The sequence below is a fragment of the Hypanus sabinus genome, chromosome 5 (genome assembly GCF_030144855.1).
Source record: "Hypanus sabinus isolate sHypSab1 chromosome 5, sHypSab1.hap1, whole genome shotgun sequence".
Taxonomy (NCBI): Eukaryota; Metazoa; Chordata; class Chondrichthyes; order Myliobatiformes; family Dasyatidae; genus Hypanus; species Hypanus sabinus.
The window spans coordinates 159988762-160132940 of NC_082710.1; the positions used below are offsets into that span (position 1 = coordinate 159988762).

Here is a 144179-nt window from a genome sequence, read left to right on the forward strand (position 1 = left end):
GCCAATCTGTACTGACTGGGGTCTGCAAGTGAGGAAATTGAGTATCCAAAGAGGTTTGAGGCTCGTTATTCCTAGGGAAGGGGTGCTAAAAACAGCTTCTTCATGCAAAGAGTGGTGTTTATTAGGAATGAACTGTCTGAGGCAGGTATATTAGCTACATCATCATCGTTGTTAGGTCGCATCTGGAATTTCCACTTGGCAGACAATTTCCCTCCGCGCCGCTCTGACATATTGGGGAAACATGTACTTGGCAGGTTACAGCAATGGTTTGCCTTTGCCTTCTGCCAGGTGAGTTTAAATTGATCACATCCTGTACAGTTAAGTACAAATGAGAGAAATTTCAAGGGCTGTGAATCAACACAGACGGATGGGATGAGAGTATAGGGAAATACAATCAGTATGGTCAAGTTTGGCTGAGGAACTTGATTCCATGCTGTATGATTGATGAAGCTGTGAATCTCCATCCGGACGTCAATGAGCAGGTTATTGCGGACTGAATGCCCACGATAATGGAGAATATGAATGACAGACAGACAGACAGACATACTTTATCGATCCCGAGGGAAATTGGGTTTTGTTACAGCCGCACCAACCAAGAATAGTGTAGAAATATAGCAACATAAAACCATAAATAATTAAATAATAATGTTTATCATGCCAAGTGGAAATAAGTCCAGGATGAGCCTATTGGCTCAGGGTGTCTGACACTCCGAGGGAGGAGTTGTAAAGTTTGATGGCCACGGGCAGACTGGGGATTAATGAATTTGAGTGAGTTTGTGTGAGTGGAGGAATTAAAGACAGAGTGTGTGTGTTCTGAATGGGGTATATCTGTCCACAGGGACAGTCAAGGATAATGTGCAGAATAGGGGAAAGTTATGCCCGGGCTTTGGAAGGTATTTTTCAGACTCACCTGGAGTTTTGTGAGCCCCTTATCTCTGAAAAAATGTGCTGGCTTGTAGGGAGTCCAGAGAAGGCTCACAAAAATAATTCTAGGCCTTTACACACTTGATTTCAGCAGAATGAGGAGGGATCTCATTGATATTAATATCTATTAATATTGAAAGGCCTAGACAAAGTGGATGTGGAAAAGATGCCTCCTATAGTGGGTGAGTCTAGGACCAGACCTCAACAGCCTCAGAATAGAAGGATGTCCATTTGAAACAGAGGTGAGGAGGAATTTCTTTAGCCGCAGGATGGTAAATCTGTGGAATTCATTGCCAAGGACAGCTGTTGGGTATATTTAAAGGTGATAGGTTCTTGATTAGTGAGAGCATCAGAGGTTACAAGGAGAAAGGAGATGAGGGGGAAAATAAATCAACCATGATAGAACAGCAGAGCAGACTTGTTTTCTGCAAACTCGATCCTCTGCCCAGAGACTGCGACTCATTGGAAGTGGTTTGGGTTAGCCAATAAGATAAACCGTGCAGCATATAACATGCGGTCATGCTGAAAGTACAGCATTAATGTCACAAAAGTTTCCACGCACTCTTTCATTTTCACAGAAATGAGAGACTATATAGTTAACTGATTTCCAATGTGCTTCTCATTACTCTTCTCTTACTCAGCCCCCTCAACCACTCATCTGACTATGAGTTTGCTATACACTGATGTTTTAGTTATGATTAGGAACACTCAAGCTAGAGCTCACCCTGTTACATTTGCTATTGCACCACAGTGCAGAAATCCAGTTGCACAGCACCAACATATGTCATGAAATGTCTTGTTTCCCAGCAGCAGTACATTGCAATACCAAATAATAAAAGAACTATAAATTACAATAAGAAATATAGAATTACAAACTGAATTCTGTAAATAGTGCAAAAAGAGAGGTATTGTTAATCGGCTTATTGTCTATTCAGAAATCTGGTGGTGGAAAGAAAGAAGCTGTTTCTGAAACATTGAGTGTGTGTCTTCGGGCTCCTGTGCCTCCCCGATGGTAGCAATGAGAAAAGATCAAGTCCTGGGTGATGGGGGTCCTTAATGATGGATGCCACCTTCTTGAGGCATCGCCTTTGACGGTGTCCTGGGTGACGGGGAAGCTTGTCCTCGTGATGGAGCAAGCTGAGCTTACATTGTACTGCAGCTTGTTCCCATCCTATGCGTTGGCCCCTCCATACCAGATGCTGGTGCAACCAATTAGAATGCACTGCACGGTACACATGTAGAAATTGTGAGAGTCTTTGCTGGCATAGCATGTCACCTCAAACTCCTAATGAAATATAGCCTCTGTTGTGCCTCCTTTAAAATTGCATCAATATGTATGACCCAGAATAGATCCTCAGAGATTTGACAATCAGGAACTTGAAGCTGCCCATCCTTTCCACTGCTGATTCCTTGAAGAGGACTGGTGAGTGTTCCTTCAAGTTCCCCTTTCTGAAGAATCCTTCTTCAAAACCATTGGGACCTACCCAGAATCCAGAGAATTTTGGTAAATTATCACCAAAGCCCCTAGTATAACATCTGCCATTTCTTTCAGTACCCTGGGATATATTCCATCAGGACCAGGGGACTTGTTTACCTTTAGGCCCACAAGTTTTTTCAGCAAACTTTAGTAATAGTTATTGTATCGAGGTCCTCACCTCCCATTGCATCCATATCATCTCTCTTTGGCATATTAGACGTTTTCTCCACCATGAAAACTGTCACAGGATAGTCCAACAAAGCCTCGGCCATTTCCTCATTACCCAATATTAATTCCCCCTTCTTGTCCTCCAAGGGACCTACATTCACATGGGCTACCCTTTTCTGTTTTATATAATTATAAAAACTTTTACTATGTCTTTTTTATATTTTATGCTAGTTTATTCTCATAATCTATCTTCCCTTTCTTTATTGCTCACTTAATGGTTCTTTGTTGCTTTTTAAAGTTTTCCTAGTCTTCAGGTTTCCCGCTACTCTTGGCAACATTGTACACATGAGCCTTTAGTTTGATACCTTTCTTTATTTCTTTAGTTATCCATAACTGGCTCTCACCACCCAGACTCTCCTTGCTTTTAACTGGAATATACTTTTGTTGAGCACCATGAAAAATCTCTTTGTAAACCTTCAGCTGTTCCTCAACTGTCCCATCATATAGCCTATGTTCCCAATCTACCCTGTCCAACTCCTATCTCATCCCATTGTAGTCTCCCTTGTTTCGGGATAATACACTGGCTTTAGATCAAAATATTGCACCCTCCATTTGTATGAGAAACTCAGTCGTACTGTGATCACTCTTTCCTAGAAGATCCCTAACTACACGATTGCTAATTTTACCTGTCTGATTACACAGGACCAGATCCAAGATTCAACCAGTTCCCTTGTAGGTTCAGTAACATGCTGTTCAAGAAAGCTGTCACGTATGCATTCTACAACGCCTTCCTCAAGACTGCCTCAACCAGCCCAATTCACCCAATTCATGTGCAAGTTTACGTCCCCCAGGATAACTGCTGTTCCATTCTTACATGTCTCAGCTATTTCTCAGTTTATTGCCTGTGCCATTGTCTTGTTATTATTATTGTGGTATGATGGCCACCCTTTGGAAGCAGGTGGGAAACTTTGAGTTCAGCAGTGCGAGATTGAAGATGTCCTTGGACTCTCCTGCCGGTTTGTTGGCACAGGTTTCCAGTTTAAATGCCGTACCAGGTTGACCATCAAGGTCCAATGCCTTGCGAGTGTTCACCCAGTTGAAAGGTGTTCTGACATCGGCCTCCAGGTCAGAGATCCCAGGGTCATCAGATGCTGCAGGGATTCACACAGGTCCTGCTTTATTCCGCATAAAAGGCATTGAGCTCATCTGGAATGGAGGCATCACGGGTTTTGCCTTAATGGTGTGCAAACACAGCCTGAGATGATGTGCATCTGATCTGTCGCTTCAATCAAAATTGTTTTCTTGCTCTTAAAATAGCTGTCCTTATGTCAAACCTGCTTCACCAGTTATGGATCGAGAATGCCGCAGGTATAGCCCTCAGCAGACTATGACTCTTCTCCTCATTCATCCATGGTTTTTAGGTTGGGTAAGCCTGGTATGTTCTCTAAGACACACACTCATCCACACAGGTCTTGATGAAGGCAGTTACAACTGTGGCGTAGTCAGATTTGAAGATGAGTCACTAAATATTGTTCAATCCACCTCAAAGCTACTATGTAAGCACTTGACTGTACCTTCTTGTTTCTCACATTGGCACTGCAGGCTTTAGTCTCTGCCTTGTAGGAAGTAATACCCAGCAAACCCTGATGCATGCAATTCCATCCGTAACTTCAATCAGAATTATCTTTTTCACTTTTGAAATATCCTTCCGTAGATTGTACCTCCAGAACCTCATGACATCCTTTTGTCTAGCCTGGTCCTTAATGGAGCCTTAGTCACCCTTTTGCTCTTAATAAACTTAATGAAATTCTAAGGATTCTAGAACAGGATAGGAACAAACCGTTGGCCCACAATGCTGTGACAAACCAAATAAATTAAGAAGCAAATGGCCAACTAATCCAATCCTTTCTGCTTACGCAATGTCCATATCCTTCCATTTTCTTCACATCCGTGTGCCTATCAAAACAGCTCTTAAAAGTCTGTAATGTTACAGCCTCTAACACCACCCCAGGCATATCATTCCAGGCACCCATCTCCCTTTGTGTAAAAAAACTTCCCCCACTCGTCTCCTTTGAAATTGCCCTCTCTCATCTTAAATACATGTCCTCCCCTGTACAGGTGACCCCCGCTTTACGAATGTTCACTTTACACCGCTTCGCTTTTACAAAAGACCAACAATAGTAATCTGTTTTCGCATTACAAAGAGGATTGTAAAGGTGGGTGGGGAAGACACCTGTACCTTTTCTGCTAAAGATATCAAAGTCCTCTTTTTTTCTTAAGTATCCTCCTTCATTCAAGTCAAGTCAAGTCACTTTTATTGTCATTTCGACCATAAGGCTGTTTAATAAACCGTCAGGCTATTTTTAAGATTTTATCTTTTATGTCCAAAGAATCTGGTCCAACAATGAGATATAATTGGTTTTATTATTCCAAAATGTCAGGCTGCACCTACGTATGATTTACAGTATATTTAGATTAGTTTTTTCTTGGAAACTGCGTAAACTAGAGAAGCAGGATCTATAATCTATTATTATGCAAATATAGAATGAATCAGCAAAGAGAACGCTGCTGGAATTTGCCCTGCCTTTGTTTTCTTCTCAATTATATTATTTTGTAGAATGTCAATTGTCAAACCTGTAAGTTCTGACTGGCAGAAATATATAAAAGTTCCTCATATGTGGAAACAAGATCTGCAGATGCTGGAAAGCTAAGCAATGTACACAAAATGCTGGAGGAACTCAGCAGGCCAGGCAGCATCTAGGGAAAAGAGTACAGTTGAGATTTCAGGCTGAGACCCTTCATTAGGACTCATGAAGGGTCTTGGCTTAAAATGTCGACTGTACTCTTTTCCGTAGATGCTGCCTGGCCTGCTGAGTTCCTCCAGCATTGTGGAGGTCTGCTTTGGTTTCTCTTTGAATTCTCTCTGCTGTCACAAGGAAGACTTTTGATTTGTGTTAGGGAGAATATATAAAGAGAAGTGTCCTCTTTTGTTAAATTTTTCAGCTATTTCCTTTTCCAAGGGTAAATGGGACAATCCATCAACATTTCCATGATTCGTTTTCCTCTTGAATTTGATCTTGTTATTGTGTCCTCCAAGAAATAGAGCCCATCTCTGCATTTGTCGAGTGGATTGTGGATTGTAAATGGACTCTCATGGTTGATCAGTCATGAGGGTAAACACTCAACCATACAAATATTGGTTGAAATGTTTTACACCCCAAACCAGACTCAAGGCCTCTCTTTCAAGCTGTGTGTATTTTTTTCTTGGCAACAGTAAGGGAACGTGATGCAAAGGCTATGGGGTGTTCATTTCTGTTACATAGCATGTGTTATGACCACACCTGTACAATAAGAGAAGATGTCACAGGCAAACTTCACAAGATGGTGTGGATCATAATGTGTGAACACTGTGTCTGGTGGTCGTTTGGAAGCCACCTCCAACTATTTTGCCTATTGCCATTTCTCCCTGGTCTGTATTAATGAGCTCAAGGTGTAGTAGCCAGTTTTGGCAGGAACTTGTTATAGTAATTGATAAATCCTAAAAAAAAGACCACAACTATCTCACATCCTTTGACCAAGGGGAATCTGCCATTGCTTGAATTTTCTCAGCCACTTGTGTAATCCTTGTGTGCCAATAGTGTGAGCACAGTAAATGATGCTTGGTTTAAAGAATTCATAATTATTACACCATGCTCTGAACTCACAATTTCCTAATCTTTTTTAGCATTGGCTTGAGATTTTACAAATGTTCCTTGTCATCCTTACCAGTAACAATAATATCATCTAGATAAACTGAGTGTCTAGGCAGCCTTGCAGTACCTTGTCAAAGTCAAAGTATGTTTATTATCAAAGTATATAAGAAGTATACAACACTGAGATTTGTCTTCCCACAGACGCCCATGAAACAAAGAAACACCATGGGGCCCATTCAAAGAAAACATCATCACCATGTTTATGTGAGAAACACTTTGGACTCTTCCATCAGTAGCTAGGCCTCAGTTAAGTCCAGGTGAGGCCTCGCCAACACCCGAAGCAGTTGTATCCAGTACAATTGCTCATAGCTTTATCCTTACCCTCCTTCTCTTTTCTCTCTCCTCCCAATCTAACTGGCCCATATTATCATGACCCTTCCATCAGCTCATCTCCCATACATTCCTCCTACCGGTCCCCCTCCTCTCTGCCTTCCCCACCTCCCTGTCTTTAATCTGTACACCATCACCAGCCACTTGTCACTTCAACGTATCTCCTCCCAGCTTCTTCCCGCTCTCCCTGCCCCAATGTGCCCATCAATTCTTCTCCCCCTCACCTGGATCCACTGGACACCTGCCATCTCTTGTTTTCCCACTTTTTTATACCAAACCTGTGGAATTCTGCTTCTCTGTCATATGGTCTTATGTCTTTCTATCTTTCAGTTTAGGTTTAGGCTCCCAACCTGAAATGCCAACTGGTCATTTCCCTCCACTGATGCTGTGTGACCTGCTGAGATCCCCCAGCATCCTGGGCACTGCTCCAGATTCCAGCATTTGCAATCATAAGCTCCCCAGTGATGAAGACCATAAGTCATTTTTCCCATTTAACAATCTACTGCTCTTGCTTGCTAGCCTGGTGTGATTCATACACATGAACACCCAGATTACAGTGCACTTCACTGTTTTCCAGTACTTTTCCATTTCACTATTAATCCGCCTTTTGATCCCTCTTACTAAAGGGGCCCAGAGGAAGTTCATGAGAATGATTCAGGAAGGAAAAGATTAACAGATAAGGAGCATACTTGTTATATTGGTTCTTATTTTGTAATGCTCTTTGCAGCTGCTACAAACAACTGGAGGAAGGAAGAAGTAAAAATTTGTTGAATCAAACAAAATGGCATTAATAGAACATCAGGAAAGGGTGAATATCATGCTTCGGTTTGCCTAGTGATTTAAGCGTAATATTTCATGGCGTCCAAGTTCATAGTTCCCTGAAGGTGGCTACGCAGGTTGATAGGGTGGTTAAGAAGACATGTGGCATGCTTGCCTTTATTAGTCAAAGCAATGAGCTCCAAAGACAGAAAGTTATGTTGCAGATTTATAAAACTCTAATTGGGTTGCATCTGCTCATAGTTCTGATCACCATAATGAGAAAGTAGGAGGAATTTTCTGAGCTTATTGTTTATTGTCATAGGTGTACATGTACAGGGTACAAACGCCATGAAGATCAGATTTTTGCAGTAACAGCACAGTACGTTGGAAAATGAAGACAAATGTAAGTTAACATAGACTAGAATTGATATAAAATATTATTTCTCAGAAACACACTGGCTTATCAGATGAGACCCACGGCATTAAGGGATCAAAATCTGTGTTAGTATCAGTGTCATTTTCCATTCCTGGCTCATACATCATCATATATAGGGAGAAGCGCTGTTGACGACAGCATTTGGGTGTCATATGACATCTTCATCTGTCTCCTCTAGACTCTATGTCTCTGGTGGCTTCGGTACTAGAAGACTATCGGCATGTGTTACAGGGCTCATGACTGAAGGGAGATTGTGGTGTTCAATGAATTCTTTGTTTTTAGCAGAGAAACCAGACACACTGGTTGGACAGAGGTAGCTCTTGCCATACCATCAGGACAACGAACGGCATTGACATCTGAGTAGCTCTGAGCCAAGAGCTAAGATCAGCAACACATGTTATGCAACAAATGTGAGGACCCCAGGCTTTGTCTTGGCCACCAGTTTTATATCGTAGGCCTTCTTAATAAGAGGAGTTATGCTCTGTCGTTGAAATTTAAGCGTATATGCACCACAAATATAATAGAAAGTATTGTGGCTGTTGTAATGATAGCAAGTCATTTTGCTGTCACTAATATTGTAAATGAGTACACACAATATGCTATGCATTTAGAGCATGCACATCAGAGTGATCACAAACTGATATACCTTTAAATGCAATGCACAGAACAGAATGTGTGTGACTTTTATAGCCTTTCTAAAACCTGTCCTGTCAAGCAGCATCCACCTTGCCTAAGTATACCCAGTACAAGATAGAAAACTTTTCAGCTTACTTGAATTATGAATTGAAATAAGAGATATAAATGTTCTTTAATTGTGCATGATAGGAAAACTGCACGGTGATTTTCATGATCAGCAGCCCAAAATCCATGAGATGCACCCAAAAGTATACATGAAGCAACATGTTTGTGTCCAGTGTTATAGACAAACATTGATACCTTACGTTCTACCCTTTTTTCCAGGTCATGAAATTGAATTATAAATAACTGAGGACCAAGAAATAAACCCCAAAACATTCTACTTCTAACTTGAAAAAGACCGACTTATTCCAACTCTCTATTTAATTTGTGTTAAGCAGTTTTCAATCGATTCTCACATGCTTCTCCCAATATCATGAACTCTTATGTTCATGTTATGCATGTTATGTGGCAATGTATAAAATTTCTTTTTTATGTTCAAATACCCATTTGCAGGTTCCGCTCCACCTATTTGTTACATAGAGTCATCAAAAACCATCGCATAAAAACTGGCCTCTTGGCCCATCTAGTCTGTTCTGGCTTGGTTTTCTGCCTAGTTCAATTGATCCATAGCCCTCCATATTTCTCTTATCCAAGCTTCTCCAAGCTTATCCAAGCTTATCCAAGCTGTTACAATTAAGCCCATATCTACCACCTCTGCTGGCTTCTCACTCTACACTTGCATCACCCTCTGAGTAAAGTAGTTGTTCTCAGATTCCCTTTAAAAAAGTAGATACTTATACTTCACCATTCACCCTAAACCTTCTGGTTCTAGTCACAGCCAAGCTGAAGGGAGAAGGCCTGCATGCAAACACCCTTTTCATGTCCCTCGGAATTTTCCATAGCTGTATAGAGGGAGTCCCCAATGCTTGAGACCTTGGGTGCATTGGTTAATCGTGGAGGTCCATGGCATAAAAAATGTTGGGAATGCCTGCTGTATCAGATCTCTCCTTATCCTCCCACATAAGATTGGGATTATTCATCAGACCTTCACCTTTGGAGGAGAAGGTGCAAAATTGGATTACTAAGGTGTCAGCTGCATTCATGCTAAATCATTGTGGTGGTCGCACAGTCCTCTCCTTGGTTGTCATATGACACCAGCAATCTGAATGCTGTCCTGTGCTGACTTCCATCGTGTTTTTCCATGCTGAGTGTCATATGATCATGAGACCATAAAATATAGGTCTGACACAACATGATCAGCTAGCAAATTGGTGAACGTTTCAATCCAGATTGGAGCAGCGGTTTCCTAATATGGTGTGATATATCATATCATGATTTCATTAACCAAGTTGGTGACCCTTCTTGACTGTGTAGGATGTGTTCTTGGAGTTTCTACATTTTCCATGTGAACTGTGTGCGTTTCTTCCAGATGCTCCGGTTTCCTCCCACAGATTTAGTGGTTAGTAGATTAATTAGTCTTTGTAAATTGTCCTCTCATTAGACTAGGGTTTAAATATGTTGGATTTTTGTGAATAAAACATAAGAGTTGTTTCATGTGCTTCACAAAAGCCGCAGACCTTTTCTTCCATTATGAACAAACCAAAAGCAATTGATTTACACAAATGTCATTACACCAGACTCCATCAATTAATATCAACACAACTAATGATGGGGTTTGTGAATTATGTTGAATAGTTTCTATTATGAACAATGTTTTAACATTACATTATCCTACAAAGATCCTTCCATGTATTCAACAAAACAGTTTATTGAGAGTCTGTCTGGAGCTCATACAAGTCACCCAACTCAGGTCCATATTCCTTGTTTGGAGTAACAACAAATGTCTCTGACTTGTCCATGAGTGTGCTGACACGAACGTGGTCATGTTCTGATTCAGGAGGTATGGTAGGTATGCACCAATCTTGGTGGACCAGCTTAAGACAAGCTACACCAATGCATTCAGGTTTATCTTTCTATCTACAGTAGAAGTACCTGCTTCCAACACGCAGAACAGGCCATCGTGGTCCAGGTCTCTGCTGAGACGAACAGGTCCCCAGTCCTCGGAGTCGTGTTGCCGGTGGCGGGGGTGTCATAGTGTGCTCAACAGAGCATGGTGCTCAGAGAGGCTGTGCCGGAGGGGATAGTCAGAGGCTCGGAGGTTCGACGGACTCGGAGTCCGCGGCAGTTGGGGTGCTTTCACTGTGCGCTGTGTCTATGAGGCTGGGTTCGATAGAGCTTTCATTGATGTGCTGCGTCTGCAAGGCTGAGTCCGGCGGTGCCATGAAAGTCCATAGCGGGGGTATTCCCTTCTGCCGCCTGTGTGGGATGACGACTCTATCAGGACCCTGAGGACTTGTGGAAACTGTGTGGTGGTTTCTTTCGAACTTACAGTCTTTTAACATCTTTGGACTATTTTTTACTGTGCCCATGGTCTATTTTTTATCAATTATGGTATTGTCTGTACTGATGTAACTATATGTTAACTATGACTAAATGTAACTATGTGGTTTTGTGTAGGTCTTGTAGCCTTAGTTTTTGTTTGTTGGTTGGTAGAGTTGGTTTCCTGACTTGATGTGTCTGGGTAGACTTGTTCTGTCTGGTGGGTTTGGAGCTCCTTTCCGGATCATGCGCTAAGATGGTAGCACAATATTAATACGCAGCAGCCTCTGCAGACTCTAGATTTGGGTATTACCAAACCTTATGTGGACTTTCTGTCTGTCTGCTTTCTGTTTTGTCATGTGTTTTTGTGCTATCGTTCTGGAGGAGCGTTGTCTCAGTTTTTTAACTGCATTGCATTTGTGGTTTTTAAACGGCAATAGACTGAAACTGAACTGAATCATGAGGGAGCTTTATAGGGTGTAGATGGGCATCATGGTGGACAAAAATGAACAAGGTAGAATATAGGCGAACTGGTTCTCAAGAATGTTGTACTCCCATGATGAGAGGTAGCAATAGGTGTGAAAGAATTGAGTTTACTTAGGAGGGCAGGACACTGGTGAATGCCAACCAGGTGGCGTGGCGTCAGGAATAAAATCACACCCTTAGTGGCAGCATATACACCAACACAATGGAGCACTGCAGGTCTTCTTTTGGAGCCATTCTGAGCCCCAGAAGGGAGACAAATGTGCCAAAACTCATCTGTCAGGGAAGCCGTCAGAGCAGACTTTAAGAAACTGTGAGACCATTTGCACAGGCCATTGGACTGCAAGTGATATGATGCAATGTGATGCAATTTAATGCCAAGGTTCTGAGGGTATTACAGCCCAGGGGTCTGAGGTGATTTGGGGACTGCAGTCAGAAGAAATTTCTGATTGGGTGCCGAACCAAATAGCCCATGTGTTGATGGACGCCCAAGCCACGTCCACAAACATTCTCGACGCTAAAGGGACAACTCCTGTGTGAAGAAAATTCTGAATAAAGGGTTAAAGTATCTGAGTTGTTAACATCCTGCACTCTCCTTTAATTAGCAATATGCTGATAGTGCATAACTCAACTGCATAAACAAGATGAAGAGAGTGACAGTCATAAATTGTAGGGAGGACCTTGAGGGCTGTCAAGTTTCTGACAATCAAAATGTGTGACTGGCTTTCCTTTGCCTGTTATGAACTGTACTGGCTTTCCTTCACCTGTACTAATATATAACACAAATTATACTCTTGTGCTTTAATGACTTACTGGATCTAAGGATTTAATGAATCTTCAATTTTTCATTTAAAAAAAACTCACCGTTCCCTAGGTTTTCAGCCCGCTTGCAAATATCTATCTTAGTTTCAAGGATGTTCCAACAACCTATCTCTGTGTGTTGTGGGCATAAAAGAGACTGTCTGGCATTTTTCGTGGGAATTGATAAAACGCACAGATTTGACTTTTTTAAAGCTTTGATTGACATAATTGACTTTCTGTGTGCATGTATCAAAAAGATTGTGACTATTGTTCTTTGGAAAACTTGGTGATTGCACCATTAATGAGTCACTCTTCCCTTAGTCATGAATAAGGGTATTCACTAGTCACTTCAAAGTACGTGCCCAATTTATTTGTCATCAACTTTAATTGAATGTCCTTAGCAAATTAATCTCCCTAAAGTTTTGGGACTCCAGATGGGGCCCCTTTTATACAGGGTTCAACGAAGCATTATACTGTGAGCTTGAGAAGCAAAATCAGTGAACAGGGAAATAGTCCATGAGCCAGTAGGGTTAGTCGGTACCATCTGAGGGGAATACTGCTCATAGTGATTCTTGGCAAGGTGTACATCTCTGGAGTTAGAGAATATGTGATGGCATTGCACCAGTGGTAGCTATCATGCATTTTATAGCACTACCCTAAAATAAGCATTTCTGAAAAGTGGCCAATATAAAGTACAACATACATATTCAACCTATTGGTATATTGTCACCATTGATCCCTCAGTATTGAAATTAGTCACAGTGATAGCATAGTTCAAGCACTTTTCATCAAATGTCATTATAAAATTCTACATTGAAAACTACGTCATTGGTGGCACTCACTGTACAGTGCCCAACTTCAGTAGAGTGAATCATTTGATTTTTAGAAAAATATTTGTCTGTTATTTATTTTGGAAAAGTCAATAAAAACCCTAGGACACAGATAATCACATCGATTTGTGGAAACTTAATTCAGGAATTCAAATAAGTAATCACTTTTTGTATATATTCCATATCAACATCAGTACAGCAGAAAATGTTACCCCACCCTCCAGAAGGTAAAAAAAGCTCATTTAGAGAGATTTCTGGAGTTTTATCAATGTCATGATATTTTCCTTATTGTTGTATCAAATCAAAACAATCTTAAGTTTTTTCGTAGCACATAGAATTACAGTACAATAATTCAAATGTGGGGTTCCATAACCTAGGCCCCATTTGGTTTTAAAATGAATATACTTAATCAAACACTGCTTTCCATACTTTCATAACCTATTAATAATCATAATAATTTTCCAAGTCTTCCACATCTTCATCTGAACTTTCCACACTCTCTGAGGTGGATGCCTGGTTCTCACAGTCTGCCAGTCTACACATGTCAGTACACCTGAGTCCATCTGCAACACACGTACATCTTGGGAGTGAACTTTTTTTGGACAGTTACAAGCCAGTAGATCCGGGATGGCATCAGGGCTGGTTGGCCTTCCATCCAGTGCACCCCCATCTGTTCAGCTTCCTCTTCTCTCTCCATCTTCCATCCTCTGCCAACAGGGCTTGGCACTTGTGGGTCCTTCTCCAAACATCTTCTCCATATACCAGTCTGGTAGTTGGCTTGCTGTGCATGTTCTGTTAAGCAGTCCCTGCATGGTGGGAGTTGATGACTTTCAATGTCACCTTTTTTGGCACAGAAAAGTTGATACCTGAGCTCATTGAGATTGGTGGTCAATGCTTTTGGGGCATACAGGAGACATGTAAAAGCCTCCAGTTTGTCCATCAGTTCTGGGGAGAGGTCCCATTCCTGACCAAACTTTAAGAATGTGTCCTGAGTTTCTCTGTTGCTGGTCAGAAGTTTTATGGCACTTGTCTTCCCTTTGCCTGCAAAAGCACTTACAGTGTCATATCCTGTATGTGTGTGCAACCCGATGAGAGCCCTGCAAACTTCTATGCCAACAGTGGCAGCAACCTTCCTGATGCCTACAAGCCTTGTACAGGTTCTAGTGCCACACCTCTGGAATAATGGGGCCTCAATCTTGTCAGAAAATGCTAAAGACATGATAAAGACATCTGTGTCTTCTGAGCAGATCACTACAGATTGGTATCCCTCTCTTGTGGCATGGGCAGCATGGAGAAGTAGGCGGCCATCTGCTTCTTCTTGTTGACACTGAAGAGCCACTGTGAGCTACACTTGGGGAAGCATTTGTGGGGAACGTTTGACAGTGAGCTGTTGTCCATGTCTAGGGGAGTTAAGACCAGTAGGGCAAGACTGATGTAGATGAGGGTCCCGCTCAGCCAGTGACCATCTCTGAGCCCCTGGAAAGAGTGCTAAGATGGTAGATGGAACATAGGGTCAAGTCCCACAGGGAGTCCAATGAATAGCAAAACATTTAGAAAGGAGTGGTTCCATTAGACCAGGCATGGGCAAACTACGGCCCGCGGGCCATATGCGGCCCATTAAGATTTTTAATCCGGCCCGCAGAACTTGATGAAATTATATTAATAAACCTTGTTAACGTTTCCCCCCCGCAATTCTGGCGTTTTCCCAATAGATGACGCACTCTATATACATTGACATTGACCTTTGTTGAGGTGCAGCGTATTACTCCACATTTGCGCTTTACTCTTTGTTCGGCTCGACCTATTTGTGTGAACAGGCGTTCAGCGTCATGAACATCAACAAAGCCAGCCACAGATCCAAGTTAACTGACCAACACCTCAGATCCATCCTGAGAATCGCCACAACAAAACTAAATCCAGACTTTGATGCGCCGGCTAAAAAGGGAGACCAACAACACTGTTCCCACTGAAATTAAAAATAAGTTTCTGCATTGTGTTATGTAAAAAATGCATTTGAAAATATTTTTTTCAATAAGCCTTACATGTTACATGTCATTTCTGTTAAGTGATGGACATGAGTAGTGCGCAGGTGCACGTACGTTCTCAAAATAAAAAATGCGCTCCAGATCAAATAACGCGCTCTGCATACTGGCGCGCTGTCACTGTTCTGTCCTTGTGCTGGTCGTTGTTGAGTTTTGGCACAGGGGACAATTGAATAAGAAGGAGCAGGACAAGTAGACCTGCATCTCCTACCGTTTTTGAAATAAAGACAGTCAGGAGGAGAGTGATGATAATATCTTGAAGGATAACAGAATTTTCAGTGCTTTAAAATAATAACTGTTACTATTAAAAAAGCTGTATTTTATTCATTTAATTTTCAGTGTTTTAAAAGTCATTTCAATAAATAGCTAAATACCATGGGACTTCAAAGACAGATATTTTGTTGTAATGCATTTGTTCATTTTCAATTGAAATTAAAGCACATGTTTTCTACATATCCCATGATATTTTATTTTCTCTTATGAGGTGTATTACCAAAACACTCCGTCCATCTGCTCCTGGTCCAGCCCCCCTGTCAAATTTTAGAACCCTCTGTGGCCCACAAGTCAAAAGGTTTGCCCACCCCTGCATTAGACAGATGCAGCATGGATTCAGGAAGGGCAGGTCCTGTTTGCCAAACTTACTAGAGTCCTTTGAGTGTAGTGGATAGAGAGAAACAGGTGGATGTTGTATACTTAGACTTCCAGAAGGGGTTTGATAAGATACCACACGACAGACTTATAAATAAGATACAAATGCATGGAGACAGAGGAAGTGATTTGGCATGGATAGTGGATTGGTTAACCAATAGGAGGCAGAGAGTTGGGACAAATGGGTGTTTCTCCAGTTGACAGTCAGTGGTGAGTGGGGGACTGAGTGTAGTGTTGCAAAATTTGCTGATGACACTAAGCTGAGTGGAAAAGCAAATTGTACAGAGGATGTGGAGAGTCTGCAGAGGGATATAGATAGGTTAAGTGAGTGGGCCAAGGTCTGGAAGATGGAATACAACATTGGTAATTGCAAGATCATCTACTTTGGAAGGAATAATAGAAGACCCAATTATTAATTAAATGGTGAAAGATTGCAGCATGCTGTCATGGAGAGGGACTTGGGAGTGCATGTTCATGAATCACAAAAAGATGGATTGCAGCATAACAGGTTATTAAGAAGGAAAAGGAATGTTAAGCAACACACACAAAATGCTGGTGGAACACAGCAGGCCAGGCAGCATCTATAGGAAGAAGCACTGTCAACACTTTGGGCCAAGACCCTTTGTCAGGTCTAACTGAAAGGAAAGATAGTAAGAGATTTCAAAGTAGGAGGGGGAAGGGGAAATGCAAAATGATAGGAGAAGACCAGAGGGGGTGGAGCGAAGCTAAGAGCTAGAAAGGTGATTGGCAAAAGGGATGCAGAGCTGAAGGGAAAGGATCATGGGACGAGAGGCCTTGAGAAAATGAAAGGCAGAGGGGAGCACCAGAGGGAGATGGAGAATAGGCAGAGTGACGGGCAGAGAGAAAGAGAAAAAAAACAGAATGTTGGTCTTCATTGCTAGAGGGATTGAATTCAAGAGCAGGGAGGTCATGCTGCAAATATACAGGGTACTGGTGAGGACACACTTGGAGTATTGTGTGCAGTTCTGGTTTCCATATTTGAGGAAGGATATACTGGCTTTGGAGGCAGTGCAAAAGAAGTTCACCAGGTTGATTCCAGAGAGGGGTTAACCTATGAGGAGAGATTGAGTCGCCTGGGACTATACTCTCTGGAATTCAGAAGAATGAAAGGAAATCTTATAGAAACATACAAAATTTTGAAAGGGATATTTAATATAGTAGGAAATTTGTTTCCATTGGCAGTCGAGACTAGAACTAAGAACCATTGCCTTAAGATTCAGGGAAGAAGATATAGGATGGAGATGTTTTTTTCCCCAGAGAGTGGTGAATCTGTGGCATTCTCTGCTCAGAAAAAGTTGAGGCTTCTTCACTAAATATGTTTCAGATACAGTTAGATATGTTTTTACGTAGTAGGGGAATTAAGGGTTATGGAGAAAAGACAGGTAGCTGGACAGATCCGTCACGATCTTACTGAATGTTGGGGCAGGTTTGATGGGCCGAATGGCCTACTCCTGCTCCTATTTCTTATGCTCTGATGTTCTGAACTATAGGGACTTAGAAGACTGTGATAAGCTCTGGCCAGAAAAGGACGGGGTACTGGTGAGGCTGCACTTGGAGTACTGCACACACTGCTGGTCTCCTTACTTGAGGAAGGATAAACTCGCTTTAGAGATGATGCAGAGGAGGTTCACAAAATCACAAGGTCACAAGACAAAAGTGCAGTGTAGGCCATTCGGCCCATCGAGCCTGCTTCGCCACTCCACCATGAGCTAAACTAAAGCAGGCGACTCCTTTTGAGTCGCAGGTTGCTGTAACATTATAGCCTGAAATCGTGGCGCTGTGAATTCGGGTATCTCAGGGTACAATCCGCCTGGGTTACTTAGTTTGCACAAAGCTCTTCGACTCAGTAAATTAACGGGTGAACTTCGGGCCACTACAAATGATTCCTCTAGCGTGTGTTCTCCCAGTTTAATATTTACAATTTCTGGGAAATTGCCGGGGCAATTTCTGGGAAAACATAACACAAAATGTAATTGAAAATGAAACTACATCAGGAGTGTTATTATTGTGGCTAGTTACGGCTCAGATATTATTATCGAAACTACATAGCACCGCTCCCTTCCGCTTCCCAGCTGTTGATGATTGATATTGATTTACTTTTGAAACGATAGACATTCGAACTGTGGACTTGCAAAACAAAATGGTCTTATATTTCATTTTAGCTGAGAAAGGCGGACCGTGTGCCGTTATAGGGCAAGAACGTTGTACCTATATTCCTGTTGAATCTGAAATCATAACCCACAGCCGACCATATCGAGAAAAGTGTAAACAAATACATCAAATCGGAGAATTCCATAACGATGACCCTCCTGAGGTCTGGGGTGCTTTGGTGGTTGGTGGGGAACACTGATACATTATGGAAATATTATCCCGGTAATAATGTGTGATCAGGCTACCCGATTCACAAATGCAATCCTACCCTGTTGAACGAATCGTCCGGTTTCTATGTACCCTCGAGTTAACGCGGACTGTTTAAAGATGTGGCCGCTACCCCCAGGGCATGAGGCCCCTTTTGCAGACACCGATCTATCGAGTTGATCTTACAATCAAAACGGAGGGAACTGCATAAAAAAGTTCGGAATAAAGGGTAAAAAAATATCTGAGTTGTTAACACCCTGCTCCTTCCTTTAATTAGCATTATGCCTAGTATAGATCTCAGTGCGTGACATATCTGCGTAAACAAGATGAAGACAGTGAAGGTCACAAGTTGTTAAAGGTTAAAGAGTGAAAACTGTACAAGAACATAAATAGGGGCAGGAGTCGGCCATCTGGCCCGTCGAGCCTGCTCCGCCATTCAATAAGATGGTGGCTGATCTGACCATGGACTCATCTCCACCTGCCTGACTTTCTCCCATAACTCCTAAATCCCCTGCAATGCAAAAATCTATCCAACCTTGTCTTAAATATATTCACTGAGGTAGCCTCCACTGTTTCATTGGGTACAGAATTCCACAGCTTCACCACACTGAGAAAAGCAGTCCCTCCTGATTTTCTTCCTAAATCAACTCCTCCAAATCTTGAGGCTATGTCCCCTAATTCTAGTCTCACCTACCAATGGAAACAACATTCCTACTTCTATCTTATCTATCCCTTTCATAATTTTACATGTTTCTATTATATCTCCTCTCATCCTTCTGAACTCCAGTGAGTACAGTCCTAGGCAACTGATATTCTTTTATCGTCTAACCCTCTCATCTCTGGAATCATCCTGGTGAACCTGGAAATTGGACCTAGAGGGAAGAATAGTTTAGCTCATGGTGGAGTGGCTGAGCAGACTCGATGGGCCGAATGGCCTACACAGCACTTTTGTCTTCTGACCTTGTGATTTTGTGAACCTCCTCTGCATTACCTCTAAAGCGAGTTTATCCTTCCTCAAGTAAGGAGACCAGCAGTGTATGCAGTACTCCAAGTGCAGCCTCACCAGTACCCTGTACAGTTGCAGCATAACCTCCCTGCTTTTAAATTCAATCCCTCTAGCAATAAAGGCCAACATCACATTTGCCTTCTTGATAGCCTGCTGCACCTGCAAATCAACCTCTGTGATTCATGCACAAGCACTCCCAAGTCCCTCTGCACAGCAGCAGGCTGCAATCTTTTACTATTCAAATAATAATCTGATCTTCCGTTTTGTTTTCCAAAGTGTCATAAGGGGGCGTTGGGAGTGGACCTAAATGCAAGACACAGACACTGAAGTACTAGGAACAGGACTAGGTGTGTCAAGCAAGCAAGGGAAGAGGGGAAGAAACAACGCTGGACATTGACACAGGCCTTGGGTGAGGCTAGGATTCAGGGCCTGGGCTAGGATTTGGAATGGAGACATGGACCCAGATGTGGAACTAGGGACAAGAAGCCTGGGCTAGGACTAAGACTAGGAAAGTGGAACTAGGACTTGGAACCAGGAGCGTGGTCTAGGACTCTGAGCCAGAGACTGGACAGGGACCCGGAACCCTGGATTTAGGCGAGGACAAGACATGGCTACAGGACTGGGTGTGGCTACAGGACGAGAACCCAAAGCCTTGACTTAGACAGGATGAGGCTCTTGGACGTGGCTAGGACAGAACAAGGGAACTCCAGCAAAGAGCTGGGAGAGATACCCCTGGGCCGGGCAAGGTACTCCTGGGCAGGAATTGGCCCTTGAAATGGATTTGGCTTGGTTCTTGGACTTGGCTGGGCAGGCTCTAGGGCTTGGAGCTGGGAGCCCTGCCAGTGCATGTGGCTGGGGCCGAGCCCTTCCCGGGGGCGGGGCCTGGACCCTTTTTAGGACACAGGGCCGGGATGAATGCCGAGGTCACTCCCAACGATACTTACTGAGGTCACTGCCGACGATACTTGGGGAGGGTTACAGGCCAGGGTCACTTGTGAGGGCTTCAGAAGGAAGGGAAGGGAACAGTCCAGCAAATGAAGCTAAACCCAGGAGTGATTTATGCCGCCAGCCCAAAATGCAAATCATGCGCCTTAATTAAGGCACCCAACAGAAGAAGGGATAACCAGAAAACCTTGAATAAGGATTGAACCGGAATGCGGACTTCACGGACCGGACCATGATACAAAGTGGATAACTCCACATTTACCAACATTGTACTGCATTTGCCTGACCCTAGCCAATTCACTTAACCTATCTATATCTCTCTGCAGACTCTCCATAGCATCTGCACAATTTGCTTTTCTACTCAATTTAGTATCATCAGAAAACTTAGATACGCTACACACGGTCCCTTCCGGGGGCGGGGCCACCAGGGCGCCTGCCTGGGAATGGGGCTGCTGGGACACCTGCCTGGGCGTCGGGCTGCCGGGACCCCTGCCTGGACGTGGGGCCGCCGGGAGACCTTCCAGGTCTTGGTGCCACCGGGACCCCTGCCTGGGCTCAGGTCCGCCAGGACTCCTTCTATGGCTTAGGGCCTCTGAGACCCCTTCCTGGATGTGGGACCACCAGGACCCCTTCCAGGATGCATGGGCCAGTACCCCTTTTAGGACACAGGGCCGGGATGACTGCCAAGGGCACTCCCAGGGATACTTGCTGAGGTCACTGCCGAGGATGCTTGCTGAGGGTTGCAGGCCAGGGTTGCATATGAGGACTTCAGAAGGAAGGGGAAGGGAACAGTCCAGCAAATGAAGTTAAACCCTGGAGCAATTTATGTAGCCTGCCCAAAATGAGAATCATGCGCCTCAATTAAGGCACCCAACAAAAGAAGGGAAAACCAGAAAACCTTGAATAGGGATCGATGGACCAGTATGTGAACCGGAATGCGGACTTCACGGACCAGACCATGATACAAAGTGGATGACTCCACATTTACCAACATTGTACTGCATTTGCCTGATCCTAGCCCACTCACTTAACCTATCTATATCTCTCTGCAGACTCTCCGTATCTTCTGCACAAATTGCTTTTCCACTCAATTTAGTATCATCTGCAAACTTAGATACACTACACTGGGTCCCCTCTTCCGGATCATTAATGTATATAGTGAACATCAGCACTCACCAGATTGCCAGCCAGAGTAACACCCATGTGTACCAACTTTCTGCTTTCTATTAGTTAACCAATTCTCCATCCATGTTAATACATCACCCCCAACTCTATGCATACTTATCTCATGGATAAGTCTTTTATGTGGCATCTTATCAAACACCTTCTGGAAATCCAAGTAAATAATGTCCATCTGCTCCCCTCCATCCATTGAGTTCATTATATCCTCAAAGAACTCCAGTAAGTTTGTCAAACAGGGCCTGCCTTTGCTGAATCAATGCTGTGTCTTCCTGATGTATCCATTTCTTTCCAGTATGCATCCAGTTTGCAGGCACTACGAGGCAAGGGTGACCAGTTGTGTAAACACAGAGGAGAAAAACTACAATGTCCCCGAAGTTGATGCAGGCCCATGACTGCTGCCTTGTAATCCTGAACCTCTGGATTGGTAGTTTCATTGGCTGCATGCCAGCATAGTCAACCTCAATGTGCATGGCATCAATGGCAGGCCATTAGAGGCAATCAGCCACAGCATTATTTTTCACTTCGTAGTGTTGTATGTCAGTCATGAATTCTGAAATGTAGGCCAGGTTGCATTGCTTCTGTGCAGACCAAGTGTCTGATGCTTTGATCATCATGCGCACGATGGCTGTGTGGTCAATGAACACCATGAAACCACCAATAGTGGATGGTAAGGTAGAGATCGAGAAGCTTGCAGTGAAACGTACTTTCTCTCGAGGTGGGCAGGGTGAAGCTGCCTGCTGAACATGGCGAGAGACACTCCTCCAACACAGCACCCACAGCATAGTCTGAGACATCGCTGGTGATGGTTGTAGAGCAGGAGCATCAGTAGTGTCACATTTTAAAGAGCTCTTTTAGTGTCACCAAATGCTGTGGTTATGTCTGCTGACCACTCAACCAAGCGATTGGGACACTACATTTAAGGACACTATACAAGGGCAGCATAAGTTCAGCAGTTTGTAGAATTGAACAGTGATAGAAATTCACCAGGTCTAAAATCAAGTTGGGGCGCAGTGAAGTTATGATGGTGCTAAACAGTGACCTCTTTGCTTGCATCTTTGGAAACAATTCTATTTCTATATTTGATATATCCTTTTCTCTCTTTTCATGGTTCCGTTAAAGACCCTGACCTGGAGTTACACTCTAACTTCGGTTCTTTACAGGAATGGGACCTGCTCTCAAGACCTCACGACTGGCCGCTTTTTGATGTCTCAAGGATGCTATGGAAGATGAGCACGGGTCAGGGTGCCAGATTTTCATGGCTCTGGAGACGTGCTGATTCTAGGCCGCTGCCCTTGACTGAAGTGTCATGGGAGAACATGGAACATCAGGAGCAGCAGGTTAGTTGCTGTGGGTTATATCGAAGGAACTGTGCCTTTTTGGGGCCGACTCTCTGGGTGCAATGCGACAGACTTTTGACATCGTAAATCAGTGAGTTATTTATTATGCCTCCCCTCTCGCTGTGAAACAGGGACACCTCTTTTTTCCTTATTAGGGAGAGAGAGAGAGCCTGTGGTATGTTGAATTATTGGGTGAACAAATAGTTTTTGGGGTACTGCAAATCTGTGTCTATTGATGTTTTGCTGCATTTCTTGAGTGCTCAGTGGAGGGTGCTGATGCTTTTTGCTGGTGGTGTGGGGGAAGGGTCGCTGCCTTGCCTGGGAAGGATGAACTGGGGGTGGCTTTGGGGTTCTAATGTTTAACTGTCATTCATCCTTTGGGTCACTCGGTTTCTGTGGATGTTTGCGACAAAAAGAAATTTCAGGATGTATGTTGTATACATTTCTCAGATATTAAATGTACCTATTGAACCTCTTCTAGTGCTTTGGCAGTGCAGGGACAGTGGAATGTCCATAATAGTGGCAACTTTTGATGGCAGGGTTGCTGTGACTTCTGTGGCAATGCGGTGGCCAAGATAGTCAATAGCAGACAATCCAAAATGGCAGTTAGCAGGGTTAATAGTTAGACCATGTTGGCTCAAGCTCCTGGAAAGTGTGCAGAGATGTGATGTGTTTGGTTTTGGATGCGCTAGTGACAAGAATGTTGTTCAGATAAACTTAAAGAAAATCTAAAGTCTTCTAACACAGAGTACATCAATTGCTGAAAATTCTGTGCTGCATTTTTAAGCCCAAGTGATATGTACAGAAACTCATATAAGCCAAATGGAGCCAAATGAGCTTTGGGATCATTATTGGCTTACACAGGCACCTGATCATAGTCCCTGTCCAAGTCCACTTAAGAAAAAGTTATTTTTCTGGCTAAACATGCCAAGCTGTCTTGAATATTTGGGACTGGGTAATGGTTAGGGGTGGTGGCCTCATTAAGGCAGTGGTTATCACCACATGAATGGTAAATAACACCAGATTTAGGGACCATGTGGAGGGCTACTCAACCTATGTACAATGCCAAGCATTTCCATGTTAGCAAACCTCATCGTTGCACTGGCCAGCTTTTCTAGGTTCAGTCTGCCTGCACATCTTGACATAGACCATCAAGCTGGTTGTGCAGATGTGGTGCTCGACCCTATGCTTTGTGACTGCAGTGGAAAATGTGGGCTTGGTGAGGTTTGGGAATTCACCCAGCAGGTGAGTGAATTCACGTGTTGGTGCAGATGCCAGACAGAGTCATCACTGGGAACTTGTTGGGGGGGGGTACAGGATAATGACCCAAAATCCTTCATGTCCTCAGATTGGCAGTTAAGATCTATTAACAGACCTTTAGCACACAGGAAATCTGCGTGGAGCAGAAATCTAGCAATTTTAGCCAAGACACGTCTCATGTCATCAGTGAAGCAGTGTTAGCATTGTGTCCCATAGAGTCTGGTTTCTGCTACCACTGGCAGCATCCAGTGAGGGTTCATCACTCTCTGCTACAATCAATGGGCAATCCTGGCAGCACATTCACTTGAGCACCCGTGTCACATGGGAGTCATTGCCCTGAAAGGGCTTCATAAATTGAACAATATGTGCTTAACAAAAGCCACAGCCATTTACCTCCATTACAAATACATCAAAAGTGGTCTCCTTACACTGATGCCATTACATCAGACACCATCTCTTAAAGTGAACACAACAATTCAATGATGGAGTTTGTGAATTTTTTTTATTGAAGTACAGAGCAGAAAAGACCCGTTCGGCCCTTCAAGCCATGCTACCTGGCAATCCACCAGTTTAACTGTAGCCTAATCATGAGTCAATTTACAATGACCAATTAACTGGTAGGTCTTTGGACTAAGGGAGGAAAACAGAGCACTCGGAGGAAACCCACACAATCATGAGGAGAATGTATAAACTCCTTACAGGCAGTGGTGGGAGTTGAAACCTACTTGCTGGTACTATAAAGTGCTGCCAAATGTGTCATCTTTTATTACCCTACAAGTAGGTGGGTTAGTGGGTGCTGCGTCTCATTGAATCAGAAACATGTGTTCCATGCTGAATCTCTAAATAAAAATAAAAAGTAATAATTATAATTATTAGCTTCTTCAGCATAACATTGAAGGCTTGAAGAACCTTTTCCTGTCTGTGTGTTCTATGTTCTAGCCTGGATTCTGGTAGACTGCCTAAGAATAACACAAGGCTCAAAGAAATAATATTTGTGTTAGGATTTGCCTATTATGCCAGAAAATGTATTCATAAATGTATTTTGTGGCCGAAGCAATTTACAACCTAGGAAACAATCTGAAGGGTCGTGTCTGAAGGGGAGTGGTGCCCAAATCCCACAAATGTAGATACAGTATGTGGAGTCAACAAAGGACCAAGCTACCACTTATCCCGGCAATGATCTCTTCCCCCGCTCCTTTCGGGCAGAAGATAGAAATAGCTGAATGCATGTACCAGGGATCTCAAGGATACCTTCGACCTCGCCATTATTAAAACTATTGAATACTCTAATATGATAAAAGGGGCTTGAACACTCACTCACTCTCTCGCTCTCTTATATATAAGAGAAAGCGAGAAAGAGAAAGAGAGAGGGTGTAGTGGTGGGAGGAGAAGGGGAAATCCACAAATGAGAGGGGGCGTGATGGGTGGAGCCTATAAATATATAGTGTACTGAATTGCAACTGAGCTGTTCAGCGCTGTGCTTTCAGAAACTTGGGATTTCGCTTGTCTTTTTTTTAAGTGAGTCTTTTTTTTAATCCTCATAACGACTGAGCGTAACGAGATCTATTAACCGAGTGATGTCCCGACTTGCAGCTCCTTAATAGCTGCTGCGGCACGTGAGAATTGATGATATTCGCGTTAAACTACTCATTTAGGGTAGGGCTAAGGCAGTTTGACGTTGTTTACAACTTCACTCTGGTAATCTCTGCGACGACACTGGTTCCGAGCGGCATCCGCGCTTGTGCTTCCCTTGGATATATCAGTGACGAGCAGAGGGGAACAAGCTGCATGGGCAACAGCCAGTTCTCCAAATCTTTCCGCCCAGGTTTGCGTCCTGGAGAGGACACAAGTCCACCTGAGGCGCAAACACGTGATCCCCAGGATCCAAAGCTGTCTACTACTACTAGGGTTAGGGTAGGACCATGGAATCTGTCAGTTTCAGCATCGTTCACGGGGAGAGACTGTACTGTCTTCACGCTGCTTAAAAACCATTCCGAAAGCATGCGACTTAACTAAAGTTATTTCTCTCTGCTACTTACAGAATGCCAGCAGTTGCAGCGAATCAGTCCGATGTGCATGAACCATCTCCTCTGCAAATCAAAGGTAAAGGCAGTTAGTTCTTGCTCTTTGAGAGTGAACTGTGGTTGCTGGAAATCGGAAACAAAACCAGAACATGCTAGAAACTCTCCGTGCGTTCATGTCCACGGACACTGCCTGACCTAATACTGCCTATAAAAACCTGAAAATGCAGGGAAAAAATCAATAAGCCAGGCAGTATTTGTGGAGAATCAGAATCGGGTTTAATATCATTCAGACGTGTCTTGAAACGTGTTGTTTGCATCTGCAGTACAGTGACATATACTTCTAAAAATAATAACTTGTAACATATATTCTTACGGTCGTTTGTTGTTTGTTGTTGGGGTATTGTGTACAGTTTTGGTCACCGAATTATAGAAAATATGTCAACAAAATAGAGGGAGTACAGAGGAGATTTAATAGATTGTTACCTGGGTTTCAGCACATAAGTTACAGAGAAAGGTTGAACAAGTTAGGTCTTTATTCTTTGGAGCGTAGAAGGTTGGGGGGGGGCTTGATAGAGGTATTTAAAATTATGAGGGGGATAGATAGAGTTGACGTGGATAGGCTTTTTCCATTAAGAGTAAGGGAGATTCAAACAAGAGGACATGAGTTGAGAGTTAGAGGACAAAAGTTTAGGGATAACACGAGGGGGAACTTCTTTACTCAGAGTGGTAGCTGTGTGGAACGAGCTTCCAGTAGAAGTGGTTAGAGGCAGGTTCGATATTGTCACTTAAAGTAAAATTGGATCGGTATATGGATAGGAAAGGAGTGGAGGGTTATGGGCTGAGTGCAGGTCGGTGGGACTAGGTGAGAGTAAGCGTTCAGCACGGACTAGAAGGGCCGAGATGACCTGTTTCCGTGCTGCAATTGTTTTATATATATATGTTATATTTTAAAATATAGTGCACAAATGTACTCGTCACCGTCATTGTGTGGAGTTATACATGATTGAATTGCGACTCGGGGGAGAAGCATAAATTAATACAGTTCTTCGTGCTTTTTATCGCAGGTCACAACATGAAATCCAAAAGGGTTGCCAAATCAAAGCAGGACGGTTGGAACAGGTGAAACGATCCTTTCAATATATGAAATGACAAATTACCTATTGGGCTGGAGATTAAGGGTTGGAAATCTTTCGTTTGGGTTTTTGAATTTTAGCGCCTATATGACGCTCATTGTTAATACATTGGTTGTAGATTTCTAAGTCCTCTAACGCCCCCTGTTCTTTCAGGTTTCGCGAGCTGCTTCTGGCAGTCAGCGTCTCGGCTTTTTTAGACCGATGTCTGGAGGAGAAATACGGGATTCCAAAACCGCGGCGGTGATCAGCGCGGAGAAAATCGCGGCACTTGTACAGATGAGGAACTATACGCTGCACACAAGAGCCCGAGAACGAAAAGGTTCAGCGGTAAACGAGGAGAAAGAGAGAGAGAGAGTGAGATTCTCGAACACCCGCGTAAAGGTCAGTTGGGAAATGGTTGGAAGAGGAAGGTCAGGGAACAGGAAAGAGTGAGGCCCTCACTGCCTATTAGAGAGACTGAGGGAGCAGAGGACAGTAATCACAGCATCTCGGGCTCTGTGTGTTGGGTACCCTTCCAGCATTGAAGAGTGAAGCGCCATTTCTGACACCATTTCTGCATTTACTTGCTTTCTCTCCAGATGCATGCCTCTTTGTTTGCTGGTATGTTAAAAACAAACTCAAGGCAAATATATTATCAACGTACATGTGTTACCTTGAGATTCATTTTCTTGCAATCACAACAAAAAAAAAATCCAGTCTTGAGGCCATTCAAACTGCCTTCATTTGTTATATACAGAAAGTACAGCAAAAGATTTGACAGATGACATTTGTCACCCGATCCTCTGCATTTCCACGTATTGAATTATTACTGGACTAATCGTTTCCTTCTCATAACTTTGTTCTACCTCAATGTATTGTATAACGAATGATTCTGTACAGTATAATAAAACAATATGCTAGACAAGAATTGTAATGTATCTGTGTCAATAATAAACAATTTATAAACAATTCTTCTGTGACTTGCCTCCAGTGTTCTCTCCCGGAAAAGAAATCAAACGGCATGTGACCATTATGCACTCTTGTTTACTTGGTTTGCTCCGCTAGCCTGCCCATAGAGCCCCTTTAGTCTCTGTTGGATAAATTGATTTTCCACTCCTGTTGATAAGCTGCTGATTGTCAGCTTCTGTGTAACTTCTCTGGAGCGCCGAGAATGAGGAAAAGCAGGCAGCGCATGCAACCTTTGTCCTGATCTCTCAAAGGGATCACAGTCTTTATTTTAAAGATACACTTCAGCCCATCTCACTGACTGTAACTTCTCCTGTCAACTGCATAAACTTCCTCACAGTTTCAAAAGCAGCATCTACGTGTATACCAACTTCTTTATCACTCCAGTTCCCCATCCCTCCACCAAATTAGTTTAAACTCTCTCTAAAATCTCTGGCAAAACTGCCCTCTAGGATGCTTTTCCTTCTCAAATTAGGTATAACCTAACCTTTTTATACAACTTATTCTTCCCCCTGAAGAGATTCCAATTGGCAGCAAGTGGGAATGAAATGATCTTTTTCTGGTTCGCTGTTAGTGACAAGTGGTGTTCCACAGAGGTCAATGTTGGGACCGCTGGTTTTTATGCTGTATATAAATGATTAAGATGATGAAATAGATGGCTTTGTTGCTAACTTTGCAGACGATATGAAGATTGGTGGAAGGGCAGGTAGTGTTGTGGAAACAGGTAGGATGCAGAACCATAGAACATTACAGCACAGAAACAGATCTTTTGGCTCTTCTTGGTTGTGCTGAACCATTTTTTTTGCCTAGTCCCACTGCCATTTTTCTGCATATTCCTCCATCTGGTCCAAATCCCTCTGCAAGCTTTGAAAACCTTCCTCACTGTCCACTACACCTCCAATCTTTGTATCATCAGCAAATTTGCTGATCCAATTTGCCACATTATCATCCAGATAATTGATATAGATGACAAATAACAATTGACCCAGCACTGATCCCTGTGGCACACCACCAGTCACAGGCCTCCACTCAGAGTAGCAATCCTCCACTACCACTCTCTGACTTCTTCCATTGAGCCAATGTCTAATCCAATTTACTAACTCTCCATGTAGACCTAGCGATTGAATCTTCCTAACTAACCTCCCATGCAGGACCTTGTCAAAGGCCTTACTGAAGTCCATGTATACAACATCCACTGCCTTCCCTTCATCCACATTCTTGGTAACTTCCTTGAAAAGCTCTAATAGATTGGTTAAACATGACCTACCACACGCAAAGTCATGCTGACTGTTTCTAATAAGTCCCTGTCTATCCAAATACTTGTAGATCCTATATCTTAGTATTCCTTCCAATAATTTACCTGCTACCAATGTCAAAATTACTGGCCTATAACTTCCCAGCTTTCTTTTTGAGCCTTTTTTAAACAACGGAACTACATGAGCTATCTTCCAATCCTCCAGTACCATGGATATTGACATTTTAAATATTTCTGCCAGGACCCCTGCAATTTCAACACTAGTCTCCCTCAAGGTCTGAGGGAATACCCTGTCTGGTCCTAGGGATTTATCTACTCTGATTTTCCTCAAGACAGCAAGCACCGCCTCCTCTTTAATCTGTATATGTTCCATGACCTCCCTGCTTGTTCGCCTTGTTTCCATAGACTCCATTCCAGTTTCCTTAGTAAAGGCAGATGCAAAAAACCCATTTAATATCTCTCCCATTTATTTTGGTTCTATACATAGCCGACCACTCTGATCTTCAAGAGGACCAATTTTATACCTTACTATCCTTTTGCTCTTAACATACCTGTAGAAGCTCTTAGGATTATCCTTCACCCTGATTGCCAAAGCAACCTCATGTCTTCTTTTAGCCCTCCTGATTTCTTTCTTAAGTATTTTCTTACTCTCTTTATACTCCTCAAGCATCTTATTTCCTCCTTGTTGCCTATACATGCTATACATCTCTTTCTTCTTCTTTATCAGAGTTCCAATATCTCTCGAGAATCAAGATTCCTTATTCTTATTCATTTTGCCTTTAAACCTGACAGGAACATACAAACTCTGCACTCTCAAAATTTCTCCTTTGAAGACCTCCAACTTACCAATCATATCCTTGACAGAGAACAACCTGTCCCAATCTATGCTTTTTAGATCCTTTCTCATTTCTTCAAATTTGACCTTTCTCCTGTTTAGAACTTCAACCCAAGGACCAGATCTCTCTTTATCCATGATCAAGTTGAAACTAATGACATTATGATCACTGGAACTAAAGTGCTCCCCTACTCACACTTCCGCACCTGCCCTAATTCATTTCATAATGTAAGATCTAGTATTGCATCCTCCCTAGTTGGTACATCTATATATTGATTTAGAAAACTTTCCTGAACATATTTCACAAACTCTAACTCATCTAGACGTTTAACAGTATGGGAGTCCCAATCAATGTGTGGAAAATTAAAATCCCCTACAATCACAACTTTCTGTCTCCTGCAATTGTCTGTTATCTCTCTGCAGATTTGCTCCTCCAATTCTTGCTTGCTATTGGATGGTCTATAATATACCCCTATTAATGTGGTCATACATTTCCTGTTTCTCAGCTCTGTCAGTAGACAAGCCCTCTAATCTTTCCTGCTGAAGCACTACTGTAATATTTTCCCTGACTAGCAAAGCCCTTTACCCCTCTGCCTCTATCATGTCTCAAACATCAGAACCCTGGAACACTGAGCTGCCAGTCCTGCCCCTCCTGTAGCCAAGTTTCACTAATGGCTATAATTTCATAATTCCATGTGTCAATCCAGGCCTTCAGCTCATCAGCCTTTCCCACAATACTCCTCGCATTGGAATATACACACCTCAGAAGATTGTTACCACCACACACAACCTTACTATTTATGACTTTGCATGAAGTACTAACATCATTTATTTTTAGCCCCATTCTACTATCTACTCTGGCACTCTGGTTCCCATCCCCCTGCAAATCTAGTTTAAACCCTCCCCAATAACACTAGCAAACCTCCCTGGAAGTATATTGGCCCCTTTGTAGTTCAGGTGTAACCCGTCTCTCTTGTTCAGGTCCCACCTGCCCCAGAAGACGTCCCAATGATCTAGAAATCTGAAACCCTGCCCCCTACACCAGTTTCTCAGCCATGTGTTCATCTGCCAGAGCATCCTACTCTTACCCTCACTGGCACGTGGCACAGGTAGCAATCCGGAGATTACTACCCTCAAGGTCCCGTCTTTCAACTTCCTACCAAGTTCTCTGTACTCGCTCTTCAGGACCTCCTGACTCTTTCTACCTATGTCATTGGCACCGATGTGTACCACGACATCTGGCTGATCACCCTCCCACCTCAGAATGCTGTGCATGCGATCAGAGACATTCCTGACCCTGGCACCCGGGAGGCAACAAACCACCCGGGAGTCTCCGTCATGACCACAGAATCTCCTGTCTGTACCCCTGAATATTGTGTCCCCTATCACTACCACTCTCCTCTTCTTCCTCCCTCCCTTCTACACTGCAGAACCAGGCTCAGTGCCAGAGATCCGGCTGCCACATCTTGCCGCCTGGTGAGCCATCCACCCAACAGTATCCAAATCGGTATACCTGTTCTGGAGGGGAATGGCCACTGGGGAAACCTGCACTACCTGCCCTTTCCCCTTCCCTCACCTGATGGTAACCCAATTACCTGTGGTCTGTTCCTTAGTTGTAACTACCTCCTGGAAGCTACTATCAATAAACTGCTCAGTCTCCCGAATGATCCGGAGGTCATCCAGCTCCTGCTCCAGTTCCCTAATGCGGTCTGTTAGGAAATATAGCTGGATGCACTTCTTGCAGGTATCGTTGTCAGGGACACCGGAAGTCTCCCTGACTCCCACATCCTGCAAGAGGAGCATTCCAACATCCTTCATGGCATATTCTCCAGTCTGAACCCAAAAAAAGAAGAAAACAGAAACTTACCGGAACCTACCCTCACCGCTGCCTGTTTCTCGCTGAAGCCTGTTGAGCCAAAGCCTTCCCACTCTGACTCAGTCCACTCCAATGATGGCCACTACAACGATGGCTGCTATGATGATGGCTGATATGGCGGTCTTCCTTTTAAAACTTGGCGCGCAATAGACCATCTTTTCCCCGATCAGTTACAGAAAAGAAAAATGACATTTCCTCAGTGATGCTTCAGTCTTTCACTCCTAGCCTTTTGCTACAATTGAAAAGATCGCTGAAAGTTTTTTCTCTCCCTTTTAAACCTTGGTTTAAACCTTTTAAACCAGAAGGGCTTAGCCAGATTAGGAGAATGGGCAAGAAGGTGGCAAATGAAATACAATATCGGAAAATGCATGGTCATGCACTTTAATAGTAGAAATAATTGTGCTGACTATTTTGAAAACAGAAAAAAAGAATCCAGGAATCTAATATGCAGAGGGACTTGGAAATCCTTGTGCAGAACATCCTGAAAGTTAACTTGCAGGTTGAGTCAGTGGTGAGGATGGCAAATGCCTTGTTAGCATTCATTTCAAGAGGTCTAGAGTACAAGAGCAAGGATGTGATTCTGAGGCTTTATAAAAAGTTTTGGGCCCCTCATCTTAGAGAAGATGTGTTGGCATTGGAGAGGGTCCAGGGGATGATTCCAGGAATAAAAGGATTATCCTACGAGGAATGTTTGATAGCTTTGGGTCTGTACTCACCGGAATTCAGAAGGATGAGGGGGGATCTCATTGAAATCTTTCTAAAGTTGGAAGGCCTAGACAGAGTAGATGTGGAAAGGATGTTTCCCATATTGGGAGAGTCTAGGGCAAGAGGGCACAGCCTCAGGATAGAGGGGCACCCTTTCAAAACAAAGATGCAGAGAAATTTCTTTAGCCAAATATGGTAAATTTGTGGAATTTGTTGCCACATTCAGCTGTGGATGCCAGGTCATTGGGTGTATTTAAGGCAGAGATTGATAGGTTCTTGATTGGACGTGGCATCAATGTTTACAGGGAGAAGGCCGGGAACTGGGGTTGAGGTGGAGATAGAGAAAAATGGTCAGCTATGATTGAATGGTAGAGCAAGGCAGTAAGGGGATTTGGGTCAAATTGAACCCTAAAAAGTTGTGAGAAGGTATGGAATACTTCCTGCCAAAACTTTTCATTATTATGGCAAAACCAAAACATATAATTAAAGAGGCATCAGCAGAGTTGCATTTATTACAAAGTGGAGAAACATTTATATAAAAACTGGACAGCTTCTGTTTAGAAATGTAAGCTCTATGAACCACTTTAAATTGTAGAAGAGAATGATGAGCACAGAAAGATGATTTATTAACCCATTTAAGAATTTTATTCCATCTATCATCAGAAATCTTGTTTGGTATTCTTATTTGGTATTATTGCAAATGAAGATATAACTTTAAATACTCCTAACCTATAGGTTTTAGTTTTTACCTCTCTTTTAGCAAGGAGAGCAATCTTGCTTAAATGGAAGGAGTCTACCCCTCCTACAAATCTTCAATGGCTACGTGATATTATGTCTTATATAAATTTAGAAAAGATCCACTGCTCAGTCTTAAATTCAAAAGAATCTTTTTATGATATCTGGGGACCTTTCCTAAATTACTTTTCTAACTTATAAAGTTTAACAGTGCACAGACTTTTATGTATATTTTTATCTTCTCTTCTTTAGCAAATATTTTTTTTTCTAATTATCCATTATCATCCATCAGCTTTTTTCTTTGGTAGTTGGTAGGGGGTTGACTTTTTTATATAAGAAAATTCTTTTATGATGTATGAGCTATCTTTAAATTTTTGATTACAGAGTGGTGTAACTTTATGTGTCATGCTATAACATTTTGATCAATTTTATCACAATATATAAATGTACACAAGTTCTGTTGAGATGTATCTATGTGTTGCACTCTGTAAATCTTGTTTTATTCTTCTGATTAAACTATTGTAAAAAGAAAAAGAATGGTAGAGCAGAACCATTGGACCAGATGACCTAATTATGCTTCAGTGTCTTATGATCTTATCTGCAAATATGAGGTCCTGCACCCTGCAACAATTTCTCAGTGGATCTGCCCAGTCATCTTGTCTTGTGGTCTTGTGGTCTTATCATGCACAAAATGCTGGAGGAACTCAGGAGGTCAGGTAGTGTCTATGCAGAAATTCCTCAGCCCAAAACATCAACTGTTTATTCCTCTCCATAGATGCTGGTGAGGATCTGCTGAGGTCCTCAAGCACTTTGATGTGTCAACCTGGACTTTCAGCATCTGCCGCATCTCTTGTGTTTGTGGTGTGAAGACAGAACTGAAACTCCTTTACTGCTCAACAGCAGCTGAAGCCTCAGCCCAGGGTCCAGGCTAATCTGAAGGAGAGACGTATGAGCTTTCCTGAAAGATCTCTCTGTTCCACCCTAACTTGGGGCTGGGCTCAGGACTAGGCACCAATATATACACAAGAGATTCTGCAGATGCTGCAAATCACACAAAATGCTGGAGGAACTCATCAGGTCAGGCAGCATGCATGGAGAGGAATAAGGAGTTGATGTTTTGGGCCAGGACCCTGGAAGGGAAGGGGGAAGAAATCAGAATAAGAAGGTGGGTGGAGGGGAGTGAGTTGATAGGTGAAGGGGGAAGGTAGGAGATCTAAAAGGGAGAAGCTGGAGATGATAGGCAGAAAAAGGTGAAGGGCTAAAGAAGGAATCTAATAGTGGGTCATTGGGAGAAAGGCAAGGAGGAGGGGCACCAGAAAGAGGTGATAGGCAGGTGAGGAAAAGAGGGGTAAGAGGGAGGTCAGAATGGAGAATGGAAAAGGAAAGAATGCAGTATTGAAATGTGGAGTCCAAGCAACTCCTGGAACTCAACCAATCCAAAACATTCTTGAGCATCTTTCCACAGGGTTCGGATGCAGTGACCACAAGCACGATGTCAGAATGAAGTTTAATATCACCACCATATGTTGAGTAATTTATTGTCATGTGGCAGCAGTACATTACAATACATAGTAATAGAAACTAAATTACAGCAAGAAGCACATAAATCTTCAAAAAAGGCTATATTAGATAACTAGCACAAATAAAGGAACAAAAGAAAAAGTAGTGAATTAGCATCCATAGGTTCCAAGTCCATTCGGAAATCTGATGGCAGAGGCAAGAAAGCTTTTCCTGAATTGTTGAGTGTGTGCCTTCAGGCCCCTGTACTTCCTCCCAGATGGCAGCACAGAGAAGAGGGCATGTCCTGGGTGATGGTGGTCCTGAATAATGGATGCCTGCAATGTTGCTGCCAGAATCATGGTGACACATGGTCTGCCCCCAGTACATCTTGGACTGTTTTGGACATTGCTGTCAACAACACATTCCATTGTACATTTTGATGTGGATGTGATCAATAAAGCTTACTTTTAAAGGTCATATGCCAGTGATTCCTACGGACCTATAGATGCTAACCCATATGTCTTTAGAAAGGGAAAGGGAAGCAGAGCACCCAGAGTAACTCACATGGTCAAGGTCTCTGGTTTCCACCTCCTGAAGTCAATAATCATCTCCTTGGTCTTGCTGGCATTGAGTGAGAGGTTGTGGCTCCTCTCAGTCAGATTTTCAGTCTCCCTCCTATATCCTGATTGATCATCACCTTTAATTTGGCCTACGCCAGTGGTGTCATCAGCAAAGTTGAATATGTCAATGGAGATGACATAAGGCAATGGAGATGTTCTTAGCCAAGCAGTCATAAGTATAAATTGAGTAGACATGGGGGCTAAGCACACAGCCTTGTGGTACTGATGGAGACAGTAGAGGAGATACTCTTGCCAATTCAAACTGACTTGTATCTGAAAGTGAGAAAATCGTGAATCCAATTGCACAAGGAGGTATTGAAGCCAAGGTCTTAAAGCTTGTTCTTGAGGTCTTGCAAATTGTCAGTTTTGGAGAGAGGCTGCTAGGAAAATCAATGGGGATATCACTGGAAGAACACTGGTAGAACGAACCAATGTTGGTGGGGTGTGGACCAAAACATTGGCAGTTTTGTACAGGGAAGGGGACACACACCATTGGGAGAACATCCTGGGGGAAGGGAGAGGGGTTATGGCTGGGAGGAACACCACTGAAATGAGGGTGGTTTAGCTGCTGGGAAGATGGGACCATTGAGGGGGGTGAGACAGTCTTGGTTGGTGATAGTTACTGTTCGATTGGGAATGGAGAAGCAGGAAAGCATCAGTGCTGAAGAGAACATTCCTACAAGTAGAAGGGAAGGGTCAAGTTTGGACAGGTCGCTGTGGGAAAAGCAAGTTCAAGGAGTTTTTGTTGTGGAGGAATCATGGCTCATGGGCATATACAAGACTAATGTTGGAAGATTTGAATTGATAGATCATTTTATTTTTAATACATGTACTAAGGCACAGTGAAATTCTTTGCTTTGCTTCCCATCATAGAACATAGAATATAGAATAGTAAGGCACATTATTGGCCCACAATGTTGTGCTGACCCTAAACCCCTGCCTCCCATATAACACCCCACCATAAATTCCTCCATATACCTGTCTAGTAGTCTCTTAAACTTCACTAGTGTATCTGCCTCCACCACTGACTCAGGCAGTGCATTCCATGGACCAACCATTCTCTGAGTGAAAAACATTCCTCTAATATCCCCCTTGAACTTCCCTCCCCTTAACTTAAAGCCATGTCCTCTTGTACTGAGCAGTGGTGCCCTGGGGAAGAGGCACTGGCTATTCTCTCTATCTATTCCTCGTAATATCTTGTATACCGCTAGCATGTCTCCTTTCATCCTCCTTCTCTCCAAAGAGTAAAACCCTAGCTCCCTTAATCTCTGATCATAATCCATACTCTCTGAATCAGGCAGCATCCTGGTAAAGCTCCTCTGTACCATTTCCAAAGGTTACGCATCCTTCCTGTAGTGAGGCAACCGGAAATGGACACAGTACGCCAAGTGTGGCCTAACCAGAGTTTTATAGAGCTGCATCATTACATCGCGACTCTTAAAATGTATCCCTCGACTTAGGAATGCTAACACCCCATAAGCTTTCTTAACTACCCTATCTATCTGTGAGGGAACTTTCAGAGATCTTTGGACATGTACCCCCAGATCCCTCTGCTCCTCCACACTACCAAGTATCCTGCCATTTACTTTGTACTCTGCCTTGGAGCTTGTCCTTCCAAAGTGTACCACCTCACACTTCTCCGGGTTGAACTCTATCTGCCTCTTCTCAGCCCACTTCTGCATCCAATCAATGTCTCTCTGCAATCTTCGACAATCCTCCACACTATCTACAACACCACCAAACTTTGTGTCATCTGCAAACTTGCCAACCCACCCTTCTACCCCCACATCCAGGTCGTTAATAAAAATCACAAAAAGTAGAGGCCCCAGAACAGATTTTTCTGGGAGACCACTAGTCACAACCCTCCAATTTCAATGTACTCCCTCCACCATGACCCTCTGCCTTCTGCAGGCAAGCCTATTCTGAATCCACCTGGCCAAACTTCCCTGGATCCCATGCCTTTTGACTTTCTGAATAAGCCTACCGTGTGGAACCTTATCAAATGCCTTACTAAAATCCATGTAGATCACATCCACTGTACTACCCTCATCTATGTGCCTGGTCACCTCCTCAAAGAACTCTATCAGGCTTGTTAGACACGATCTGCCCTTCACAAAGCAATGCTGACTGCCCCTGATCAGACCATGATTCTCTAAATGGTCATAGATCCTATCCCTAAGAATCTTTTCCAACAGCTTTCCCACCACAGACATAAGGCTCACTGGTCTATGATTACCCGGACTAGCCCTACTACCTTTTTTGAACAAGGGGATGACATTCGCCTCACTCCAATCGTTTGGTACTATTGCGTTGGACAGCAAGGACATAAAGATCCTGGCCAGAGGCTCAGAAATCTCTTCCCTCACCTCATGGAGCAGCCTGGGGAATATTCCGTCAGGCTCCGGAGTCTTATCTCCGTCCTAGTATATTTTAACAAATCCAACACCTCCTCTCCCTTAATATCAACATGCTCCAGAACATCAACCTCACTCATATTGTCCTTACCGTCATCAAGTTCTCTCTCATTGGTGAATACCGAAGAGAAGTATTCATTGAGGACCTCGCTCACTTCCACAGCCTCCAGGCACATCTTCCCACTTTTACCTCTAATCAGTCCTACCTTCACTTCTGTCATCCTTTTGTTCTTCACATAATTGAAGAACGCCTTGGGGATTTCCCTTGCCCTACATGCCAAGGCCTTCTCATGCCCCCTTCTTGCTCTTCTCAGCCCCTTCTTAAGCTCCTTTCTTGCTACCCTATATTCCTCAATAGACCCATCTGATCCTTGCTTCCTAAACCTCATGTATGCTGCCTTCTTCCACCTGACTGGATTTTCCACCTCACTTGTCACCCATGATTCCTTCACCCTACCATTCTTTATCTTCCTCACCCGGACCAATTTATCCCTGACATCCTGCAAGAGATCCTTAAACATCGACCATGTCCATAGTACATTTCCCTGCAAAAACATCATCCCAATTCACACCCACAAGTTCTAGCCTTATAGCCTCATAATTTGCCCTTCCCCAATTAAAAATTTTCCTGTCCTCTCTGATTCTATCCTTTTCCATGATAATGCTAAAGGTCAGGGTGCGGTGATCACTGTCCCCCAGATGCTCACCCACTGACAGATCTGTGAGCTGACCCAGTTCATTACCTAATACTTGATCCAGTATGGCATTTCCCCTAGTCGGCCTGTCAACATACTGTGACAAGAATCCATCCGGGACACACTTAACAAACTCTGCCCCATCTAAACCCTTGGAACTAATCAGTTGCCAATCAATATTAGGGAAGTCTCCCATGATGACAACCGTATTTTTTGCACCTTTCCAAAATCTGCCTCCCAATCAGATCCTCGGTATCTCTGCTGCTACCAGGGGGCCTATAGAATACCCCCAGTAGAGTAACTGCTTCCTTCCTGTTCTGACTTCCACCCATACTGACTCAAAAGAGGATCCTGCTACATTACCCACCCTTTCTGCAGCTGTAACAGTATCCCTGACCAGTAATGTCACCCCTCCTCCCCTTTTACCCCCTCTCTTTCCTCAAAGCCTCTTGAAATGTTAGATATGGCTTTCCTCCGTGCACTTCTTTCACTGTTCTATCACTTCGGGTTCCATCCCCCTTGCAAATTAGTTTAAACCCTCCTAAACCATGCTAGAAAATCTACCTGCAAGGATATTGCTCCCCCTCGAGTTCAGGTGCAACCCATCCAATCTGTACAGGTCCCACCTTCCCCAGAAGAGATCCCAATTATCCAAAAATCTAAAACCCTGCTCCTTGCACTAAATCCTCAACCACTGCCATCTCCTCCATTTCTTACCATCACTATCACCCTTGAGGTCCTGTTCTTCAGCCTTCTGCCTGTTTTCCAAAACTCACACTTCAGGACCTCATCCCTCTTCCTGCCTATGTCATTGGTCCCAACATGTATCATAACTTCTGGTTGCTTTCCCTCTCATACCAGGATGTCATGCACCCGGCCAGAGACATCCCGGACCCTGGCACCCAGGAGGAAACAAACCATACAAGTGTCCTTCTCAAGTCCACAAAACCTCCTGTCTGCTCCCCTGACTATAGAGTATCCAATGACGACAGCTCTCCTCTTCTCCGTCCCACCCTTCTGCACCACAGGATTAGACTCAGTGCCAGAGGTCCCGTCACTGTGGCTCACACTTGGTCAGTCGTCCCCGCCAACAGTATCCAGGACAGTAAACTTATTATTCATTACATCCGTGCAGATAATTTCACTACACCAGTTCACAAAGGTGGTACAGGGGGAAAGCAATAACAGAGTAAAGAATTTGGATACTCTCCCCATGACCACATGGGTTTCCTTTGGATACTCTGATCTCCTCCCACATTCCAAAGACCTTCAAGTTAGGCTGAGTGAATGATGGACCTGCTATACGAGACACATCAAGCACGATGGCATTTGCAGGGCCCCCAGCATAATCCTCACTGATTTGATTTCCTGTATTTCACTGTTTGTTTCGATGTACACGTGACAAATAAAACTAATGTTTTATCCTTTAGAATAAAGTGCATTGCAGACAGGCAAGAAGGTGCAAGACAGATTGTGAGGTCAAGAGATCGTTCAAGAGGGCCGTTTGATAGCTTTATAAGTGTGGGTTGGATGCTGTCCTTGAGTCCGGTGGGACATGCGTTCAGGATTTATTGTTTATTGCTAATGAAGCATCCTGAGGGATCATGGATCAGGTCCCAGGTTCCAGTCTGGATCGGACTGGAACCTAAAGAACACGTCAAGGGGGCAGTGCTGTGGGGTGGGTGTTTGGCAGTGGATGGGGACGTGGGCCCCGATGGGAGATGTGGATTAATGGCATCTTCCCACCTCAGATGGAGAACTGAGAGACTGCCGGTGATGGAACCTGAAGCAAATGCAGTCTGCTGGAGGAATTCAGTAGGTCAGACAGCATCTGTGGAGGCAGAGCAACAGTCAACGATTTGAATCCAGACCTTGAATCAGGACTGGGAGCGTGGAGGGAAGATGGCAGTATATAGAAGCGAGTGGGAGGGGGTTGTTATAGAGGCTGGTAGGTAATTGGTAGAATGAGTTAAGGGGGAAAAAGGCAGATAGAACTAGGTGGTGGAGGCAATGTGAGATAAATATTCACATAGTTATCCACTCAGGCTTCTTCGCCTTTGTATCACTGGAACAGCAAGCTTGATGGCCCAAATAGCCTAATCCTGCCGCTATGCTTTATGGTCTATGGTTTTCCTGACCCCCTCCCCTGTCTATTCTGTGGATGCAGGAAAGAAACACGGATGGTAGCTTGCCTCCAGGTGCCAGGGTCCGTGATGTTTCTGATCGCATCCACGATATCCTGAAGTGGGAAGGTGAACAGCCAGAGATCTGGGTACATATTGGTATCAACGACATAGGTAGAAAAAGGGAGGAGGTCCTGAAAACAGTCTACAGGGAGTTAGGAAGGAAGCTGAGAAGCAGGACTTCAAAGGTAGTAACCTTGGGATTACTGCCTGTGCCATGTGACAGCGAGAATAGGAATAGAGTGAGGTGGAGGACACATGCGTGGCTGAGGGATTGGAGCAGGGGGCCAGGATTCAGATTTCTGGATCATAGAGACCTCTTTTGGGGCAGGCGTGACCTGTACAAAAAGGACGGGTTGCACTTGAATCTGAGGGGGACCAATATCCTGGCGGGGAGATTTGCTAAGGCTTTTGGGGAGAGTTTAAACTAGAATTTCTGGTGGGTAGGAACCGAACTGAAGAAACGGAGGAACGTGCAGTTGGCTCACAAATAGAGAAAGCTTGTAGGTAGTGTGTGAGGGAGGATAGGCAGGTTATAGAAAGGGGATGCACTCAGACTGATGGTTTGAGATGTGTCTATTTTAATGCAAGAAGCATCATGAACAAAGCAGATGAGCTTAGTGTATGGATAAGTTCTTGGAGCTATGATGTAGCCATTACAAAGACTTGGATGGCTTGGGGGCAGGAATGGTTACTTAGAGTGCCAGGCTTTAGATGTTTCAGAAAGGATAGGAAGGGAGGCAAAGGAGGTGGGGGCATGGCTGCAGAAAAGGAGGAAGTCATGGAGGGATTGCCTTACTGAGTCTTTGTAGGTGGAAGTTAAAAACAGGAAGATGTCAATAACTCTACTGTGTGTTTTTTTTATAGTTACAGGGACATCAAGGAACAGATAGGGAGACAGAATCTGGAATGGTGCAATAATAACAGGGTTGTTGTGATGGGAGAGTTGAATTTCCCCAATATTGATTGGCATCTCCATGGAGCGAGGGGTTTAGATGGGGTGAGGTTCAAGAACCGAGAGGTAATGTTGCAGCTATATAGGACCCTGATCAGACCCCACTTGGAGTACTGTGCTCAGGTCTAGTCACCTTACTACAGGAAAGATGTGGAATCTATAAAAAGGGTGCAGAAATATTTACAGGGATGTTGCCTGGATTGGGGACCATGCCTTATGAGAATAGGTTGAGTAAACTTGACCTTTTCTCCTTGAAGCAATGGAGGATGAGAGGTGACCTGATAGGGGTGTATAAGATGATGAGAGGCATTGATTGTGTGGATAGTCAGAGGCTATTTACCAGGGCTGAAATGGCTAACACGAGAGGACACAGTTTTAAGGTGCTTTGAAGTAGGTACAGAGGAGGTGTCAGAGGTAAGTTTTTTACACAGAGAGTGGAGAGCGCGTGGAATGGGCTGCCGGTGACAGTGGTGGAGGCGGATACAATAGGGTCTTTTAAGAGACTCCTAGTTACATACATGGAGCTTAGAAAAATAGAGGGCTATGGGTAACCCTAGGTAATTTCTAAAGTACGTCCATGTTCGGCACAGCATTGTGGGCTGAAGGTCCTGTATTGTGCTGTAGGTTTTCTATTTTTTCTATGTTTCTATTCCATCTGCCCATCATCTCTCCCCTATCTAGTTCCACCTGCCATTATGTCATAGAGCAACATACAGCCCATGGAGCTCTTCGGCCAACTCTTCCATGTTGACCAAGATGCCCATATAAGCTAGACCCATTTTCCCGTGTGTGGCCCATTTCCCTCCAACCTTTGCCTATCCATGGATCTAATGAAGTGTCTTTTAAAAATGGTTATTGTACTCTGCTCATCTCTATCCCTTCTTCTAGCAGCTCATTCCGTATATGTGCCATCCTCCGTGTGAAGAAGTTGCCACTCAGTTTCCTTTCAAATCTCTAACCCTCTCACCTTAAATCTCTGCCTTCTAATTCTTCAGTCCTTTTACAGGGTATAAAGACAATATGCTGCCCCTTCTTATCTATGTAACCGAGTGACCATTGAATATTATTTTTATTGTTAAAAGTGCACTTAGTAATGGCATCATAGTACCCTAGTAATGGTAAAACAACTGCCTGTACGCGAAGGGAAAACAGTGACATCATTGTGCACGTGCGCAGTAGAAACAAGAGTCAAATGTTCTGGAAGGACAATCATCCAGTGCTTTTTCCCCGGGAGTACTGGTTGTATAGCGAGGGAAGATTTTCCCGAGGAAGATATCAGCGCTGAATAGTGTTCCCTATTGGCCGAGAAGCATGTGTGAGGAGAACTCGTTGTTTCAGGCCTGTTTGGAAGTTAACCAAGTGTGTGCCAACGTGAGCATACATCCAAGTTGAGATGAGATGTATTCATTCATTTGTTTGATGTTATGTATAAGGTACAGGGTTGGGGGGATTTTAATGTTTATATTGTTTTTTCAGAATGGCCACTACCACATTGGTTCTGTATATTTTGTTTTATTGATTTTCATACCGCATACAGTACGTAACTGTTTGATTACACAAATGTGTGGACCGAGATTAAGCTGAGATTGTAACAGCTGGAAATGTGTTTTTTCAAGTTTGTTTTGTTGGTTTTATTTTGATACCCTCGCTCTGCATTAAAACAAAGGAATTAAAGACGAGAAAAAGTATTTTTTTGTCCTGAGAATTTCCAGCATCTGCAGATTTTCTCATGTTAGAATGAAGACACAAGAGAGTTTTCACTTGAGCCCTTAACTTGCTCCTGGAGCATTTCCCTGATGCTGTGGCCAATCAGAGATCAATTTATAGAGGGGGAGCTCCACAGATAAGTGTGGAACAACCCTGAGTCCTTCGTGATAGAAACGGCTCATCAGGAGGCTCATCTGTGGTTTTTAGAAGAGTCCTCAGGAAATGCAGACTGTAAAGACAAATTGTAGCAGTAGCCAGGCACAGTGCTCAACTCTTAAAGCTCAGGAATCCAAGCCTGTCACTCTAGACGATGTCCATAAAGTAGTCACAGAGAAGGGAAAAGCCATTAGTGAGTTGACTCAAGCACTGAAAGATCTTACTGTACAGAGAGGTGTTGCATATGCTATTAGCAGTAGATCCATGTTGCAGCCTAGATTCACAGAGGATGGGCAACCAGTATGTTTCAAGAGTCAGGTGACAGTGGTGGGGTGGGGGGGGGGCAAGAACTGCCAACAGAAGAAAAGTGCAAGGGATATAGAGCCCGAATCCTCCAGCCCTCAGGTTGTTGTCAGTCGGGCAGTTTGGGGGAATCTCATAGACTCAAATTATGTACAGCCATCCCATGACCAAATAGGAACATGTCCTTTTGTTGAGCTTAAGATATCAGGTGTCGCTCTCTGTTGTCTGTTGGACACAGGTAGACAAGTGAGCATCGTGACTGAGCAGTTCCTTCGAGGACACTTGAATGGAGAGGATGAGGATATGTTGTCCACTGCTGGCTGGCTTAGGTTAACAGCCACTGACAGTCTTGATATTCTTTATCTTGGGCATCTAGAGCTGGAGGTTCAAGTGATGGGCATGAAGATTCCCAATTGTGACTTACTATTCATCAGGGATCCTGTTAGCAGTGAACAACCTGTCCCATGCATTGTAGGCATGAAAATTATAAGCCAATGTAGAAAACATTTCTATGCAGAATTTGACACGACCCCAGAAGGAAAGCTGGATTCTGATTGGAAATTTGTTTTCTAGAAAGTGCTGGTGCGCTTTACCGAAAAGAAAGCCATAGTCCAAGTATGAGAGAAGATACTGAGCACATACCTGCTGAATCTGTAGTTCCCATTGTGGCTAGGAAGGCCACTGGAGATGCTGCGACTGACCATAAGATGTTACCTGGGTCACTTAACACCCCACTGCTAGGTGGTCCTGTAGTTCTTCCCATGCTATTTGACTCTCGTAGTCATACAGTACCAGTACAGGTTTTAAACCTCTCTCAAGAGGATGTATGGCTCTCACAAAGACCCAACTGGGTATACTGTCAAAGTTAGAGTGCGTAGATAGTGATCAGCGATGTGCTGTAAGATTTCAGTGGATCTCAGCTGGCATTGAACAAGTGACTGTTGGTTTAAAGGAGGAGGGTAGTAGCCCCAAGTTAAAGTCAATTCTAGACAAGCTTGTAGTGATGTCGGGCTTTTGATACATCCTTTAAATTTGAGGATACTTGGCAAACTTTTATTCAATATTTTCATATGCTTTGATTTATGGCTCTTCCAGTTACCTCCTCAAAATGTTGGATTTGATCAGAAAGTTTTTTTCTTTTTTCTGGCTCTCACTCTCAGTCCAAGCTGCCCAGACCTTTTTTTTTTATTTCTCTCTTTTTTTGTTTTGTTTCTTCTTTAGTGGGGCTTTTTATGTATAATAAAATTATAAAAGTTTCTTTATCTTTTTTAATCTTTTCATGGAATGATAAGAGAAGAATTGATTATCTTATTCTTTATTACATACTATTAGATTAATACTATGTTTGAATTTGATCATGTTTATTTTACCTTTTATATGAATTGCCATTGATATAGATATTTGTGATAATTCCCTGTGTGTGTGTATATGTATGCATATATATACTCTTTTCTCAATTAAGCAAAGAGATTGATAAAGAAAGAATGTCATATATTGAAGAACAACAAGCTCAGCTAAGAGCTTTACTGGCTAAGTACCTGGATATCTTTGCAGATGAAGCTGAAGACCTTGGGTACACTGACAAGGTCAAGCATGAAATTCAGTTTATTCTTGACCAGCCCATTTCACAGCCACACCGTCACGTTCTGCCCAATCAGTACAGTGAAGTGAAGGAGCACATCTCAAAGTTGTTGAAGAAGGGTGTGATTCAGGAGAGCAATAGTGTGTATGCCTTACCTGTAGAGTTTGTACGGAAGGCTGATGGCAGCATAAGACTGTGTAGATTATTGAAGATGGAATCTCAATACCAAAAAGGACGTGTTACCAAGCCCATATATTGATGAGAGTCTTGATGCCCTGCAGAGGCTGCAGTTTTTCTCAACAATAGACCTCGTGAGTGGTTACCACCGAGTGGTAGTAGAGGAGCATGATTGGCATAAGACTGCTTTTTCAACCCCATTTGGTCTATATAATATTTTCACATGACATTTGGGGTCTGCAATGGGCTGACAACTTTGCAAAGACTCGTGCAGGCAACCATGAATCACTGAGTCTTCCAAATTAAGCTTGTGTACCTGGATGATATGCTGACACATTCACAGACTTTCCAGGGACACTTGGAGAGGCTTGACACGGAGCTTCAGCGCCTCAGGGAAACTGGTCTGAAGGTGAAATTGGAAAAATGTCATTTTCTGGCGTCAGAGGTCAAGTTCTCAGGACATCAGATATCAGCCAAAGGGATAGGCAGAGATCCCAGGAAGGTCTCAGTTGTTCAGCAGAGGCCAGTATCATCTACAGTCAAAGACAAGATAATTTCTTGGTTTTTGTAGTTATTATAGACAGTTCATTTAGGGATTCTCAAAGATTGCAGGTCCACTGCATGATGTAGTGAAATTGTCTCTTAATGTAGGGAGTCCTAGTACAACAAACCAGCTGTTAAAACAGTCTTGGACAGAAGAATGTCAAACTGCCTTTGACTTGCTGGAAGATAAACTGACCAGTTCGCCCATCTTCAGCTTTGCCAATCTCACACAGCCTTTCATAGCGGTGTCTGATGCAAGCAGTCATGGACTAGAAGCTGTTTTATACCAGCAACAGGAAGAATCAAAGAGGATTGTTGTGTATGCAAGCCGATTACTGAGAAATGCTGAAAAGGATGATAGGGATTATAGACTCATGAAATTAAAGCTGCTTAACTTAGGTGGACTATAGTGAAGAAATTTTGTGGTTACTTACTGGTTCCAAATTCACCATAAGTACTGACAATAATCCATTATCCAACTTGAAAACTGCCAAGCTGGGAGCAATTGAGCAGAGATGGATCTCACAGCTGTCAGTGTTTGACTTTGATGTTCAGTATCATCCAGTTTGGAGCAATACTGTGGCAGGGGAGCCTGAGCCTATCTCAGTGGATGCTGAATTTGATGGGTCTGTGGCAAACTCTCGTCTGATCAATCGCAGCACTGCTCTTGACCCAGTGCTGGTTACCACTGGTCTTAAAAGCTATAAAGTCTCTGAATTACAGGAATTAAAAGCTATTTGGTCTCCAAATTACAGGAAGGATATTAATAAGGTTGAAAGAGTGCAGAGAAGGTTTACAAGGATGTTGCCAGGACATGAGAAACTGAGTTACAGAGAAAGGTTGAATAGGTTAGGACTTTATTCCCTGGAGAGTAGAAGAATGAGGGGAGATTTGATAGAGGTGTATAAAATTATGATGGGTATAGATAAAATGAATGCAAGCAGGCTTTTTCTACTGAGGTTAGGGGAGAAAAATACCAGAGGACATGGGTTAAGGGTGAAGGGGGAAATGTTTAAAGGAACATTGGGAGGGGGGGGTTTCTTCACACAGAGAGTGGTGGGAGTGTGGAATGAACTGCCAGATGAAGTGGTAAGTGCGGGCTCACTTTTAACATTTAAGAAAAACTTGGACAGATACATGGATGAGAGGTGTATGGAAGGATATGGTCCAAGTGCAGGTCAGTGGGACGAGGCAGAAAAATGGTTCGGCACAGCCAAGAAGGGCCAAAAGGCCTGTTTCTGTGCTGTAATGTTCTGTGGTTAAACAGATGCAAGCTCTTGAAGCTGGTACTAGCGAAGTGAGTGGTTTGATGCAAGGAAAAAGCTCTACCCTCTCAGGTTATTCTGATGGAGGCTTGCACAGGTTTCAACAGCAAGACCCTGTGTTCAGTGTCTTCAGAAACTTATGGGACCAGAAAAGAAAAACAAATGGCAAGGAACGTAAAGCTCTGCCTAAACCACGTTATGTTTCTGCTAAAGTACTGGAATGGTATCAGGGAGCAAAAGGAGTTACTGTATCGTGAGAAGCACAGGCAGTGTTATCAGCTTCTGCCACCTACCAGCTTGAGGAGTAAAGTGTTTGGGTATGTACATGACTCTATGGGGCATCAAGGCATAGAGCCTACTCCACACTTGTTGAGAAGCAGATGTTTTTGGGTGGACATGCACGTGGATGTGGCACGGTGGATCAAAAATTGTCCACATTGTGTGCTAACTAAGATGCCTCACCTTAAGATCCGTCCCCTCCATGAAATGATTTAAATGATTTGTGTTTTAATGCAGGGAGTCCGAGTAAAACAAACCAGCTGTTAAAACAGTCTTGGACAGAAGAATGTCAAACTGCCTTTGACTTGCTCAAAGAAAAACCAGCCATTTCACCCATCCTCAGCTCTGCCGATTTCACACACCCTTTCGTAGTGGAGACTGATCGCAGCATAAGACTGTGTAGATTATCGGAGACTGAATCTTAAGACCGATAATGATGCGTTCCCGGTGAGAGTTCCCACTCACGTGTATTGATCAGGGAGTGTAAGGAGTTACTGTATCGTGTAGTTGAGGATGAGAAGCATGGGGAGTGTTATCAGCTTCTGCTACCTACCAGCTTGAGGAGTAAAGTGTTTGGGTATGTACATGACTCTATGGGGCATCAAGGCATAGAGCTACTCCACACTTGTTGAGAAGCTGAGCAACACACACAAAATGCTGGAGGCTTTCGGGCCCGAAATGTCCATTATACTCTTTTCCTAGATGCTGCCTGGCCTGCTGAGTCCCTCCAGCATTTTGTGTGTGTTGCTTGGAATTCAGCTTCTGCAGATTTTCTCATTTGTTTCTTGTTGAGAAGCTGATATGAGGATGTGTCACTGTGGAACAAAAATCATCCCTGTCGAGTGTTAACACCCTAAGGTCTGTCTCCCCCCTTGCTTCTCGGCCGCTCAAAGTTGTTGCTGTAGATTTCTCTGTGTTTGAGCCGGCAGCTGATGGGTGTGAGAATGTTTTAGGAGTCACAGATGTTTTTACAAAATTCACCCAAGCATTCCCAGCTCAGGATCAAAAGGCGGATACCACAGCAAAGGTGCTCTCAAGCGAATGGTTTATGAAGTACGGTGTTCCTGAGAGGTTGCATTCTGACCAGGCAGTGACTTCGAAAGTGAGGTCATAGCTGAGCTCTGCAAACTGTACGGGGTAAAGAAAAGCCGTACCACACCCCATCGTCCTACTGGCAACGCTCAGTGTGAGTGTTTCAATCAGACGATGTGTGATTTGTTGTGTACGTTGTCTCCAGAAAAGAAATGCAGGTGGCCGAGTTAGTGTTTGAGTATAATGTAACGCCTCACGCCACCACCTGATATTCCCGTTATTACTGACTGTTCGGTGTTGATCCCCACTTGCCAGTGGATGCCCTGCTGGGGTGAGAACAGTTTGTGGACAGGAAATATGACTGGTTAGCCACACACCAGAAACAACTGAGTGATGCTCATGCCAGAGTGAAAGAATACTCTGAACAGAAGGCTGCAGAACGTATTGCCTCACTGGGGGGTAAAATTCATTGTCCCAAGATTGATGTAAATACACTGGCCTACCTCAGGAACAGGCCATTAGGCAGTAATAAGGCCCAGGATGCTTGGAAATCAACTGTCTACAGGCTGGTGTATGTACTAGACAACACATACACTGTGGACTTGCAGTATTTATCATATGTACATCAAAACAGAATGAAATGAGTTATTTGTGCTAACAACCAATGCACCAAAGATGAGCTAGGTGAAGCCTGCAATTGTCACCGCGTATTCAGGCACCACCATTGCACGACTACAGGCAACAATGCCATGTTGCAGGAACAGATATTCACAAAGTTAAAATAGGTTTTCAAGTCAGGCAGCACAGTTGTGCAGCTGATCATCACTCTGCCTCACACCATAGACCTGGGTTCAATCTCCACATGCTGTCTGTGTGTGGAGTTTGCACAGTCGCCCTGTCACCACATTGTTCCCTCGAGTGTTTTGATTCCCTCCCACATCCCACCAAAGAACATGTGGGCCAGCGGGTTAATTGGCCTGTGACAAAATTGCCCACAAGTGTGTGAGTGAGAGGTAGAATCCGGGGGAAGTTGACAGGGATTAGTGTAAATGGGTCAGCATGGTGGGCCGAAGGGCCTGTTTCTGGGCCCTGCATCGTTGATTGCTCACTAAAAAGCATAACTAAAAATATTGACATGTGAAGAGTTTTATTTAGAAATTATTAAAATAAAGTATAATAAAATTACTACTGCACTTAGAACTTTTAGAAAAATACACTTCATAACAAGGGCACAGCTTTCTCCAAAATCCACTGTTCACAGACGTCACATAAAACACTCTTCAAGTGTATGAACAGCTGCTACACAGGACTCAGCACCTCAATGTCTGGTGGCAGCAGAATCTTTCCCCATGGAGCCTCTGCTCAGTGTCTGTGCTGAGTTACATTGCATCCGTCAATACACACTTCTGCAGCATTCCCTCCACAGACATCTCGCTGTGCTGGAGGGCCAACAAAATTCTGCCCGACAAAAGGGCTCTTGATGTTTGATTTCAACCCACTTTCGGGATGTGGGAGGGAACCAGAGCAGAATACACAGTCGTGAGGTACAATGATTATAGACTCTGAGCTCAGCAAGTTTGGAGGCCAAAGACCCAAATGTGTGCAAGTCTGGGACCATGGCCTAGAGGTCAGAAGCCCAGAGGCTGCCTGTCCTGGGGTTAGAGGGCCACCACTGCCTCTGAGTTTGGAGGAACAACACTTCATATTCTGACTGCATAGCTTTCAACCTGACAGCATGAACACTGATTTCTCAAATTCCTGGTAATTTCCCCCCTCCACCCTGTCTCATCTTCCATTCCCATCTTGGCTTCCCTCTCAGTTTCTCTTCTCACCTGACCAACATTTCTCTCTGCTCTTCTTCCTTCCCTTCCTCCAGTTGTCCACTCTCCTCTCCTATCAGATCCTTTTTTCTTCAGCCCTTGACCTTTTCCACCTATCACCTCCCAGCTTTTCACTTCACACCCCGCCCTTCTCCAAACAACCATGTTCCTCCCCCAAATTGTACTCCTTCTCCTCCTCTTATTCTAGATTCACCCTTATTTCTTTCAAGTCCTGATGAAGGGTCTCAGTCCAAAATGTCTGCTCTTTATTCCTTTCCATAGATGTTGCCTGACCTGCTGAGTTCCTCCAGCACTGTGTGTGTGTTAAGTTCAAGATTCAAGACTGTTTTGTCATTTCCAGTACAGAAATGTTAAGCTGAACAGAATTATTGTTACTCCAGATCCAATACAGCACAAAGAACAATAAGGTAAAGAACACAATAATAAAAACACACAATAAATATAAATACACAAGCTGGCAAATTATACCTAAATTGACTGTGTTTCTAGGCACAGGAGTGTCTTTACATAAGGTGACAAGAGGATATAAACTAGGCATGGGAGTCTGGAGAGGTGAATTAGAAAGTGGAAGTGTCGTTAAGCCTTACTAATGGATAATGTAGTTGAGTCACGATGTAACCCAGCCCTATCAACTGACTTAATGGCATTTAATATTGTTTGTATAGAGGTTTGTATAGGAACCAGTCGGGAGTGTTCAAACATTCAAAAACCCGTTCAACGCACCATCAGTAAAATCTGATGCAATGTGGCTCGAATATAGTTCTGACTAACTTCAGAATAAGTTGGGGAATGTACAAGGTCAGCTAGATTCTGTGCATTTAAAAAAAACCTCAAAGCTCATGCCATTGGCATTGCCTGTTTCTCCTCGACAGAAGCTGCCTGGAGATTTTACCAATCTCTGCTTTTATTTCAGTGGAGGGTTGTGTGTGGGAGGAGGAATTGGGGGATTTGGGGCTGTAATGATTTTCTGTCATTCATTTTCTTGATTTTTTTCCTGCCATTTTGTGGACATCTGCGAAGAGTAAGAATTTCAGGTTGTATACTGTATACATTCTCTGATATTAAATGGAACCATTGAACCATTGACACCAGCTATACCTAGTGGAGTGTCCCACAAAGCTAGTTTTGATGTGGGAACAATTATTCACAATAGACAGTAGGTGCAGGAGTAGGCCATTCGGCCCTTCTAGCCAGCATCGCCATTCACTGTGATCATGGCTGATCATACACAATCAGTAAACACGAGGAAATCTTCAGATGCTGGAAATTCAAACACCAACACACACAAAATGCTGGTGGAACACAACAGGCCAGGCAGCATCTATAGGGAGAAGCGCTGTCGACGTTTCGGGCCGAGACCCTTCATCAGGACAGAATTGACAGATTTCACACAATGTCAGGGAGGTTTCCCAGTCCTCCAAGTCCTGTGAAAGCACCCATGTGCCCCTAAACTCGAGAAATCATTTTACTAGCATTGACTGACCTTGTTGATAACCAGATGTTATCCCTCAAAAACATAAGTGAGTTTTTAGTAATGTTACACAAACACCAGAGAGTCTACAGATGCTGGAAGTCCATTGCAAGACACACAAAAGTGCTGGAGGAACTCAGCAGGTCAGGTGGCATCTATGGGGGAAAAAAAACAGTTGACAATTTGCACCAAGGCACTTCATCATATCTGGAAGGAAAGGGGCAGAAGCCAGAATAAGAAGCAGGGAGGAAAAGGAGTATGAGCTGGCAGTTGATAAGGTGAGAGAGAAGGTAGGTGGGGGAGTGTGAACAAAGAGGGAAGGTGAGAAGTGATGGGTGGACCATGGAGAGGGGAAAGGAGGAGGAGAACCGGGGGAGGTGATGGACAGGTGTGGAGACGGGGCTGAGAGGATAATCAGAATGGGGAATGGAAAAAGAGTGGTTAGTGGGAGCAGTGACTGGATGATGGAGGAATCGATGTTCGTGCCATCAGACTGGAGGTTACCTAGACTGAATGTGTTGCTTCTCCATCCTGAGTTAGGTCTCATCATGGTAGTGGAAGAGACCAAGGACAGACATATCAGAATTGTTTACTGTTTTCTTTTGTCTTTATAATCCAATCATGATTTCCTTATCTTAATTACCTTTTTTTGCACTGAATTTCACTCTAATTAATGCTGCTTCTCTCCCACTTCAGTTTTCAAATGAAATTCCCATTCACGGAAGAGGTTCTGACACCACCAGGATTGCAGATGTCCCAAACTTTTGGCAGGATAGTAACTAAAACTTCTAGCAGGAAAACATTTGTGTAATGGTAAACATAAATGACTGACCAAAAATAACATCTCACATTTGGCATTCATAACAATACTGTAAAACATAACATTATCTAAATTCCAGTTAACCTCAGCTGTTCTTACTTAGTAATACTGTGAAGCTTTGACTCATGATAGCAGACAAACACTCTAAAATAAAATAATTCATGGTCAAATGCATCAATGTGCAATGTTAGGGAACAGCACGGTAACAGGTACTTAATATTCATTCAGCTTCAAGTTTATAATATCAACTTCACGTTAACCGTACCTGAGTACCCAAATGAAGCAGCTTCCTTCTGCAGACAGGTTGCAACAAACAGTACGGACAGCAATATACAGTTCAAGGCATATATAGTACACACCTCCCCCACCCAAGCCCACCCCACCCCCACCAATGCACAAGGAAAGCAGGCTTGCAGCATTTCACATGACCAATTTTGTGACTGCAAAAGAAATGCCCAAGACAATCCCTCACTGCTAGACTGCCAACATCTTTTGCACACCAACTCTGAATGCTTCCTGTAGCAGGCAGTGACACGATCTGCACCAGGGCCAGCTCCTTCACTGATGAGCAGCTCACTAATGGGATAAACCTGCAGTGCATGAAGTTCTTAAAGGTGCAAAGAGCCTGCCATCTTCCCAATGAGCCGTATACCTTCATGGGACCAATCCACCTACCAACCCAAGTACCTTTGGGAAGTGGGGAGAAACCAAAGCATCTGGAGGAAACCCATGCATCATGGGGAGTCTGTACAGGCACCTTAGTGATGGTAATTGAACCCGATTCACTGCCACTGCAATAGTGTCACACTAATCAGAGCTGCAGTAAGTGTTCTCAGCTGTAAATGTGCAGAAGATACAAAATAGTGTGTACATCTGATTTCAAGTATTTTGGCTCTGATGGGGGCAGTGTTGTGAAATAACATAGTTTCTTAAAAAAACACAAAACAGCACCAGTTCCACCAATGCAGCTTAACATGCTGGGTTCCTCCAGCCAGTGCATTGTAACAAGCTCTCCAGGACTGTGTAGGGAACCAGAGAGGCTCTGAGGATTTTAGAATAATGGAATTCAGTAATTGTTTAACAAGAGTCATTAATCATTTAGTTTTCCTTGTGTGTGTTTTTTTAAAGTGACACACTTTTTGTAATATGGTGTCCTGGTGCTTTCTGTTTAAATCTGTCAAGTTTGTTTTGACAGGCTCAGGTTTTACGTGTCACTTGTAATATTGAAGCAGACGCCCAACTGGCACTAATGGCAGAGTTCTAGTTTTGAGAATGTTGTGTCTTGTGGGGTCGCTCAGCTGAGCCTCTGATGCTCTATTGGAATTATTGTGAATAAAATCTGGTCACCATTAGCGTCTGTTTTCCCTCCACAATTTTGATTCCGATATTGCCAGTGTGCATTATGACATGCGTGGTTGTGCGATTGATGGAGATTATTGGAAGAAGCGTTCATTCATTGATCGCCTCCATTCTCAGATGGCTCTTGATCCAGCTGATTCATTCTTATCTGTTCCTGAAATTAATACAATTCATTTGTAAGGTGCAATAACAATATCCCCACAGAAACAATCAGTACTTAGACAGAGTCGGATAGACAGGAAAATACACACAGTGAAATGGAGTATCAGAGAGTCACAGAGCACAGACACAAGCCCTGTGGACCAACTAGTCCAGGTCGAGCAAGACACCCACCCAAACCAGCCAGCTAGTTCCATTTGCCGGCATTTGACGCATATCCCTACAAATCTATCCATCTGTGTGTCTCTGTCTTTCAAATGTTGTTAATGTTTCTGCCTTATCCATTCTCGTTGGCAGCATATTCCATAAATGGACCACTCTCTGGGTGAAGAAATAGCTTCTTGGGTCCCTACTAAATCTCTCTCCTTGAACGTACCTGTGCCCTGTAATTATCGACTCCCTAACCCTGGGATAAGTGCCAGCCAGTAGTGCAGTGGCATCAACACCAGACATGCATTGGTGTGATGCAAATACAGTAGGTGTGTACTCCTTTCCCTTCTTCCATGGTCCAAACTCCACTCCTTTCAAGCTCCTTTTTCTCCACCCCTTTCCCTCTTCCATCGATCACCACCCAGCTTCTCACTTCGCACCATCGCCCCCACCCCCAACCTTTTCCCTTACCTGGCTTCACCTATCGCCTATCAGCTTGGACCTTCCCATCTTCTTATTCCCCCTTCCTTTCCAGTGCTGATGAAGGAATCTTAACCCATAACATTAACTGTTTATTCCTTTCCATGGATGCTCTTTGACCTGCTGAGTTCCTCCAGCATTTCGCTGTGTTGCTCTAGATTTCCAGCATCTACGATTGTAGTGTGTGATGCGTGATGTTATAAACAGAATCCAATATTCCCACGGTATGTGTCCTTAAGATTATTAGCCCGGCCTGAAAGCACACTCTGGGTTTGTTCAGTCTATCATTGACATTCTAAATTCATAATAAACCAGCATTAGATCTTCAATTTAAAAAAAACCTACAACATTGAACTAAAGGATTAATTAATTACCTGTGGTGTTCCTTCATTGTTTGATTCACTGCTTGAACTGCTACCTCCTAAATTGAAATAAAATGTCTCTTAGTCCTTTAGGCATTTATACTATTAAACGTCTTATAACTGCCTCCGATTTATTGTTGTGCTTTTGTCGATTGGCAAGTGTCTTCCATTGTTATTTGAACAGTCAAAGCTGATGGTATATCTAGCTAACAGGCATAAGGAAGGTGCAGGTCCTGACAGTGGAAATGACAAAACATTCAAAAATCTTATCACTTCACCTGCCAGGTCCTGCACAGGATTTTGAGGAGAATTTGTTTTTCATTAGAAATCTGGTACAGTGCCTGGATGGAATCTCTTGGAATTGGAGAGGAGTCATCAGGACACCGTCTCCTATCCAAACACTGGTGGAAGTGGGAAGATCTCTCTTTGCGTTACATTTCTGGCCTCTGTGCATGAAACTCCCTCAGAGGAACAAAAAAAGTCGTATCCTGTGGATTTCTGGGAATTATTTTATGCATCTGTGTTCTCAAATGTTAATCATTGGTGGATATTTTTGCATCCATGGTTTAAAAATTTTCCAACAGTTAGAATTCATAAGCATTTAATACCTGGGGTCTTTGATACCATGGACGAGGCACAACTCAATCACACCACTGAATCCATCGCACAAACCTGCACTTGCCCCAGGATGTGCTGAAGATGGAATACGTGCTTCTGTTTACTTAACGTCCTGTTCCCAGAACTCTACATCCCTCCCATCCTCCTATTGAGGCTTCCAGAATTCCGAACATGAACTTCCACCACTCACCCCCTCCTGTCTGACTAATGAGATCAAGTTTATAAACATATAACCATATAACAATTACAGCACGGAAACAGGCCATCTTGGTCCTTCTAATCCAGGCCAAATGCTTACTCTCACCTAGTCCCACCAACCTGCACTCAGCCCATAACCCTCTGTCATCTGCTCAAGTACATTGAGGTACAGGTACAATGAAAACATTACTCACAGGCAAACACGTACAAACACACAGAATGTAGATAATAAATTGTACGAGAGTGAAGAGAGTGAGAGACAGAAGTCTCTGTAAAAACAAGACCTTAGTGTAAACAAAAAAGACACATTCAGAAATAAGTTTATAGTCGTGCTGAGAATGTGGAGAGGGTAAGGGGTACGTGTAGAAGGGGGGATGAGCGGTAAGTGTAGCAAAATATGTAGACATAACCAGGGAGAGAATATGTCAATGGGGAAGTGTAGGAGGACAGAGAACAGGTAACTAAAATAGAATGCCTGACAGGACATGGCAACCACAAGGAAAGGGGAACCTTGCCACCACAAAACAATGTGCTTGGCAAAGTATCTGAGCTATATACCAATTTCGAGTGTTTTGCTTGCATCTATACTTATGCCAAGTACTTCGCTTGCATCTATGCTTATTCCAAGTATTTTGCATGCTTAGCTATGCAATAGCCAATCAATTGATGAATTTGAACCGGTAACCATATTTGCGAATTTAGTACCCTGCTTTTGGGTATAAGTATGACCCGAAGTGCATGGGGCTACGAACTCCTCTCTGAATAAAAACCGTTTCAGAGGTAATTTCGTGTCTCTGGTGTTTTTTCCTCAACTGAGCAGGTTAATAACTTCAGTTGAACAGTGCAAAAGCTGGTCCATAGCGTTCTGTTGCTGAGGTAGGGTTAGGCTCATGCAAGTCAGTTCAGGGACCTGATGGTTCCAGGATGTTCCTGAATTTTCCCTTCACAACCGGGAATATGAAAGCAGTGAAAAGGAAAATACATTCAGTGGATTCTGGTTAACTGGGCCATTAGCAAATCTGGGCAGCCTCTTATTTGGGACAACTCTTAAAGAACAAAAAACTAATTGAGAAAGTAGCTGGTATACCCTTCACTTGTTTGGGACACTATACCACTGAACTCGGACAGGAGCCTGTTGCCATTTTCTAACTAGCATCAGTCCCGTGCAGTTGCGTGGCCATCAGACACAAGACTACTTAGAGTGAACAGTTTTTAAATAGAGTCCGTTGTGTGCGCTTGTGTTACATTATCCATTTGGGCCGACAGATCCCGATTCGAAAAGCAGTGATTTTTGATCATTTTGTTTTTTTGTTTTACCTTTTAAAAAAAAAATCCAGCCACTTGCCAAAACACCATGACAGTATTTGACGCTAGCCGGAAAAAAAATGACCCTGCTGGACCAAATTAAAAGAAATCTGCCTAATGCCACTCATCATCACTGGCAGAGGTAACTAGAGTACCAAAATCTACAATTGCACACAATGAGAGCAGGGCATTTTCTGTGTCAGGGATCTGTGTTCACTTTGTTCATTTACAATCAATCAAAAGAACAGAGCAGCGAACACTGCATGAATTCCTCTGTTGATAACTATTAGGAACTAATGCATAGATTTATTGTACTGTAGTAATATTGATAGTGTTCTGACTTGAAATGTATTCCATTCAATACAAAATTGGATACTCACTTTAAATGGTAGTTGGTCTTTTTGTATCTTTTAATCTATTTCCATGCAACTTTGGCTAATTAGAACATCTGCTTAATTGGACCAAAATATAGTGCTCCCGAGGTGTAGGAATTAACGAAAATCCACTGTACTAGCAAATTATTCCCAAATACACTGCAGGTTGGGCACTGGAATTTCTTGATCACCAATGACCAAGAGATCCCAGAATGGTAATTCAACAACAAACATCTTGGAGTTTTTGCCCAATGAATCGATCACGCCTCTGTCATGTAATCTGTTACAAATTAGGGAATCAGAGGGAATTTCACTGAAATCTATCAAATACTTAAAAACACAGACAGAATGGACATGGAAAGGATGTTTCAAATGGTGGGCGAGTCTAGAACCAGTAAACTCAAACTTGGAATAGAGGGACTTCCGTTTTGAACAGAGATGCAGAGGGTGGTGAATTTGTGGAATTCATTGTCACAGACAGCTGTGGAGGCCAAGTCCAAGAATATTTAAAGCAGAGACTGATAGGTTCCTGATTAGTCAAGGTGTCAAAGGTTATGGGGAGAGGGCAGGAGAATGGAATATGGAATCTAATGCAGACGAGTGCAAGGTGTTGTACTTTGGTAGGACCAACCATGGTAGGTCTTACACAATGAAAGGCAGACAAGTGAAGTGTCCTAGAGCAAAGGGAATTGGGAATACTGGCCCAAAATTCATTGAAAGTGGTAAGACAGAGTAATAAAGAAAGCATTTGGCACATTGTCGTTCTTAAATCAAAGTACTGAGTACAGAAGATAGGATGTTATTTTGAAGCTGATGAGGCCTAATTTGGAGTATTCTGGCTGTTTTGACACCTACCTGCAGGAAAGATGTAAACAAGTTTGAAAGAATACAGAGAAATTTTACAAATATGTTACTGGGTCGGGAGGACCTGAGTTCTAAGGAAAGATTGAATAGGTTAGGACTTTATTCCTTGGAACATAGAAGTTTAAGAGGATATTTGATTGAAGTATACAAAATTATGAGGGATATAGATAAGGTAATTGCAAGCAAGCTTTTTCCACTGAGCAACTCACACAAAATGCTGGTGGAACGCAGCAGGCCAGGCATCATCTGTCCTGACGAAGGGTCATGGCCTGAAAACGTCGATAGCACTTCTTATAGATGCTGCCTGGCCTGCAGCATTCCACCAGCATTTTGTGTGTGTTGCTTGAATTTCCAGCATCTGCAGATTTCCTCATGTTTTTCCACTGAGGTTGGGTGGGACTACAAACAAAGGTTGTAGGTTAAAGATGAAAGGTAAAAAATTTAAGGGGAACATGAGGGGAAACTTCTTCACTCAGAGGCTTGTGAGAGTGTGAAATGAGCTGCCAGCACAAGTGGTGCATGCAAGCTCGATTTCAACGTTTAAGAGAAGTTTGGATCAGTACATGAATGGTAGGGATATTGAGGTCTATGGGACTGGTGCAGTTCGATGGGAGTTAGCAGGTTAGATGGTTCAGCATGGACCAAATGGGCCAAAGGGCCTGTTTCTGGGCTGTACTTTATCTTTTACTTCTAATGGGATTGAGAGCGATAAGAAATCAGCCTGATGGAATGGTGGAGTAGACTTGATGGGCCAGATAGCCCAATTCTGCTCATATGTCTCATGATCTTGTGGTTTTAACCCAGACACTGAAAGACAAAGGTCCCACGACTGACCTCTGTGGACCAGGAAACATCTCAAATCATATCCCAGCTGTAACAGGTCTACCTGAGATAATGCTCCATTCCGTTGTTGCACCGAATTACAATCCGTCCCACACAGAACACCAGGCATTTGGCCCGCAGTGTAAACAATGGTAATGTGTGATATGAAGGAACAGAACTGAGTCATTTTTAACTAAATACTGCTAGAGCTAGACATAGTGGCAACCTGTTACACAGCAACATACTCTTTCTGTCAAATACGCTTAGCTCTTCAATACTTACTCTTCCATACAATTAAAAATGAAAAGAAGATTATCGCAGCAACTATGATCAATGGGGCCACCGTGCTCCAGGTTAGATATGACACATGACAGCCTTGATCTGAAAAAGTGAAAATTGGATTGTGCAAAATCAGAATGAGCATTTCAGCATGTGAAATTTAACAGTATTATTATTATTATTGTTATTATTGTTTTATTATTGTCAAGTGTATTGACATGCCCATCATCCTGACTCTAGAACGTAGTTCCTTGACTAATAAAGGTGAGCATGTCACATACCTTCCCTACAAGCCTCATCAACTTGTGCAACCACTTTCACGGGGCTTTGGACTTGGCCCAAAGACCCCCTGTACGTCTGCAGGCAAATGGGACTAGTGTAGATGGACAAAAGGTCAGTATGGACCTAGTGGGCTAAAGGGCCTGTTTTATGTTGCACATTTGTGCAATCTGAGGGGAAATCCTCACCTTGAACCAAGCAGCTGAAGAGCTGCACCTGTATTTAATGTATTTCTGACAGCATCCTCCCTTTCTCTAGTTCTCCATTCCCCATTCTGGTTGCCCTCTAACCCCTTCTCATCAGCCCATCACATCCCACTGGTGTGCGCCCCTCTTCCCTTTCTTCAATTGTCATCTGTCCTCTCCATCATATTGCTTCATCTTCACACCTTCCAGTCCATCATGTGCAAAGCCCTCCCCACTATTCAGTACACCTACACAGAGCGCTGTCGTAGGAAAGTAGCATCCATCATCAGGACCCCACCATCCAGCCTCAGGACTCACACCTCCAGGTTCAGGAACAGTTATTACCCCTCAATCATCAGGCCCCATCACTGAAATGCTCCCACAATTTGTGGCCTCACTTTCCACGACTCTTCATCTCATGTTCTTGTTATTTATTGCATGTTTCTTTATTTATTTTTATTTCATTTTGTGTTGCTACAGATGTTGTCTTTTGCACACCGGTTGTCTGCCCTGTGGGTGCGGTCTTCCACTGATTCTACTATGGTTATTATATTTATTGAGCGTGTCCACAGAAAATAAATCACAGGGTTGTACATGGTGACATATATGTACTCTGATAATAAATAAATTTACTTTGAATTTTGAAATATCACCTCTCAGCTTCTTACTTAATCCCATCTCCTCCACCTGCCCCCTCAGCTGCATTCACCTGCCTGTTTATACTTTCTCCCCACCCTCCTCTCCTTCTGCCCCTTCCTTCCCAGTCATGGTGAAGGCTTTTGGACTGAAATGTCAACTGTTTATTTCCCTCCATAGATGCCGCCTGAATTTCTGACTTTCTCCAGCACCTTATGTGTGTTGCGTAAGACTTCCAGTCTGCAGAATCTCTGTGTTTATGACCATCTACTTGTAATCCACTTGCTACTGACAATAACCATTATAATCAACGGACCAAACCCCCATTCCTAGGTCTGATGAGCATCATCTGCCTTTATCTCTTTTAATCAGACACAGTCAGAGTTCTTTTTGTTACTCTCCTCTTTCAGTCCTAATCAGTGGCCTTGCCTGCCTCAATCTGATGGAGGGATTAAATAGATATATGAGATCACTTAAATTCTCCCCAAGTCTCAGTCAGCCTTTCATTCAGCTGTTTACAGTGGAGACTTCTCAAAGCTGAACACAATCCATAGAATTAAAACAAAAGGCACCGAGGGGCTGTTGGTAAACTCACTGCTTTGCTGAATCTCCTCAATGAGGATGACGATGGAAATGGCGATCACAATGACGGAACTCACGATGCCACAAAAGTCAATCGAAGCGCGTAAACCTGGTAAGTGTGAACCGTGGATTGGATTAGGACAGTTTCAACATTCACAATGGGATATTTTTCTGATAAATCATCTTCTATTTACCTGTGCAGTCTAAGAACTTTCTGAAACACTGGCAGCCCTGATTCCAAATGGTGATGGTCAGGCACACATTCAAAGGCAGCAGGGCAACCACAATGAACAGGGCAACCACAGATGCAGAGGCAGCTCCTAGAGTTATCACCCACAATAAATGAAGGGATGTTAAATAAACATAATGCACGATTACCATTCATAGCTTATACACGTCATACTTTTGTGAAGAAAAAGTATTTCAGGATGTATATTGTATACATTTCTCTGACATTAAGAGGGGCGACAGATAAGAGGTTCTGCGGGACAGGCCAAGAATCTCGGATGGTCTGTTGCCTCCCCGGTGCCAGGGTCTACGATATCTCGGATCGAGTTCTCAGTATTCTCTGGAGGGAGGCTGAGCAGCCAGATGTCGTTGACCACGTAGGGACCAATGACATGGATAGGAAAGAGGTGGAGGTCCTGCGAAGACAGTTTAAGGAGTTAGGTGCAAAGCTAAAGGACAGGACCTCCAGGGTTGCAATCTCAGGATTGCTACTCATGCCATATGCTAGTGCGGCTAGAAACAGGACAATAATGCAGCTAAATACATGGCTAGGGAGATGGTGCAGGAGGGAAGGCTTCAGGTTTCTGGACAATTGGGCTTTGTTCCATGGAATGTGAGACCTGTTCTGACAGGATGCTTTGCACCTGAACTGGAAGGGGACTAACCCTGCTCTACGTTCTTCAGTGAGGAAATATCATTTCTATATCCACACTGTCAATATATCTCAGGGTCTTCTTCTTTAAATCTAGTTTTCTCTCACTCTTTTAAGCTACAGCAAGTGCAAACCCATGCTCCAAAGACAGGTTTCCACTGCAGGTTTCAGCTAAGCAAACCTTCCTTGAATAGGTTGTAGTATATTTCCACTTTTTCTTATTTAAATAAGAAAATGTTTAATTAAATATTTATATTTAAACATCTTCTTAAATATTTAAATATTTTCTTTAAATAAGAAGCCTAATTCAGACTCATCCAATGAGTGCTATCTTGAGAGATCCATAAATGAGATGGTACTCTGACAGTTGATCATAAAGAGATAGATAAATTCTTTCAAGAATTTTATAACTCTTTATATCAATCAGAATTTTCTGACGATTCTTCCATAATGGATGAATTTTTAAGGAAACTGAATATCTCGAAATTACCAGCCAAAGATCGTGTATTATTAGATGTACCCATTACGGAAGCTGAAATAAAAGAGGCTATTTTTTTCAATGAATTCAGGTAAAGCCCCTGGTCCAGATGGTTACACTGTGGAATTTTTAAAATCTTTTTCTTCTATACTTTCTCCTTGGTTATGTAAAATTTTTAAGGACGCATTATCTGTGGGTAAGTTACACAATCTTTTTATGAAGCTTCCGTTTCTCTAATTCTTAAAAAACACGAAGAACCTATTGAATGTGCATCATATCGGCATATATTTACTGAATGTGGACGCCAAGATTTTTACCAAAGTTTTGGCCACCAGATTGGAAAATTTAACACCTCAATTCATTTCTGAGGACCAGACCGGATTTATTAAAAATCATTATTCATCTTTTAACATTAGAAAATTAATTAATATAGCTTATACCTGTTCATCTAGAATCCCAGAATGTGTCATGTCCTTGGACGCTGAGAAAGCGTTTGACAGAATTGAATGGCCATATTTAATATGTTTCAGAATTTTAACTTTAGCCCGACATTTATATCGTGGATTAAATTAATATATTATAAGTCTTTGGCTTCGGTTCTTACCAATGATCAAAGGTCTCCCTTTTTTCAGTTGTTTCCTGGCACGAGTCAAGGCTGTCCCTTAAGTCCTCTTCTATTTGACATTGCTTTGGAACCCTTATCCATTGCTATTCATGATTCACCTAACGTTTTTGGTATTACCCGTGGGGAAGGGACATATAAGCTATCATTATACGCTGATGATTTGTTACTGTACATCTCTGATCCTGTGAGATCTATTCCAGTTGTTTTATCTTTGCTTGCGCAGTTGAGTTGCTTTTCTGGCTATAAACTGAATCTTAATAAGAGTGAATTATTCCCATTAAATACCGGTACAAGTTTCAATTTATAAATATCTATGATCTAAAGTAGTTACAGATAACTTTACCTATTTGGGTATTAAAATTACCAAAAAAAATAAGTATTTACTTAGTTAAGTTTTTACCTTTCATTGACCAGATTAAGCAACTTAACTTAGAACATAGAACATGGAACAGTACAGCACAGTACAGGCCCTTCGGCCCACAATGTTGTGCCGAACCTCAAACCCTGCCTCCTACCTTAAATTCCTCCATATACCTGTCTAGTAGTCTCTTAAACTTCACTAGTGTATCTGCCTCCACCACTGACTCAGGCAGTGCATTCCATGCACCAACCACTCTCTGAGTGAAAAAGCTTCTTTTAATATCCCCCTTGAACTTTCCTCCCCTTACCTTAAAGCCATGTCCTCTTGTACTGAGCAGTGGTGCCCTAGGGAAGAGGCACTGGCTGTCCACTCTGTCTATTCCTCTTAATAACTGGTATACCTCTATCATCTCTCCTCTCATCCTCCTTCTCTCCAAAGAATAAAGCCCGAGCTCCCTTAATCTCTGATAATAACCTATACTCTCTAAACCAGACAGCATCCTGGTAAAACTCCTTTGTACCCTTTCCAATGCTTCCACATCCTTCCTATACTGAGGTGACCAGAACTAGATACAGTACTCCAAGTGTGGCCTAACCAGAGTTTTATAGAGCTGCATCATTACCTCACGTCTCTTAAACTCTATTCCTCGACTTATGAAAGCTAACACCCCATAAGCTTTCTTAACTACCCTATCTACCTGTGAGGCAACTTTCAGGCATCTGTACCCTCATGTACCCTCAGATCCCTCTGCTCCTCCACACTACCAAGTATCCTGCCATTTACTTGTACTCTGCCTTGGAGTTTGTCCTTCCAAAGTGTACCACCTCACACTTCTCTGGGTTGAACTCCATCTGCCACTTCTCAGCCCACTCCTGCATCCTATCAATGTCTCTCTGCAATCTTCAACAATCCTCTACACTACCCACAACACCACCAACTTTTGTGTCACCTGCAAACTTGTCAACCCACCCTTCTAACCACACATCCAGGTCGTTAATAATAATCACAAAAAGTAGAGGTCCCAGAACAGATTCTTGTGGGACACCACTAGTCAGAACCCTCCAATCTGAATGTACTCCCTCCACAATGACCCGCTGCCTTCTGCAGGCAAGCCAATTCTGAATCCACCTGGCCAAACTTCCCTGGATCCCATACCTTCTGACTTTCTGAATAAGCCTACCGTGTGGAACATTGTCAAATGCCTTACTAAAATCCATGTAGATCACATTCACTGCATTACCCTCATCTATATGCCTGGTCACCTACTCAAAGGACTCTATCAGGCTTGTTAGACATGATCTGCCCTTCACAAAGCAATGCTGACTGCCCCTGATCAGACCATGATTCTCTAAATGGTCATAGATCCTATCTCTAAGAATCTTTTCCAACAGCTTTCCCACCACAGACATAAGGCTCACTGGTCTATGATTACCCAGACTAGCCCTACTACCTTTTTTGAACAAGGGGACGACATTCACCTCCCTCCAATTGTTTGGTACTATTGCATTGGACAGCAAGGACATAAAGATCCTAGCCAGAGGCTCAGAAATCTCTTCCCTCACCTCGTGGAGCAGCCTGGGGAATATTCCGTCAGGCCCAGGGTCTTATCCATCCTAATATATTTTAACAAATCCAACACCTCCTCTTCCTTAATATCAACATACTCCAGAACATCAACCTTATTCATATTGTTCTCATCATCATCAAGTTCCCTCTCATTGGTGAATACCGCAGAGAAGTATTCATTGAGGACCTCGCTCACTTCCACAGCCTCCAGGCACATCTTCCCACTTTTATCTCTAATCGGTCCTACCTTCACTCCTGTCATCCTTCTGTTCTTCACATAATTGAAGAATGCCTTGGGGATTTCCCTTACCCTACTCGCCAAGGCTTTCTCATTCCCCCTTCTTGCTCTTCTCAGCCCCTTCTTATGCTCCTTTCTTGCTACACTATATTCCTCAATAGACCCATCTGATCCTTGCTTCCTAAACCTCATGTATGCTCCACCTGATTAGATTTTCTACTCCACTTTCACCCTACCATTCTTTATCTTCCTCACTGGGACAAATTTATCCCTAACATCCTGCAAGAGATCCTTAAACATCGACCATGTCCATAGTACATTTCCCTGCAAAAACATCATCCCAATTCACACCCGTAAGTTCTAGCCTTATAGCCTCATAATTTGCCCTTCCCCAATTAAAAATGTTCCTGTCCTCTCTGATTCTATCCTTTTCCATGATAATGCTAAAGGCCAGGGAGCAATTATCACTGTCTCTCAGATGCTCACCCATTGAGAGATCTGTGACCTGACCCAGTTTGTTTCCTAATACTAGATCCAGTATGGCAATCCCTTAGTCGGCCTGTCAACATACTGTGACACGAATCCATCCTGGACACACTTAACAAACTCTGCCCCATCTAAACCCTTGGAACTAATCAAGTGCCAATTAATATTAGGGAAGTTAAAGTCACCCATGATATCAACCCTGTTATTTTTGTACCTTCCCAAAATCTGCCTCCCAATCTGCTCCTCGGTATCTCTGCTGCTACCAGAGGGCCTATAGAATACCCCCATAGAGTAACTGCTCCCTTCTTGTTCCTGACTTCCAACCATACTGACTCAAAAGAGGATCCTGCTACATTACTCACCCTTTCTGTAGTTGTAATAGTATCCCAGACCAGTAATGCCACCCTTCCTCCCCCTTCCCCCCCACCCATCGCTTTTAAAACACTGAAATCCAGGAATATTGAGAATCCATTCCCGCCCTGGTGCCAGCCAAGTCTCTGTATTGGCCACTACATCATAATTTCAAGTATGTATCCAAGCTCTCAGATTATCACCTTTGTTCCTGATGCTTCTTGTATTGAAGTACACACATTTTAGCCCCTCTGCCTTACTACCTTTACACCCTTTTTTCTGCTTCTCTTTCCTCAAAGCCTCTTTATATGTTAGATCTGGCTTTACTTCATGCACTATACTTGCAGTTCTCGCATGACATTTATCCTCCACCTCACTACCTGCTCTAACACTGGTTCCCCTTCCCCGCAAATCTAGTTTAAACCCTCGGAGCAGCACTAGCAGACCTTCCCACAAGGATGTTAGTCCCCATCCAGTTCAGATGCAACCTGTCCCAATGGAACAGGTCCCACCTTCCCTGGAACAAGGCCCAATTGTCCAGAAACATGAAGCCCTCCCTCTTGAACCAACTCCTTAGCCATGTATTAGCTGCATTATCTTCCTGTTTCTAGCCTCACTAGCACGTGGCACTGGTAGCAATCCTAAGATTGCAACCCTGGAGGTCCTGTCCTTCAGCTTTGCACCTAACTCTCTTTGCAGGACCTCCTTTTTCTTCCTATCCCCGTCATTGGTCCCTATGTGGACCATGACATTTGGCTGCTCACCCTTCCTCTTGAGAATACTGAGAACTCAATCCAAGATATCACGGACCCTGGCACCAGGGAGGCAACAGACCATCCAGGATTCTCAATCTCTCCCACAGAAACTCTTATCTGTCCCCCTAACTATCAAATCCCCTATCACTACTGCTCTCCTCTATTCCCTCCTTCCTTCTGAGCTGAGGGTCCAGTCTCGATGCCAGAGACACAACCACCACTACTTGTCCCTGGTAAGTCGTCCCCACCAACAGTATCCAAAACGGTATACTTATTGTTGATGGGAATGGCCCCAGGGGTTCTCTGCTCTTCCTGTCCATTTCCCTTCCCTCTCCTGACAGTCACCCAGCTACTGTTTCCAGACTCTTAGAGGTGACTACCTCCCTGAAACTCCTGTCTATTTCTGCCTCTGCCTCCTGAATGATCCGAATTTCATCCAGCTCCCTAACACGGTTTGTCAGGAGCTACCGCTGAATGCACCTTGTAGTCATCAGGGACAATTGTGCTCGCCCTGACTTCCCACATACTGCAAATGGAGCACCCGACTGCCCTAACTGCTACCTCCATTACGTACTTTTAAGCTAATTAGAGTTACTAAAGGAACCTACCCGACCTTAGCTGACTGGGGGCAAGTTCGTCCTCAGCCTCTGCTTGCCGAAGCCTCTCGAGCCAAAGCCTTCCTACTCTGTCTCCCACTAATCCGTTGCCCGCTCCAGTAACCTGTTCACCTTTTAAGCTCTCCTACTGTCTCAGGGGCCAAACTTCACGTGCTTGTGCAACTTTAAAATCTCATAGTGTTGAATCTGTACTCCTTGGAGAATCTCCCTGTTTCTGTGTTCAGTTCAGCAAGCAGTAAATCATTTTATTGACTTTCCCAATCACGGATACTATTATGAGTCATTCACCAGAATACTGGAACCTCTTTGTAACTCACAGCTCTGGGATCTCTAAGAAGAGAAAATCTGCAGATGCTGGAAATCCAAGCAACAATATGCTGGAGGAAGTCAGCAGGTCAGGAAAAAAGTACATTTCACATTTCAGGCCGAAACCCTTCAGCAGGACTGGAAGAAAAAAGCTGAGGAGTAGATTTAAAAGGTGGAGGGAGGGGAGAGAGAAACACCAGGTGACAGGTGAAATCTGGAGAAGGAGGGACAAAGTGAAGAGCTTAGAAGTTGATAGGTGAAAGAGACAGAAGGCCATGGAAGAAAGAAGAAGGTGAGTGGAGCACTAGAGGGAGACGATGGGCGAACAAGAAGATAAGGTGATGAGGGAAATGGTGAAGGAGTGTGGGGGAGGGCATTACTGGAAGTCTGATAAATTGATGTTCATGCCATCAGGTTGAAGGCTACCAAAAGGGAATACAGAGTGTTGTCCCTCAAAACAGGGATGTGATGTTGAGGCTCTATAAGGCACTAGTGAAACTACACTTGGGAGTACTGAGTGCAGTTCTGGGCTTCTTATTTTAGAAAGTATGTACTGACATTGGAGAGGGTTCAGAGAAGATTCACGAGAATGATTCCAGGAATGAAAGGGTTACCATATGAGGAACATCTGGCAGCTCTTAGGCTGTATTCCCTGGAGTTCAGGAGAATGAGGGGGGATCTCATAGAAACATTCTGAATGTTAAAAGGCCCAAACAGATGAAATGTGGGAGAAAACCAGAACAGACAGAAGAAACCCACAGAGATAAGGAGGAATTTCTTTAGCCAGAGAGCAGTGAATCTGCAGAATCCTTGGCCACAGGCAGCTGTGGAGGCCAAGGCTATATGTATATTTAAGGCAGAGGTTGATAGATTCTTGATTGGTCAGGGCATGAAGGGATATGTGGATTAGGGAGGAGATTGGGTCTGAGAGGAAAATTGGATCAGCCATGATGAAATGGTGGAGTAGACTTGATGGGCCAAATGGCCTAATTCTGCTCCTCTACCTTATGGTCTTAAGGGAGAATGCACAATTTCCTCACAGGCAATGGTGGGACCTTAACTCCTATCAGTGATCACCAGCTTTGTAAATCAACATGTTTCACACTATGCTACCTCTGTCACATCTTCTTCTCCCACCACCTCTGAAAGCCCACTCCAGGAACCTACCATTGTGTGTAAAAAAAAATTGCACATCCTACATGATGCACCGTCAATAACTCACACTGAGACGTAAAGCGAGATATCGGCTTTTATTGACTGGAAGAAGGAACCAGGAGTGAGTGTCCATCATACTATGACCTGGAGACTGAGGCCGAGCGTCAGGCCTCAGATCTCCTTTATACAGGGGCCTGTGGGAGGAGCCACAGGAGCAGTCAGCAGGGGGCGTGTCCAGACAGGCACATAGTTCACCACACTACATCTCTCTTAAACTTTCTCTTTCTTTCTTTAAAGTTTTGATCTGTAGTATTTGATATTTCCAGCCCAGGAAATATTATTCCAGCTGTCTATCCTATTTTTCATCTCTCGTAACTCTAGAGGCAAACAATACACTCTGTGATGGAGAGGGCACACAGCCTTCTCCCGCCCCCCTTGCCTGATCAGGTTCACATGAATAACAAATATTATTTTTGCACATACCTTTTATTGCAATCCAGGAAATGAGGGCAATGGAAATAACAAGAAGAGACAGTGTGTTACAGATAAATAGGAGCAAAAACAAGTATTTGAGCTGCCTCAGTGAACCTGTGGAGAAAACAGACAAATGTTAAGACACTTGGAACCCTCCATACACCACTGTAAGAGGCTGGATAGGCCACAGATTGTTTAACCTTGAAGCATAGGAGACAAGGTGAATGGTTTCCATCTTTTTCCCAAGCTAGAGGTGTCTGAAACTAGAAGGCATATATTTAAGTTGGGAGGGAAGAGTAAAGGGAGTGGTGACTTTTCCCTGCAGTGCATAGAACGTATATTGAACAAATTGCCAGAGGAAGTGGTAGAGGTGAGCACATTTACAGTGTTTAAAAGGTGTGTATTTGGACAAGAAGGGTTTAAAGGGATATGGGCTAAACTGGACTCAGTCAAGTAACTACGAGGAAATCTGCAGATGTTGGAAATTCAAACAACACACACAAAATGCTGGTGGAACACAGCAGGCCAGGCAGCATCTATAGGGAGAAGCACTGTTCGTCCTGACGAAGGGTCTTGGCCCAAAACATCGACAGTGCTTCTCCCTATAGATGCTGCCTGGCCTGCTGTGTTCCACCTGTACAATGTCCTGGGTATGTTACTCAAAATGGCTTCTTTGGTTTGTTTAGAGTAGGAATGCTTCTTTGTCTGATAAGTGTTTCTCTCGCAGTGGTTTAGCTTTAGACTTGCTGATATGGGGATTGTATTTATTTGTTGACCAATGGGGAATGTTATTTTGTCCTGTGAGGCTGGGAGCTTGAGGGTTTTTGCGGTATTTTCGGAGGAGTCGGGATGAAGACGCGGAGGAAGGTGGACATGCGCTGCACTGCTTGGTTGACCACCGGGTTGGTCCCAGGTGCAAGAATGTGGAGGTCGGAGGAAAGTGACGAGGGGTCGAATGATTCAGTGGTTGAGCTCCAACGATGTGCACTAAACTGACTGAACTTTGATAAGTTGGCGCCATTTGCTTTTTCTTTTCTTTCATATATACTGCATTGCATAGTACTCTTTTAGTTTTAGTAAAATCTTTAAAGTGTATTTCATAACAGTATCTGGTGTGAGTTTGATACTGTGTGTGCGCGCGGCATAAACTTGATTCCCACAGCACCTGTGTGTACAGGAGGTGGGTTGGTGAGTGGCTGGATCTCCTTATTCCCCTAGACATATACCAGCCTGTTGGGTGAGTGTTACACACCAGTATTTTGTGTGTGTTGTTTGGTCAAGTACCTAACTCGATTGACATGAATGTGTTGTGTGCAAAGGCCTATTTCTGTGCCATATTAGACACGAATGCTGTTTGCAGTGGACAGTTCTGGGGTAACAGTGCTGCTCTTTGCAGGTCAGGCAGGAGGTAATACAGACCATATCGTATAGAACAGCACAAGTTTGTCAGCGAAAGAGGGCAGACAGCACCGGAGGTCTGTACCATCATTCCCATACGCAGCACCAGGGAAGCCAAAAGTGGAACACCCAGTATATGTGAAGCTCTAGAAGTTTGGTACACTTTATTAAACCTATCCCTACCACCTTGTCAATAAGGCCCCCAGATCTGGCTTGTGCACATCCCTGGCAGTGTCAGGATCTCTGGAATTGCCCACTGTAGTATCTTACTCTGTTGCTTGGGAATTATTTTGGCACTTTATCTGAAGTCAGAGGCCACACTGACACATGTCTGATGTTTCCAAACACTGGACTTAATCCCTTCCCTACCTGCTGGATAGATACTTGTAAATCCACCAAAGGATGCAGCCAGAATTCCACACATCTCTGGAATGGTACAGGAGCCTGAAGTCCCACAACAGCATGTTCAAGAACAGTTACTTTCCTACAAGCATCAGGTTCTTGAAACAACCTGCACAACCCCAAGCCTCACCCTATCTCGGCAATGGAACAGCACAGAGCACGTCCTGCACTACCATGGACTTCTCTCCGACTGGGTCTTTCCTTTTGTATTCAAGCACTTGTTTTCGCACAGAATTTTCTCCCCTCTCCTTCTTCACTGTCTTGTACAATTGGTGTATTCATCATATTCTTTATCTAAGTGCCTGTGATGTCGACGCCACTTTTTCACTGTAGCTGTCCCTCACCATGACAATAAATATGACTTGAACATAGAACATGCATTTTAGCTGACAGAGAGAAGATTCTAATAGAATGGGGACAGAGAAGGGTAATGACTGAGAGAGGTTGCTGCTGACATGCCTTCACCACCCTACTTCAGCGAACTGTGGTGGGATCCATTTTTTTGTCAACTTCCTCCTTGTCCTCTTCAGCCCACCCCCTTTAAAACATGCCTGTGTCCCAACTTTTCCTTGGTCTGACTGAGGGGTCATGATCCAAATCATTCACTCTGCCCCTCTCTATACAGATGCTGACTGACCTTTTTCCACACCCTCTTCCCAATGGTGCTGTCACATTCCCAGGACTCTTAACTCTTCAAGTCTTGCTATTCCATGATAGTCACTTTGGCATCACTACCTCAGATTACATTACTATCTTTTCCAACAGCTTTCCCACCACAGACGTAAGGCTAACTGATCTATAATTACCTGGACTATCCCTACTAACTTTTTTGAACAAGGGGACAACATTCGCCTCCCTCCAATCCTCCAGTACCAACGAGGACATAAAGATCCCAGCCAAAGGTTCAGCAATCTCTTCCCTTGCCTCGTGGAGCAGCCTGGGGAATATTCCATCAGGCCCTGGAGACTTATCCGTCCTAATGTATTTTGACAACTCCAACACCTCCTTTCCCTTAATATCAACGTGCTCCAGAACATCAAACTCACTCACCTTGTCTTCACCATCAAGTTCCCTCTCAGTGGTGAGGTCCTCGCTCACTTCCACAGTTTTCAGGCACATCTTCCCACTTTTATCTCTAATCGGTCCTACCTTCACTCCTGTCATCCTTTTGTTCTTCACATAATTGAAGAATGCCTTGGGGATTTCCCTTACCCTACTCGCCAAGGCCTTCTCATGCTCCCTTCTTGCTCTTCTCAGCCCCTTCTTAAGCTGCTTTCTTGCTACCCTATATTCCTCAATAGACCCATCTGGTCCTTGCTTCCTAAACCTCTTGTATGCTGTCTTCTTCTACCTGACTAGATTTTCCACTTCACTTGTTACCTATGGTTCCTTCACCCTACCATTCTTTATCTTCCTCACCCGGACAAATTTATCCCTAACATCCTGCAAGAGATCCTTAAACATCAACCACATGTCCATAGTACATTTCCCTGCAAAAACATCATCCCAATTCACACCCGCAAGTTCTAGCCTTATAGCCTCATAATTTGCCCTTCCCCAATTAAAAATGTTCCTGTCCTCACTGATTCTATCCTTTTCCACGATAATGCTAAAGTCAGGGAACGGTGATCACTGTCCCCCAGATGCTCACGCACTGACAGATCTGTGACCTGACCTGGTTTGTTACCTAATACTAGATCTAGTATGGCATTCCCCCTAGTCGGCCTGTCAACATACTGTGACAGGAATCCATCCTGGACACAGTTAACAAACTCTGCCCCATCTAAACCCTTGGAACTAATCAAGTGCCAATCAATATTAGGGAAGATAAAGTCACCCATGATAACAATCCTGTAATTTTTGCACCTTTCCAAAATCTGACTCCCAATCAGCTCCTCGGTATCTCTGCTGCTAGCAGGGGGCCTATAGAATACCCCCAGTAGAGTAACTGCTGCCTTCCTGTTCCTGACTTCCACCCATACTGACTCAAAGGAGGATCCTGCTACGTTACCCACCCTTTCTGCAGCTGTAATAGTATCCCTGACCAGAAATGTCACCCCTCTTCCCCTTTTCCCCCCTCTCTATCCCTTTTAAAGCACTGAAATCCAGGAATATTGAGAATCCATTCCTGCCCTGGTGCCAGCCAAGTCTCCGTAATGGCCACTACATCATAATTCCATGTATGTATCCAAGCTCTCAGTTCATCACCTTTGTTCCTGATGCTTCTTGCATTGAAGTACACACACTTTAACCCTTCTACCTTACTACCTTTATACTCTTTATTCTGCTGCTCTTTCCTCAAAACCTCTCAATATGTTAGATCTGGCTTTACTCCATGCACTTCTTTCACTGTTCTATCGCTCCGGGTCCCACCCCCCTTGCAAATTAGTTTAAACCCTCCCAAACCATGCTAGCAAACCTTCCTGCAAGGATATTGCTCCCCATCAAGTTCAGGTGCAACCCTTATAATCTGTACAGGTCCCACCTTCCCCAGAAGAGATCCCAATGGTCCAAAAATCTAAAACCCTGCCCCCTGCACCAACTCCTCAGCCACGCATTCAACTGCCATCTCCTCCAATTCTTACCATCACTATCACGTAGTACTGGCAGCAATCTTGAGAACGCCACCGTTGAGGTCCTGTTCTTCAGCCTTCCGCCTAGTTCCCAAAACTCATACTACAGGACGTCATCCCTCTTCCTGCCTATGTCGTTGGTCCCAACATGTATCATGACTCCTGGTTGCTTTCCCTCTCATACCAGGATGTCATGCACCCGGTCAGAAACATCCCGGACCCTGGCACCCAGGAGGCAACAAACCATGCAAGTGTTTCATGCAAGCAAGTTATTTCATTGCCACCGTGTTGCAGAAGATAAACTAATCTGGATCCAAGACATGAGAGACAGCAGATGCTGGCTTCTGGAAGCAACAATCACAAAGCTGGAGGAGCTCTGCAGGTCAGGCAGCATCCATGGATGAAAATGTACAGTCGATGTTTTGGGTCAAGACCCTTCACAGTCTGGCTCACCAGAAATCTTGACTGCCCATTGTCCTCCAAAGACACTGCCTGACTTACTGAGTTCCTCCAGTGTTTTGTGTGTTAATCTAAATCTGAATGTCTCAAGGACTTTTGTTTTAATTTCAGATTTCCAGCATCTGTAGATTTCTAACTTTTGTAACAAGTGAACTCAGACTCAACTCACGAAGATATTTCACCCATGACACTTTCACTAGGAGAGAAGTTGAAATGAGTGGAAAAGTAACTAAGTTGTGAGATGGAGTACACTTTGCAATGATAGAAAAATATACTATAGTTACTTAAAATCAGGGCTTTGGGAATGCAACGAAATTCCCACCATCACACTAACTTATTCGAATTAGATCAGATTAATTTACCATGGGTTTATAAAAGCAGAGATTTGACACCTACCTCTTTCCCCTTCCCTCCGAAAAAAACACAGGAGCAGCAAACCAAAAAATGACACGACAGAGAATACTATTCCGATAATTGATGTGACCACAATGCTAGTCTCCACCAGAGGAAGACCTGCCAACAGAAAGGTTCCACATTAGAATAACAAAGGGATTCTCAGAGAAAATGACCAACTTCTAATCATTGCAACAAACTATCTACTCCGTTGAAGTACTTCAATGTACCACTTATTAGGTGTATCAAGCCAACATAGGACATGAAGGTTGCACCTTCTGTTTCTGCTTAATAGTTTCATTTGAGATCTGAGCATAGTTTGCAAGAATTCATTCTTCCTCCCCTCCCGATTACCTTTCAGAATATGGCGATCTACATTGTGAAACACTGCAGTGCTTCTGAATCCACAGTGCCAAGATCAATCAGGAAGCACCGAAGGGGACATAGAACATAGAACAGTACAACACAGGGACAGGCCCTTCCACCCTTAATGTTTTGTAGAATTATTTAAACTACCATGTACTAGAACACCTAACTAAACTAATTCCTTCTTCCTGCATAATGTCCATATTCTTCAATTCTCAATACATGTGCCTATCTAAGAGCTTTTAAAAAAAAAACACACACACTTATTGTATCTGCCTCCACCACCACCTCTGGCAGTGTATTCCAGGCTGCATTTGGAAAAAATAAAACCATCCCCTGCAAGTCATCTAGTATTTGAGATTTTGACCCTGGGAAAAAGATAACTTGCTGCTCCATCTTTGCCTCACATGGTCTTATAAACAGGTCTCCCCTCCCTCTCCAGAGAAAATGACCCAAGCATTCCCCAGCCTTTTCTTAGGAATAGATTTCCAAGTCAGGATTGGCTGCAAGCTGGAGGAGAACCTATTGATAGTGGTGTCCCATACACTGACCTCCCTTGGTGGCAGAGATCAGGGTTTATGAGGTGCTGTGCATGCGAGTAGCCTGGGTAAGTCACTGCAGTGCTTCATTAAGGGCGAGCCACACTGCAGTCTCCCTGCATCAAGGGCTGGTGTCACTAAAACAACCTCACACTCAACATTAGCAAAACCAAGGAATTCCTTGTGGACTTCAGGAAGCAGAGATCAGGAGGAGTTCCAGTCAGGTAGAAGATACAAAAGCCTGAAAGCACATACCACCAGGCTCCAAGACAGCTTCCGCCCTGTTATCATAACACAATTGAATGGTTCCCTAGTACAATGAGATGGACTCGAATTCACATTCTATGATCTTGCACTGGGTTATTTTTACTTTGCGGCAACTATTGCGCCTTTTCCTGCATTTCATTATTGCTTTACCCTGTGTTTTCTCAATGCACTGTGTAATGAATGATCTGTGTGAACAGTACTCAAGATGAGCTGTTCACTGTATCTAGTACATGTGACAATAATAAACCAATTCCGATCCCAGTCCTCATGGACGGTTTACATCCTGTCTGGATGACGTAGCTCTTGAAAGGAACTCTCAACTTGTTTACGGGAACAAACACTGGCGGTACAGAGACATGATTCATTGTCGCTGATCTCAGTACATGAAGATCACAAAGGACACCACTTTAACTGGGGCACCATGAAGGTTCTGGCGCAGACAAACACAAAGCGGGCAGGAGAATACTTAGAAGCTTGGTTCTCTTCTGATAATTGTGTAAGCAAACATATTGAAATAGGCAAACCCCTAAGAGCCAAAAAAACGTGAACCAATAAAATTCAAAGGGCAACTGAATGCTGTAGCTAATCAGGACTGAGGGGTGGGGGTCACTCCCAGAGAGAAACACCAACAACTACACATTGAGGATGTCACCTTGACTGTCGAGGAAATGTGTGCAAGCTAATTGCCAAACTTGGTGAACATCACAACGTCAGAGACCCCAACCCGAGCTAGCAATATTCACCGCCATCCTAGGTAATTTTATGCCTTTGCAAAGTTCTGCTACCACACATAGCTGCCACAAACCAAACAAACTCAACAGGCTGAGTGATCTACGGCTTCTCAGAAGGAGGCTGAACCGTGACTTGACAGAGGTGTACAGAATGATGAGGGGCATCGATTGATTAGAGAGCCAGACATTTTCCCGGGTGGAAGTAGCTGGTGCAAGGGAACATACGGGAGAGAAGTACAAGGAGAAAGTCAGAAGCTGTTTTATTTTAAACATAGAGAGTTTGGAAGTGCATGGAACCTGCTGCCAGAGTTTGTGGTAAAGGCAGTTCCGCAAGGGACACTTCGAAAAGCACATCGATGACAGAAAAATGGAAGTCTATGTGGGAGGGAAGGGTTAGATTAATCTTGGAGTAGGTTAAAGGATTGGTGCAACATTGTGGGATGAAGGACCTGGACTGTGTTATACTGTTCTGTATCTATATTTCACATCTTATAGGACAGAGATAGTAAAGCTAATTCTGACTCAGTCTGTGCAGTTTCCTAACCTGGAGACAACCCCCTTGACAGAACATTAAAATGGTAAAAGGAGATGTAAGGTCTGCTTTATATTGTGATGCATTGTTCCTTTTTATCAGACTGATTACAATTTCTACTTAAAACACTTCAGATTAATTTTACTCTCTCTATGCTCCACTATGGATTTGCATGGACTACATCTAAAAGCCCACCAACAGCAGATGATGATGAACTGTACCCTTGTGATGTCATAAATAAACAAACTTACCATGAATAGTTAGCGAGTAGTTTGCCTGGACAGAGCTGACGGGGTTGGTGACATCACAGGTGTAAGTTCCACAGTCACTTCTGGAAGCGCTCGGGATAACAAGGCTTTTGTTACCGTCCAGCAACTGATCCTGGGAAACCTCCCTTCCGTCTTTCCGCCATTGGTAGCTCGGAGAATCTCCATCAACATTACAGCTCATCTGGATGGTGGAATGCAGAGAGCTGCCGTTGATCCAGATGGATGGTTTGGACAGCTTATCTAAAGGGGAAACTTCTGATTAATGAGATGCAATATTAGCAACGAGCTCTCTCACTGTGACAAAGAGACCGGTGTGTGAGAAACCAATGGCCGGCCGGTCAGGAAGCTGCCGTGGAAGGAGAAATGTTTCAGATCCAGCACAAATTCAACCCAAAAGTTCACTTCACATTTCTTGACCTGCTGAGTATTTCCACCATTTTCATATAAGAAACATTGAGACATAGAAACATCGAAAAACTACAGCACAATACAAGCCCTTCGACCCACAGAGTTCTGCTGAACATGTCCCTATATAGAAACGACTAGGCTTACCTATAGCCCTCCATTTCACTAAGCTCCATGTACCTATCTAAAAGCCTCTTAAAAGACACTATTGTATCCGCCTCCACCACCGTTGCCGGCAGCCCATTCCATGCACTCTCCACTCTCTGAGTAAAAATTTACCACTGACATCCCCTCTGTACCTACACCCCAGCACCTTAAACCTGTGTCCTCTTGTGGCAACTATTTCGGCCCTGGGAAAAAGCCTCTGACAATCCACACGATTAATGCCTCTCATCATCTTATACACCTCTATCAGGTCACCTCTCATCCTCCATCGCTCCAAGGAGAAAAGGCCAAGTTCACTCAACCTATTCTCATAAGACATGCTCCCCAATCCAGGCAACAGCCTTTTAAATCTCCTCTGCACCCTTTCCATGGCTTCCACATTCTTCCTGTAGTGAGGCGACCAGAACTGAGCACAGTACTCTAAGCGGGGTCTGACCAGGGTCCTTTAGAGCTGCAATATTTCCTCTCGGCTCCTAAATTCAATTCCATGACTGATGAAGGCCAATACACCATATGCCTTCTTAACCACAGTGTGAAACTGCGCAGCTGCTTTGAGCATCCTATGGACTCGGACCCCAAGATCCCTCTGATCTTCCACACTGCCAAGAGTCTTACCATTAATACTATATTCTGCCATCATATTTGACCTACCAAAATGAACCACTTCACACTTACCTGGGTTGAACTCCATCTGCCACTTCTCAGCCCAGTTTTGCATCCTATCAATGCCCCACTGTAAACTCTGACAGCCCTCCACACTATCCACAACACCTCCAACCTTTGTGTCATCAGCAAACTTATTAACCCCTCCCTCCACTTCCTCATCCAGGTCAATTTATAAAAATCACGAAGAATAGGGTTCCCAGAACAGATCCCTGAGGCACTACAAAGGAAACCAACCTCCATGCAGAATATGACCCATCTATAACCACTCTTTGCCTTCTGTGGGAAAGCCAGTTCCACATAGCAATGCCCCCTTGGATCCCATGCATCCTTATTTTCTCACTAAGCCTTGCATGGGGTATCTTATCAAATGCCTTGCTGAAATTCATATACACTACATCTACTGCTCTTCCTTCAACAATGTGTGTAGTTACATCCTCAAAAAATACATTCACGCTCGTAAGGAATGACCTGCCCTTGACAACGTCATGCTGACTAATCATAATCATATTATACCTCTCCAAATGTTCATAAATCCTGCGTCTCAGGATCTTCTCCATCCACTTACCAAACACTGAGATAAGACTCACTGGTCTATAATTTCCTGGGCTATCTCTACTCCATTTCTTGAATAAAGGAACAAAATCTGCAACCCTCCAATCCTCCGGAACTTCTCCCATCCCCATTGATAATGCAAAGATGATTGCTAAAGGCTCAACAATCTCCTCCCTTACCTCCCACAGTAGCCTGTGGTTCACCTCAACTGGTCTGGGTGACTTATCCAACTTGATGCTTTCCAAAAGCTCCAGCACAGCCTCTTTATTAATATCTACATGCTCAAGCTCTTCAATCTGCTGCAAGTTTTCCAGGGAATGTAGGACCTGTTCCGGCGGGATGGTTTACATCTGAACTGGAGGGGGACAAATATTCTTGCAGGTATGTTTGCTAGAGAGGCTCCAGTGGATTTAAACTAGATATGAGGGGGGAGGGGAACCAGAGTGTAGGAACAGATGTATGTGAGAAGGAAGAAAAAGAAGACAGTGAAGTTATAGTACTGTTAGAGATAAACAGAGAGGAAGAGGTGGAGAATTTCTTAAATGAATTTATTTTAATGCTAGGAGCATTGTAAGAAAGGTGGATGAGCTTAGAGCATGGATTGATACCTGGAAATATGATGTTGTAGCTATTGGTAAAACATGGTTGTATGACGGGTGTGATTGACAACTAAATATTCCTGGATTTCATTGCTTCAGAGTGATAGAATGGGAGGGACAAGAGAGGGAGGTGTTGCATTGCTTGTCAGAGAAAATATTACAGCGGTGCTCTTGCAGGATAATTTAGAGGGCTCATCTAGGGAGGCTATTTGGGTGGAATTGAGGAATGGGAAAGGTGTAGTAACACTTATAGGCGTGTATTATAGACCACCTAATGGGGAGCGAGAATTGGAGGACCAAATTTGCAAGGAGATAGCAGATATTTGTAGTAACCACAGGGTTGTGATTGTGGGAGATTTTGATTTTCTACACATAGACTGGGAAGCCCATACTGTAAAATGAATAGATGGTATGGAGTTTGGAAAATGTGTGCAGGATAGTTTTGTGCAGCAATACATAGAGGTACCAACTAGAGAATGGGCAGTGTTGGATCTTCTGTTATGGAATGAAATAGGTCAGGTGACGGAGGTATGTGTTGGAGAGCACTTCGGGTCCAGTGATCACAATGCCATTAGTTTCAATATAATTATGGAGAAGGATAGGACTGGACCCAGGGTTGAGATTTTTGATTGGAGAAAGGCTAACTTTGAGGAGATGTGAAAGGATTTAGAAGGAGTGGATTGGGACAATTTGTTTTATGGGCAGGAAGTAATCGAGAAATTACAGTCATTTAAAGGTGAAATTTTGAGGGTACAGAATCATTATGTTACTGTTAGGTTGAAAGGAAAGGTTAAAATTTTGAGGGAGCCATGGTTTTCAAGGAATATTGGAAACTTGGTTCAGAAAAAGAGAGATATCTACAATAAATATAGGCAGCATGGAGTAAATGAGGTGTTCGAGGAATATAAAGAATGTAAAAAGAATCTTAAGAAATAAATGAGGAAAGCTAAAAGAAAATATGAGGTTGCTTTGGCAAGTAAGGTAAAAATAAATCCAAAGGGTTTCTACAATTATATTAATAGCAAAAGGAGAGTGAGGGATAAAATTGGTCACTTAGAGAGTCAGAGTAGACAGCTATGTGTGGAGCTGAAAGAGATGGGGGAGATTTTGAACAATTTCCTTTCTTCGGTATTCATTAGGGAGAGGGATATTGAATTGTGTAAGGTAAGGGAAACAAGTAGGGAAGTTATGGAAACGATGACAATTAAAGAGGAGGAAGTACTGGTGCTTTTAAGGAATATAAAAGTGGATAAATCTCCAGGTCCTGACAGGATATTCCCTAGGACATTGAGGGAGGTTATCGTAGAAATCGCAGGGGATCTGACAGAAATATTTCAAATGGCATTACAAATGGGGATGGTGCAGGAGGATTGGTGTATTGCTCATGAGGTTCCATTGATTTAAAAAGAGTTCTAAGAGTAAAACTAGCAATTATAGGCCTGTCAGTTTGATGTCAGTGGTGGGCAAATTAATGGAAAGTATTGTTAGAGATGGTATAGATAATTATCTGGATAGACAGGGTCTGATTAGGAACAGTCAACATTGATTTGTACGTGGAAAGTCATGTTTGACAAATCTTATTGAATTTTTTGAAGAGGCTACAAGGAAAGTTGATGAGGGTAAAGCAGTGGATGTTGTCTATATGGACTTCAGTAAGGCCTTTGACAAGGTTCCACACAAAAGGTTCGTTAGGAAGGTTCAATCGTTAGGTATAAATACTGAAGTCGTAAAATGGATTCAACAGTGGATGGCTGGGAGATGCCAGAGAGTAGTGGTGGATAACTGTTTATCAGTTTGGATATCAGTTTATCAGTTATCAGTTTATCAGTTTATCAGTGGTGTGCCTCAGGGATCTGTATTGGGTCCAATGTTGTTTGTTATATACATTAATGATCTGGATGATGGGGTGGTAAATTGGATTAGTAAGTATGCAGACGATACTAAGGTAGGTGGTGTTGTGAATAATGAAGTAGGATTTCAAAGTTTGCAGAGAGATTTAGGCCAATTAGAAGAGTGGGCTGAGTGATGACAGATGGAGCTTAATGCTGATAAGTGTGAGGTGCTACATTTTAGTAGGAATAATCCAAATAGGACTTACATGGTAAATGGTAGGGCAATGAAGAATGCAGTAGAACAGAGTGATCTTGGAATAATGGTGCATAGTTCCCTAAAGGTGGAATCTCATGTAGATAGGGTGGTGAAGAAAGCTTTTGGTATGTTGGCCTTTATAAATCAGAGCATTGAGTATCGGAGTTGGGATGTAATGTTAAAATTGTACAAGGCATTGGTAAGGCCGAATTTGGAGTATCGTGTACAGTTCTGGTCACCAAATTATAGGAAGGATGTCAACAAAATCAAGAGTACAGAGAAGAATGTTACTAGAATGTTACCTGGGTTTCAGCACCTAAATTACATGGAAAGATTGAACAAGTTAGGTCTTTATTCTTCGGAGCATAGAAGGTTGAGGGGGGTCTTGATAGAGGTATTTAAAATTATGAGGGGGATAGAAAGATTTGATGCGGATAGGCATTTTCCATTGAGAGCAGGGGAGATTCAAACAAGAGGACATGAGTTGAGACTTAGGGTGCAAAAGTTTAAGGGTAACATGAGAATTTCTTTACTCAGAGAGTGGTAGCTGTGTGGAATGAGCTTCTGGTAGAAGTGGTAGAAGCAGGTTTGGGTATTGTCATTTAAAGCAAAATTGGATAGGTATATGGACAGGAAAGGAATGGAAGGTTATGGGTTGAGTGAGGGTCAGTGGGACTATCTGAGAGTAAGCATTCAGCATGGACTAGAAGGGCCGAGATGGCTTGTTTCCGTGCTGTAGTTGTTATATGGTTATATGGTTAAGTCATCACTACAATCACCAAGATCCTTTACCATAGTGAATAATGAAGTAAAATATTCATTAAGTACCTCTGCTATTTCCTCCGGTTCCATACACACTTTCCCACTGTCACACTTGATTGGACCTATTCTTTCATGCCTTATCCTCTTGCTCTTCATATACTTGTAGAATGCCTTGGGGTTTTCTCATGGCCCCTTCTCGCTCTCCTAATTTCCTTCTTAAGGTCCTTCCTGTTAGCCTCATAACCTTCTAGATCTCTAACATTTCCTAGCTCTCTGACCCTTTTGTAAGCTTTTCTTTTCTTCTGGACTAGATTTATTACAGCCTTTGTACACCATGGTTCCTGTACCCTACCATAACTTCCCCGTCTCATTGGAACGTACCTATACAGAACTCTACACAGATATTCCCTATATATTTGCCACATTTATTCTGTACTTTTCCCTGAGAACATCTGTTTACAATTTAAGCTTCCAATTTCCTGCTTGATAGTGTCAAAATTCCCCTTACTCTATTTAAACACTTTTATAACTTATCTGTTCCTATCTCTCTCCAATGCTATTGTAAAGGTGATAGAATTATGATTACTATCTCCAAAATGCTCTCCCACTGAGAGATCTGACACCTGACCAGGTTAATTTCCCAATCAAATACAGCCTCTCCTCTTGTAGGATTATCTACATATTGTGTCAAGAAACCTTCCTGTACACACCTAACAATCTCCACCCCATCTAAACCCTTTGCTCCAGGGAGATGCCAATCAATATTTGGGAAATTAATATCTCCCATCTCGACAACTCTGTTATTATTACACTTTTCCAAGATCTGTTTCCCTATCTGCTCCTCGATATCCCTGTTACTATTGGGCAGCCTATAAAAAACACCCAGTAAAGTTATTGACACTTTCCTGTTCCTAACCTCCACCCACAGAGACTCCGTAGACAATCCCATGATGACGTCCACTTTTTCTGCATCTGTGACACTATCTGTGATTAACAGTGCCACGCCCCTACCTCCTTTGCCTCCCTCCCTGTCCTTTCTGAAATTTCTAAAACCTGCCACTTTGTTCACAACATTCCTTGCATTAAAATAGACACATCTCAAAGCTTTGATCTGAGAGTGTCACTTCTATATCAAAAAGTCCCCTTCATCTACAAATTTAACAAAGGGACCAGTACAAACAAGCTCAGTATATTTTAAAGAGGTAAACTGCCCATTTAAATCAGAGATTGATTTAGTGTGGAATCAACGTTCAGTCACTGAAATCAAACTGCTGCCTGTAAACACTGACCATGAATTAATAGATCTCTAGTTTTATCAAATACTCTTTTGGACTTGACATAACCTAAAACTTAGCCATTTAGAACTGAAGATAATGAAGCAATTCCATTAGACATAGAAGCAGAATTAGGCTATTCAGTTCATTGAGTCCACCCCATCTGAAAACTAGGCAGAAATTTGTAGGGCCCTTCTGCACAACAGATTGGATTAGTTGCTGTTTCTGATCAGAGACTGAGAGCTAGTTGCTCATTCACCTTCAGTGACAGATGAAGAAGGACTCCTAGATCTCTTTGTATTTCTCCCTTACCTAACTCTACACCATTCAGATAATAATCTGCCTTCCTGTTCTTACTCCCAAAGTGGAGAACCTCACACTTATTCACATTAAACGTCATCTGCCAAGTATCTGCCCACTTACCCAGCCTATCCAAGTCAACCTGAATTCTCCTAACATCCTCATCACATGTCACACTGCCACCTAGTTTAGTATCATCAGCAAACTTGCTGATGTTATTCTCAATGCATTCATCTAAGTCATTGATGTAAATCATAAACAGCTGTGGTCCCAATACTGAGCCCTGTAGCACCCCACTAGTCACCAACTGCCATTCCTGGAAACACCCATCCACCATTACCCTTTGCTTTCTATCTGCCAACCAGTTTTCTATCCATGTCAATATCTTCCCCCCAATGCCATGAGCTCTGATGTTACCCACCAATCTCCTATGTGAGACCTTATCAAATGCCTTCTGAAAATCAAGGTACACTACACCCACTGGATCTCCCTTGTCTAACTTCCTGGTTACATCCTCGAAAAACTCCAATGGATTAGTCAAGCATGATTTGCCCTTGGTAAATCCATGCTGGCTCAGTCCAATCCTATCACTGATATCTAGATATGCCGCTATTTCATCTTTAATAATGGACTCTTGCATCTTCTCCACTACTGATGTTAGGCTGACAGGACGATAGTTCTCTGTTTTCTCCCTCCTTCCTTTCTTAAAAAGTGGGATAACATTAGCCATTCTCCAATCCTCAGGAACTGATCCTGAATCTAAGGAACATTGGAAAATGATTACCAATGCATCCACAATTTCCAGAGCCACCTCCTTTAGTACCCTAGGATGCAGACCATCTGGACCTGGGGACTTATCAGCCTTCAGTCCCATCAGACTACTCATGACTGTATGCTTCCTAATGTCAATCTGTTTCATTTCCTCTGTTACCCTATGTCCTTGGCCCATCCATACATCTGGGAGATTGCTTGTGTCTTCCCTAGTGAAGACAGGTCTAAAGTACTTATTAAATTCTTCTGCCATTTCTCTGTTTCCCATATCAATTTCACCCAATTCATTCTTCAAGGGCCCAACATTGTTCTTAACTATCTTCTTTTTCTTCACATACCTAAAAAAGCTTTTGCTATCCTCCTTTATATTCCTGGCTAGCTTGTGTTCGTACCTCATTTTTTCTCCCTGTATTGCCTTTTTAGTTAAGTTCTGTTGTTCCTTAAAAATTTCCCAATCATCTGTCCTCCCACTCACCTTAGCTGTGTCATACTTCCTTTTTTTTAATGCTATGCAATCTCTGACTTCCTTTGTCAACCACTGTGGCCCCTTTTCCCCCTTTGAATCCTACCTTCTCTGGGGGATGAACTGATTTTGCACCTTGTGCATTATTCCCAAGAATACCTGCCATTGCTGTTCCACTGTCTTTTCTGCTTGGATATCCATCCAGTTAACTTTGGCCAGCTCCTGCCTCATGGCTCCACAATCTCCTTTGTTCAACTGCAACACTGACACCTCCGATCTGCCCTTACCCTTCTCAAATTGCAGATAAAAACTTATCATATTATGGTCACTACCTCCTAATGGCTCCTTTACTTCAAGATCATTTATCAAATCCTGTTCATTACACAAGACTAAATCCAGAATAGCCTTGTCCCTGGTCGGCTCTCATACAAGCTGTTCCAAGAATGCATCCCGTAGGCACTCTACAGGCTCCCTATCCTGGGGTCCAGCACCAACCTGATTCTCCCAGTTCACCTGCATGTTGAAATTCCCCATAATTACTGCAACATTACCTTTGCCACATGCCAATGTTAACTCGCTATTCAACTTGCATCCAATATCCATGCTACTGTTTGGTGGCCTGTAGACAACACCCATCAGGGTCTTTTTGCCCTTTATGTTCCTCAGTTTTATCCACACAGACTCTACTTCTCCTCATCCTATGTCCCCCCTTGCAAAGGACTGAATCTCATTCCTCAACAACAGGGTCTCCCCACCCCCTCTGCCCACATTTCTGTCCCTACGATGGCATTATACCCTTGTACATTTATTTCCCAGGTCTGATCTCCCTGCAGCCATGTCTCTATTATCCCAAAAACATCATAGTTACCCATTCGCACCTGAGCTTCAAGCTCATCCGCCTTATTTCTGACTCTTCGTGCATTCAGATATAGCATTTTTAGCCCATTTCTCCACTCTCTGCTTAAATCACTGCCTATTGTGCTTAACCCAGCTGCCCGAACTCCCATCGGGCTATACGCCCCTTGAATTTTGTTGTCCTTCCTAAATTTACTTATTCTTTCTGCACATTTAACTCCATGTTCCGTCAGACCATCCCTCTGTACATGTGTCCTCCTTATCCCTTGTTCCTCCTCACCTTTCTCTACTACACACTTAATATTCTGGAACCGTGTAGTCCCCATCTGTACTTTATTCTTCATCTCGCTATCCTTTCTCACATTCTGGATCCCTGCCCCCTGCAAATTTAGTTTAACCCCCCCCCCCACCACCCCAGAGAAGCACTAGCAAATTTTCCTGCAAGAGTGTTAGTACTGCTCCAGTTCAGGTGTAAACCGTCCCATCGGAACAGATCCCACCTTCCTGGAACAAAGTCCAATTATCTAAAAACCTGAAGCCCTCCCTCCTGCACCATCCTCTCAGCCACGTATTAATCTGTGTAATAATTCTGTTCCTTGCCTCACTCGCACGTGGCACAGGTAGCAATCCTGAGATTGTTACCCTGGAGGTATAGAGGTATACAATATTATGAGAGTTATAGATGATGTGTATGTGTGCAGGCTTTTCCCCCTCAGAGACTAGAACTAGAGATCATATGTTAAGGGTAAAAGGTGAAATAAATCAGCCATGACGGAACGGCAGAGCAGGTTCGATGGGTCAGATAGACTAATTCTGCTCATGTCTTAGGGTCTTATTTAAGAGGAACCTGACAGAGAACTTCTTCACTCAGAGGGTGCTTTAACGTGGAATGAGTTGCCAGCAAAAGTGATATATATAGGCTCGGTTGGAACATTTAAGAGAAGTTTTGATAGGTACATCGACAGTCTGGGTGGAGGTAGAAGGAACTAGGCAGAGGATCAGGTTGACATGGACCAGGTGGGACAAAGGACCATTTCTGGGCTGTAGAACTCTATGAGTTGGTTGCTGGTTCTGATCAGAGATCAGGAGCTACTTGTGGTTAGAGGCTGCCTGCAGTGGTGATGGTGAGGACCTCTGCCATGATCTCAGAGAGCGAAAGAATGGACTCAGGGGAGCAAGTGTCAGGGACATCACAACCATTCTTTAATCCATCCCTTCAGGTGTAAATGTAAGCATGGGAAAACAAGAACAGGCTGTGGCTAGATTTCAAGATACCCAATGCAATGGTAGCAAATGCTCAAGTGAAGTGGCTATCCACAACACACATAGAGGTCAATATAGATTTCTAAAAATGGAAAACATATTATAGTTATACAGCCCTTGCTGTATTGTCTGGGTTGAAGTGCAGTTGCTTTGCACATCACATCAACGTCTAACGGGACATTGGGTGAAGGAGAGATATGGGTTCATCTTTTTCAGATGTGGACATCGATACCTGATAAAGGCTCATAAAGTCAAAGTTGGAGAGTTTTACAGCAGCGAAACAAGCCCTTCAGCCCACCTCAGCCATGCTGACCAATTTGCCCAACTAAGCTAGTCCCATTTGCCCACATTTGGCCCATATTCCTCTAAACCATTCCACGGGCAGCAGATCTTCTTTGGGATCTGAAGGCTTAACTCTTTAAACTACAGCAGGATGGGGACATAAATACAAACTTATTTTAAACATACCTATTATATTCAAGCAAATATAGTGAATAATACTTGATCGTAGATTGATGGAAAGTCTATAACAGCCAGTATCTGCATAGGTCAGATTACTGAAAACAAGTGATCCATTGGATGGCGAAAAGTCGATGCGCCGTAAGTATTTATTTATTAAGGAAGGTTTCTTGGAACCCACATGGAACTGTAGAAATGGTTCAATGGAGGTCACGTTCCCTTTGCGTTCTGCCATTTTTTCCCAATGAATAACTTCAGTTATTTTCACTTCTTTCTCGTCCATTCCAGGAAATGTCACCAAACTGCTCGGTGAAGCATAAAATGTCACATTTTTCCCTGTCAAATACAAATATGTTGGTGAGAATACTCTCAGAACATAAAACAGAAGAGCATAGGAACAGGCCATTCAGCCTACAATATTCTGCCAAACCAGTTAAAGAGCAAATCAAAAATGCCCCGACACTCATCCCTCCTGTCCATACCATATCCATATCCCTCCATCTTCCTTACATCCATGTGCCTATCCAAAAGTCTCTTAAAGGCTTGTGATGCATGTGTCTCTACCACCATACCAGTTAGTGTACTCTGAGTAAAAAACTTACCCCTCTCACCTTGAATGCATGTCCTCTGGTATTAGATATTTCAACTCTATGAAGCAAATACTCCCTGTCTACCCTATCCATGCCTCTCATAATCTTATGAACCTCTATTGGATCTCCATCCCACCAGCCATCACTGTTCCAGGAAAAACAAGTTGATCCAGCCTCTCATGATAGCACATGCCCTCCTAACCAGGCAACATCCTGGTAAACATCTTCTGCACCTTCTCCAAAGCTTCAAAGTTCAGAGCAAACTTATTATCAAAGTACAAAGAGTATATGTCAGCATACACTGCCCTGAGATTTGTTTCTTATGGGTATTCACAGGAAATACAAAGAAACACAATAGAATCAGTGAAACTGCACACAAACAATATGCAAAGGACACATTGGTCAAATACAAAAGGGGGGGGGGAATAAATAAATATTGACAAATGAGTTTTAGAGTCCTTGACAGAGAGTCCATAGGTTGATAAATCAGATCAGTGTCGAGGTTCATGGTTATCCCTGATGAAGATGGCAGAGTTTGTCATCAAAACATCGGTTATAATTGATAATTCTGCCTGGCTGGAAGCTCGGGAAGAGTTATTCATTATCCATTCTGGTTCAGGACCCCAATAGTTGTGGGGTATTATCTGTTCCTGAACCTGGTGATGTGGGTCCTCAGATTCCTGTACCTCCTTCCTGATGGCCACAGTGAGAAGAAAGCAAGGTCTGGATGGTGGGGGACCTTGATGATGGAAGCTACTTTCCTGCAACAGTGCTCCTTGTCACAGGAAAGCAAAACACTTGGAGTACTGTGTACAGATCTGGTTACTACACTGCAAGAAGGATGTGGTAGCAATAGAGAGAGTGCAGAGGAGATTCACCGGGATGATGCCTGGAGCGCAGGGCTGTAGTTATGGTGTTTGCATGGAATTGTGACTCCCCATATGAGAGAAGGATTGGATCAGCAGTGTTTGGTCTCACAGTCACCTGGACCAGATTGACTACACCACAAGGTTCTGAAATTGGTAGCTGAAATTATTGTGGAGACATTAGGAATGATCTTTTGAGAATCAATAGATTCAGGAATGAATCCAGGGGATTGGAAAATTGCAAATATTTCTCCATTCTTTAAGAAGGGAGGGAAGCAGAAGAAAGGAAATTATAGGCCAGCTAGCCTGACCTCAGTTGTTGGGAAGACATTGGATTCCATTATTAAGGATGATGCTTTGAGATGCTTGAAGGCACATTGTAAAATAGGCCAGCAGAATTTTCGTAAGGGAAAATTGTGCCTGAAAAATCTGTTGGAATTCTTTGAGGAAATTACAGGCAAAATAGACAACGAAGAGTCAATGGACGTAGTTTACTTGGATTTTCAGAAGTCCTTTGACAAGTTGCTACACATGAGGCTGCTAAACAAGTTAAGAACCTTTAGCATTACAGGAAAGATACTAGTACGGATAGAAGATTGGCAGACTGGCAGGAGGAAAGGAGTGTGAACAAAGGGGGCTTATTCTGGTTGGCTGCCAGCGACACAACACATCTGGGGCAGGGAGAATTCTGAGAGAAGGAAGAGCAGCAGAGATCAGCACAAGGGACTGCAAGCCCTGGAATCTGGAGCAAAGCAAACTGCTGAAGAGAGTCAGTGGAGTTTTCAATCAAAGCAAGAGGCTAAAGCATCACAGAGGGAAAGTCTTTTTTTCCTTTCTTTAACTGATCGGGGAAAAGAGGCTAGACTGCACAGGCCCGTGACATAGCACGCCAGGGTTTAAAAGGAAGACCACCATATACAGCAGCCATCATCATAGCGGACTGTTAGAATGGGACTGCTTTGGCTCAATCAGGCTTCGGTGAGAAACAGGCAGAGGCGAGGGTAGGTTCCAGTAAGTTTCTGTTTTCTTCTTTTTTTGTTCAGACTAGAGAATATGCCAGGCTGGATGTTGGAATGCTCCTTTTGCAGGATGAGGGAAGTCAGGGAGACCTCCGGTGTCCCTGACAACGATACCTGCAAGAAGTGCATCCAGCTGCAGCTCCTAACAGTTAGGGAACTGGAGCAGGAGCTGGATGACCTCCGGATCATTCGGGAGACTGAGCAGTTTATAGATAGTAGCTTACAGGAGGTAGTTACACCTAAGAAACAGGGCACAGGTAATTGGGTTACTGTCAGGTGAGGGAAGGTGAAAGGGCAGGTAGTGCAGGGTTCCCCTGTGGCCATTCCCCTCCAAAACAGGTATACCGATTTGGATGCTGTTGGGGGGGATGACTTACCTGGGACAAGCTGCAGCAGCCGGATCTCTGGCACTGAGTCTGGTTCTGCAGTGCAGAAGGGAGGGAGGAAGTAGAGGAGAGCGGTAGAGATAGGGGACTCCATAGTCAGGGGTACAGACTGGAGATTCTGTGGTCATGACAGAGACTCCCAGGTGGTTTGTTGCCTCCCAGGTGCCAGGGTCAGGAATGTCTCTGATCACGTGCATAGCATTCTGAGGTGGGAGGGTGATCAGCTGGATGTCGTGGTACACATCAGTACCAATGACATAGACAGAAAGAGTCAGGAGATCCTGAACAGTGAGTACAGAGAGCTTGGTAAGAATTTGAAAAACCAGACCTCGAGGGTAGTAATCACCGGATTGCTGCCCGTGCCACGTGCCAGTGAGGGTAAGAGTAGGGTGCTCTGGCAGATGAACACATGGCTGAGAAACTGGTGTAGGGGGCTGAGTTTCAGATTTCTGGATCATTGGGACCTCTTCTGGGGCAGGTGGGACCTGTACAAGAGAGACGGGTTACATCTGAACTACAAGAGGATCAATATACTTGCAGGGAGGTTTGCTAGTATTATTGGGGAGGATTTAAACTAGATTTGCAGGGGGATGGGAACCAGAGTGCCAGAGTAGATAGTGGAACGGGGGTAAAAATAAATGATGTTAGTAGTTCATGCAAAGTCACAAATAGTGAGGTTGTGCGTGGTGGTAATAATCTTCTGAGGTGTGTATATTTCAATGCGAGGAGTATTGTGAGGAAGGCTGACGAGCTGAGGGCCTGGATTGACACGTAGAATTATGACATCATAGCCATTAGTGAAACTTGGCTACAGGAGGGGCAGGACTGGCATCTCAATGTTCCAGGGTTCCAACGTTTCAGATGTGATAGAGGCAGAGGGATGAAGGGTGTGGGGGTGGGGGTGTCTTTGTTAGTCAGGGAAAATATTACAGCAGTGCTTCGGCAGGACAGATTAGAGGGCTTGTCTACTGAGGCCACATGTGTGGAGCTGAGAATCAGGAAAGGTACGACCACATTAATAGGGTTGTATATATGTGGTCATATTACGAACTTAACAAACTTAACAAATTTAATCTGTTCTTCAACAGATTTGACACTGTGGCCCCTGCCCATCCCCCACATGATTCATCTGTTGTTGGCCCCCAACCAACACATATTCCACTCTCCCCTCCTACCCCTCCTCACAGCCCCCACCCTGCACTCCTGACTGTACCCCTCCCACACCTGAAACCACCACGGTGGGCTTCACAGCTGATCAGTTGAAAAGACAGCTGAAACGTCTCCACCCAAGCAAGGCTGCAGGTCCGGATGGTGTCAGCCCCAGGGTGCTCAAAGCCTGTGCCCCCCAGCTATGTGGAGTACTTCACCATGTCTTCAACCTGAGCCTGAGTCTCCACAGGGTTCCTGTGCTGTGGAAGATGTCCTGCCTCGTTCCTGTACTGAAGACGCCACGCCCCAGTGGCTCCAATGACTACACACCGGTGGCATTGACCTCCCACATCATGAAGACCCTGGAGAGACTTGTTCTAGAGCAGCTCTGGCCTATGGTTAGGCCACACTTAGACCCCCTCCAGTTTGCCTATCAGCCCCAACTAGGAGTTGAGGATGCCTTCGTCTACCTGCTGAACCGTGTCTACGCCTACCTGGACAAGCCGGCGAGCACTGTGAGGGTCATGTTTTTTGACTTCTCCAGTGCGCTCAACACCATCAGCCCTGCTCTGCTGGGTAAGAAGCTGACAGTGATGTAGGTGGATGCTTCCCTGGTGTCATGGATTATTGATTACCTGACTGGCAGACCACAGTACGTGTGCTTGCAACACTGTGTGTCAGACAGAGTGGTCAGCAGCACTGGTGCTCCACAGGGGACTGTCCTGTCTCCCTTTCTCTTCACCATCTACACCTCAGACTTCAACTACTGCACAGAGTCTTGCCATCTTCAGAAGTTTTCTGATGACTCTGCCATAATTGGATGCATCAGCAAGGGAAATGAGGATGAGTACAGGGCTACGGTGGGAAACTTTGTCACATGGTGTGAGCAGAATCATCTGCAGCTTAATGTGAAAAAGACTAAGGAGCTGGTGGTGGACCTGAGGTGGGCTAAGGCATCCATCCAAGGGGTCAGTGTGGACATAATGGAGGATTACAAATACCTGGGGATACCGTTACGTACCCCGTAACTGGGTTGTCAAACCAGCAAAAATGGAACTCTCGTTGGAGTCTGTAATTACTAGAAACTAATAAGGTTTATTAGCAAATTAAGTAATACAGTACAGTAAATGCAAGGATATAAATGTAACAGGTTAGCAATGATAATATACATGTATACACAGAAATATGGGAATAAGAATCAGATAAGCTCTATTGAAGTCTAGGGGTAAATGATCAGTCTTCCAGTGAAGCAGAGTTCAGGTCGGTTTAGTGTAATTTGAGATAGTTGCCATGGTACCGTTGGAGAGAGAGACAGAGTGTGAGAGATACCGCTGAAATTTCAGGCAAACCTTCCGTCGTCTTCTCATCCCGTTGTGGTCACCGACTGTGACCCCTCCGTTCCAGCTGCGACCATTGTCCCGTTGTGGTCACCGACTGTGACCTCTCCGTTCCAGATGTGACCATTGTCCCGTTGTGGTCACCGACTGTGACCCCTCCATTCCAGCTGCGACCGTTGTCCCGTTGTTGTCACCATCTGTGACCCCTCTATTCCAGATGCGACCGTTGTCCTGTTGTTGTCACCGACTGTGACCCCCTCCATTCCAGATGCGACCGTTGTCCCGTTGTGGTCACCGACTGTGACCCCTGCATTCCAGCTGCGACCGTTCTTCCGTGGTGAACCCGTCACCCAGCCGAGGGTGGACACACGACAGGTCCCCACCGGTCGTACCTTTACACCCTGTGAGCCTCTGGCCGATTCCCACGAATCGGTCCTCCAAACTCCCACCAACTTGTGGGGGCACAATGCTCTCTTCAGGGTCTCATGGCATGTCTCCCCGTGTGTTAGCAAACCCACTAATTTATCCCCCCACCCCCCGATGGGGTATCACCTGTCCATCAAACTTCACCGCTTCCTTTCATCTCAGCAGGAGTGTTACAGAGCAGTTCATGTTCAAAGCAAAATGTCCGCAGTGGTATCACTGCAGATGCCTAACGTGTCTCTCTCTCATTATCTCTCTCTTATTAGCATTTTGAATGACTCTCCTTTATCTCTCTCTCTCTCTCTCTCTCTCTCTCTCTCTCTCTCTCTCTCTCTCTCTCTCTCTCTCTCTCGTGATCTCTTTCTCATTAGCTCTTTGGATGGCTCTCTTTTATCTCTCTCTTATTTATCAGCATCCATTCTGCAGCTCTGCTTGGCTTCTCACAGAACAATATGATTGGACAATAAACTGGACTGGTCAAAGAACACTGAGGGTGTCCACAAGAAGGGTCAGAGCCGTCTCTATTTCCTGAGGAGACTGAGGTCTTTTAACATCTGCCGGACGATGCTGAGGACGTTCTACGAGGCTGTGGCGGCCAGTGCTATCATGTTTGCTGTTGTGTGCTGGGGCAGCAGGCTGAGGGTAGCAGACACCAACAGAATCAACAAACTCATTCGTAAGGCCAGTGATGTTATGGAGGTGGAACTGGACTCTCTGATGGCGGTGTCTGAAAAGAGGATGCTGTCCAAGTTGCATGCCATCTCAGACAATGACTCCCATCCACTCCATAACGTGCTGGTTAGGCACAGGAGTACATTCAGCCAGAGTCTCATTCCACCGAGATGTAACACTGAGTGTCATAGGAAGTCATTGCTGCCTTTGGCCATCAAACTTTACAACTCCTCCCTCGGAGTGTCAGACACCCTGAGCCAATAGGCTGGTCGTGGACTTATTTCCACTTGGCATGATTAACTGATTATTATTTAATTATTTATGGTTTTATATTGTTATATTTCTTCACTATTCTTGGTTGGTGCGGCTGTAACGAAACCCAATTTCCCTCAGGTTCAGTAAAGTATGTCTGTCTGTCTGTCTGTCTGCCTGTACTATAGACCACCCAACAGTCAGCAAGAATTGGAGGAGCAACTCTGCAGAGAAATAACAGACAATTGCAGGAGACAGAAAGTTGTGATTGTAGGGGATTTTAATTTTCCACACATTGTTTGGGACTCCCATACTGTTAAAGGTCTAGATGGGTTAGAGTTTGTAAAATGTTTTCAGGAAAGTTTTCAAAATCAATATATAGATGTACCAACTAGGGAGGATGCAATATTAGATCTCCTATTAGGAAATGAGTTAGGGCAGGTGATGGAAGTGTGTGTAGGGGAACACTTTGGTTCCAGTGATCATAACGTCATTAGTTTCAACTTGATCATGGATAAAGATAGATCTGGTCCTCGGGTTGAAGTTCTTTTCTTTCTTTTCTTTTTACAATATTTTTATTCAGAAAAAAAAAGATTTACAGAGTGCAACACATAGATACATCTCAGTATAACTTGTGTACATTCATATATTGTGATAAAATTGATCAAAATGTTAGAGCATAACACATAAAGGTATACCACTCTGTAATCAAAAATTCAAAGATAGGTCATACATCATAAACGAAATGTTTTATATATTTAAAAAAGTCAACCCCCTACCAACTACGAAAGAAAAAAGCTGATGGATGATAATAGATAAATTAGAAAAGAAAACATATTCACTTAAGAAGAGAAGATAAAAATATACGTAAAAGTCTGTGCACTGTTAAACTTTATAATTTGGAAAAGTAATTTAGGAAAGGTCCCTAAATATCATAAAAAGATTGTTTCTAATTTAAGACTGAGCAGTGGATCTTTTCTAAATTTAAATAAGACATGATATCACATAGCCATTGAAGATGTGTAGGAGAGGTAGACTCCTTCCATTTAAGCAAGATTGCTCTCCTTGCTAAAAGAGAGGTAAAAACTAAAACCTGTAGGTTAGAAGTATTTAAAGTTATATCTTCATCTGCAATAATACCAAACAAGGCAGTAAGGGGATTTGGGTCAAGTTGGACCCTAAAAAGTTGTGAAAAGGGATGGAATACTTCCCACCAAAACTTTTCAATTTTAGGGCAAAACCAAAACATATGAATTAAAGAGGCATCAGCAGAGTTGCATTTATTACAAAGTGGAGAAACATTTGTATAAAAACTGGACAGCTTCTGTTTAGAAATGTAAGCTCTATGAACCACTTTAAATTGTAGAAGAGAATGACGAGCACAGAAAGATGATTTATTAACCCATTTAAGAATTTTATTCCATCTATCATCAGAAATCTGACAATTTAGCTCATCCTCCCAAGCTTCTTTTATATTATCTAAAAAGTCTTGTCTAGATTCAATCAACAAGTTAGAGATACCGGTAATAGAACCATTAACAAAAGGTTTTAAATTTAAAAGATCGTCCAGTAAATTTTTTATCAGGACCTATAGGAAAAGTAGTTAATTGGAAACGTAACAAATCTCTAATTTGAAGGTATCTGTAAAAATGTATTTTTGGGAGTGCAAATTTAGTTGACAATTGGTCAAATGAAGCAAGAGATCCTGAGACAAACAGGTCCCAAAAACACTTAATACCTAGTTCATCCCAATCCTTAAAGACTTTATCAGTCATGGAAGGGATAAAAAATAATTAAGGAGAATGGGAGATGATAATGAAAAATATGCTAAACCAAAAAATTTCCTAAATTGAGACCAAATCCTTAAAATTTGCTTAACAATTATGTTATCTGTTATTTTGTTTGCTGAAAAAGAAGAATATGATCCAAGAAGAGAGACAATAGAGGAATTTTTTACAGAATTAACTTCTAAGGAGAACCATGATGGGCAATTTTTACGATAAATATAAAAAGACCAGAAAGTAATATTCCTTATATTGGCAGCCCAATAGTAAAACCTAAAATTGGGTAGGGCTAATCCATCCATCTCTTTATTTCTTTGTAGGTAAACTTTACTTAAATGAGCTTGCTTATTATTCCAAATATAAGATGTTAAAATTGAATCAAAAGAATCAAAGTAGGTCTTAGGAATGAAAATAGGTAAGGCCCGAAAAAGATATAAAAATTTAGGAAGAATCTTCATTTTAATCGAATTAATTTGGCCAATTAGAGATAAGGAAAGAGGAGACCATTTAGAAAGCGTCTTTTTCACATTATTCAATAAGGGGTTTAAGTTTTCTTTAAATAAATTCTTGAAGTTTTTAGTAATTGTTACACCTAGATATGTAAATTGACTTGTAACAACTTGGAATTGAAATTTGGCATTTGACAATATTAGATCATTTAAAGGAAATAACTCGCTTTTATGTAAGTTCAGCTTAAATCCTGAAAAAGAACTAAACTGAGAAATTAAAGAAAGAACAGAAGGTAATGAAGTTTCAGTGTTAGAGATAAAAAGTAAAATATCATCAGCGTATAATGAAATTTTATGAGTCATACCTTCCCTTAGTATATCAGAAATGTCCTTAGATTCTCAAAATGCTATTGCTAAGGGTTCTATAGCTAAAGCAAAAAGTAAAGGACTAAGAGGGCAACCTTGTCTAGTTCCCTGCTGTAATTTAAAGGGCTTAGAAATTTGAGAGTTAGTAATAACCTGAGGGGTAGGAGACAAGTAAATTAATTTAACCTAACAAATAAAATTTGGTCCAAAATTAAACTTTTCTAAGGTCTTAAAAAGATAATTCCACTCAATCCTATCAAAGGATTTTTCTGCATCTAAGGATAATATACACTTTGATAGTTTTTTGGATGGTGAATATATCACATTCAATAACCGACATATATTAAAATGTGAGTAACGATTTTTAATAAATCCTGTCTGGTCATGTGATATAATAGATGGTAAAATATTTTCAAGTCTTTGAGCTAAGATTTTGGATAAGGTTTTTGCATCAAAATTTAATAAAGAGATCGGTCTGCATGAAGAACATTCAGCTGGATTTTAAATTTCTCTTTAAATAAGAGAAATAAAAGCTTCATAAAAAGATTGAGGGAGTTTACCTGATTTAAAGAACTTTGATAAAACAGAGGATAAATAAGGTGTAAGTAACGTAGTGAAAGTTTTATAAAGCTCCCCAGGAAAGCCTTCAGGTCCTGGGGTCTTACCAGAATGTAAAGCACGTATAGCCTCAGCCACTTCTTCATTGGAAATAGGCTTTCTTCATTTTTCTTTGTTACTGTTGGGAAAGGGTTTCTTCTTTTTGTTAACTAGCAGGAATGCTAATTTACTGATAACCAGAATGGTATTCCTTTGTAAACCAAATGGGGATTAATGCTCTTTCTTCTGAGTCTGTAAGCTTTTGTTGACGGGCTTTTAGGCAGATCGGCACGAGGGGGTCGAGAGAGAGGACGCAATGCTGTAAGTTGGGCGAGGATCGGACCCCAAGCGGGGGTCCGAGGCCGGGAGTTTCTCCAAGGAGGGGAGATGAAGCTAGATGTGCTCGGAGGGTCCTGAGCTGTGAGTCGAGGAGTTCGGAGGGTCCTGAGCTGCGAGTCGAGGAGTTCGGAGGGGATCGAATGGTGGCCAGAAGACTTCAGAAATTGAGTTCCAACGGTTGTGCACGAAGTGGTTTGGACTTTGATAAGTTTAGCGCCTTTTCTTTATTTTTTTTCTCTTCATATATACTGTATCGTTATTAATCACTTAGTTATAGTAACCTTTATAAATTGTACTCATTTAATCGCATATGGTGTACTGTCTGTTTTTGGGTGAGGCAGGGACATCACACAGCATCCACACCAGCTGATTACCCAGTTTGGCGGGGCCGAAGGCTGCTCCCCCTAGACAAGAATAAGCTGAGCAAGCCTGAGGCGACCCAGGGGGTTACACCTGATTTAAGGAACTTTGATAAAACAGAGGATAAATAAGGTGTAAGTAACATAGTGAAAGTTTTATAAAACTCCCCAAGAAAGCCATCAGGTCCTGGGGTCTTACCAGAATGTAAAGCACGTATAGCCTCAGCCACTTCTTCATTGGAAATAGGCTGATCTAACTGTATTAGGCTATCAGCAGACAATGTAGGAATGTTGATATTACTGAAAAAAGCATTTATATAGGTATCATCTGAAGAGTCAGACTGATACAACTTAAGGTAAAAGGCTTTAAATACGTTGTAAATTTCAGAATGGTCGGATATCTTAGTATCATTATCTTTAACAATTTCTGTGATTTGACGATTAACTGTAAAATATTTTAAGTGATTGGCTAATAAACTACCTGTTCTATCTCCATGAATGTAAAATTGAGTTTTATCTCTCAACAGCTGTCGTTCAATTGGGTAAGTCAGCAGAAGATTATACTTGGATTGGATTTCAATACGCTTATTATATATAGTTGGATCTGGAGATAGGGCATACTTTCGATCAAGATCTTTTAATATCGCTGCTAGGTCAGACCTTTCTTTGTCAGCTTTTTTCTTTATATAGTTAGAGTAAGAGATCATTTCTCCACGAATATAGGCTTTAAAAGTATCCCAGCAGTATCTCCTTTAACTTTTTCTTTAAAGTGTTACGAGTGATGAATAGACCTGATGGACAATGGGGTGGAGAGTTAACCATCCCCCTCTGAGAAACACGAACTATTACTGTTGCTATGCTGATCATGAGAAAGAGAGACGGAAAAACAAGTAAGAACATCAGCGACAGATAAGAGAGAGGGGGAAATTGCTGATTAACCATATTATGACTCCTTTTTGAATTACTTACTGTTTCGCTGCAAGGACAATAGTTTGCTCATAAACATTCCTCAGTGGATTGAAGGAGTAGTCTTATTTGATGGACACAGTCATTCAGGAGTGATGGATAGCTGAGTCCCCGTGAGTAGGGATAAAAGACAGGTCTGGAGAGACACCCTCCAGACACGCCAGTGGACACCGATTGAGTGTTGGAACCCACAAGAAAGGTGGGGGCTTTGAAGACTGAACCAGGAGGTCAGTCATTAAGGCAATCAGTGTTAATGCAGAGCCAGTGGGGACTTGTGTGCGTGTCCACTCATGCCAGAGTGATGAGTCCACCACAGAAGAATGGTCTGGCAGAAGGACGGAGAGGTCATAACTGAACGACCACACTAATATGATGGATGAAGAAAGAAAAGGTACGTTTGCCTGACTGTAGCTGTTACATCTTGCTCGCTCTCTCTCTCTCTCCAACGATTACAATACAACAACTATAACTACATCAGCACTCATGAACTGAACTGAACTTTATACTTTTCTATGAGAATTTATTTACCCTAGATGTCGATAGAGCTTGTTTATTATTGATTATTATTATTCCTACACTCTTAGGTTTATTACTGCTAACTGGTTTTATATGTATATGTGCATTATTGATATGGTTTTGCTCATTTTTATTAATAAACACCTTTAGTATAGTACCACCAGACTCCAACGAATTCTTCTTTCTCTGCTGGTTAGACACCCAGTTACAGGGTACGTAACAATAGAAAAAAGTAATATGGTTTTCCAAAAACTTTAGAAAATTTTTACCAGATAACAATGATAAGTTAAAATGCCAACTTCTATTTGGTACAGAGTAAACAGGTATTTGTAAAACCAGAAGCACAGGTGCATGATCAGACAAAGCAATCTCCTTATAATTGCAGGATCGTACCAGTGGAAGCAAGTTTCTATCTATAAAAAAGTAGTCAATCCGAGAGTACATATGATGAACCTGAGAGAAATATGAATATTCCTTTTCTTGGGGGTGTAAAAAACACCACATGTCGAGAATACCACATTGAAATAGAAAGGATTTAAAAAGTAGGATTGATTTATTAGTGACAGGGGTTTTACTTGAAGAGCAATCTAATATAGGGTAAAGCCAAAAATTAAAATCTCCACCCATCACTAAGGAATACCGATTCAAATCAGGCAGAAAAGAGAAAAGACGTTCAAAGAACAAAGAGTCATCTGTATTTGGAGTATATACATTCACAAATACGATTAGTTTATTCTCAAGACTACCCGAAACAATAACAAAGCACCCATTTGTATCAGAAATTTCATTATGTTGAATAAGGGATACATTCTGATCAAACAGGATAGAGACGCCTCTCGATCTAGATTGAGAGGGTGAGTGAAAATGTATACCCTTCCATCCTTTGAAAAAGTGTGAAATATCATCTTTACGAATATAGGTTTCTTGGAGAAAGATTATACGAGTTTTAAGTTTCTTGATATGAGAAAATCTTATTTTGTTTAACAGGGTTATTTAGACCTTTCACATTAAAGCTGAGTATATTAATAAAATAATCCATCAAGTATCCTTTAGTAATGTATAAAAGGTAATCACAGACATGTAGATAGCGAATAAATAAAACAGTAAAAACCTCCAATCAGCGTTCTGGAAGAACCCATTTCTCCCCTCTCTCCCCCCAAAGAGAAAAATCAGCCAAGGGAGGCTGAAGACGAATTCTAACGTTTCCAAACCAAAACTCCGGTGGCTCCAAAAAAAATGTATAGCTGTGCTGAATAAATGATTGTAAATATATTTATACAAAAACAAAATATCAAAGTAAATAAGTTCGCTATTTACGAGAAAAAGCCATGGGAAAATATAAGTATTAGTCTCGGTAAAGAGGAAAGACAGATAAGGAAAATCAATAAGTAAAACAACATATACTCGCAGGTGCAAAAAAAAGTAAAGAAACAAATAGAAAATAATTTAGAAAGGGAAGAGGTTTAGATAACTTCCTACATGACTAATTTAAGGCATTCAAGGGAGAAAAAAAACAAAATGACAAAATGTAAAATAATGAAAAAAAACAAAAACCAGCAATAGAATATTGTATACTATTGAAAAACAGTAAAAGACCGAAAAGTGTATAAATAATCAAAAGAGGAAAAATCTGAATGAATTTAAAGTAAAGCAAAACACCCTATAGTTTCATTCCTCAGTAATTACTACATGTACACCCTACATAATTACTTTCAGTCAAGTTATTAAAAGGAAGGTAAAAATAAAAATAACACTGAGAGAGTATAACATTTTGTTTAAAAACAGCTGCGAGAAAGTAACAGTAGAGGACCCACATAAAGGCGGAAATCAACAAAAGAGAAAATGGATGCAGTCTGCCTACATGTTTTGTATAGTTTGAAAGATAACAAGGTGCCAGTTATTTAATCAAACAAATGATTATGACTTCGTAAAACCAAGAAACCTTGTTATCAACAAAGTGCCAATTACTTGATTGAACACCTGAAATTAAAACATTTAGCGTAAAGCAACTCAAGGTTGAATTTAAGCATGAAGACTATGTAAAAATTTCTCAGCTTCTTCAGGCTTCGTAAACCAAGAAACCTTATTATCAGAAGTAGTAACCTTGAGTTTACACTGATCTCCGAGAGAAAGGCAACAGCCAAGCTTAAAAAGATAAGACGTGACCTCTTGAAAAGCCTGTCGAGCTCTTAAAACTTCCAGTGGATAATCTTGAACGATCTGAAACTGTTGATCACAAAATTCTAATATGCGTTTCTTTCTTGATTCATGAGGGATCTGTTCTTTAATCTGATAGTCATAAAAGCGAATGATAATAGAGCGAGGTTTGGCAGGATCCCAATTAGGCAGGGTAACTCGGTGAACGCGCTCAGATTTTGGTAGTTCCAATAGTATATCAGGGAATAAATCTTTCAGCATTTGAGCACAAAAATCGATAGGTTGATTACACTCCAGTTTTTCAGGAAGCCCAAGGATTCTGATATTGCACCTTCGGTTCCTGGTCTCCAAATCTGACAGTTTCTTCAGTAACGCGTCGTATTTTTTAAGTTGTTCCTCAAAAATTTTCTTGAAACCTTTGATATCCTTCTGCAATACCGGCAGATATTCTTCGTGTAGCTTAATATGAATTTCATGGTCATTCACAATCTGCTGTATACTTCCAAGTTTCCGATTAAGCGTTTTCAGTTCAGATTTAACCAGGCCGAAGGAATTCTGTAACAAGTCAAACTTGGATTCCAAGTCATCCAGTTTATCCAATTTTTCGAGTCTCTCTGACAGTTGTTGAGACATTTCAGCCAAAGTCTCTAAAGTAACCTCTTTTCTAGAGTGTTTTCTACTCATGGTGCTCTCACTGAGATAGGTTTAAACAGCAAAGTAAGCAAATAATTTTGGAGCACGTAGCTACTGCAACCTACTCCATTACAGTCTGTCTGAAGTTCTAAACTGGAAAAAAGGCCAAATTTGAAGAAATGAGAAAGGATCTAAAAAGCGTAGATTGGGACAGGTTGTTCTCTGGCAAGGATGTGATTGGTAAGTTGGAGGCCTTCAAAGGAGAAATTTTGAGAGTGCAGAGTTTGTATGTTTCTGTCAGGTTTAAAGGCAAAAGGAACAAGAATAAGGAACCTTGGTTCTCGAGGGATATTGGAACTCTGATAAAGAGGAGGAGAGAGATATATAACACGTATAGGCAACAGGGAGGAAATAAGATGCTTGAGGAGTATAAAAAGAGTAAGAAAATACTTAAGAAAGAAATCAGGAGGGCTAAAAGAAGACATGAGGTTGCTTTGGCAGTCAGGGTGAAGGATAATCCTAAGAGCTTCTACAGGTATGTTAAGAGCAAAAGGATAGTAAGGGATAAAATTGGTCCTCTTGAAGATCAGAGTGGTCGGCTATGTATGGAACCAGAAGAAATGGGAGAGATATTAAATGGGTTTTTTGCATCTGTACTTACTAAGGACACTGGAATGGAGTCCATGGAAACAAGGCAAAAAGTAGGGAGGTCATAGAACTTCCTCCTCTTTACAGATTAAAGAGTTAGTTTTTGTGCATAATTTTTTTTCTTTTTCTTTTTTCTGTTTTTTTTATTATATATTATGATATACCTAGATTTGCCTTGTTTATTTATATATTGTATTGTCCATGATTTGGGAATACTCATTTATACTGCAATCATTGCTTATGTATTCTTTCATGTGTAGTTGAAATGTGTATGTTTGTAATCCCATTATCTATGTATCAATTGTATTTTGTTGATATTAATAACAATAATAAAAAGATTGAAACAGAAAGAAAGAAAGATTAAAGAGGAGGAGGTGCTTGCTGTCTTGAGGAATATCAGAATAGATAAATCCCCAGGACCTGACAGGACATTCTCTCGTACCTTGAGGGAGACTAGTGTTGAAATTGCAGGGGTCCTGGCAGAAATATTTAAAATGTCGATATCTACGGGTCAGGTGCCAGAGGATTGGAGGATAGCTCATGTAGTTCTGTTGTTTAAAAAAGGCTCAAAAAGAAAGCTGGGAAATTATAGGCCGGTAAGTTTGACATCGGTAGCAAGTAAATTATTGGAAGGAATACTAAGAGATAGGAACAACAAGTATTTGGATAGACAGGGACTTATTAGAAACAGTCAGCATGGCTTTGTGCATGGTAGGTCATTTTTAACCAGTCTATTAGAGTTCTTCGAGGAAGTTACCAAGAAAGTGGATGAATGGAAGGCAGTGGATGTTGTCTACATGGACTTCAGTAAGGCCTTTGACAAAGTCCCGCATGGCAGGTTAGTTAGGAAGATTCAGACACTAGGTATACATGGAGAGGTAGTAAATTGGATTAGACATTGGCTCAATGGAAGAGAGTGGTAGTGGAGGATTGCTACTCTGAGTGGAGGCCTGTGACTGGTGGTGTGCCACAGGGATCAGTGCTGGATTCATTGTTATTTGTCATCTATATCAATGATTTGGATGATAATGTGGCAAATTGGATCAGCAAATTTGCTGATGATACAAAGATTGGAGGTGTAGTGGACAGTGAGGAAGGTTTTCAAAGCTTGCAGAGGGATTTGGACCAGTTGGAGGAATGGGCTGAAAAATGGCAGATGGAGTTTGATACGGACAAGTGTGAGGTATTGCACTTCGGAATGTCAAACCAAGGTAGAACATACAAGGTATATTGTAAGACACTGAGGAGTGCAGTAGAACAGAGGGATCTGGGAGTACAGATACATAATTTCCTAAAAGTGGCATCACAAGTAGATAGGGTCATAAAGAGAGCTTTTGGTACATTGGCCTTTATAAATCAAAGTATTGAGTACAAGAGTTAGAATGTAATGGTGAGTTTGTATAAGACATTGGTAAGACCGAATTTGGAGTATTGTGTGCAGTTTTGGTCACCTAATTACAGGAAGGATATTAATAAGGTTGAAAGAGTGCAGAGAAGGTTTACAAGGATGTTGCCGGGACTTGAGAAACTGAGTTACAGAGAATGGTTGAATAGGTTAGGACATTATTCCCTGGAGTGTAGGAGAATGAGGGGTGATTTGATAGAGGTGTATAAAATTATGATGGGTATAGATAGAGTGAATGCAAGCAGGCTTTTTTTACTGAGGCAAGGGGGAGAAAAGAAAACAGAGGTTATGGGTGAAGGGGGAAAAGTTTAAAGGGAACATTAGCGGGAGCTTCTTCACGCAGAAAGTTGTGGGAGTGTGGAATGAGCTGCCAGATGAAGTGGTAAATGCGGGCTCACTTTTGACATTTAACAAAAACTTGGACAGGTATATGGATGCGAGCCATTTGGAGGAATATGGCCCAAGTGCAGGTCAGTGGGACTAGGCATAAAAATGGTTCAGCATAGCCAAGAAGGACCAAAAATCCTGTTTCTGTGCTGTCATGTTCTATGGTTCTATGATGAGGCAGCACCTGTGGAGGGGGCATGTACACTCAATGTTTCGTGTCAAAAACCTTCACCTGGACAGAGGGAGTAGAGGGTAGATGGTCAGTATAAAGTGGAAGGAGAAGGGCAAGAGCTGACAGGCAATAGGTGAAGCAGACGGAGTGGAGATAACAACGGGGACTGGGAGGTGAGAGGTGGAGGTAGTGGTAGAAACTGATAGGAGAGGAAGGTGAGCAGAGTCTGGCTGCACTGATGGTGTAAAAGTAGTGTCATGGGATTTTCCTTAGCATCGTCATTAGGTGGCAGATCGTAGATTAATAGGCACACTTGCAAATTACAGTAAACTATACAAATATAACTTATTACAATAGCACTTTGGAGGAATCTATTTGTTTCATTTCCCTGTTTTTGGTGTCTGTCGGGCATTATTTAAGATGGTTTGATGCCAATTCCAGTACACAAGTGTAAAATATGTAACATACAATGAAAGTACTCGGAAAGCAGAGCTACCACAATACTGCAGGATAACAAAACACACTTCTAAAATGCATGCACCGTGGATGAGCAAGCAAGTAAACTGCCTGCTGTCCCAGTAAAGAGACCTTGCTGGTGGCTGGGTATTCATTAGTTCCATGGTCTGAGGGGAGAAGCTGATTCACGGTCTGGCATTCCGAGTCCTGATGCTGCAGTACCTCCTTCTTGATGGTAATGGGTCAAAGAAGTTGTGGGATGGGTAGTGGGGAATCCTCAACAATGCTTTGGGCCCTTCATCTGTTATACTTCTGGTAAATGTCACCAATAAGGATGAAGGAGACCCCAGAGCCCCTTGCGGCGGGTTAAACGATCCTCTGTATGGTCTTGCCATCTACAGCCAGACAGGACACTCTCGATGGTGCTCCTGTAGGAAGTTGTTGGATTGGGGGTGGAGAGTCTGGCATGCCTCTGTCTCCTCAGGAAGTGCAGACACTGCTCTGCTTTTTTGACTAGCCAAGAAATATTGTGGGTCACTGGTGGTTAGATTGTCCATTGTATGCACACCATGTATTGTGGTTAGAACATCCATTGTGTGCAAACCAAGGAACTCTGTGCTCTTCAAGTCAAGTCATGTCAACTCACTTTTTATTGTCATTTTGACCATAATTGCTGGTACAGTACACAGTAAAAATGAGACGACTTTCTTCAGGACCATGGTGCTACATGAAACAACAGAAAGACTACAGTGAACTACATAAAACAACACAAAAACTGCACTAGACTACAGACCTACACAGGACTGCATGAAGTGCACAAAACAGTGCAGATAGTATAATAAAGACAATAGGCACAGTAGAGGGCAGTAGATTGGTGTCAGTCCAGACTCAGGTACTGAGGAGTCCGATGGCTTGGAGGAAGAAACTGTTACATAGTCTGGTTGTGAGAGCCCAAATGCTTTGGTGCCTTTTGTCAGATGGCAGGAGGGAGAAGAGTTTGTATGAGGGGTGAGTGTGGTCCTTCATAATGCTGTTTGCTTTGCGCATGCAGCGTGTAGTGTAACTGTTCGTAATGGTGGGAAAAGAGACCTCGATGATCTTCTCAGCTGACCTCACTATCCACTGCAGGGTCTTGCGATCCGAGATGGTGCAATTTCCAAACCAGGCAGTGAAGCAGCTGCTCAGGATGCTCTCAATACAACCCCTGTAGAATGTGGTGAGGATGGGGGTGGGAGATGGACTTTCCTCAGCCTTCGCAGAAAGTAGAGACACTGCTGGGCTTTCTTTGCTATGGAACTGGTGTTGAGGGATCAGGTGATATTCTCTACCAGGTGAACACCAAAAAATTTGGTGCTCTTAATGATCTCTACCGAGGAGTCATCAATGTTCAGCAGGGAGTGGTCGCTCCGTGCCCTCCTGAAGTCAACAGCCATCTCTTTTGGTTTGGTCACATTCAGAGACAGGCTGTTGTCTCTGCACCAGTCCATTAGCCTCTGCACCTCCTCTCTGTATGCTGACTCATCGTTCACTCTCTCAATAGCAGAGCGTATTGATGTGCAACGGAGTGTGGTCAGGTCATGCCTTCCTGAAGTCCACGCACTTCTCTTTTCTTCTTGACCATGGTGAGACTCAGATTGTTGTTCCCACACCAACTGCCACGCCTCTCAATCTCCTCTCTGTATGCAGATTCATCATTGTTGTTGATGAGGCCAACCGCTGTTGTATCGTCAGTGAAGTTGATGATGTGGTTTGAGCTGGATCTGGCAGAGCAGTCATGAGTCAGCAGGGTGAGCACACAGCCCTGGGGAGCACCAGTGCTCAACGTGATGAAGCTTGAGATGCTGCTGTTAATTTGGACCGACCGGGTTCTTTCCATCAAGAAGTCCAAGTTCCAATTACAGAGAGGGCTGTTGAGTGCCAACGAAGACTGTTTACCCACTAGAACCAGAGGGATGATGGTGATAAATGCCAAGCTGAAGTCGATGAACAGCATCCTGGTGTATGAGGCATCATTATGTAGATGGGACAGAAAAAGAGTGAGGGGGTGGGGTGCTAGTCTATGGGATCCACCAGTTTGAGCAGTGGCTGAGCTGGAAAGGGTCCAGTGTAGCTGGAAGGTGGCATTTTGTATGATCAATTACCAGCCACTTGAAGCACTTCATGATTGTTGAAGTCAGTGCCAATGGGCAGTAATCGTTTAGCCCAGGTACCGTTGCTCTCTTGGGCACCGGAATGATGGTGGCTGCCCTGAAGCCAACAAGGTCAGTGGACTGCTTCAGAGAGCTATTAAAGATGTCTGTTAAGATCTCTGTTAGCGGATCCACAGAGTCCCTTACCACCTGGCCAAGTACTTTTTCGTCTACTCTGCAACTTTGTGTGGGTTTACCCTGGCTAAGGTCCTTCTTAACTTGGCTGCAGCCAGACAGGGTAGCTGTTCCTCAATAGGAAAGGAAGCCTTCCACAATGTCACATCATTCAATATATTCTAAGTCGGGCATTCAGCCCATCAGGAAGGGAAGCATCACTGTCATTCACGCGCAGGTTGGACTTAAAACCAGTTATGACGAAGTCCGGTGACGTCATCGTCAAGAATGGCAACTTAAGTCACTAGGTCCTCAGGAAAAACACGTATTAAGCCCAGTTAACCCATCAAATATAATATTTTTCAAAAATATTTGAACTGAAAGGAGGGGCAAGAATGGGGAAAAAGAATGGAAATAAAAAAAGCAACACTGCGGAGCCTGTGTCCGAGAGGAGAGCAGCGGGCAGCTCTCCTACCCGAATGCATGCTAGCGAGGAGGACGCCAGGCCTCGTTCAGGTGAAGCGGCGAATATCCTCAAAATCCTGAAAGATATAATGGAGGTCCAGAAAGATATAAAGCAGCAGCTCCGCGATATTAAGTCAGTGCTCGCCAGCGTCAATCAAAAAATAGCGGTGGCAGAGACTCGAATTGAGAAGGTGGAAGGTCACGTTCAAAACGTGGAATGGATACTGAGCAAGACAATAAAACTATTAAATCACCAAGAAGGTAAACTGCTTGACCTGGAGGGAAGATCACAGCAGAAAAATATCAGAATCTACAACGTTCCTGAAGGAGCGGAGGGCTCGTCTATCACGGAGTTTGTCGGAAAGTTACTGCGGGACGCGCTGGAGTTTCCCCCAGCTATGAAGCTGGAAGTCGAAAGAGCCCACCGCGCGTTAGTCCCGAAACCTACCCAGGATAGAAAGCCACGATCAATAATAATTAAATTCCTTCGGTACAGCACCAAGGCGGAGATTCTACAAAGGGCCTGGTGTAAGAAGAAGGTGTTTTTCGACCATAAATTAATATATTTCGACCAAGATTACCCCCCTGCGGTTCTGCAGAAATGCAAAGAATACTCTGAAGTAAAGCGAGTACCAAAGCAAAATAAGATTAGATTTCAAACTCCATACCATGCTAAACTTCGAGTGTTTTATGACAACGGGACATGGTTGTACCAGACAGTGGAAGAGGCGACTACAGACATGAAGGCCAGAGGGTTTCCCATCAGCATGACCAAAACAGAGGAAAGCCTGGCTGAGGTATTATCCTGCTCCGCTTGGGAAATAGTACAAGAAATGAGAAGGCAGGAGACGGGAGGAGGCCAAGAGAAATATATCAGGAAGATTTCCTACAGACAGTCCTCACCCCCTTCAGAAGAGTCATAAGGTTTGGCTAACTTTAAAAATGTTGAGAAGCCAATGGAAGCAAAAGTACTCGGTGATATAACTATCTCGAGAAATACTTATTATAATGTGGATTTTATATTACTTAGTTGTTATTCTTTATTCGCTCACTGACTCCTTTTTCCCCACCAAAATGAGAGTATATATATATATATATATACACACACGTGTGTGTGTGTGTGTGTGTGTGTGTGTGTGTGTGTGTGTGTGTGTGTGCATATATGTGTATGTATATATATATTTGTGTGTGTGTGTAGATATATATATATATATATATATATATATATATAGAGGAGTACACAAGGAAAACTTTTCTGTGTAATGGATTTGTTCACTATTATGAATACTGCAATGGGGGCCCTCAACTCACAAGTAGGAGGGGTTATCCCCCACAGCTAGACATTTCCTCTAGCTCAATGCAGGGTCATCTACTACAGACCTCAGCCTTGGAATCACACGTTTGTTGCCATTTTTGTTATTATTTGCGTTTCTTAGTTCTTATTTGTACAGGGAGTAGATCGATTAAGTTTTATTCTAATTTCAATGGTACAGATCCTGACCTCCCTATAAACTGGTCAGAGCTTCCGAGGTGAGGTGACCTCTCCACCCCCCCCCCCCATTCAGGTCACGCACTCTTTTCAATACTAGCGTCAGGCAGGAGGTACAGGAGCCTTAGGTGTCACATCACCAGTTTTAGGAACAGTTTTTACCCTATAATCATCAGGTGGCTGAACTAATGTAGATAACTTCATTCACTTCAACTCTGAACTGATTCCACAACCTGCACTCTGACAAGGACTGTATAGCTCATGTTTTCAGTATTATTTATCTATCTATCTGCCTATTTATTTGCCCATTTATTTCTCATTTGCTTGCTCACTTGTTCATTTATTATCTGCCTGTTTATTTACTTAAATTTACATATTTTCTCTTCTTTTCACATTCAAAGATACCTGAATGCTGGAGATATTCTGGAAAGTCCCTTCTGCACTCGCTGCAAGACTTGCCTGGGTGAGGTCGGAGACCTGAGTAACACATTGCAGCAGGGGCACCAACACAAAATTTAACACCCGTTTTGTACTGCAATCATAATGTCTTGTTAGGTCCTGACTAGTAGTGGATATGACCCAGTCCAACACAGGGAAAGCCCTCCCCACCATTGAACATATCGACATGAAACACTCTCACAGGGAAGCAGTATTCATCATCAGGGACCCCCAACAACCCAGGACACGCTGTCTACTTGCTGCTGCCATCAGGACAAAGGTACAGGGGCCTCAGAGCTCACACCACCGGTTCAGGAAACCCTCAACCATCGAGCTCTTGAACCAAAGGGGATATCTTCACTCAGCATAACTTGCCTCATCACTGAAATGCCCCCACAACCTATGGACTCACTTTCAAGGACCCTCCATTTCATGTTCTCAATATTTGTTTCTTATTTATTTATTATTAATATTTCTTACTCTTTGTATTTGTGCAGCTTGTCTTCTGCACACTGGGTGAACACCCAAGTTGGTGAGGTCTTTCAGTGATTCTATTATGGTTAATATTCAATGGATTTATTGAGTATGCCCACAAGAAAATGAATCTCAGGTCTGTATGTAATGGCATATACATGCTTTGATAATAAATTTACTTTGAACTTCGACAGTTCAGTCTTAAAAGCACAAAGCAATCTCATAGTTTCATAATAACTCCTTCTGTTTATCTGAATCAAAGGATTAATGTCAGAAATAAAGAAAGCGAGAACCCACAGCACCATCCACCCTTCCTCCCACGCAGAAGCTGCAGCGAGCATCAGCTCTGGTTCCCTCCCGTATTACATAGATGTTCAGTAGGAGGTAAACTGCCCCAAGTGTGTGATGCACTAGGGAGACCTTAATGCAAGTGGCGAGAGGACGTTACAAAATGGGGCTGACATAGCATTAATGTAAATTGGTGGCTGATGGACAGCAGGAACTCAATTGCCCTAAGGATCTATTCCAATGCTATCCATCTCCCTGTCCATCAAATACTCAAGGCAGTGTCAAACTGAAACTCACCTCCCATTCTCACAATCCATCTCCACTGCCTATAATCACACAGTGCCCCACCGTCACCTTGCACTTTCAAGGCTGCAGGGGCTTTCTGAGCTGATCACCGATGGAAGGAATCAATGCTTATTCCTTGGGGTCTTAAACCATGAACAAGCTTGTACTTACAAAGTTTGTTTATTGTCATTCTTTAGTGTACAAGTGCAAGGAGAAGTCTGCATCTGACGCAGCATTAAAATAATTAATCCAAGAAAACCACAATAAAATAAGTATGAATATAAAAGAAATCTTATAAACCACAATGTACAAGTAACTGTCTTCACACAGACTGATTGTGTTTACATAAAGTGATGTTAGGTGGTAGGTGGGCTGGGTTAATGGGTGCAAGTCCTGATCAGCTCGTTGGCTTGCAGTAGGTGACTGACTTTGAGTCTACTTGTCCTGGTGTGGATGCTGTGCAGCCTCTTCCCTGATGGGAGTGGGACAATGCCCCCCCCCCTCAAGTTCATAAAGAGGGTGGGTGGGATCCTTCATGGCCTTTTTCCAGCAACTTTTAGTATGATAGCAGGAAGGCAGGTGCCAGTGATGTGTTGGGCTGGTTATCACTATTGTGTACAATAGTTCACAAACAGTAATGCTCCTCATAAGTCCCATGAATATCCTCTGCTGTTATAGTGCAGCGACAATGTTTACAGCCCACAAGAGCATATTGATGACTCACACCACTGCCTCAACAGCACTTATGCTATGCAGGCCTTCCCAGCCTGTTCTTCTCTAAATCAATTGCAAGCTGCTTAAAGCTTGAAACTTTTCAAAATTGTATGGTTAACATACAGCAAAACAGCACTGAAACAGACCCACAATGTTTTTCTAACTAATTATGCTAATGAAACCTAACCCTTTCAGTCTGCACAGGGTCCATATCTCTCCATTCTGTGCACATTTGTGCACCTTTCCAAACAAATCTAAATACCTCTATAAAAACTGTCATCACTTCAGACAGAGCACTCTAGATGCCTGCCACTTCGCATAAAAACAATGTGGTAAACTGGTGAAGAGATCAATATTTTAGTGATATTTGGATAGATTCACTTAAAAACCACAACTTACCTTGTGAAGAATTAACATAAATGAACCAGATGGTTACAGGAATGAAATAAAACATGCTTGTCAGCCACAGACAAGCACTCCTCTTTTTGCAAGGTTTTCGTAGATAAAGCACCGACAAATCTGGAGAGATAAGAGTGAAAGAAGCTTGTATTTAGTAGATCTCTCAGCTCAGAATCTCTAAAGTATGCAACATCCAATAAAAGTGCTCTGGAAGCAGCACTACCACAGTACTGCAGGGAATTTGACAAGCAAAATTTGCATAGCTAGATCGCACAGCCAGCTATATGAATGTAACTGTACGTGCTATTAATAATCGCACATACTCACAGGTAAAGTGTGAGCTCAGCTGGAAGGACTGTTTGGTGGTGAGGGAGGGGGTGTACGGGCAGCTGTAGTGCCAGGAGGGAGGAATAGACAAAGGAGTCGCATAGGGAGCAATCCCTGCAGACAGCAGAAAGTGGGGGGATGGAAAGATGTGTTTGGTTGTGGGATCCAGTTGGAGGTGGCAGAGTTTTGGAGAATTATGTGCTAGACAGGAGGCTGGTAGGGTGGTAGGTGAAGTCAAGAGGAACCCTATCTCTGGTAGGGTAGTGGAAGAATGGGGTAAGAGCAGACCTGCATGAAATGGAAAGGATATGGTTGAGGGCAGTGTAGATGGTAGACGAAGGGAAGCCCCTTCCTTTGAAAAAGAAGGACATCTCCTTTGTTCTAAAATGAAAAATCTCATCCTGAGAGCAGGTGCACCAGAGACGGAGGAATTGAGAGAAAGGGATGGCATTTTTACAAGTAGCAGGGTGGGATGAGGTATAGTCTAGGTAGCTGTGAGAGTCCATTGGTTTATAATGGACATCGGTGGATAAGTTGCCTCCAGAGATGGAGACAGTGAGATCGAGAAAGGGACAGGAAGTGTCCAAAATGGACCAGGTGAGTTTGAGGACAGGGTGGAAGATGGAGGCAAAGTGGATGCAATTGACGAGTTCAGCATGAGGCTATTCTTATGCTACATCAACAACTGCACTGGATCATCAATAGGGACGGGAGAAGTACCGGAGGATTGGAGGGCTGCAAGTTTTGTTCCCTTGTTCAAGAAAGGGAGTAGAGATAAGCCAGGAAATTATAGACCAGCAAGTGTAACTTCTGTGGAGAACAAGTTGTTGGAGAAGATCCTGAGAGGCAGGATTTAGGAGCATTTGGAGTGATATAATCTGATTAGGGATGGTCAGCATGGCTTTGTCAAGGATAGGTCATGTGCTACGAGCCTGACTGAATTCTTTGAGGATGTAACTAAACACATTGATGAAGGTAGAGCAGTGGGTGTTGTGTATATGGATTTCAGTAAGGCATTTGATAAGGTTCCCCATGCAATGCTCCTTCAGAAAGTAAGGAGGCATGAGATCCAAGGAGACCTCGCTTTGTGGATCCAGAATTGGCTTACCCACAGAAAGCAAAGGGTGGTTGTAGATGGTTCGTAATCTGCATGGAGGTCGATGACCTCCTGTGTTCTTCAGGGTTCTGTTCAGTGGCCCTCCTCCTTGTGATATTTATAAATGAAGTGGATGAAGAAGTAGAAGGGTGGGCTAGTAAGTTTGCTGATGGCACAAAGGCTGGCAGTATTATGGATAGTCTGGAGGATTGTCAGAGATTACAGCGGGACATTGATAGGCTGAAGAAATGAACGGAGAAGTGGTAGGTGGACTTCAACCAGATAAGTGTGAAGTAGTCCATTTTGTTAGGTCAAATTTGAAGACAGAATATAATATTAATGTTAAGACTCTTCATCGTGTGGAGGATCTGAGAGATCTTGGGGTCCATGTCCATCGGACACTCAAAACTGCTGCGCAGGTTGACAGTGTTGTTAAGAAGGCATATGGTGTTTTGGCATTCATCAACCATGGGACTGAGTTCAAGAGCCATGAAGTAACGTTACAGCTATATAAGACCTTGGTCAGACCCCACTTGGAGTACTGTGTTCATTTCTGGTCACCTCACTACAGGAAGGATGTGGATACTGTAGAGAGAGTGTAGAGGAGATTTACAAGGATGTTGCCTGGATTGGAGTGAGTACCTTATGAGAATAGGTTGAGCATTCTTGGCCAGTTCTCCTTGGAGCGACAGAGGATGAGAGGTAATCTGATAGAGGTTATGAGATGATGAGGGGCAATGACCATGTGGATAGTTAGAGGCTTTTCTTGTAGGGCTGAAACGGCTAACTGAGGGGATGTCAGAGGTAAGTTTTTCACACAGAGAGTGGTGGGTGCGTGGAATGCACTGCCGGGTGGAAGTTGATACAATAGAGATTTTAGAAGCCTCTTAGGTAGGTACATGGAGCTTGGAAAAACAGAGTGCTATGCACTAGGGAAATTCTAGGCAGTTTCTAGAGTAGGTAACACAACATTGTGGTCTGAAGGCCTGTAATGTGCTGTAGATCTCTATGTTCTATGCTTAATACTGAGAATATAGAGTCATATAGTGCTGAAACAGTCTCTTTAGTCCAACTAGTTAGTCCCCTTTGACAGTGTTTGGCCCATAACTTTCTGAACTTTCACTTGCAGGTACCTGCCCAACTACCACTTATCTACTCTGATATTTTAAGTAAATACGTATGACTGAATCCTGAATAATAGGACCTTCAGTGAATATTCAATGAGAAGACTATTTGGACAGTATTTGCCTATTGGACTGTTAGTCTTCAAAGTGGAAAGAGAATTGTTATCAGACTATGTATAGTCACCTTATATACTCTGAGATTCATTTTCCTTCCAGCATCCATAGCCAAACAAAGAAATACAATAGAATCAATGAAAAAGTGTGCACAAAGACTGAAAAACAACCATTAAGCTAAAGGTAGCAAACTGTAAATAAATAATGCTGAGAATGAGTTGTAGAGTCCTTGAAAGTAAGTCCAAAGGCTGTGGAATGAGTTCAGTGTTGAGGTGAGTCAAGTTATTCAGGCTGGTTCCGGAGCCTGATGGTTGAATGGTAATAACTCTTCCTGAAGTCGGGGATGTGGGACCTAATGCTCCTGAACCTCCTGCCCGATGGCAGCAGGAAGAAGTGGAGGTCTTTGACAGTTAATATCTGATTGTGTACAATATAGACACCATGATGGATTACAAGATGCTTGTGGATAGATACATGAATATGTCGGGTATGGAAAAACTGTGCGGGCATGTGCGGACACGAAGACTTCACGGTCAGCACAAGGTGGGCGGAGGAGCCTGTGCTGTACTCGATTTAACAGGAATGCTTATTTCTAATGATTTTAACCTTGTCAATAACGAATGTTCATTCGTTTAACCTTGTCAATAACGTTGTTTCAGACGACACAGACTGTACAGCATAACATTCGAGTACCCCACCCGCACAGTCAAGATACGCAGAAGTCAGATTCTTAAAGTTTGCAGTTTTTTTTGCACGCGGTGGGGTACTAGCGGGCCAGGCAGGATCTGTGAAGGGTTGGAAGGATGACATTTCGGGAGGCGGGGGGCGGACAAGACACTTCATCTGGACTGAAAACGTAAAAGGAAGATAGCTTTCAGCAAGAAATAATTGTGTTTACCTTTTCTTTGCGGACCCTTCGGACTGATTTACTGCAGCTGCTGAGATTCTGCAAGAACCAGAGCGAAATCACTTTCGGAATGACTTTTGAACGGAGTGCAGCCCTTCCAAAATTACAAAGCAGTCCCTCCCCGGAACAATTCTGAAGCTCTGACCGATTCCATGGCCCTATACAAAATGAGCAGTTCAACGCGAATATTATTAGTACTCACAGCGGCAGCAAATCCGGAGATGCGCCCCGCCGTGGATCAGAACACTGAGAGGAGCTTTTATACTTATCACTATTTCCACCAGGCTGCGCTTAAATTTTATATATACTGTTGCAAATGTCGACACGTGCCCTATTTGTAACCTAATCACAACTGGGTTCTTCCCAGATTGCGCCACACCTCTATTATGGAGCTAAAAGCATCCATCACCTCCCGCCCCCAGTTACGTAGCCCACAACAATTTATCAAAACTGTGAGACTGAGCGCAACCTGGCGGAAATAGTCGGATGTAAATAAGTCACTTCGTTCAGTAAGATTTGCTACCTGTACTCCCTCTACCCAAGATCAACAAGAGAGCGGAACCTTCTGCCGCCAGACCTGCGCAGTATTTCTGACATTAATATTTTTAGAGATAGACTCAATCAAATCCATTTAGGGGATCTAGTCAAAAAAGCTTATTTTACAATATAACTCTCATGCCGTTCACACCGACTGCGCGTTATAACAACTGCCCGGCAATACTTGCGCAGGAGCAAGCAGAGGCGGTTCCATCCTCGCTACCGATATTCTGGAGACTCTTTTACCCTAAGTAGAAAGGTTAGTCCGCCCCTCCCCTACAAAACACTGTCGCCAAATCCCTTCGCCACAGCTCATCCACTTCCTATCCTCACTCCGCGGGCAGAACAGAGACAGACCAGTCCCTTGGATTTATCTTTCACCCCACCAACCTCTGCATCATTCAGCCCAACTTCTAACGGTTTCCGTGAGATCCCACCCCCAAATTCTCAACCCACTTCTGCTTTCCGCAACGACCATTCTCTCAACTATGACTCCCTGGTCCGCTCACCCGTCCCACTCCACAGGCGCTTCCGCGGGGAGGTATAATACCTACCGTGATACAGTACAAGTGATAGTTTCTTATCACTTTTCTTACTATACAGACACAGGCTGGGAAAACATCATGTACTGTATCACGTCAGCAATGACTAAACTGATTCAAGCAAAATCTTTTAAAGGAATCCAATAAAAATTTTGAGGAAAGGAGAAGATTGAGATGCTTGTAACTTTTCTGAAAGATAACGTAGGTTGTTAGATAGGATCATTTTATCTTGATAAGTTTATCATGTTTGTCAGCATTCCAACAGATCACAACTGAGCATCCTTTCATTTGAACTGACTTAAATTCAGGTACTTTTATACTTCATTTCAACTAAAATTAAGTGAAATTCTTGGGAATTACGATTCACAACCAGGGCGCTAAGTGCCGGATTTCTGTTCCCTCTGCAAGTAAAAAATTCTTTCCATTGGAGTGATTGTGATTTGGCAACTGCACTGAAATTTTTTTCATGAGGATTCGCCTCTGGTAACTGGCAGGAAATCCAGGTTGAAAAGTCAAAGTAAATCAATTCTCAAAATATGTATCTGTCACCAAATACTACTCTGTAATTTATTTTCTTGCAGGCATTCAAAGCAGATATAAAGAAACACAAAAGAATCAATAATAAATGTACAATGTCCTGTGTATGTTACTCAAAATGGCCTCTTTGGTTTGTGAATGGCTGATATGGTAATTGTATTCATTTGTTAATCAATGGGGAATGTTATTGTGTCTTGTAATGTTGGGAACTTGGGGGAGGGGTTTTCGTGGGTTTTTTGGTGGGAGGAGAGTGCGGGAGGAAGACGTCGAAAAAGGTGGACGTGCGCTGCACTGCTCGGAAGACCCCCGGGTGTGGTCCTAGGGGCGAAGACGTGGAGGTCGGAGGCAAGCGACAAGGGGTCGAATGGTTCGTTGATTGAGCTCCAACGAGTGCACTAAACAGACTAAACTTTGATAAATTGGCGCCTTTTGTTTTTTTCCTTGTATATATATATATTGTATTGCTTACTACTCTTTTAATTTTAGTAAACTCTTTAAAGTGTATGTCATAACGGTATTTGTTGTGGGTTTGATACTGTTGGCGGGCGCGAGGCATAAAACTCGATTCTCACAGCACCTGCGTGTACGGGAGGTGGGTTGGTGAGTGGCTGGATCTCCTTATTCCCCTAGACATATACCAGCCTGTTGGGTAAGTGTTACATAAACTACAGACAAAGATGGATGTACAAAGCTGCCCATTCAAAGATAAAGTGTGTAATTACAAAAGGATAATATTGGTAACAAATCCCTTATGGTTGGAGTGTAATAACTGCTCCTGCAGCTGGTGGTGTGGGATCTAAATCTATTGTAAAGCTATTCCAATGGCAGCAGTGACATGATTTGCATTGCTTGGGTGATGAGAACTTTTGATAATGGATTCGGCAGACGTTGGAAATTAATAGAAAACATACACACACACACACACACACACACACACACACACACACACACACACACACACACACACACACACACACACACACACACTGACACTGCCTCCCCCACAGAAAAGAGTGACCAGTCAACATTTCAGGCCGAGACCCTTCATCAGGATGCTAGGTCCTCAGTCATTAGGTCCTGACGAAGGGTCTCTGCCCAAAACATCAACTGTTTATTCCTTTCCATAGATGCTGCCTGACTTACTGACTTGCTCCAGCATTCTGTGTGTGTTACTTTGTCCGGTGAACATTGTGTTTTATAGAATTGCTTTTATATTCATGTTGTGTTTTTGTTTGTGGTCTTAATGTATATTGTGAATTTGTTCATGCTACATCAGAGCTCAAGTAACAATCATTTTGATCTCCTTTACACTTGAGTACTGAAGAATGGAAATAAATAATCTTTAATTTTGCTTAACTGCCAGGGGGAAGAAACATTCAAGATGACATGCTGTTTATGTTATAATAGCACTAACTGCTTTCCAGAGGGAGTTCTCAGAAAAACCAGTTTGCAGAGTGGATTGTGTCTACATTGATTCCTCCTGTCCATTTCTTTATCCTGGACACTTAATCATTTATTACATTTAAAAACTACAAAGCGTTGTGTCAGAAGCAGGACTGAAGATCTACAAAATTGAATGAAGAGTCTTTAGCTCAGAGTTTTCCCTTCCATGGGGCTTGGTTTATTCAGTCACAACCACGGCTGTCAGGCTACGACTCTTTTCCTCAGAGCACAGGAAACTGAGAGGAGATCTTATACAAAATCATAACAAATGGACACAATCCTTTTTCCCAGGGTTGAGCTATCACATATTAGAGGATATTCAGTAGGTATAAGGTGAGTGGGGAGATAATTAATAGGAAGCTGAGCCCATGACGTAGGAGCAGAATTAGGCCATTTGGCCCATCGAGTCTGCTCCACCATTCCATCATGCCTGATTTATTATACCCCTCAACCCCATTCTCCTGCCTTCTTCCCATAACCTTTGATGTGACTAACCAAGAACCTATCAAACTCTGTTTTAAATACACCCAATGACTTGGCCTCCACAGCCATCTGTGGTAATGAATTCCACAGATTCACCACTCTGGCTAAAGAAATTCCTCCTCATCTCTGTTCTAAAGAGACATCATATTCTGAGGCTGTGCCCCCTGGTTCTAGACTCCCCCACTATAGGAAACATCCATCCTGTCTAAGCCTTTCCATGTTCGATAAGTTTTAATGAGATCCACCTTTTGTTCTTTTAAACTCCTATCTGAAAAACCTGCGAGTGCTGGTAGAAAGGTCAATGCTCCACCGTGAAGAATCTAACTGGCCAGTAGTACAGTTTGGTGCGTGAAGGGCAGATTATGTGGTCCAGAGGAGCTAACTTCACCCAGTTTACAAGATTCAAGATTCATTTATTATCTTTCTTTTTCTTTTTCAATCTTTTTATTGATTTTCACATATACACAAAAAAATAACATAGTAATAAGTAAATTATAAATACAATAGACTTGAAATCACATTGATAATAAGATAATAATATCCTACTAAACATCAACAAAAGAAAAAAGCAATCATTCGTCTGATTGAAGGGGAAAACTGATTACCATCTTCATTTGGTATGCCAAAAATTGCAGTAATAAAATGAGGTTGTAAATCTATATTCCAAATTGAGGAAATAGTAGTAAATATATCCTTCCAATAATTATGTAAAGTGGGACATGACCAAAACATATGGGTCAATGAGGCCACTTCTGAATGACATCTGTCACATAGAGGGTTAATATGAGAATAGAATCGAGCAAGTTTATCCTTAGACATATGAGCTCTATGTACAATTTTAAATTGTATTAAAGCATGTTTAGCACATATAGAAGAAGAATTAACCATTTGCAAAATTTTTTCCCATTTATCTGTTGATATGTTGTATTGAAGTTCTTTTTCCCATTCTTGTTTAATTCTAACTGATATTTCTGGTTGTATCTTCATAATCATATTATAAATAAAAGCTACTAATCCCTTCTGACAAGGATTTAAGGTAAAAATCAAATCTGTAGTGTCCACCAAAGTTGAATTAGGAAAAGATGGTAAAACTTTATGTAAAAAATTTCTAATTTGTAAATATCTGAAAAAATTAGATTTAGGTAATTCAAATTTATTAGAAAGTTGATCAAATGACATCAAAGTATCTTCAAAAAAGAGATCACGAAAACATTTTATACCTTTCCTTTTCCATATGTTAAAAGCTTGATCTGTCCAGGAGGGTTTGAAAAAGAAATTAAATAAGATAGGGCTATCAAGAACAAAGTTTTTCAAAATAAAAAACTTACGAAATTGAAACCAAATTCGTAATGTATGTTTAATAACAGGATTAAATATTTGTTTATTAAATTTAACTAAATCCGCAGGAAGACAAGAACCAAGAACAGAGAATAGAGAATATCCCTTTACCTCATTACATTCCAAATTTACCCACTGTGGGCACAGTGGTGAATCCAAATCTAATTTCCAATACAATAAATTACGAATATTATTTGCCCAATAATAAAATCTAAAATTAGGTAAAGCTAAACCACCATCTTTTTTTGATTTTTGTAATTGCTTTTTACTTAACCTAGGGTTTTTATTTTGTCACACAAATGAAGAAATTTTTGAATCAATGTTATCAAAAAAAGATTTAGGAATAAAAACTGGTAGGGCTTGAAATAAATATAAAAATTTCGGTAAAATCATCATTTTGATAGCATTAATCCGACCAATTAATGATAAAAACAAAGGAGACCATCTTGTAGTAAGTTGATGAATTTGATGAAGCATAGGTAAAAAATTCAGTCTAAATAAATCTTTATATTTCTTGGTAATTTTTATACCTAGATAAGTGAAGTTATCAGTAACAACTTTAAATGGTATCCTATCAGTCAATAAAGTTTGTGCATTTAAAGGAAATAATTCACTCTTATCTAAATTTAGTTTATAACCAGAAAAAGTACCAAATTGAACCAACAAGGATAAAATAGCAGGAATAGACCTATCAGGGTCAGAAATATATAACAGCAAATCATCAGCATAAAGAGATAATTTATATAACTTCTCATTACGGGTAATACCAAAAATATTAGGAGATTCACGAATAGCAATAGCTAAAGGTTCTAATGCAATATTAAATAATAAAGGACTTAAGGGACAACCTTGTCTCGTACCACGAGATAATTGAAAAAAAGAGGATCTGTGGTTATTCGTAAAAACAGAAGCAACAGGTTTATGATATATTAATTTAATCCATGATATAAAATTAGGACTAAAATTAAAATTTCTCAATGTATTAAATAAATATATCCATTCAACTCTATCAAAAGCTTTTTCAGCATCTAATGAAATAACACATTCTGGGATTGTGGGTGGTGAAGTATGAATTATATTAATCAATTTTCTAACATTAAAAAAGGAATACCGATTCCTCATAAAACCAGTTTGAGCTTCTGAAATAATCTGAGACAGTACTTTTTCTAATCTAATAGCTAAAATTTTTGTAAGAATCTTAGAATCTACATTTAATAATGATATAGGGCGATAAGATGTACATAAAGTAGGATCTTTATCTTTTTTAAGAATTAGAGAAATATTAGCTTCATAAAAAGATTAAGGTAATCTCTTCTTAGCAAACGCATCATTAAAAATTTCACATAACCAAGGAGAAAGCAAAGAAGAAAAAGTTTTAAAAAATTCTACTATATAACCATCAGGACCAGGAGCTTTCCCTGAGTTCATTGATGAAATAGCCTCTCCTATTTCCACTATAGAAATAGGAGCATCTAACAGACTATGATCTTCATCAGTCAGTTTAGGAATATTCAAATTGTTAAAAAAATTATCTATCATGGACTGATCACCATCAAATTCTGAATGATATAAAGATTTATAAAAATCTTGAAAGGTATTATTAATTTCTTTATGATCAGTAGTTAAATTACCGTCTGATTTGCGAATTTTAATAATTTGTCGCTTAGTCGAGATAGCCTTTAATTGATTAGCTAACAGTTTACCAGTACGGTCACTATGAATATAAAATTGAGCCCTAGTCCTAATTAATTGATTCTCAATTGAAGAAGATAATAGTAAACTATGTTCCATTTGAAGCTCAACTCTCTTCTTATAAAGTTCTTTGGTAGGAGTCACGGAATAAATCTTATCAATTTCCTTAATTTTATCCACCAATAAAGCAATATCTAAATATCTTTGTTTTCTTTTACCAACAGAATATGAGATAATTTGACCACGAATAAAAGCCTTAAAAGAGTCCCAAAGTATTCCTCTGTCGATTTCTTCAGTACACTTTGTAGAAAAGAACAAGTCAATTTGCTGTTTTATATAAGTAATAAATTCTGGGTCTTGAAGCAAAGTAGCGTTAAGTCTCCAAGATCTGGTGTTATTGGAATAGTCTGAAATCTTAATAGATAGCTTCAAAGGTGCATGATTCGAAATAGTAATAGAATCATATTTACAATCAATAACATCCGTTAATAACCGATGATCAATAAGAAAATAGTCAATTCTAGAATAGCTATGATATACATGTGAAAAAAAAGAAAATTCTTTATCTTTAGGGTTCAAAAACCGCCATATTTCTGTAATTCCCGAGTCAACCAAAAATGAATTAATAAGTAGGGCTGATCTATTCGGAATTGTGCGAATAGGTTTAGATCTATCCATCGAAGGATTCAAACAACAATTAAAATCTCCACCCATTATCAACATATATTCATTTAGATTAGGAAGAGAGGTAAATAAACGTCTAAAAAATTCAGGGCAATCAAAGTTTGGAGCATAAATATTAACTAGAACAACTTTCCGATGGAAGAGTAAACCAGTTATCAACAAAAATCTACCCTGTGGGTCAGAGATAATTTCATGATGTGTAAACGATATTGAGGGATCTATAAAAATAGACACACCCCTAATTTTGGCGGTACAATTCGAATGAAATTGTTGACCCTTCCAGAACCTAAAAAAACGTTGATTATCCTCCCTCCTGATATGGGTCTCCTGTGCAAAGATAATATTAGCATTCAGTCTATGGAATACTTTAAATATTTTTTTTGCGTTTAATCAGATGATTTAAACCATTAGTATTCCAGGAGATAAAGTTAACAGATCTATCCATCATACCAATATTAATTGTGTGTATCATAAAAGGTTAAAAAGACACATAACCCACAATTCAGGAAGGAGGAAAATTGATTCAGGTGCAACCGGAGAACATGACACCTCAACAATATTAGTAATTTAAAGTCGGCCCATAAACTAAAAGCAAAAAAATAAAAAGCAAAAGATGAAAAAAGATCCCTACCCCCTCCCCCCACCCTTCGAAAAAAAGCCAAGCAGCAGGCGCATAATCTAATACTAATATTACCCCCATTTCAAGATGGCAGCTCTATAAAAAAAAGATTAAAAGAAAACTATAAAACACCCAAATTAAAATATAGAGTTGCAAAAAAAAATATATATATATCAATCAGAATAAAAGAAAACTAATATAATACAACAATCATTAATAAACAAAAGTATAAACGTCAAAATTTAAAAGTGTAATATACCTTTAAAAAAAAATCCCATATTCAAATACAAGATGACGTTTCAAGAGCAAAGACTTATGGGAAGAAGAAACGCCATTTTGAAAAAGCCATATTACTAAATACAAAAGTGAGTTCAGCAAACTGTTAAAAGACAAAATAACATTTAAAAAAGGGATATAATAAACAGTACAACATATATATAAAAAAAACCAAAAATCCAAAACATTCGTCCCATTTCTGAGTACAGGCAAACAGATAAATGCTTGTAAAAAACAGAATCTTACGGGAAAAATAAACGACATCTTAAAAAAAAGGATAAATCATTAATGCAAAATATAAACGTATATAACCAAAACAGAAAGAAAAAAAAGAATATTATCAAAATTAAAAAGTACATCTATAAACAATGATGTTAGTAAAAAAAAACCGGACCCATAGATCAAAAAATAAAAAGTTATAACCCAACTTCATAGGTTAAAACTTAAAATAGAAAGATATCCTCTCTCCGAAAAATCTTCCACATAACACATAGTTCAAGTTGCAGTAGAAGATCGAAATTCTTCAACAAATTTCTTCGCTTCTTCCGGAGTGTTGAAAAATCGTTGACTGTTGTCGTCCAGCACAATTCTAAGCTTCGCTGGGTACATTAAAGCTTGTCTAAGTCCAATCGAATGAATCTCTGCCATCACTGGTTTAAAAGCGATTCTGGCTTTCATTACTTCATAAGAATAGTCCTCAACAATTCGAAATTGAAAGTTTTTGTAGGAAATCATACCTTTTTTACGAGCTAATCGAATTAAAAGCTCTTTCTCACGAGGATAATGAAGGCGAACAATCACCGCTCGAGGTTTATCAGCCATAGACGAAAACCTCGCAACTCTGTCAACGGTCAATAACAGGTTTAGTTTGCAAACCTTCATCACCGAAAATTTCCCATAGTAAATTAGAGAAAAATTCAGTTAAATCACCGGACTCAACTTTTTCGGAAAACCCGATAATACGCAAATTCTGTCTGCGAGATCGATTTTTGAGATCAGAAATTTTAAACTTATACTGATCTACAGTCTTAAGAGTCGATTGTACCTTCTTATCCAACACTTCAATTGTACGTACTTTTTCAACAATTAATTTTTCAAGAGTCGCCAACTTATCTTCATGCCGCTGAATAACCGATGCCTGCGACTGAAACTTAGTATCCAGCGATTTAACAGCTCCTTCAAGTTCAGACATTTTCGTGGTAAACGTATTTTCCAAACTTGCCATTTTACTTTCCAAACTTGCCATTTTACTTTGCAGCTTGTTATCCAAACCTGCAAGTTTTAGTGTCCAGAAGATTAGAAATTGTTTCAACAGATAAAGGCTCCTTAGACGATTTCTTACTTGTAGCCATTTTAAGTTCGGCAAAGTTAGATCAAATATAGTTTTAAAAGAAAAACATGTCAATCGAAAGTATCAACTCATTTGATTAAATTCGAAAAGATTAGATTAAAGGGTGATTATAGTTAAAGTGAAGAGCGCCTAAAAGGCAGATGTTTACGTCGCCATCTTGAAACTCCACCCCAAGATTCATTTATTATCAATGAATGTATAAATTATACGGCCTTGAGGTTTGCTTGCTCGCAGGTAGCCACAAAGCAAGAAACCTGAAATCACCTGAAAAATAGAATAAAAATAAAAAAAAAATAAAAGACCAACACCTGATGCAGAAAAGAAAGAAAAAAGATAAAAATACTGCAAACAATTGAAGCGAACAACAGCATTCCAAAGCAAAGTTGAGTCGTCAGATCCGAACCCTGGAGCAGCCTGGATTAGGCCCAAAGCCTCACTTATCAGTTCATCATGTTTGTGGGCATGGAGCACAGCAGCTGGGGCAGTCATCATAACATCGGCGCCATGGAGAGAGCAGTGAAGATCACAGAGAGCGAGTGCAATCAGCTCTTGCCTCCGATCTGAGCCAGGATTTAAATTGTCTAAACAGCACTCTGTTCCTTACACCAGGATGCAGCTGCAGCAAAAAGCTCCGGGCCTAGACCACGCCAACTAGCAACTCAATCTGGGTGCAAATTCCATCATCCAGCCGCAAGATGCTCTCAGGCTCTTCAGATCAGCTCAGTGCCCAGAGCGATACAACCTCACACCTGGCCATTTGAGTTACCCTCCCAACTCAGACCAGGATGGGTGCCGGTAATTAGAACTTCTGCAGTGCACTTGGGTATTGATATCTTGCTACAGGGGCCCTTACTGGCTGTGGAGTTGGGTGGTGGTCACTGGCCTTAGTAATCTCTGAACACATTAGATTAGCAGCTATGTACATAAGACATAGGATCAGGATTAGGTCATTTGACCCATCGAGACTGCTCTCCCATTCCATCATGACTCACCTACCATCCTGCTCCACCCCATTCTCTAGCCTTTACCCCATAACCTAATGGGACACCCTTCTATTCTGAGGCTGTGCCACCTGTCCTAGTCTCCTCCGCTATAGGAAGCATCTTCTCCACGTCCACTCTATCTAGTCCTTTCAATATTCAAAAGGTTTCAGTGAGATCCCCCTTTGTTCTTTATACTTTGTTCTTTGTTCTTTATATGTCTATACATATACAGACCTAGAGTCAACACATTTTTTTAAACAAAATTAACTTAAATTATTTACAATGGTTTCATTCTTTTTCATTCTTTAGAGACCTGTACAGGTCACTGCTTTCCGTACAGTTCTAATGCTGCTGCCACTCAATTGGCACTCCAGGTTTTATATTAAATACTACGATATTCATTAAAATTCACCCAGATGGTGGCGCGACGCAGCTTGCGGCTGCCACTGCGGAGCTGATTATCTGTTATTTGTGAAGCGGGGTGCCGTGCGCAATCATAAGCGATTGAAAAGGACGTGGGAGAACAGAGGAACATCAGGAAATCTCCAGGAAGACCTTCTTCATTGCTGCTGCTGTGAGGTCCGGGTCTCTGCTGGGAAGAACAGGCCCCCAGTCCTCAGGGTTGCGTTACCAATGGCCGTTGGCGGGGCCGTCTCAATACGCTCAACAGCGGACTGTGCTCGGAGAAGCTGTACCGGAGGGGATGGTCGTCGGCTCGGAGGTTCGACGGACTCGGAGTCCGCTGCGGTCAGATCGCTTTCGGTGTGTGCTGCGTCTGCGAGGCTGAGTCGGGCGGCACTATGGAAGTCCATAGCGGGGGTATTCCCTTCTGCTGCCGGCGTGGGATGACGAGTCAATCAGGACCCTGAGGACTTGTGAGCTCTATGTACGACCTTAAATTGTATTAGAGCATGTTTAGCACATATAGAAGAAGAATTAACCATTTGTAAAATTTTTTCCCATTTTTCCGTTGATATATTGTATTGAAGTTCTTTTTCCCATTCCTGTTTAATTCTGCCCGATACCTCTGGTTGTATCTTCATAATCATATTATAAATAAGAGCCACTAGTCCCTTCTGACAGGGATTTAAAGTAAAAATCATATCTTAAAAATCTACCAAAGTTGAATTAGGAAAGGATGGTAAAACTTTATACGAAAAATTTCTAATTTGTAAATATCTAAAAAAATTAGATTTAGGTAACTTAAATTTGTTAGAAAGGTGGTCAAAAGACATCAAACTACCTTCAGAAAAAAGATCACGAAAACATATTATACCTTTCCTTTTCCATATGCTAAAAGCTTGATCTGTTAAAGAAGGTTTAAAGAAAAAATGAAGTAAGATAGGGCTATCAAGAACGAAGTTTTTCAGAGTAAAAAACTTACGAAATTGAAACCAAATTCGTAATGTATGTTTGACAATAGGGTTAGTTAAGTTTAACTAAATCAGCAGGGAGAGAAGAACCAAGAACAGAAAATAAAGAATATCCTTGTGCATCATTACATTCTAAATTTGCCCCCTGTGGGCACAATGGTAAATCTAAATCTAGTTTCCAATATATTAAATTTCAAATATTATTCGCCCAATAGTAAAATCTAAAATTAGGTAAAGCTAAACCACCATCTTTTTTAGATTTCTGTAACTGTCTTTTACTTAATCTGGGGTTTTTATTTTGCCACACAAATGAGGAATTTTTTGAATCAATGCTATCAAAAAAAGGCTTAGGAATAAAAATTGGTAAGGCTAGAAATAAATATAAAAATTTAGGTAAAATCATCATTTTAATAGCATTGATCCGACCAACTAATGATAAGGATAAAGGAGACCATCTAGTAGTAAGTTGTTGAATTTGATGAAGCATAGGTAAAAAATTCAATCTGAATAAATCTTTATATTTCTTGGTAATTTTTATACCTAAATAAATAAAATTATCAGTAACAATTTTAAATGGTATCCTGTCATTCAGTAAAGTTTGTGCATTTAAAGGGAATAATTCACTCTTATCCAAATTTAGTTTGTAACCAGAAAAACTACCAAATTGAACCAACAAGGATAAAATAGCGGGAATAGACCTATCAGGATCAGAAATATATAGCAACAAGTCATCAGCATAGAATGATAACTTGTATAATTTCTCATTACGGGTAATACCAAAAATATTAGGAGATTCACGAATAGCAACGGCTAAAGGTTCTAATGCAATATTCAATAATAAAGGACTTAAGGAACAACCTTGTCTCGTACCACGAGATAATTGAAAAAAGAGGATCTATAATTATTCGTAAGAACAGAAGCAACAGGTTTATAATATATTAATTTAATCCATGATATAAAATTAGAACTAAAACTAAAATTTTTCAAGGCATTAAATAAGTATATCCATTCAACTCTATCAAAAGCTTTTTCAGCATCTAATGAAATAACACATTCTGGGGTTGTGGGTGAGGAAGTATAAATTATATTAATCAATTTTCTAACATTAAAAGAGGAATATTGGTTCCTAATAAAACCAGTTTGATCTCCTGAAATAATCTGTGATAGTACCTTTTCTAACCTAATAGCTAAAATTTTTGTAAGAATCTTAGAGTCTACATTTAGTAACAATATAAGGCGATAAGATGCACATAAAGTAGGATCCTTATCTTTTTAAGAATTAAAGAAATAGTAGCTTCATAAAAAGACTGGGGTAGTCTCTTCTTAATGAATGCATCATTAAAGATTTCACATAGCCAAGGGGAAAGCAAAGAAGAAAAAGTTTTAAAAAATTCTATAATATAGCCATCGGGGCCAGGAGCTTTCCCTGAATTCATCGATAAGATAGCCTCTCCTACTTCGGCCATAGAAATAGGAGCATCAAATAAACTGCGATCTTCATCTGTCGGTTTGGGAATATTCAAATTGTTAAAAAAAATTATCCATCATAGACAGATCTCCATCAAATTCTGATTGATATAAAGATTTATAAAAATCTTGGAAAGTATTATTGATTTCTTTATGATCAGTAGTCAGATTACCGTCTTGTTTACAAATTTTAATAATTTGTCGCTTAGTCGAAATAGCTTTTAATTGGTTAGCTAACAATTTACCAGTTCGATCACTATGAATATAAAATTGAGCCCTGGTCTTAATTAATTGATTCTCAATTGAAGAAGATAATAGTAAGCTATGTTCCATTTGAAGCTCAACTCTCTTCTTATAAAGTTCCTTGGTAGGAGTCACAGAATAAATCTTATCAATTTCTTTCATTTTATCCACCAATAAAGCTATATCTAAATATCTTTGTTTTCTTTTACCAGTGGAATATGAGATAATTTTCCACGAATAAAAGCCTTAAAATAGTCCCAAAGTATTCCTCTGTCAATCTCTTTGGTATAGTTTGTTGAAAAAAAAGTCAATTTGCTGTTTTATGAAGGTAATAAGTTCTGGATCTTGAAGCAAAGTAGCGTTGAGTCTCCGAGATCTAGTAATAATGGAAAAGTCCGAAATCTTGATAGATAACTTCAAAGGTGCATGATCCAAAATAGCAATAGAATCATATTTACAATCAGTAACATCTGTTAGTAAATGATGATCAATAAGGAAATAATCAATTCTAGAATAACTATGATATACATGTGAAAAAAACGAAAATTCTTTATCTTTAGGGTTCAAAAACCGCCATATTTCAGTAATTCCCAAATCAACCATAAAAGAGTTAATAAGTAAAGCTGATCTATTCGGAAGACTTCGAATAGGTTTAGATCTATCCATCAAGGGATTCAAACAACAATTGAAATCTCCACCCATTATCAACATATATTCATTTAGATTAGGAAGGGCAGTAAATAAACGTTTAAAAAATTCAGGGCAGTCAAAGTTTGGAGCATAAATATTAACTAGAACCACTTTTCAGTTAAAAAGTGAACCAGTAATCAACAAGAATCTGCCCTGTGGATCAGATATAATTTCATGATGTATAAATGAAATTGAGGGGTCTATAAAAATAGACACACCCCTAATTTTGGCAGTACAATTTGAATGAAATTGTTGACCCATCCAGAACCGAAAAAAGTGTTGATTATCCTCCCTCCTAATATGGGTCTCCTGTGCAAAGATAACATTAGCATTTAGTCTATGGAATACTTTAAATAATTTTTTTACGTTTAATTGGATGATTTAAACCATTAGTATTCCAAGAAATAAAATTAATAGACTTATCCATCATGCCAGTATTAATTGTATATATCATAAAAGGTTAAAAAGACACATAACCCATAATTCAGGAAGAAAGAAAAATGATACAGGAGCAACCGGAGAACATGACACCTCACCAATATTAATAATTTAAAGTCGGCCCATGAACTAAAAGCAAAAAAATAAAAAGCAAAAGCGTGAAAAAAGATCCCTACCCCCTCCCCCAAACCCTCGAAAAAAAGCCAAACTAATACTAAACAGGCGCATAAACTAATACTAATATTACCCCCATTTCAAGATGGCAGCTCCATGAAAAGATAAAAAAACTATATAACACCCAGATTTAAATATAGGGTTGCAAAAAGAGAATATATATCAGTCAGAATGAAAAAAAAATAATATAATAAAGCAAATGATCATTAATAAAAAACTATAAACATTAAAATTTGAAAGAGTGTAATATACCTTTAAAAAAAAGATTCCATATTCAAATGCAAGAAAAATGATGTTTCAAAAGCAAAGACTTATGGGAAGAAGAAACAACATTTTGAAAAAACCATATTACAAAATATAAATGTAAGTTCAGCAATCTATTAAAAAAATTAATAAAAAAGTTATCAAAATAGGATTTAAAAAGGATTTAATAGACACTACAATATAAAAAAAAGTCCAAAAAATCCAAAACATTCGTCCCATTTCCAAGTACAAGCAAACAAATAAATGCTTACGGAAAGCAAAGTCTTATGGGGAGAAAGGACCCTGAGGACTTGTGGAAACTGTGTGGTGATTTCTTTTGAACTTATAATCCTTTAACATCTTTGGACTATTTTTACTGTGCCCATGGTCTTTTCTTTTTAAATTATGCTATTGTTTGCACTGTTGTAACTATATGTTGTAAATATGTTGTTTTGTGCAGGCCTTGAAGCTTTAGTTTTTGGTCTTGTTTTTGTCTGGTGGATTTGGAGCTCCTTTCCAGGGAATGCGCTAAGACAGTAGCGCAATATTAATACGCAACAGCCTCTCTGGACTCTGGATTGGGGATTGCCAAACGTTATGTGGATTTTCTGGTGTACTCTGTTTTGTCATATGCTTTTGTGATATCATTCTGGAGGAATGCTGTCTCATTTTTTTAACTGCATTGCATTTGTGGTTTCTAACTGATAATAAATTGAATTTGAATCTGAATTTGAATATTTGAAGAGTTTTGCTTTAGTTTCACTTAGTTTCAGTCCACACTTGGTTTTGCTTTAGTTTCACTCAGTTTTGCACTTTGTTTCAGTCCACACTCTCCTGTTGGAGAAGAACCCTACACCATGGTCCTTCCCCACCAAGCTTGTGCGGTGGCTGTACAAAGCTTCGGTGTTTTCCTCTGCACGTAGTCCTGCAGCCTGGGATGTGCCAGTTGGCGGCTCTCCTCCAGAGAAATCTCGAAGTGTGGCAGACCAGCTACTTTCGGGCAGACCAAAGAGCGTCTCTCACTGAGCTGATGATCTGCCAGCAGCTCGCAGTGTTTGTCTCCGTGCGTGTCACTGGGAAGAGCCCGTAGATCACAGAGTCCTCTGTCACACAGCTGTGAGGAAATGTGACACAGGCCCTTTCATCTTCCTCCACACCTTCTTCACAAACACACGGTCTGTAAGGAGGTGAGCTACTGTCTCTTCCCCGGTACAGTCATCCGGCGGGCAGTGGTTTGTGGGGATGCTGCTCCGGGCTTGCAGGGAGGATCTAATTCGGAGAGCCCCTCTCACCGCCAGCCGGGTGAGGTCATGGTGCCTGCAGGTGAGGCCTGATGATGAGGCATTCTGCCAGCTGATCTGGACACCTCATTGTGCCCATCGAGTACTTCTCCTGCAGTGTCTGCAGGACGTTCCGTGCTGACCGTTGCCTGACGGCCTTGTGGTCAAAGGTGTTGATCTGGAAGAACTTTTTTTTACGAAGGTCAGGTAGTGCAGCACCATCCAGCTGACTGGGATGTTGAGTGGCAATGGGGACAGTCCAATCGTTTGCAACACTGGGAACAGGTCGAACCTCGGCATGTAGCGGCACTTGGTCCCCACATACTTAGGTTGCACACGCAGCCTGATGTAGCCACACACCAAGATGGCAACATCAGGATCGTTTCTGCCCCCCTTAACTTGTGCATTGTGACCTATCTGGCCCGCTCCATGTTGGACCCCAGATGAATCTGAAGGTAACTCTGGTGATTCCTAAGCTGGAGGAGCAAGGGATGGACCACACCTGTGCCAAGTACAACAGCCCTGAGACCATCTCACACCTGATGACCAGGTTCGTCCCAGTTATCGATAGGGAGCACCCTCCCCACGGTTCCATTTTCTGTTTCAGCTTCCTAGTCCACTCCAGCTGATTTTTGTTGCATCCCTTGGCCCCTCAGACCAGATCCCCAGCACCTTCACATAATCGGGCCTGATGGTGAATGGGTCACCGGATCAGTTGAGCCGATTGCCAAAGAACATGGCCTCCTCCTTCATGCAGTGAACCCTGGCCCTTGATGTCGCCTCAAAACAGGTCACAGATTCTGATCTGGATCAGAGCAGAAGATGGTGACTTCATCCAGAGACACGGAGGTTTTCACTTGGCTTCGTCCACTGCTTGGCTGCTTCAATGTTCCTCCCTCTCGATGGCTTCCTCAAAGGGGACTGTACAGCACATAAACAACACAGGAGAGAGGGCAACCCTGCCCGAAGCCAGACCTGAAGGGCAAGCTATCTGTTCCCCACCCCTTGATTTGTCCTGCGCTACACAGGTGTCCAAGTCCAGCAGTTGGATCCAATTCCTGATTCCTTCTCCAAATCCCGATTTTGGAGAGTATGTCCATCACATACGTGTGTGATATCCTATCAAAGGCTTTTTCCTGGTCTAAGCTGACCAGGAAGGCATCTATTCACTTGTCTTGCAAGTATGCAGTGACGTCCTGCAGCAGCACAAGGCTAGCAGAGATCTTCCTGCCAGATACAGTACAGGTTTAGAGCAGGTGAATCAACGGTCCCAGAACAGACCTGACCCTATTGATGAAGGCCTTGGACAGGATCCTACGGTCAACATTTAAGAGTGAAATGGGTCTCCAATTCTTGACGTCATGCCTTTTCGCTTCAGCTTGTAGATAACGGTGATGATGCCCTTCCTCATGGAGTCTGACATTCAGCCAGATAGAAGCAGAGCACTGTACACTTCCAGTGGGTTAGGGCACATCTGGTCTCACAGAGCCGAGGACAACTTGGCTGGTAAGCCATTGCTTCTGGGGAATTTACTCGACTCAAAGGAATGGATGGAGCCAGTCAGCTCCTCCAGGGTCACTGGCTGATCAAGACTCTACCACTCGCTGTCGTCTAGCACCTGCATGAGAGATGACAAGGAGTTCTGGGAGGCTGTTGTGCCTGTACCCTTTCTGTCACCCAGATGAGCTTACAAGGGCCTATGGATCCTTAATATGTCCATAAGACCATCAGATATAGGAGCAGAAGTAAGCCATTTGGCCCATCGAGTCTGTTCTGACATTCAATCATGGGCTGATCTTATATTTCCAGTCATCCCCACTCCCCTGCTTTCACCCCACACCCTTTGATGCCCTGGCTAATCAAGAACCTATCTATCTCTGCCTTAATATACACCCAATGACTTGGCCTCCACAGCCACTCATGGCAACAAATTCCACAGATTTACCACCCTCCGACTAAAGCAATTTCTCTGCATCTCTGTTCTAAAAGGACATCCTTCAATCCTGAAGTTGTACCCTCTTGTCCTAGAATCCCCTACCAGAAATAACTTTGCCATATCTAATCTGTTCAGGCCTTTTAACATTCCAAATGTTTCTACGAGATCCCCCCTCATTCTCCTGAACTCTAGGGAATACAGCCCAAGAGATTCCAGATGGTCCTCATGTGGTAACCCTTTCATTCCTGGAATCATTCTTGTGAATCTTCTCTGAACCCTCTCCAATGTCAGTATATCTTTTCTAAAATAAGGAGTCCAAATTGGCAGACCAATTGAATAACTACTTTGGTTCTGTTTTCACTAAGGAGGACATAAATAATCTTCCGGAAATAGTAAGGGATCGAGGGTCTAGTGAGATGGAGGAACTGAAGGAAATACATGTTAGTAGGGAAGTGGTGTTAGGTAAATTGAAGGGATTAAAGGTAGATAAATCCCCAGGACCAGATGGTCTGCATCCCAGAGTGCTTAAGGAAGTAGCCCAAGAAATAGTGGATGCATTAGTGATAATTTTTCAAAACTCCTTAGATTCCGGATTAGTTCCTGAGAATTTGAGGGTGGCTAATGTAACCCCACTTTTTAAAAAAGGAGGGAGAGAGAAACCGGGGAATTAAAGACTGGTTAGTCTGATGTCGGTGGTGGGGAAAATGCTAGAGTTGGGTATCAAAGATGTGATAACAGTACATTTGGAAAGAGGTAAAATCATCGGACAAAGTCAGCATGGATTTGTGAAAGGAAAATCATGTCTGACGAATCTTATAGAACTTTTGAAGATATAACTAGTAGAGTGGATGGAGAGAGCCAGTGGATGTGGTATATTTAGATTTTCAAAAGGCTTTTGACAAGGTCCCACACAGGAGATTAGTGTGCAAACTTAAAGCACACGGTATTGGGGGGTATGGTATTGATGTGGATAGAGAATTGGTTGGCAGACAGGAAGCAAAGTGTGGGAGTAGACAGAACCTTTTCAGAATGGCAGGCAGTGACTAGTGGCTGGGACCCCAGTTGTTTACAATATATAGTAATGATTTAGACGAGGGAATTAAATGCAGCATCTCCAAGTTTGCGGATGACATGAAACTGGGCGGCGGTGTTAGCTGTGATGAGGATGCAGGGTGACTTGGATAGGTTAGGTGAGTGGGCAAATTCATGGCAGATGCAATTTAATGTGGATAAATGTGAGGTTATCCATTTTGGTTGCAAGAACAGGAAAACAGATTATTATCTGAATGGTGGCCAATTAGGAAAAGGGGAGATGCAATGAGACCTGTGTGTCATTGTACACCAGTCATTGAAGGTGGGCATGCAGGTACAGCAGGCGGTGAAAAAGGCAAATGGTATGTTGGCATTCATAGCAAAAGGATTTGAGTACAGGAGCAGGGAGGTTCTACTGCAGTTGTACAAAGCCTTGGTGAGACCGCACCTAGAATATTGTGTGCAGTTTTGGTCCACTAATCTGAGAAAAGACATTCTTGCCATAGAGGGAGTACAGAGAAGGTTCACCAGACTGATTCCTGGGATGGCAGGACTTTCATATGAAGAAAGACTGGATCGACTAGGCTTATACTCACTGGAATTTAGAAGATTGAGGGGGATTCTGATTGAAACATATAAAATTCTAAAGGGATTGGACAGGCTAGATGCAGGAAGATTGTTTCCGATGCTGGGGAAGTCCAGAACGAGGGGTCACAGTTTAAGGATAAAAGGGAAACCTTTTAGGACCGAGATGAGGAAAAACTTCTTCACACAGAGAGTGGTGGATCTGTGGAATTCTCTGCCACAGGAAACAGTTGAGGCCGGTTGATTGGCTATATTTAAGAGGAGGTTAGATATCGCCCTTGTGGCTAAAGGGATCGGGGGTATGGAGAGAAAACAGGTACAGGGTTCTGAGTTTATATGATCAGCCATGATCATACAGAATGGCGGTGCAGGCTCGAAGGGCCGAATGGCCTACTCCTGCACCTAGTTTCTATGTTTCTATGTTTCTAAAACTGCACACAATACTCCAAGTGTGGTCTCACAAGTGCCTTATGGAGCCCCAACATCACATCCCTGCTCTTATATTCTATACCTCCAGAAATGAATGCCAACATTGCATTCACCTTCTTCACAACCAACTCAACCTGGAGGTTAACTTTAGGGTATCTTGCACAAGGACTCCCAAGTCCCTTTGCATCTCTGCATTTTGAATGCTCTCCCCATCCAAATATTAGCCTGCCCATTTATTTCTTCCACCAAAGTGCATGACCATATACCTTACAACATTGCATTTCATTTGCCACTTCTTTGTGTGATAGTTCAGTCCGAAGTCCATGGTCCGGTCTGCAGACACCGTGCTCCGGACTCTGGGTTTTCTGGTGGTCCCTTGCTGCAATTGGACTTAACCAGAAACACTTGAGGCTCATATTGGAACTGGGAATATAAGTGGCCCTGGCAGTGGGGGTGGGTGTCTTGTCATGGCACAGATGGCTGGTGGAAGGCTAGAGTGGACTCTCGCCATCCTTCGGGCTGTGTTAGAGAACCATGGCTTCTGGGAGCCTTGCTGGTAGTAGTTGGAGTGGTCATTGCAGTGTGGATTCAGCTGTTTCCTGGGCCAGCTGGGTGACTGTCAGCCACTCTGAGCTAGGTGGGGATCTGGTTGCTCCTGTAGCCAGCCAAGGCTGCTGGCTGTAATGGCTACTTGGAGCTACCCTGGTGCAGAGATGGAACTGTCTGTTGTTCTTTGGTGTTTGTCTCTTCCTGTCCTTGCCTCTGTGGGGTGAGTCAGGCTGTTCTGCTGTTGCCCTTTGGGGGGATCTGCTCCACCTTGGTGTGGAGTTATAGATGAGTCCTGGCTTGTTGGAGGATAAGTCCTGGCTCCATATTAATGTGCAGTTCCTAGTCTGCCCCTAGCTCCAGCATCTGAGTTCCCCACGCTCCAGGACTGCGGCCTCTATCCTCTAGCCTTGGCCCAAGCCAGCGGCCTCTAGCCTCAAGCCTTGGCCCAAGCCAGCGGCCTCTAACCTCAAGCCTTGGCCCAAGCCTGCGGCCTCTAGCCTCAAGCCTTGGCCCAAGCCTGCGGCCTCTAGCCTCAAGCCTTGGCCCAAGCCTGCGGCTCCAAGAATCCAGCCTCAAGACCCCAAGTCTCCAGCCAAGCCTTGTCATGTCTCTGTCTGGGTTTGGGTGTCTGAGCCTGAGGCAAGACCCAGGTTCTGGGTCCTTGTCTAGTCTTGGGCTCAGAGTCCACCCCAGGCTCCTTGTTCCCAGTCCCTTGTCTTGCCCAGTTCCTAGTACTACAGTATCTGCATCTGGGTCCTGATACAACACCTCTTATGACACTTTGCCCATTCCCCAAAACTATCAAGTCTCTCTGCAGGCTCTGTTTCCTCAATACTACCCACTCCTCCACTGATTTTCGTATCATTGACAAATTTAGCCACAAATAGAAACATAGAAAACCTACAGCACAATACAGGCCCTTCAGCCCACAAAGTTGTGCCGAACATGTCACTACCTTAGAAATTACTAGGGTTACCCATACCCCCTATTTTTCTAAGCTCCATGTACCTACCACTGTCACCAGCAGCCCATTCCATGAACTCACCACACTCTGCGTATAGTTAAAAAAAACTTACCCCTGACATCTCTTGTATCTACTCCCAAGTACCGTAAACCTGTGCCCTTTTGTGGCATTTCAGCCCTGGGGAAAAAGCCTCTGACCATCCACACGATCAATGCCTCTCATCTTATATACCTCTATCAGGTCACATCTCATCCTCCGTCACTCCAATGAGAAAAGGTCAGGTTCACTCAATTTGTTTTCATAAGGCAAACTCCCCAATCCAGGCAACAATGTTGTAAATCTCCAATGCATCTTTTCTATGGTTTCCACATTCTTCCTTTAGTGAGGTGACCAGAGCTGAGCACAGTACTCCAAGTGGGGTCTGACCAGGGTCCTATATAGCTGCAACATTACCACTCCACTCCTAAATTCAATTCCACAATTGAAGGCCAATACACCGTATGCCTTGTTAAACACAGAGTCAACCTGCGCAGCTGCTTTGAGCGTCATATGCACTCAGACCCCTCCACACTGCCAAGAGTCTTACCGCTATTATGCCGTCATTCTTGACCTACCAAAATGAACCACTTCACATTTATCTGGGTTGAACTCCATCTGCCACTATCCCCCAACCTAGTGTCATCAGCAAATTTACTAACCCATCCCTTCACTTCCTCATCCAGGTCATCTATAAAAATCACAAAGAGTAAGGGTACCAGAACTGATTCCTCAGGCACACCACTGGTCACCAACCTTGATGCAGAATATGACCCGTCTACAACCACTCTTTGCCTTCTGTGGGCAAGCCAGTTCTGGATCCACAAAGTTATGTCTCCTTGTATCCCATGCCTCCTTACTTTCTCAATAAGCCTTGCATGGGGTACCTTATCAAATGCCTTGCTGAAATCCATATACACTACATCTACTGCTCTTCCTTCATCAATGTATTTAGTCATTTCCTCAAAAAATTCAATCAGGCTCGTAAGGCACGACCTGCCCTTGACAAAGCCATGCTGACTATTCCTAATCATATTATACCTCTACAAATGTTCATTAATCCTGCCTCTCAGGATCTTTTCCATCAACTTACCAACCACTGAAGTATGACCCACTGGTCTATAATTTCTTGGGCTATCTCTTCTCCCTTTCTTGAATAAGGGAACAACATCTGCAATCCCCCGGAACCTCTCCCATCCCCATTGATGATGCAAAGATCATCGCCAGAAGGTCAGCAATCTCCTCCCTCACCTCCCACAGTAGCCTGAGGTACATCTCATCTGGTCCTGGTGACTTATCCAACTTGATGCTTTCTGAAAGTTCCAGCACATCCTCTTTCTTAATATCTGCACGCTCAAGCTTTTCAGTCTGCTGGAAGTATTCACTACAATCTCCAAGGTCCTTTTCCATCATCAATACTGAAGTGAAGTATTCATTAAGTACATATTTCCTCTATTTCCATACACACTTTCCCACTGTCACACTTGATAGGTCCTATTCTTTCACATCTTATCCTCTTGCTTATGGAATGCCTTGGGGTTTTCCTTAACCCTGCCCTCCAAGGCGTTCTCATGGCCCCTCTTCAGCTACTTTCTATTAGCCTTATACTCCTCTAGATCTCTAACATTACCTCACTCTCTGAAGCTTTTGTAAGCTTTTCTTTTCTTCTTGACTAGATTTAGAACAGCCTTTTTGCACACCATTTCCTGCACCCTACATAACTTCCCAGTCTCATTAGAATGTAGCTATGCAGAACTCCAAATAAATACCCCCTGAACATTTTCCACATTTCTTCCGTAACTTTCCCTGAGAACATCTGTTCCCAATTTAAGCTTCCAATTTCCTGCCTGATAGCCTCATAATTCTGCTTACTCCAATTTAACACTTTTCTAACTTGTCTGTTGAAGCTGACAGTGATGCAGGTGGATGCTTCTCTGGTGTCATGGATTATTGGTCACCTGACTGGCAGACAACAGTACATGCGCTTGCAACGCTGTGTGTCAGACTGAGTGGTCAGCAGTACTGGGGCTCCACAGGGGACAGTCCTGTCTCCCTTTCTCTTCATCATCTACACCTCGGACTTCAACTACAACACAGAGTCTTGCCATCTTCAGAAGTTTTCTGATGACTCTGCCATAGTTGGATGCATCAGCAAGGGAGATGAGGCTGAGTACATGGCTACGGTGGGAAACTGTCACATGGTGTGAGCAGAATCATCTGCAGCTGAATGTGAAAAAGACTAAGGAACTGGTGGTGGACCTGAGGAGGGCTAAGGCACCAGTGACCCGTTTCCATCCAAAGGGTCAGTGTGGACATAGTGGAGGATTACAAATACATGGGGATAGGAATTGACAATAAACTGCACTGGTCAAAGAACACTGAGGGTGTCTACAAGAAGCATCAGAGCTGTCTCTATTTCCTGAGGAGACTGAGGTCCCTTAACATCTGCCGGAAGATGTTGAGGATGTTCTACGAGTCTGTGGTGGCCAGTGCTATCATGTTTGCTGTTGTGTGCTGGGGCAGCAGGTTGAGGGTAGCAGACACCAACAGAATCAACAAACTGATTTGTAAGGCCAGTGATGTTGTGGGGGTGGAACTAGACTCTCTGACGGTGGTGTCTGAAAAGAGGATGCTGTCCAAGTTGCATGCCATCTTGGACAATGTCTCCCACCCACCCCATAATGTACTGGTTAGGCACAGGAGTACATTCAGCCTGAGACTCATTCCACCGAGATGCAACACTGAGCGTCATAGGAAGTCATTCCTGCCTGTGGCCATCAAACTTTACAACTCCTCCCTTGGAGTTTCAGACACCCTGAGCCAATAGGCTGGTCCTGGACTATTTTCAACTTGGCATGATTAACTTATTATTATTTAATTATTTATGGTTTTTATATTGCTATATTTCTACCTATTCTTGGTTGGTGCGACTGTAACAAAACCCAATTTCTCTCGCAATCAATAAAGTACGTCTGTCTGTCTGTTTCTCCCTCTCTCCGCAATGCTATTGTAAAGGAGATAGAATTATGATCACGATCTCCAAAATTCTCTCCCACTGAGAGATCCGACACCTGATCAGGTTCATTTCCCAATACCAAATCAAGTACAGCTTATCTACATATCTTGGAGGCTTATCTACATATTGTGTCAAGAAATCTTCCTGACACCTAACAAACTCCACCCCATCTAAGCCCCTTGCTCCAGGGAGATGCCAATCAATATTTGGAAAATTAAGATCTCGCATCACGCCAACTCTGTTTGTATTACACCATTCCAGAATCTGTTTCCCTATCTGCTCCTCGATATCCCTGTTACTATTTGGCAGCCTGTAAAAAAACACCCAGTAAAGTTACTGACCTCTTCCTGTTCCTAACCTCCATCTACAGACACTCCATGGCATCCACCTTTTCTGCAGCTGTGACACTTTCTCTGATCAACGGTGCCATGCCCCCACCTCTTTTCCCTCCCTCCCTGTCCTTTCTGAAACATCTAAAACCCGGCACTTGAAGTAACCATTCCTGTCCCTGAGCCATCCAAGTCTCTGTAATGGCCACCACATCATATCTCCAAGTACTGATCCACACTCTAAGCTCATCCGCTTTGTCCACAACTCTCCTTGCGTTAAAATAGACACATCTCAAACCTTCAGTCTGAGCACGTCCCTTCTTTATCACCTGTCTAACCTTCTCACATCGTCTACAAGCTTTCTCTATTTGTGTGCCAACCTCCTGTTCCCCAGTCTCTTCAGTTTGGTTCCCACCCCCCCCAACAATTCCAGTTTAAACCCTCCCCAGTAGCCTTAGCAAACCTCCCCACCAGGATATTGGTCCCCCTGGGATTCAAGTGCTACCCATCCTTTTTGTACAGGTCACACCTGCCCCAAAAGAGGTCCCAATGATCCAGAAATCTGAATCCCTGCCCCCGCTCCAATCCCTCAGCCAGGCACTTATCCTCCACCTCATTCTATTCCTATTGTCACTGTTGCGAGGCACAGGCAGTAATCCCAAGATTACTACCTTTGTGGTCCTGCTTCTCAACTTCCTAACTCCCTGTAGTCTTTTTTCAGGACCTCTTCAATTTTCCTACCTATGTCATTGGTACCAATATTTACCGCAACCACTGGCTGTTCTCCCTCCCATATCCTGGACACTGGCACCTGGGAGGCAAACTACCATCCGAATTTATTTCCTGCGTCCACAGAATCGCCTGTCTGACCCTCTAACTATAGAGTTCCCTATCACTACTGCCTTCCTCTTCCTTTCCCTACCCTTCTGAGCCACAGGGCCAGACTCTGTGCCAGAGGCAGGGTCACTGCCACCTCCCCCAGGTAGGCTGTCCCCCCCCAATAGTACTCAAACAGGAGTACTTATTGTCAAGGGGTACAGCCACAGGGGTACTCTCTAGTACCTGACTCTTCCCCTTCCCTCTCCTAACTGTGACCCACTTGTCTGTGTCCCGTGGCCCTGGTGTGACCACCTGCCTATATCTCCTCTCTATCACCTCCTCGCTTTCCCTAACCAGACAAAGGTCATCGAGCTACATCTCCTGTTCCCTAACATGGTCCCTTAGGAGCTGCAGCTCAACACACCGGGTGCAGATATGACCATCCGGGAGGCTGGGAGACTCCAGGACCCCCCCACATCTGACACCAGAAAACTGGCCTCACACACATACTTCCTCCTTTCCGCAAATAAAACAGGTAAGCCTACCTCGCCTCGTCCTGTTACCACCTTAGCCCATTGAGCCAAAGCCCTACCACTCTGCTGCCTCTTACTCCATTGCCCGATCCCAACGTCCTCCTTTTTTTAAGGGGCTTTCTTTCCTCCACCATCAACTCTGCCCTCACCCGCATCTCTTCCATTTCACACATTTCTTCCCTTACCCCATCCCCCACCATCAGACCTGCCCATCATTTCCTCCTTCTTCCCTTTCTTCAATGGCCTTCTGCCCTCTCTTATCAGAATCCCCCTTCTCCAGTCCTTCATCTCTTTCACCAATCAGCTTTCCAGCTCTTCATTTCACCCGTCCTCCTCTCTCGGTTTCACCTATCACCTACTACCTAGAACGTCTTCCTCTCCTCCCCTACCTTCTTCTATTCTACTTTTTCCCAGCCCTGCCCGAAACATCGTCTGTTGCCTAACCTGCAGAATTCCTCCAGCAGTTTGTGTGTACAGTATTACCAAATCAAAGGCAGCGTGCGTGGGGGTAACAGCGCCACCTGCTGGATTTCTGCCAAATTTGAAGGGGTTAGATTCAAACAGATCGAAAACAGGTCCTTCGGCCAAACTTGATGATGTGAACCAAGATGTTCAGCTACTCCCTTTTGCGTCTGTTCGGCTACTAGCTTTTCTCCCTTTCATCCCTTCTTCCCTTTTCCCTTTCTCCCCTTCTCCCATTTTCCCTGTCTCTCTTCTCCCCTTCTTCCTTCTCCTTTTCTCCCCTTCTCCCTTCTCCCTTCTGCCTTCCCTCTCCCTCTCCTCGAAATAGAAGCAACGCTACAGACTGTAACATGAAAACAGAGAGCTGTTGGTCTCCCATCTCA

The 144179-nt window shown here is 42.5% G+C and overlaps 1 protein-coding gene and 1 long non-coding RNA gene across 2 annotated transcripts; one reads left to right on the forward strand and one right to left on the reverse strand.

Moving 5' to 3' along the window:
* Positions 1-25211: 25211 nt before the first annotated feature.
* LOC132393803 (uncharacterized) lies at positions 25212-27915 on the forward strand. The gene is made up of 4 exons (XR_009512086.1): positions 25212-25334; positions 25858-25919; positions 26905-26959; positions 27127-27915. It is a non-coding gene; the product is annotated as an uncharacterized LOC132393803 (long non-coding RNA).
* A 24410-nt stretch (positions 27916-52325) lies between these two features.
* Positions 52326-117044, reverse strand: LOC132394504 (uncharacterized). The gene is made up of 11 exons (XM_059970755.1): positions 116705-117044; positions 113146-113265; positions 88372-88698; positions 77723-77980; positions 75040-75156; positions 69821-69925; positions 61714-61839; positions 61533-61628; positions 59841-59939; positions 55390-55436; positions 52326-54380 (listed from the first exon to the last, which is right to left on the reverse strand). The coding sequence occupies exons 2-11, from the start codon at positions 113198-113200 to the stop codon at positions 54321-54323; spliced, it is 1290 nt and encodes a 429-aa protein (XP_059826738.1). The 5' UTR covers positions 113201-113265; positions 116705-117044; the 3' UTR covers positions 52326-54320.
* Between the last annotated feature and the right edge of the window lie 27135 nt (positions 117045-144179).

Excerpts from the sequence above, each read along its gene's own strand:
- LOC132394504 (XM_059970755.1), bottom strand. The coding sequence starts at position 113,200 with ATGTTTTATTTCATTCCTGTAACCATCTGGTTCATTTATGTTAATTCT. Across the intron at positions 61,840-69,820 it reads TTCCTGGATTGCAATAAAAG|GAGCTGCCTCTGCATCTGTG; the intron begins GTATGTGCAAAA and ends TGATAACTCTAG. Across the intron at positions 61,629-61,713 it reads AAAGTTCTTAGACTGCACAG|GTTTACGCGCTTCGATTGAC; the intron begins GTAAATAGAAGA and ends CACACTTACCAG.